The sequence below is a fragment of the Python bivittatus genome, unplaced genomic scaffold (assembly GCF_059951505.1).
Source record: "Python bivittatus isolate LINGU-HERP-01145 unplaced genomic scaffold, Pbiv_v1 ctg000570_np1212, whole genome shotgun sequence".
NCBI classification, from domain to species: Eukaryota; Metazoa; Chordata; class Lepidosauria; order Squamata; family Pythonidae; genus Python; species Python bivittatus.
The window spans coordinates 19,356,527-19,500,705 of NW_028277097.1; the positions used below are offsets into that span (position 1 = coordinate 19,356,527).

General features: G+C 40.8%; 1 protein-coding gene across 3 annotated transcripts; it reads right to left on the reverse strand.

The window, feature by feature from the left end:
• Positions 1–25,329: 25,329 nt before the first annotated feature.
• PIK3C3 (phosphatidylinositol 3-kinase catalytic subunit type 3) lies at positions 25,330–108,772 on the reverse strand. 3 transcript variants are annotated; one of them, XM_088152740.1, is made up of 26 exons: positions 108,653–108,772; positions 107,191–107,379; positions 104,992–105,135; positions 104,458–104,587; positions 101,686–101,712; positions 97,911–97,997; positions 96,002–96,097; positions 94,004–94,075; positions 92,733–92,837; positions 91,031–91,123; positions 88,960–89,145; positions 88,499–88,653; positions 86,743–86,833; positions 84,929–84,996; positions 82,971–83,076; positions 81,736–81,852; positions 79,952–80,083; positions 76,456–76,584; positions 75,133–75,202; positions 74,674–74,738; positions 73,130–73,214; positions 72,532–72,606; positions 61,567–61,735; positions 53,659–53,749; positions 35,408–35,533; positions 25,330–28,514 (listed from the first exon to the last, which is right to left on the reverse strand). In XM_088152740.1, the coding sequence occupies exons 1-26, from the start codon at positions 108,718–108,720 to the stop codon at positions 28,500–28,502; spliced, it is 2,691 nt and encodes an 896-aa protein (XP_088008866.1). In that variant the 5' UTR covers positions 108,721–108,772; the 3' UTR covers positions 25,330–28,499. The 3 variants fall into 3 exon arrangements, with proteins under 3 accessions (XP_088008866.1, XP_088008868.1, XP_088008867.1); XM_088152742.1 differs by having other exon boundaries at positions 108,644–108,746; XM_088152741.1 differs by lacking the exon at positions 101,686–101,712 and having other exon boundaries at positions 25,331–28,514.
• Between the last annotated feature and the right edge of the window lie 35,407 nt (positions 108,773–144,179).

Below are 144,179 nucleotides of genomic sequence, written 5' to 3' on the forward strand. Positions count from 1 at the left end.
ATTTTCATCCTGATCCTTGTGGTGACGTCACTTGAATGCTGACCAATAAAAATGAAGCGTGCATCTCCTAATTGCAAACTCTTGACCAGGGTGAAGATGAAACCCACAGGAACTAGACCTCTTCAGAATCTAGATCCTGTCTTCATTTCTAGCAGACAGGAAGGAGAACGTACAAGATGCCCTAATGGGTCAGAAAGAAATGATACTGAATTACAGAATAGTGCAGGAAATGTGCTGTTTGATTTTGTTTGTTTATTTATATCCTACCTCAGTTGTATGCAGACTCTCGGTGGCTTTCAACATGAAAAACAATAGACATTAAACATACAAAAATTACAGTAAAAATGCACAAACATGCATTCTAGATAGCATCAGACATCAGCTCTCAAAAAAATCTCCATTTTTAGGAGCTTCCAGAAGACAACTAGATTTGGGTCCAAACATAGCTATGGATTAGTTGCACACCCTTTGCCTTCTTTGTCAGCAACAATGATAACCTTATATCAACTTCTGGTGACTTACCCTTTGCTTCAAGATATCTGCCTGTTCATAGCTGATGACTCCCTTAAACCACATGTTCTCTGTGATAGTCCAGTCTGGCATTAAGAAAAGAGAGCAAAAATGAAAGAAACACATACAGGATGGGGAAATCTGGCTCACAAACAGCACATGTGAGAAGGACTTGGGTGTGTACTGGATCACAAGCTCAACATGTCCCAACAGTGTAATGCATCTGCTAAGAAGGCCAACAACATCTTGAGAAGCATCAAGCGGGAGGAGAGACCAGATCATGGAAAATAATGATCCTGCTCTACTCTGCCCTTATCAGACCTCACTTGGAGTATTGCATTCAATTCTGTATACCGCAGTTTAAAAATGACATTGATAAACTGGAACAAGTCTAGAGAAGGGCTACCAAGATGGTAAAAGGACTGGAAACCAAGTCCTACAAGGAACAGTGAAAAGACCTAGAAATGTTCAGCTTGCAGAAGGGAAGGTTGAGAGGACACACGATAGCTGTCTTCATATAGCTGAAGAGCTGTCACTTTGTAGACGTTCAGACTTGTTCTCACTTCCTCCAGAGGGTAAGACTAGAACTCATGAGATGAAACTTCAAAGAGGTAGACACGGATTAGACATTAGGAAGAACTTCTTGACTGTAAGAGCCACTGATCAGTGGAACAGGTGACTGCATGGAGTGGTTTCTTCCCCTTCACTGGAAGTTTTCAAACAGAGACTGGATGGTCACCTATCGGGGATGGTATAGAGAATCCTGCAGTATGCATTGGGTTGACCTAGATGACCTCTAAGGTCACTTTAAACTCTACGATTCTATGATGCTATGCTTCTGCTATGTGTACAAGAGATTTCCTGATGCTTCAGTGGGTTTATTTTCCAATCATAGTTGATTGAATTAGCCTATATATGAAGAATGCTGTGATAAAAAGGCGCAAAAGCAACGTGCAATGAAAAACAACAACCCTCATTCACTCACTCTTCTTTCTCATTTTAAATTGCACATGAACACAAGGAACATCACCAGAGATTTTAAAATTTGGTTTGCGGGGCTGATTTTCCACACTTGTCAATTGAGGTTGCTAGCATCAAACCAGCTGACGCACAATATTCATGGAAATACTAATTGCCTGGATGGCTTTGTAAACGAAATTACAGACATGCATGGCATCTAAATGAAGTCTCTGTTAGAAAACGTTTATTCTTCCCTCCCTTCCTGGAGTCTTGATCCACTGTGCAGGAGTTGAGGAAACAAAGTTGCTATCTGCCCATCATAGAACAACACCGATGACACTTTTTGCAGGTGGGAGAACAATGGTTGTGGCTTCCAAGGGGCACAAGGGACCGGGGACGAGATGAATGAACCAATAAGGGAGGAAAAAGGTTTTAAATGATTATTCAGTCCTGGGAAAAAAGAAAGTAGCTCAAAATAATTCTGTCCTGATTTTGTTGGGTAGAAGATGTAGTACAGAGAAACTCTGACAGGCTTTCAAGATTCTGTTATTATACCCTACAACAATGAACAGCATTCCTGAAACCCCTGGCTGCTCCTGTTTCCCGACCTTGCCTACCCTGAAGCTCTGATAAAAGCAAATCTGCCTTAGATTGGGGAGAAAATCTACCCTTCACAACCAGTTTCCTAAATCACCTCTGCTTTAAATAGTTTTAAATAGGTAGATGTATTTTATCCTTCCGCATCCAGAGCTTGAGAAGAAAAAGAGAATTGTCCTAGAAATTAAAATAGTTTGATAAGAATGCCATTGCCCACCAAAGATAAATTTGTTACAATCTTGAGATCACATTAAAAATAAGTCAGGGAAAGGAGCTTGCAAAAGACATGGCTTTGCCACCGTGCCTGGGGGTCTGGCAATGGTGGGGGAGCTCTTACAGTGGCAGTATTGCTGCAGAGTGAATTCTGCTACTGATCATGATTTTATGTTTTTAAATTCATGATGGATGTTTTTATATGTTTGCATATTGGTTTTTAACTTGGGTTTTTTTTTTAATTGCTTTTACCTGTTGTGAGCTGCCCAGTCGCTTAGGTGAGATGGGCAGCCATATAAATCAAATAAATAATAAAAGAAGCAATGTTGTGCTGAAACTTCCTTTCCCATTTCTGAAAAAAGTTTTTGTTTTTCTCTTAATTACAAAGAGCTGATTTTGGGGGTTCAAATTTCTCTTGCTGGTGTTTTATTGCTTCCTTTATCTCTGGATATGGCCGGGGTGGTTGCTTTTGCTGTTCTCTATTCCCTCTCTTTCTGTCACCGAAAGGACTCCCTGACTGTCCATACTCTGTCATCTTCTAAAGCCTGTTGAAGGAATCCCCATGATGTCTTGATTGAATTGAAACCTGGGAAGCCAGGGAGATCCCTAGAAATATGATGATGATGATGATGATGATGATGATGATGATGATGATGATGATGATGATGATGATGATTACCCTTGAGCACCTTATCACTGAATAAATGTAAAAAACACCACATTCCTGCTAGCAGAACTTCCCTGAAATTCTCCTCTTTGTAAGAATCGTTGAACTAATCGGCTTCATAAAATTAAATGAGAACCGGTAGAAAGAAATACAGGATGGCATTGCAAAGAAAGATCTTAACTTGGGAAGGCCACTGTTATTTATAGCTATTGCTGTATTAATGGCACAGAACCTTGTTTTTTGTTTCCATCCTAGGAGAGCTGCAAAATGCAGTAAAAGCGTCAGAAAGGTATTTGTGCTTTCAATCACTTCAAGGATACTTGTTTTATGTATTTACTGGGAAGGGAAGGGAAGGGAAGGGAAGGGAAGGGAAGGGAAGGGAAGGGAAGGGAAGGGAAGGGAAGGGAAGGGAAGGGAAGGGAAGAAGGGAGAAGGGAGAAGGGGAAGGGGACAGGGGGAAGGAGAGAAGGGAGGGAGGGAGGGAAATAAAAGAAGGGAAGGGAAGGGAAGGGAAGGGAAGGGAAGGGAAGGGAAGGGAAGGGAAGGGAAGGGAAGGGAAGGGAAGGAAGGAAGGGAAGGGAAGGGAAGAAGGGAGAAGGGGAAGGGGACAGGGGGAAGGAGAGAAGGGAGGGAGGGAGGGAAATAAAAGAAGGGAAGGGAAGGGAAGGGAAGGGAAGGGAAGGGAAGGGAAGGGAAGGGAAGGGAAGGGAAGGGAAGGGAAGGGAAGGGAAGGGAAGGGAAGGGAAGGGAAGGGAAAGGAGCAAGCATACATTGTATGCTGTCTTTTATCTTGCTAAAAGGGAAGAAAATGATTGCATTCAGTGTTTAATAATTCTTTTTCCTCGGTAAAAATGAGTCAGAATCCTCCAGGAATGAGCTTCAGTTTGGCAAATATTGACACTGAAAATTTCCAGCCATCACCTGCCTCCCTTATCCACACCTCCCATCCTCTGCCTAAATGTGTTCCTAACTTTCAAAGCAATAATGAGGTTTTAACAATCAATAAGTCCGTAATGAGAAGCTGGTAGAAAGATCACAATAATCATCTTTCGGCAAATCGATAGAGAAAGCAACGTGAAAACTGTTTGATGAGTTTTGACTTCCTCTGTTCTCATCTTTGGTAATATTTTCTTCGTCCTCTTCCTTAGAGACAGGGAGATTTCCATCACATATAATAATCACCTAATTAAGATATGTGAAACGTATCCGCCCATGACACATAAAATGCAAATAGAGTGGAAGGAATGGATGTAGTGCATGGAGCCTTACATTATAGCTAGAAGAAGAGCGTGCAGGCCTGTAAACTATCCAATCACCAGGGAGCGAAAAAAGAAAAGAAAAACCGGTCTCCTTGCTACAGAAATTAAAGTAAAAGACAATAAAACACGACGGCATTGAGTTGTAAGAGACTAAAAGAACTGAAGGAACAATATAAGAAGTTTGGAATCAACAATTTCAGTGCCCTTTTTCAACTCTATGGCTCAGAAGATCAATTAAAGAACCAATGGTTGCATTCACATGACCTTCATAGGTGGGTTAAGGTTAACCTGCATTGGTTGGTTGTGGCTTGACGTTTTGCTTTTGGTTCTTTGATGGCTCAGTACAATGTACTATAAATGACTGAATACATCAATCAGATGAACAGGGATGTGAGATTATTACTGAGACTTCTAAGAAAGTGGTGCATATTCTACTGAACACCCATCTTTCCTTCATTGTGACTTATTTGTTGATTCACAAGAACCTCAGAAGCCAACAAGTGCTTGGAATGCTCATTGTTGTGAAGAAACCATGATAGATCATTTTGGGGAGAACAGAAAAACTAAACTCTGGGTGTAGGAAAAACCTTTGAAGCTGGCGGACCCGTCTGGAATTTGGCGAGCATGTTGGGGGGGCTCCCAAAAATGCCTTCCAGGCAGCTCGCACATTCACAAAATGGCTGTCAGTTGGGTTGTGGGAGAACAACAGTCCCTTGACCTCATACAGCCACCTTGCAGGCTTACCTGGGGCTTTCCAAAAGGCAAACAGGGATGGGGCCAACCTCACCTCAGGGATCAACACCTCAACATCCAACAAGCTCTCGTTTTTTAAAGATTCTATTCCTTTCTCCAACCACTTAATCTCCTTTGTTACCCTCTACCTCTTCTCCCTTTCTAATAGTCCCCTTAGACTCTTATGTACAGACCTAGGGACTCTCCCATTGTTGGCGATCTCTTCCATGTCAGAATTTGTGTTTGTTTTTGGGATATGTAATAGTTAAATAAAACTTCCATGTATAGATATAATCTACATGCTCTTATCTGCATTATGCAGGACATGCAACGTTTCTCAGGCCTTGCTTTTGCTGAGAACCACTCTCTGTCCACCCACCACCACCACCACCAGTAAAACCCCATGGTTAGGGCTAGGGTAAAGAAGTTGATGGGTTCAGGAGAACAGCTAAATTGGGTTGGACTTAAATTTAATGCAGTGGAATTGATTGCTCCACTCAATTTAAACTGCGTTATTTAAAATGAAAAGGCAGTTCAAATAATTGCATGTTGCTTGCATGATTCCTCCCCCAATCTCCATAATTTTCCCCTTCTGCCCTAGTGAAAAATAATATGTTAGGGAAACCTTTTCAAGAACTTGTGTGGGATGGACCCACATCTTTTCTATATATGCTGCCTTGTTATTGGGCACCAGTAACACACAAGTTGATGGGGAACTGGAGTAGGGAAAAGCCTTTATCTTTATACTTTTCCTTAGCATCTCAAAAGCAATGGCTTGGCTAATCATACAGAGGAGAGTTGAATTGAGTAGTCCTTGATCTAAGATTGACACAGAAATTGGGTGCTCCTCTTTTATTAAGTAACAATGTCCGAGGAAGCTGGGTTATTTTTGTCCAGATGAAATTTTAAAAAATAGCAGGGGAAGGGTTCAATTAGAACTTGTTCATTATTAGGACAAGGAAACTTGTATGGGAAACATCAATTCTGCCAAATTGGATGTTCCTGTCTTGAGCTGCCCTCTGCGCAACACCCCCTGACTTTTTTTCTGCATCAAGATGTCTTGGTCTTGCAATGAAATGTCAAATCTGATTTGACTTTGGAAATGTAAGATATATCGTTGCCCTTGGTGGGAGCTGATAACTCAGCACTCTCTATGTCAAACATGCATTTACCTGAGAGTATCTCCTGCAAAAATCTTACCTTGATGTTCTGTTCAACTTTATTTAAAAGAAAGAAAGAAAGAAAGAAAGAAAGAAAGAAAGAAAGAAAGAAAGAAAGAAAGAAAGAAAGAAAGAAAGAAAGAAAGAAAGAAAGGGAAGGGAAGGGAAGGAAAGGGAAGGGAAGGGAAGGGAAGGGAAGGGAAGGGAAGGGAAGGGAAGGGAAGGGAAGGGAAGGGAAGGGAAGGGAAGGGAAGGGAAGGGAAGGGAAGAAAGAGACAGAGGGAGGAAGGGAGGGAAGGGAAGATTAGGTTGTCAGTTGAGGTTTTACAAATTGGCCCTTTTGTAAGAAAGGACAGTATGTTGACTTGCCCTCTCCCCAAAAGCAGAGGAACAGTTTTGAGGGAGCTCTTGGTAAAGGAATCAATGCAAAATCTTTTCTGAACAACAGGATGTTCCAAGAAGATACTTGACAGGATTTTGTGATTTGCTAAACACTTACATGGTCATCCAAACATCTGCATTTTGAGGTCTGTGAAACATGAGATCTGATGCCTTTGTCTTGAAGTTTAGATAAGAATTCTAGTGTTTCCTCTAGAAAAAACTTTATTCCACTGGGTTTGTGGGCACCTGTGGAGGGAGGAGTGCTGTCACGCACAGGGTGACATCATCACAGATATGATGCAGATCACCCAATTTGAGCCATTTGTATGATGATGTCATGACACACGTGACATCATTATAGTTTTGACTGGACACCTATGACTGCATTCCTTTATATTTTGGATGTAATACCTCAGAAACTATAATAACATACTTTATAATAAGGCTCGTTGCCCCCCGTAAAAAGACCATCTCAAAAGTCTGGCCTCCACACTGGTTCCTGGATCAGGCCATTTTCTGTACTTGCCCAATGTATTGAAGCATAAGCAGACCAAATAGGCTAAGTTCATACAACCCCCTGAGTCATTAAAAAAAAAAAAAAAAAAACTCATCAAGGTTAACCCTGACCCTGCTTAGCAAGTTGTACAAATGGGCTCTGAGTTCTTTCCATGATCTGGTTAAATATACAATAGGAATCCAGCAGCTAAAACTAAAGCAGATGATGATTCAATACATGGGGAGACTCTCAAACTGTATTAAGTGATTTAGTTCAATTTTAGTTAAGTTGATATTTATTTGGAATCAGTTAATGTTTTCATCTTGGCCTTGCCCAGTTGTGGGAATACATCTCAAAGGAGCGTTCTTGCAAGGAGAGTCTGCAGAAGGAGACACTCCTTTTGCAGACACTCTGTGTCTGTGCAAAAGCTACATCTGTGCAAAGCCCCACCCCTTTTTTATTGCCCATGAAAAAGAGGTGGGGCTTTGATCCAACAGCTGCAGCCACCATCTGGATGCTTTCGAAGTATTCTGCTTGCACTCTTGGAAGAAAAAGATAAAATCATCTTCAAGTCAAGTTTGATATCTGAGAAAGTAGTGGACTATATAAATATGATTGTGCGACAAAAGCTAAAATTTTCGGAGGATAATATTCTTTTGAACTATATGCCTAGCACATGGAACTTAACACTGGACAACATAAATGGATTCTCCGTGCCCTTACTATGGCTGAAAGACTGATATTGCAGCATTGGAAAGATAAATGTAGGCCCCACTTATTCAATGGATTGAAGACTTGATTGTACTTGCTACAGGACTCATTTATATGGCAGTCGTATAAATGTATTAGAAATATATACATACTAGAATAATATTTGCATTAAAGTATATATAGAATTGTAATTATTTACTGTTATAATGACATATTAACTTGTGTGTGGGGTGTGTGTGTGGGTGTATTTCTATGGGTTTTTGGAGAAGGAGAAGGAGAAGGAGAAGGAGAAGGAGAAGGAGAAGGAGAAGGAGAAGGAGAAGGAGAAGGAGAAGGAGAAGGAGAAGGAGAAGGAGAAGGAGAAGAGGCTTGATATCTGATAACTTCCTGGACATAACCATGTAGTTTCTGGGCAACAGTAGGGAAGTGGTTTACCCTTATCCTAGTGGTCTTCCATCCAAGCTCTAGCCACATCTGACTTTGATTTGTTGTTAGATTGGCAATGCAGGGTTGTACTGTGGGTATATGGTGCCAGAGAAATTGTCTAGGATGTATAAATTTTCTTCTAATCAATGCTGAAAGTGTGGAAAACACAAAGGGTTATTTTACCATTCATGGTGGAGTTGTAAAGAAGCGAGAAAATGTTGGGTACAAATACACATAGTAATACAAAGAATTTTAAAGACCAATATTCAGCTGAAACCAAATTTTTTTTCTCTTGGGATTTATGGATAGTCAACTAGAAAAGACTCATGGAAGACTGTTTTTTTTTTTTAATATGGTAAGTGCAGCAAGATTATTATATGTACAAAGATGGAAAGAGTCTGAAATACCCCCAGTGGAGGCATGGCTGGTGAAGATGACAGAATTTTTAGAAATGGCAAAATTGACTTTTTTGATTAGGGAGAAGACAACAAGTACATTTATTAGTGATTGGAAACCCTTTATGAACTTTTTTCTGAAAACAAAACAAAACAAACATTAATTGGTGATTTATGGATTTGATGATTAGAAAGGGTAGAATATGGGAAGAAGAGAATTATGACGTAATTTTAAAGAGAGGACAGATGATAAATTCATTGGTAACTGCTGTAAAGAAGAAGCCACTTCTTTATATATTTTTTCTTCTCTTCTCTTTTTCTCTTATTTACTTTCTTTTTTCACTTACTTGTTTTATATTTTTCTTCACTCTTTTTCTTTTCTATAACTCTATACTGTATGGTTTTCTTTTATTGTTGTAAAAAAAAACCCTCTTAATAAAAATCATAAAAAATGGCAATGCAGGGTTCCTAGTCGATTCCCCAGGAGGAAAAGTAGCATGGGAATCTGACAGATATTAGAATAAAATAAAGATTATATGTGTGATTATTCCTATGTTGTCCTCCTAAGATTCTAGGATGAAAGATGACATTTTATCACCCCATGTTATCCAATGAGCTTCTTGGCTAGGGGAAATGTCTACATTCAAATCCCCCAGAGGTCTTAGTCCCACCTTTTGCACCCATGTAACATTTATTCATTGTGATTTATTACAATTATTTGGATCCCACATACCCAGACCACTCTAGGAGACTTATTGGTTGCATGAAAATAATCCAAGTTGCACTGATAGAAAAGAAGGAGAAAGGGAGCCAAAAGCCAACTGAATCAATCATGAGACATAATTGCCTTATATGGCAAAACACACATAAAAAAAAAAAAAGCTTAAATATTCAGTATACGTACTATTGCACATTTCCCCCCCAAAGCCATTCATAAAACTTTCAGAACCTTGTAAATTTGCAATATCAGGCGACAAGCTGAAACTTCTCCATTCCTTTCCTAATTCAGGTATCTTTAAAAACAAACGAAAGAGCTTCCTGCAACTTCCCTTCCTCCTTTCATTCTTTGAACTGTCACTTTCTATATGCAGTTTTTAAAATGCAAATTTGTCAGCATAAATATTCTTATTTTAATACAGCTATCAGTATTTGCATGTAACTTGTCTCTCAGAATATTGTTCAAATGGGCATGTTATAAATCTCACAAAGGACTCAATCAGTCAATCAAAAACATTAGAAAGGGGGGGGTGTTACCTTCCTTCCTTCCTTCCTTCCTTCCTTCCTTCCTTCCTTCCTTCCTTCCTTCCTTCCTTCCTTCCTTCCTCCCTCCCTCCCTCCCTCCCTTCCTTCCTTCCTTCCTTCCTTCCTTCCTCCCTCCCTCCCTCCCTCCCTCCCTTCCTTCCTTCCTTCCCCCCCCCGCCTGCCTGCCTGCCTGCCTGCCTGCCAATTTTTAATTGGGGAAAGGTGAACACAGTCATTCTTTCAATGATTCCAGGGTTTGCAATGTTTGCAACAGGGTGTTGATGGAACTTGTATATTCATTCCTCCCAAAAATCATGGTGGAATTCTTTCCCCTCACTGTATACCTGTGCAAACAGTTCTCGGAAAGGTGATAAAACTTCTCTTCTTGCCATAATGTTTTTAGCTGGAATCTGAGTATAATAGCCACCTTTCTATCTGTTTCACATATGGAGTTATCTTGTGCTGAATGTTATGTCTACAGGCAACTCATGACTCCCGTCATTTCTCTCTACTCGAATATCAGAAGCGGAAGGTCTTCTTTGACTTGGTTAGTGCATTTTTCTTCTCCAAACTTTGTTGCGTTTGAAATGCCGCAATGGTTACAAGACCAAGGCAGCTGTTGCTGCTACTAAAGTCCCATAAATAAGCATGCAATATACCTGTCAGTCACGCCGGATGAAAAATATGGCATACACCTCAATAAAAGACTGTAGGTTGGTATACCTTTCCTGAGATAAGGGAGACAGCTGATATTTTAGTGTATTTCTACAGCAGCAAGTAATACGTTTTGTTCTTGGATCCAGACAGTTTGTTATCCGTTGGGCTAACCGTTGGCAGTATCAATCAATCATCTGCAAGGAGAAAAGAACAAGGTTTTAAATTAACTCTATATGATTTGGAAAATGTAAGGAGAAGACCTTCTTTAACTCACAGGGTGGCCTGCTTAACGTGTTTTCTAAGTGGTTTTTCATTTAGTTCATTCAGTGAATCCAACTACTGTGGTGTGTAACCAGTGGTTTATGTCTTAACTCTTTCAAATGGGATTTCATCTAATAGCAAACTGTTGTATGGTATGAGATACTAGTATTTCATTGCAACGCATTCCATATGCTTTGCTACAGAACTGCATAATGCCCATGGGGGAATCCAGATTCCTTTGTATTGCAGGGGTTATGTTCACTACTGACGACCAAGAGGCATCATAAGACTGGTTTCATTCTAGGTGGAGCTCACTGGCCATTGATAGCCCCCATACATTACGTCTTTATATATTGCCTGCTCAACCCGTTACCCAGATTGGAACTCACAGGTCTTCTACTTCAATGACTATGATGCTGTGTGCTTAACTGTTAGGGCTATCTTTGGCCTAGATGGTATGAACGGTACACCTTCCTTTCTTGTTCATTTTCCTTTCCTGGATGAGGGACTGAGCCAGCTGAGGATTAGATTGGGCTCTCTCTATGCCATCCTTGGGAGACAGGGCTGTCTTCCCACCTAAGGTGCAAGACTGCTTGTAGAAGGCATCCGAGGTATTCAACCAAAAGCATCATAGGTGAGAATTTGACGCTTAGAGTAGAAACATAATCAGCATTACATAGCTATTTGTGCAGGAAGGTATTTCTGTCTATAAAGGGGGGCCGGCTAGGGTTATTTAAGCAGTTACTTTTGAAATTTCAGAGGACCATAAAGCAGATCAAGGCAGCCTTCTCAAGCAGCAGGTGCTGGAAGCATCTGCCAGGTGTTGGAAGAATGCGCTAGTGAGTTGAGCCTGCCCTCTGCCCTTTTAACTGTCTTTGGTGCAATGGAAAATGCCATTGTTGAATAAAGACTCAATTGCCAGTCCAGCCACCTTTTGCACTCAAAATAGGAAGAGCTGTTTGCTCACCCTGAAGTTCAGGCCTTGAATTGTCCTCCACTTGGGTTAACATTTCAGGGATGTGAAAACAGTTTTGTATTGTTTGAATTGAAACATCTTGAGACCCAAATGCTCCAACGGTTTAAAACAAGTTGTTCTGAGCTGGAAAGAGGTTGTTCCAACCATTCTGGAAATGTTGGGAGCACAAAATAGTTTCATCCTGAGTTTGAAACTGGCCTTTTGAGCTTGAATTAGAGACATGTCAAGGTCAAAACTCTTCCAGAATAGTTGAACAACCCTGAACTTGACAGGGACTATTTAGAGCTCAAAACATTCTAAATTCTAGATGGTTTGCACACCCCTGGAAGTATTTCAGGATGGACTAACAGGCAAGAATTTATCCAGAAATAAGAGTCAAAAGCAGGGGTGAGGTCATCAGGCTGGTGGTGGTGGTCTACGTCCTAAGAATTCTTCTTCCTCCATTGCCATCTTACTTCCCCTTTTCTCCCCACATTCTCCTCCCGTGCTGTTTCCTCTTGCACTATATAAAATTTCATGTATATTCTCTCTTCCTTTCTGAAACTTACAGTATATGATAACCAGCTAATGTGATAACAAACCTACAGAGGTTCTACTCTCTTCACGTATTTTCTTCCCATGTGTTTCAGGACAAAATTCTATCAATAATCACCAGATGAGTGAATGACAGTCTTTGGAGGAAACTGGCAAAAACAACAACAACAGACCCTACTATATTATAGTACAGCAATCACATTCCCTTGATTCCGGATGGCTACATGAGCACCTCACTATAATTTTCTTGGTTTTCCATTATCTTCTTCTGGGTCCTTTTTTTTCCTCCAACTTTCCAGCCTAATCTACAACCCTGAGATTTCCTGGTGCTCTCTCATCCCCATTATCTATGGTGACACATTATAACTTGCCGAAAACAAAAAGTGGATGAAATTATAATATGCATCATATCCTTTCTGCTTGGTGCAGGAATTGAATATACAGGCCTACCTGGACAAATATCAAATTGAACAAAGGTGCTTCCAGTTGCTTCCCACCTCTTTCCAGCAAATGGAAAGGCCAGAAGAAGACATCAGTAAAGCATTGCATCAGTTTCACTTCACCTTTTAGAAGTAGCGGGAGAACACTGGTTTATGCACCAGGGATGATTTGCCTGAAGTATCATCAAAGCAAAAGACCCCTAAAAAGCTTTCAACCACCCATTTGTATCCTGCGTTGGGGCATCATATGTTTTTTTCCTCTACTATGCGGTAAAGTTGGACAACTATTGCTTGCCAAATATGGTTTGCATCATTATGACAGTTTCATTTAATTTGAGCAGGGCTAAACAAGGGCCAAAAGAAATCTGCTCCCTGAAATAGTCAGATATCGCTGGTAGAGAAGGGATCTGGGTTGTAATGAATCCCACGGCACAGATAGTTCTCCAGGAGCATTTCATGGACATAAAAGATTTTCCATCAGTTTTGTTTCTGTTCTCACTTCAGGCTTGCTGGCATCTCACGAACATTTTGATTTTGGCAGAAATATCAAAAACTGTCAATTGTCTAGTTCCAAATAATACTGCCCTCCATCTAGCAAATGGTATCAGCTTTTCATTGCAGGATGACAAATGCTCCAATATTGTGAAATGTCAAATTGCATTAGGCTGACTAGCATGCACACAGTCAAATGCCAAATCTGTGTATCAACTATGAAAGGCAAATAGCAAACATATTGCAATCAAGCCCTATTAGGTGCAAACTCGTACCTCAAATATTCCAAGAAGAAAATTGGGGAAAGGAAATCCAATTCACGGCTAGAAAAAGGGCAGCTGCGCAAGCAGAGTCTCCAACGAAATGGGGTGAAATTTCATGAAGAACCCAGATGGCTGCTGAAAGTAAAACACACAATGGATTTGTCTGGAGCTAGAGTTGTCTGCACAATTTTAATAGTTGTGGGTTTTATGCCCTTGTGATTGAAGAGTGCTCTTAAAACGGTGTGCTCTTTAAATCGAAGAGTAGTGAAAAATCTCTAGAAGACAGTCACCCAAGAGGCATTGGCTCAATCAGTTTAATGGAAGAAAAAGAAACAAAATTCTGTTATAATGTTGTTCGCTTGCTTGCTTGTCCCCCCCCCCCCCCCCCCGATATAACTTTAGTGCAATTGCTTTTCACTGCACTGGGGGAAAGTGAGACAAGAAGTTTGCAGATACTAAAGGGAACCAAGCTTGATTAAAAGTAGTAAATAAACTTCAGCCAGAAATCTCTTCCTTCAGTCTCTGTTTAGTTTTGTGTCTTTGTGTGTGCAAGTAAGAGATTAAGGATCACTCATTTTTAAATGCACAAGAGAAAAGCATGGGATGTAAAATCCATTATTTATTTGAACCAATTAAAATTTCTGAGCTCCTTAATCAAAGCATTTTCGACTAGGCTCTTCACTTTGTGCTGGGCTTTTATTCCATGTGGAAAGGGTTATTTATGAAAAGGACAAATATCAAGAAACTTTCATGGGGAAAAGGATTTAAGATCTGCAAGAATCAACTCTTATCTTCACCCTCCTTTTTAAAAAAATCTGTTTGTTGTTCTTTAAGGGAAATTAAAAAAGAAACACAATTTGATTTAAACTTTACAATCAGAGCATAGCTCTCATTTCCCAGGCTGTGGCACTTATTTTCTAGACAGATGTTAAAAAAAAAAAAGAGTAAATCAGCAGCACATATTGATAGCCAACTGGATACAATAATCTAAGCTTCTGGAGGTCTTTTCACAGCATGAAAAGGACCTGGGGCAGGGGGGAGTACAAGAAAACAAGCTTTCTAGCAACTTGAGATGTACATTAAAAAAAGAGAAGGGCCAGAATCTTGGAAAGATCCTGTCCTGCCAACTAAGCAGAACTCTTATTAGCCAGGTTATATGGAAAGTAGGTTTATACTGTTATCATTGTACAAATGTAAATATATCGTGAGGCATATTGATGAAACATGCATCATGAAATTACAACACAAACCTTGACGTCAGACACAGGTACATAAGTCATAGGGAGTGGGGATGTCTTGTGAAGTTCTGATACATACTTTGTGATTTGACTGCCTTTGCTGCCCCCATGGACTCCTATGTGACTGCCACTGTGTCAGATTAAATGTTGGAAATTCTGGGAAAAAAGGAGATCCACTTGCTTCAGAAAGCCTACTATTTTCAGAAGTTGTGTTAGGTCTTTGATTTCTACAGTGGGGCAAAAAAGTATATAATCAGCCACCAATTGTGCAAGTTCTCCCACTTAAAAAGATGAGAGAGGCCTGTAATTTTCATCATAGGTATACCTCAACTATGAGAGACAAAATGAGAAAAAAAATCCAGAAAATCACATTGTCTGATTTTTAAAGAATTTATTTGCAAATCATGGTGGAAAATAAGTGTTTGGTCACCTACAAACAAGCAAGATGTCTGGCTCTCACAGACCTGTAACTACTTCTTTAAGAGGCTCCTCTGTCCTCCACTCGTTACCTGTAGTAATGGCACTTGTTTGACCTTGTTAGCAGTATAAAAGACACCTGTCCACAACCTCAAACAGTCACACTCCAAACTTCACTATGGCCAAGACCAAAGAGCTGTCGAAGGACACCAGAAACAAAATTGTAGACCTGCACCAGGCTGGGAAGACTGAATCTGCAATAGGCAAGCAGCTTGGTGTGAAGAAATCAACTGTGGGAGCAAGAATTAGAAAATGGAAGACATACAAGACCACTGATAATATCTCTCGATCTGGGGCTCCATGCAAGATCTCACCCTGTGGGATCAAAATGATCACAAGAATGGTGAGCAAAAATCCCAGAACCACATCGGGGGACCTAGTGAATGACCTGCAGAGAGCTGGGACCAAAGTAACAAAGGCTACCATCAGTAACACACTATGCTGCCAGGGACTCAAATCCTGCAGTGCCAGGCGTGTCTGGGCCCGTCTGAAGTTTGCTAGAGAGCATTTGGATGATCCAGAAGAGGACTGGGAGAATGTCATATGGTCAGATGAAACCAAAGTAGAACGTTTTGGTCTAAACTCAACTCGTCGTGTTTGGAGGAGAGAGAATGCTGAGTTGCATCCAAAGAACACCATACCTACTGTGAAGCATGGGGGTGGAAACATCATGCTTTGGGGCTGTTTTTCTGCAAAGGGACCAGGATGACTGATCTGTGTGAAGGAAAGAATGAATGGGGCCATGTATCGTGAAATTTTGAGTGAACACCTCCTTCCATCAGCAAGGGCATTGAAGATGAAACGTGGCTGGGTCTTTCAGCATGACAATGATCCCAAACACACCGCCCGGGCAACGAAGGAGTGGCTTCGTAAGAAGCATTTCAAGGTCCTGGAGTGGCCTAGCCAGTCTCCAGATCTCAACCCCATGGAAAACCTTTGGAGGGAGTTGAAAGTCCGTGTTGCCCAGCGACAGCCCCAAAACATCACAGCTCTAGAGGAGATCTGCATGGAGGAATGGGCCAAAATACCAGCAACAGTGTGTGAAAACCTTGTGAAGACTTACAGAAAATGTTTGACCTCTGTCATTGCCAACAAAGGATATATAACAAAGTATTGAGATGAACTTTTGATGTTGACCAAATACTTATTTTCCACCAAGATTTGCAAATAAATTCTTTAAAAATCAGACAATGTGATTTTCTGGATTTTTTTCCCCATTTTGTCTCTCATAGTTGAGGTATACCTATGAAGAAAATTACAGGCCTCTCTCATCTTTTTAAGTGGGAGAACTTGCACAATTGGTGGCTGACTAAATATTTTTTTGCCCCACTGTATTTCATGGTGCTTTTGCTAAGTCAGGTCTAATGGTTTTATTTCTCTGTACAAATTTAGAACATCTAGTTTTATGCCAGCCTTCAACCAAACCTTGGGTTGTGGACAAGAAGATATTTTCATTCATTCATTCATTTTCAGTCCAAGACCCCAGTATGTTTAAAGAAGACAATATTAAAACATATCACTCTTGATAAAGCCATAATTAACCGTGGAGTCCTTGGGGTTCTCTGAGCTTGGTTCTTTTCTTGCAAACGTTTCATTGCCCGGCTAGGTAACATCTTCAGTGCTAGAATGGGATGGGGTTTGCTCTCTATTTATATACTGTGGCATGCCTTGCCAGTGCTGGTGGGGGTGGGGGTTTTGTTTTGCTCCTCTGGTAGTTCTTTGATTGGCATGTGTTTGCTTCTTGATTGTGTGCCTGGCGGTAACCTTTGCTTATCTGGGTGATGATTGCTAGTGATGATTGCTGGTGAGGCAATCTTCTGGATCTCCAAACAGATAGAACCAAAGTTTCTCACCTCCACTGCAATTCAGTGATCACCCTCCTGCACTCAATTCCCAGATACTTTTATAACATTTCACATACTTCACATATGAGATTCTTTACTTTGGTCCAAATCAGTAAATTAACTATAAGGGTGACAATTGGTAGATCCATCAGTATCCCCTACGAAAGAAGGTATTAATTTTATTCCTAAAACTCTTGTGATTTATAGTTTTGAATCTCATTCCTATTTGGAGCAGACAGACACCATCTTGTGTTTTGCTTGGAGCAATTCTTCTGAATATTCTTATGGATGTTCTGTTTCATTGCTGACTCTAATCAAGTAATTCTGTAACTCCTTTTCTACAATGGGAGAAGACAAAGTTCAAGTCAAATTTGTCAACAAATTCCAGCAGGCTTGGAAATGCTTCCCTGCCCAGAGCAAAGGACAAGATGGTTTCCAGTTGTCCACTTCATGAACAGAAGTATTCCATGTTTCCAACTTTTTGCCTTCAGCTCCCAGGCTCTGCATGGAATTTTAATATTTTGGCCCTCCTTTTTCTAAAAACAGGGAGAATAAATGCAAACTCTTGCTATGGACTCCAAGAGAACCATTCCATCGGTGGAATCAAAGGATAAGGTTCCAAAGATATTCTATGTTTTGTAGACTTCTGGGCTTTGCTTTGTTTTAAACTGCATCTACCTGTCTATGGATTCTTTAACAAATACATACATTCTAAATAAATATTCTTTAATTAATTAATTAATGTGCTGATTTGGGAACTGGAGGCGATTTATTCTTTTTATCTAGGTTGCAGGGGTTATTCCTGGGCCAAACCCCAGGGAGTAAATGATTATCAATTCCTAGGTATGCAAAGCCCTTGAATAGGGCTGTTTCCTTCTCTAGAGGACAACTCTTAAGCCTGGATTTTTCTTCAGGCTGAGGTTTGATAATTGGTGCAAATCACACATGTGGTGACAGCTTCTCTACTTTAGGAAACTTGAAACAAAAGGGAACTTGGCAGCCTGTCTAACCTCACAGTGAGAACCTTTCGCCTGAGGTTGTCACAGTGCTTAAGAAGGTCAATTGCAAGCCCAGAAAATGTGTGCATGCAGCATGTTAAGCTTAATTAAGGTTATCTTGGAAGAGGGGTGGGGTGACTTAATGTATGATGCCAAACCAGTCCTTTTGCTCAGCTTAATGCATTGTGTATATGCCAAAAAAAGAGAAGCTAATTTTGTAATCAGGTCTGACATGTTGTGTCCCTTTCAGCTCAGTTAGATATATTAAAACATTTCAGAGAAGCAATTACTAAAGGTGCAACAAATACATACATATATGAAAAATGCTTACATTGAGTTGGGGCTGTCTTCCATGTGCATTGTGACATCATTGCGCAGACAAAATGAATTCTCTCATTTGCATCAGTCACTCTCACATAATTTGAGTGATGAGTTTATGATGCATTATGACATCACATGGAGAAAGACTGGTCCTGAATGCAGAAAGTCCATCAACTTCCCCATTAGCAGCTATGTCTCCACTCCTTCTTCCTTCTTCCTTCACCCTGCAATCACATCAGTCGTATCAATCTCAATCAATCCGTCTCACACATACACACCCCAAAAGATAGCATGAGGCTCCTAGCAGATTTAGACGGAGCACACCAAGACTGCTGGGTTAGATTTTGTAAGGCCGCTGCAGTTTTGCAAATAAAGTTCTGCTTCGTAGACATTCTCCATGGGAACTGCTTCAATTATTTTGAGCTCAGGAAGCCTTATTGCTAAGCTTAAACCAGAGGGAATTAGAAGCACACCAAAACCAGTCTGTTTTCCTCTTAATAATTTTGATGGTCATGACAATTTTAGGTAATTCAAAGTGGGATTTTCAGGTTTATGGGTATTCATTTGAAGCTTATTACATGTAATAAAAAAGTCATGAAAAGAGGTTGCACAGTAATTAAGTTCCATCTCTTCTGTCCGTTCTTTGAACATGGAGATAATTGCCTTCAACCTTATAAATCGTCCGCCAAATTCTATCAAGCAAATAAACATGGTACTGTATCTTAGTAATTGTCTATTGACTGCACTTTGCAGTATGAATTAATTTTCAATTACAAAACTTACTTTATTCTGAGATCGTGGCAGGAACTTTCTAATTGAACTGACAACGGTTGGGCAGAACAACAGTGATCCACCTGTTTTGTTGAAGGGCTACCCACCACATCTCCTGTGCACATGTGGGTTCAACGGATAAAACATGGTGAAGATTTGCTTCCTTTTGTGTTTATGTGCACAGGTTAGTGTTTCTTTGAAGGACAAGGGTATCTGAGTTGAATCCCAGACATCTGGAGGACATCAGCCTGTCTACTCCTGCATGCTATTTTTTATCAGGAGCCTACTTTGCAGAGATTGGAGAAGTGGAAGATTGTCATCTTTTTCATTAACCCACATGGCTGGGCTTTCAGTAGCAACACTTTGCATGGCTGTTAATAGGAGATCATATGCCTTACCAAATTCTATAGGCAAAGCTGTTTGCTAAAAGCCTAAGAATAAACTATGCTGTTTTTACTCAACCTATCAGTTTGTTGGGGGAGGAGGAGGAGGAGGAGGAGGGGGAGGGGAAGGAGAAGGAGAAGGAGAAGGAGAAGGAGAAGGAGAAGGAGAAGGAGAAGGAGAAGGAGAAGGAGAAGGAGAAGGAGAAGGAGAAGGAAGAAGAAAACTTGGCTGCAAAATGTACATTTAAAAGCTGGATAAACATTTACAGTGAAATCCCAATTCCATTCAATGCAAATCAAGGCAAAGCCTGATGCCCAGTCGAAGATTGTCTAAAGGTGACACATTTTTCATATACTTCTGAATTATTATCATTCCTCCTAAAATTTAAAAAAAAAAAAATGAAGCATTCAATCAGCTAAGTGCATCAGTTTGATAAAAGTTATGCAAATATTTATGCAGACCCCATCTATTATACTGACAGTTCAGATAAAGAATTTTCTGCCAGCTTCAAAGAGACAAACCAAATACTTTATGTAAATGAAAGCTTTTCCCCAATGCACCAAAAAAAGTCAAACATCCTGCTTTTTTTTTTTTTTTGCCCTGCATTTGCTGACAGTTACAGATTACATATATTATTTACTGTCTTTCTTCCCCTTGCTGAAATAATTAATACTACAATAATACAATATTATAGTATTTGACTGTGGATTTCAATGCAAGCCATTACATGATAAATGCAGTAAAATGCTTTTGAACTCCCAACTAGGGAAAAGAAGAGGATCATCTTTGCTGTATTTTCCAGATGGAAAATCTACCATGGAGAAGATGGTGAGAAAGTATGTTGAGAACATTCTACTGATAGAATCCCATCTCTGTGCATATAACTAGCCTTCATTGAATTGCCAGTTGAAAATCCTGTACTGTAATTTGCGGTTGGGGAACAGGGGAACATTTTATTTCATCTTGTGAAGACCAAACAATGATCTAATATTTTGGTCAGCTCCTTGTCTAACTTTCTTAACTTTTCGAAACAAATTGGGCATTTTAATTTGTAAATTGACTTGTATATTTATTGAACAAGGTATTTATTTAACAGTATTCATCACTTGCCCTAATCCATTGAGATGCTGGGAGACTTTCAGCAAGGAACAATGGAAAACACAAAAAAAGCAGTAACACAAAAAATGTGAAGGACTATGGCAGAAACCAGAATCAAAACACAAGGGGATAAAATGGTTTTAAGTGCCTACAAGGAGGTAAGGAAGGTTTTCAAACCATGGGAGGCAACCATGCAGAAGGCCTGTTGTCTCACCTATGCCCTATGAACCTCATGATATTGGGGGGGAGGTGCCTCTTAACAGGATTTTCCTAGATGTTTAGACCAGATGGGAAGAGTCAATTCAGTAAGGTGGTGTCTGATGCTTTCTAGTATAACTAGCATTTTGAATTAGGCCTGGAAGATTACTGCCAAGCAATAAAATGATAAAATTGGTATTGTCCTGCACTGGCAAGGTTGTCCCACCAGCAGTTAGGCTACAGCAGGTTGCCTCCACCCATATGGTGTGTTGCAATAGGCCAGCTGGGTGACAATCAGGGTGTGAATTAGTGACTGAAGGCATCATCACCAGGATATCCAAATATAATCTACGGATTGGTATATAATTTGTGGAGGTGCCAACAAGAGGGGGTTCTTCCTGCCATGTCTAATTGTTGTAAGGGTGGCTAGAAATAAGGCCATAGGCATGGTAGGCTTTATCCAACTCAGGTGCTTTCCAGATGTATGAACTTCATTCAAATAAATAAACTCAAGGCAGCAAACATACCTAATACTTCCTCCTCCTCCTATTTTCCCCACAGCAACAACCCTGTGAGGTGAGTTAGGCTGAGAGAGAGGGACTGGCCCAAAGTCACCCAGCCAGCTTTCATGCCTAAGGCAGGACTAGAACTCACAGCCTTCTGGTTTCTAGCCTGGAACCTTAACCACTAGAACAAACTGGTTCTCATCATAAACAGGGTTATGTTTCTTCTCTAAACAAAAGCTCTGGACTATGAAAAAGAATTCCATGGTTGTACTTTCTTAACATTTTGACTTAAAGGTGTTGGTTAGCCATAGATTACATCCAAGCTCATTTTAGATTCTTGGGTTTTAGTTTAGCACAGTTTGTTGAATAACCTATTGTGTTCAGGTCTCAATAGAATTGGCAGAGTGGGAGGTCCCAGTTTAATATGGTTAAAATAACCATGGTTTAATGTAATGTGGGACCCTAATCAGTTTCTTATTTCTGGCACAGGGATTAACTGGCTTGAACTATTCAATCTTTCTATATTAAGTCCAGTTGCTGAACAGTATTGCTTCTTTGTGGAAGAAGATGAAATCATCGACCCCACACATATCTGAAAATGAATCATTGGTGGTTCTGACATGGATTCAAAAACCATCTTCAGTGGCCCTATGCCAAAAGATGTATTTCTTTCTAGATTTAGAAGTCTTCCCCCAGCAGCCCTTTTGTTCATCTCCATTCTATAAAAACAGTGTCTGAATTTTGAATATACTCTGTGAATGTCAGGCCTAGCCCAAGGAACTCCAAGAGACCATGCAAATCTTGTCCAGCTATATTTATTAGCTACAACCTCTAGCAAGAATCTTCCCAGACTAAAACCCCAGTTCCCAAAGTCCTCCAGCCACAACAGTGTGAATTCCTCAGGTAGGTGCCAGTCTCATCCTCTTGTTCCTCCTACGCGGTTCCGGTGAGCTAAGAAAATGCTTATCTCCCTGAGCTTGGCCTTCATAATTCCATTCCATCACAGTGAACCACCATTGGAAATCTGATAAACAATCAAAATACTATTTTCACAAAACTATTTATTGCCACACCTATTCACTCATTTTGTTCCCGCTACTCCACTTTTTAAATTGAAGGTTGTGGAGATAAGCAATCAAAATGACTATGGGGACAGAACAGCTCCCCAATAAGGAAAGATGACAACATCCAGGTTTTGGTGTTTTTTTTTTTTGGTAACTTGAAGGTAAAGGGAGACATGATAGAGGCACAGAAAAAATTAAGTACTCAATGATGGGGAAAAGTTATTTTCCTTCTCTAAATATTGGAATTTTGAGTTATTCACTGAAAATAAATATGGGGATATTGAGGTCTGACAATGGTGGAATTCATTGCCTTAAAATCCAGTAACGGTCAACAACTGAGATGGTTTAAGGGAGGACTAGGCAAATTCAAACTTTGTCAACCCTTTTAATCAAAGTGTCAAACCTTTTAATCAAGGGGCTGTGCCATGGCTGAGCCAGTTACAGACCATTTGACTGGACATCAAAGTATTAGCATATCTTCTGAGCATCACAGATACCCATATGAAGGAAAGAAGGATAGTTATTTCAATGTTTAGAAGCAATGCACCATTTAGCTTCAGTCAAAATTTTACTGAAGCAATATTCTGAAATTCTCACAGGCCAACTAGATGGGTTATTTGACCTGACTGAGGAGGGCTATTCTTATATTCTATACATCAAGCATGTGTTATGGATCAGTACAGTTGTCCACAACCTCAGAGCTCAGGAACACATGTGGCCATTGAATGCAACTCCCAGAACCTCTTCAAAAGTTGTCCCTGTATTGTCCTTTTTAACCCAACCAATACAAGAAATTACTAAATCCATGGAAGCGATCATAGTAATTATATTTAGAGATATTTAATTGAATAGTCTTTCTGCTGGCCCCTTCCACTGTTTGTTTCTGTCTCCATCCACTTGTTGGAATGCAAGCTATGGATGTAGGTCATGGAGAAGAGGTGTTACTTCAGAAGATGATCAGCACAAGTGTCAACAAGCAAATTTCTATAATATTGCATTTGACTATTTAAAACAGGTTTGGCAACCTGTGGACATCCTCCCCCGCCCCCATATTAAATTTGTTATGTAAGCTACCGGAGGCATAGGAGATAAATTTGCTCCAGAGGAGCTACTAGCTATAGCTTATTTTCAGGGTAGAAGAAAACCATTTTTATGTTTGTTCCTTTTTAACTTTTGCAAGAAGCAACCACTGGCCTCTTCTATATGTGAGCTGAACCAGTGAGTTGAGAGACCTCATAATGTGGTAACCCCATCGCTTCATTCCCCATCTACTAATGTTTGTCAGGCATAATACAGACCATTAGTTTTGATTAAGTCAAGAACTCCATCTGTCTTGTTCAGAATAGGAGTGCGGTGTCCACTTTCAGAAGGAACCAGTGTGGCTGAGATACACAGCTGATGCTTTAGATACACAGCTGATGATTCCTTGGTGCTAGGAATTTTTTAAGGAAAATGCATTATCCGCGGTGGTCAACAATAAAAACAACAATGACGATTAGAAGCTGTGTTAAAATGATACCTCCAGCTGGGTAAATGGTCATTGATGTGACAAATGCAGTTCAGTGTAAATGCGAAGGGATTCATGTTGGAGAAAAGATGTATGTATGTATTTATTTGTTTGTGCATCAAATTTATATGGCTGCCCATTTCACCAAAAAGTGACTTTGGGTGGCATACAACAAGGTGATAAAACAGTGAACATATAAAAACAATTACTTTTAAAAAAATTAATGAAGAAGTGAAATTAATTTAAGAATCCTACCTTCACATGCACACAATGGAATCCAGGGGCATTTGCTTGAGGGAAGGGAAGACAGAAAAGTCAATTTGGTGGCCATGACCATGCAATCACAGCCATGCCATTTTTTTACACAGATAGAGTTTGGACTTTGATCATATGGTCATTACTGTCATCTTGCATTACTGTCATCTTGACTTTTTTTTGACAAACTTCCCCCTTGAGGACGCCCATGATGAAGTCTCAAGTGGTGATGAATGACCTGGAAAAGGTTCTTAAAGTTCTAGTAAGTAGGCCAATCAAAACATTATCTTGTTTGTGACAGTTGTAAAAAGGTGAATTTCATATTAGGGAACTTGAAAAAGAATTTGAAAACTGGCAATACTGTAATGATGCTGTTACTGCAATCTACAATCTATAGTTTGGCTACATCTGGAACATTAATTGTACAGGTAGCCCTCATTTACCAGCAGCCTTGTTTAGCGAAGTTAGGACGGTTGGGGGGGAAAAAAAAAAGCAAGCTTTGCAACCAATCCTCAGATTTACAACCGTCACAGCATCCTGCAGTCACGTGGTTGCCATTCGGGCACTTCACAACCAGTGTGCATTTGCAGCCTTCACAGAATCCTGTAGTGATGTCATTGCCATTTGCAAGCCTCACAACCAGCTTCCAACAAGCAGAATTTAATGGAGAACAGAGAAGTGAAATCGCAAGTCATGGTCATATGATGTCTCACTTAATGACCGCAGTGACTCGCTTAATGATGGAACTGGAAGTGATGTTGTAAGTCCAGCATGGTCACATGATTTTTCACTTAGTGACTGTGGCACTTAGTGACACAGTTTCTGGTTCAAATTGTGGTTGGTAAGAGAGGACTACCTGTAGTTGTATAGCTGCAGATGTTTATGGAGGATCCAATTATTGGAATCCTTTTCAATCTGGATTTGAGCCTAATCTGGGGACAAAAATCAGCTTTGGTGATCCTGGTAGAAAACCCTTGGTCATTTTTAATTTTTATGTGATGGAAGGAGGAAAGTTGTGAGAAGCTTTTTTATTAACAGTACTTCATTCATATAAATTAAATCAGGTTTATTTTTTCTCCATGCCCTGCCTATTTTTGGACCTTTTCAAGCACAGGAAAGGTTTAGTGTGTGACCCTCATTCCAAAAGAGGTTGTGCACTGACTCATGTAAAATATTTATTTATTAGCCCAATTAATCAATCACTCTAATTAACAGAAATGTCAGCCAAGAGGCAAAATGTCTGAGTTCAGTAGGCAGGAAGGAAGTTTATACAGAGGACATTAAAATTGCTTCATTTCGTTCCACTTTTTTATTGAAAAGCAGGCTAAAAATGCTTATAAATACATCTTATAAATGTATAATTAAAAGAAATAAAAGAAACATGCGTATAAATTGCTTCTATCTTAAGCAATGGGCATTAATGTCTGGGCAATGATACTGATACTGAGTTAATATTTGTGGTAGGTTTCCCCACAAGAAAAATATCAGCACAGTTGTTTCCCAGAAGAAGCTCCTGGTTGACCTTGAGCAATCTCAAAAAAGCTAAGTAGAGTCAGACATGGTTAGTGACTGGATGGGAGATATCAGTAAGAAACCCCTACGATGTTGGTTAGAATGGGAACTTGAAAAAATCACAGAAGAAGTTAGTGTCAAACCCTTCCATAATGTGGCAAAGACAACTGTGTGGATAGGTCCATGTAGTCCTCAGCAGTCAAGCTTAACACAGAGTTTACTTTTAACTTTAGCAACTTTATCCATACTGAAAGTTGATTTGATTTTATCACCTAGAATAGACAAATAGTAGCATAACATTGTGGTTATAGAGCAGACCAAACAGCACAAGATACAAATGATTGTGGAAAGCCAGAGAGAAAGCAATGTGAAAGCCAGACCACGCTTGCACAATACCTTTATAGAATTAACCCATTTTCTGGTTTTGTGTAATTCATTGAATCCCCAAACTGGATTTGTACCACACAGTAGGCCACCCAAAACCCTAAACAAAGTCAGAAGTACAGTTTCATCTGAAGTCAACATATGAGTCAAATTGTGGTTCCGGTGCTTAATCTTTACCAGAATTTGTAATCAAAGTTTGCAATCAAAACATTTATGACTTGGCTCCACATATGTAGATCAAGGTGACAAAGTTGTTCTTAAATTAACTCTCCCTTCCAGCCTCCAGACCCAATGGCAGGATGCTACTATAGCTTCAAACTGTTCTCCTCTAGTGTGTGTCTTTTCCCACAATTGGAAGGGGCCCCAAGGATAATCTTGTCTAACCCTCTGCAACGTGCACACAAACCAGTGAAGCTATCCATGGGAGGTGGCTGTCCAGCCTCTTCTTAAAAGGCTCCAGAGATGGAGAACCTACAGCTGCCCCAGGTAGACGTAATTGCACAGATCTTACTGCCAGCTCTTTGATTTTTTTCCCCCCCCATCCTCAGAAGATGCACAGGATATGAAACAGGAGGCCCATTATAAAGGTAGCTGGGATGTTGGTCAAAGTATACCAGCAAACCACAGGCATCAGCTTAGAAGATCTTCCAGAAACATTAAATATGGCCCAGTGCGTTCTACACACACTCAAACCCCCTCCCTTTCTATGCCTGAGAATTTTGGGTATGCGTGCATCTATTCTCAGGCAAAATTCTCAGGTGCATACACGGGGGTGGGAACCCTTCCAATTGTTTTGTGACTGGCCTTTACTTGGGACGTCGTCCATGTCATTTTTCAAAATCTCAACAGCTCCACAACACCCCACATTTTGTAGCTATCAATCGTCAAATATATGAAAACTGGAAACTTTTATAGAAGTGGTAAACTGAGCATTTGGAACCGCACAACAATTGACTGAGATTTCTAGGTTTTACCTCTGCCACAATAGGTGCACAGATGGAAAAGAGTTTATCCCGTAGTTATAAACTCTCCCGAGTCCAAAGCCAATGTACTAGATTGTGTGGCTGAAAATAGCATTATGACACAAAGCCCAGGAGAACAATTTGACTTTATGGATTGCACCTTCCCCAGAAGAGAAAACATTTTTAGCACTCGAGAAAACAAGAACAGCACAGAGGAGAATGTGGCATTTAAATAAGAAGGGGAAAAATTGGTTCGAGGACAATTTCATAAGTCAATTAAAAATTAAAAAGGGAAGGAGGAGAAGGAGGAGGAGGTATCTCAAAAGGCAAACAAGAGCCAATAATTATAATGAAGAAAGTCTTAAATGCAACGTCCCCCCCACTCCACAAGATACACATACACTGGAAGCCCATATCTATTTTATCTCATGTTGTGGTATCATTACAATAAAATGTCCCTCTGCACCAGTTAACTAACACAATAAAGGTGGATGGGGACAATCCTCAGCACATGGAACCTAGTTTTTAACTGAAAAATTATACCAACCCAATTAAAGAACAATTTTTTCCATTATCATTTTGTGCCGCACAATCCATGCATATTGACAAGGAGCTATGAGATAAATGCAGAGATTATTCACTTCGTGGTAATTTGTACCTGCAAAAGATGCTGCAGTGTAAATACTCTGCGGCCTACTGCAAGAGATTAATCTTCAGCTGTAGTTGGCTTTATTCTTTTCTGCAGGGAAGTATTTACTCTAGCCAAGCGGTATCTGAAGGTCCACCATCAAGTAAGCCAATTTCAGAATACTGGCCTAAGAGTTCAAAGAACCTAGTTTTACAGTCATAACAGGCTGAAGTGTGACCATCTGGAATAGAAACTGCTAGAAATAAATGTTTAAAAAGATTTTATATCTAAGAGTGCAAAGAGCAGAAAAAGAAAATTGAAGAAGCCTAAATAAAGAGAATTTAAGATTACATCAAAGGCATTTTATTAGACTTGGCATATACAGTCAACATACGTTATTATTTATAAAGAAAGTGAAAACATTCATTTTCCTGTCAGGCCTTTCACGTCCATGGTTGATATCTTTCAGCACTTTGCTTTGCTCTAAAGGCCAGATCTGCTGATAGTTCATAGGATCCCTTTCTCTAAAAGGAGTCTGTAGGATGTAACCTACTCTAAAAGTATGGGCCGACTCAATTTGCACAAGTTCTAGAAATAACCCCAAACCTCAGTTCCAAGTTCATAAGCTTTGACAATACTTGTCTTGCTATAGGTGTGTTCTTCTAGAGGGACCAGTTAAGTGCAAGGCTACATTTCATGTTTTTTGTCCAAACAAACCACAATAATAGGTGCACAGATGTCCTTTAACAGCCATAAGACATTTATTTTCTTCTTATCATTTTGGCTCTGGAGGGCATTGCTCTGTTTTCCAAACCGTTGCTGATATACCTAGAGTGAGGGACATATACCCTTGACCTAGTTTGAATGGCAATTCTTGATAAATTGATTATCCAAGCTAGCAAAGTTACATCCTTATTTGATGTTATCTTCAGCAGCGTGACAGAGCAGCATGAATTCTTGCCTTCAGATGTGGTGGGGACTCATTTTCTCCAGTACTGAGGAGGAGGAAGAGAGAAAGAAAACATTAAGGAAGGCATCATCTTTATTTCATTTCCCCACTGCAAGCATTTACTTTTTACTTTCATCAATGGGGTTTATGCTGGAGTACACTGGGCTGACTTGGAACTGCCTCAACACTATCAAACTCCAGGGACCTCAGAGTTAGAAGTTTGAATCATCACCAGCACCAGCAGCATCTATGAGGTTCTCCAGGATACAAAAGCTTTGTGAGTAGCGCCAGTTTCTGTACTTACCCAATGCCAAAATAAATGGGAAGAGTTGGTCAAGAACAAAATTCTCATGCTCTTATGCCAGCTTTTTGGAAGACCAGGAAAGTCCCATTGGAGCCCATGGAACATTTCTTCCCATTGTTCCCCCTACCCATTTCAAGTAAAGCCTCACTTCATCCTGTCGTCTTTCAGTGCTGGCTAATTTTTTTTTTTAAAAAAAAGGGCAAACTGCAAATGTTAAACTTGACCCAAATGCTGAAGAAAAACAACATCCCTTTAAGGAAAGTCAGTGTCCTGTTTTTCCATATTACAGATGGGGAGGGGGAAAGGAGAATGAGAAAATCGGTATACTCAATTTATGGCACAGTTGAGATTGGAACTTGATTTTCCTAACCATTTCTCTTAGTTATACCTGTCCTCTATGAGAAGGTATGGCATTATCAAGAAGGTCAACATGTGCTCCTTCAGCCCCTACGAGACCAAGTTTGGTTTCTGCTCCTGCATCGGATTTGGCAGGCTTTATTAGCCTGACAACTTAGGGAAGAGAAAGAAGGGACCGGTTAACATTCACCTGGCAAAGAACCAAGAACAGAGAGGGGAAAAAAAATCTAAGTGTGCTCAGAGGTATACTGAGGCATAATACTTAATGTTAAAATAGCCGTTTTGAGAGTGCTTTACATGAAATTATCTTGGAGGAATTTTTACAAACCAGCGAAGAAGGGTGGGCAACCTTTGGATGGCCTGGAAAATGTTTAACTTTCTGGAGGGAAGTAAAAGGACTGCCCCTGCCCCCCCCCCCCAATTTTGGGAAAGAAGCACAAGATTGAATTTGTCTTTGCTTTTTAAAGCTGTCCTAAGCCTCTTTAAGATTAACGCTACAATTTTTGTGTGTTCCTATATCAAAATGCTTATTGGCAATTTATGATGCCTATTGATAACTTATCATGCTTTTTCGTAATTTATTCTGTTTGAATGGTGAATGACTTCTTAGGATTTCAGAAAGAGCTCACAAAGTGGGTGGCACACAAATAAATATTGTACAATAAATTAAAATAATGGCCAGTGATTCTGGACCACTGCATCGCCCTAAGTTGGCAATGCAACTGGAAGGCTGCAGAGGAGCAACAAATGGGTTCAAGATCCAGAGATTGCTCACTCCTGCAATATAATACAGGATTTTTATAAATATGAAGGGAAAATTGAAAGGCAGGTGGTTGGCTAGGACTGACTTGTTAACTGGCAACAGAAACAAAACATTCTTGGAGACACGTTTTCTCACCCAAACCATGAGTTTTACCAGGGAGCCTGCAAAACTCAAGGGACCATTGGATAGAGGGTATTCCGTATAACTTCAGTTTCTTTTCTACGCAACAAAAGAACTCACAGACCAATTGGCAGGATGTTTAATTTGGGGCTTGTCACAATCCTAGAACACCACACTACATTGAAATGACAGTCCAAACCCATTTCTCATTTATGCTGTCTCTCAACTCAACAATCCAGGGAAGTGATAAGCCTCAAGCCTGTCTTATAAATGAGGTTAAGCCAGCCTGGGTTTCATTCACTTGGGAACAAGCAAATTTGATTGAGACATTTTCTATCTCTGAAAACAACCACCAGCAATATTAAAGTGAAGACAGTAGCAGACATGGGCACAAGTTAATACTGCGGTCAGATTTCTCCCTTTTTAATGGGCCCAAGAGCATAATTTGTCCATAGACATCCAAGATGTCTAGTGCTTAATAGTGAAGTCCCCAAGGAATGGAGAAATAGTCTTGTGTGCTGAGAGCCAGGCTAAAATATATGAAGGAGAGGTGATTCCCTCAAAAGAAAGAGTTGTAAAACCCTGTTGCAATCATAGTACAGGTACACTCAGACAACCCACTTAATCTAGTTAATGAATTAACCCCTTTTCTCTAGGAATAATTTTGAAATGATGGACAAACACAGGTACCAAAACACTAGGGATCATTAGCTTTATTTTTAGAGTAGGCCTGAAATTCAGTGATAGGAAATCACCTCTAGGTAAGATATGAATTTAATGAGTGTATGTGTGGCAAATCGATTAAAGAAGAACTGGATAAGGGAGGAAAAAACACTGTATTGCCTAATTTTATCCTAATTTCTTCAAATCTATAACTTCTTTAATTAGTAAAATTTGCAGCCTGTAAATGATTAAAAAAAAAAAACAACAACCCAGAATGCAACAGGTTTACATAACGGCAGGCATGGTTGACTCATGTGGACTGATGGAGGTTGGGCAACCAGAGATAGTTTGACTTATCCTCTGGTTTATGCCCCATCACACCCTATTTACCCTTGGGAGAGAATGAGAAGGAAAACACCACAGATGGACTTTCCAGATAAGCCCTATTTATGTGGGGCCGCTTCTAGCTTCTGTGTCTGCAGCCAATATGAAGGTTAACCCCAGCTGAACCTTCTCTTCTGGGTTTATTTATTTGGTATAATACTGCCATCATACTCATAGTGTTTTGCAATATAAAAACAAATATCAAAACTACCCAATAAAAAGGATCTAAATAATATAACATAAAAGCTGTGCTTGTTGCTCTGTTAGGTTCCCTCAACCATCAGTCATCTTAACCATGAGAAACTCTTTAGACAAGCTCTGTTCTCAAGAGGCTCTAAACCCTGGGAGAGAAGGCCACCTATAGATTTCCAAGGGAAGGGTGTTTCACAATGTTGGGGTCACAAGGGAGAAGCATGGATTTCTGCCCCACCCCTCCAAATCTTCCGTGGGGTGGAATCCTCAGTATCCCCCCATTTGAAGCTGACAGTTCTGCAGGTCCCCGGGTGCCAAGCCAAATAGAGCTTTACAGCAGTAGGAAGCCATGGAGATGACTTTGGAGAAACTATTTAGAAAGAACAACATGTGCAAAAACATGGTTTGAGCCCAGGAAACAGGGAAAGTAGTAGAAAAAGAGACACTCTGCCTCCTTCCTGACATCTGGGGGAATAAGAGGAAGAGAAGGAAAAACATAGGCAGGCTTGCAAGACTCTGTCAGTAAAGAATAGTTCTAGTCTTTGTGTTTGGAGTCTGTTTTCTGATCTGGACAACCTCGAAGGACTGGCAACAGGTCAAAACTAGCACTTTCTTTTCTGGGCACAATACAGGTGCCCAGAAGCCTACTGGTAGACAACCTAGAAGCTACAACACTGGTGATCCATGCCTGTAACAGCTCTCACCTGTCCAAAGGTGGGCTGCCGTGTTTTGCACCAACTGGAGCTTCAGGACTGCCAGCCTTGCAAGGTAGTCCAGACAAGAAACACACCCAGAAGTGCTAGCACTAACTTTATCATAAGGTAGCTCTCTCCCCCCTTGCCTTTACAGTCCAAGAAACTAGGGAAGGTCCCTTCTGAGATGTTTGCCATGCCCCCATTCCTTCTGGCGACTCAGCTGCTGTTTATCTGATGGCTGCCTAGTCTGCAGCTCTTCCACTTGTCTCCCAAGATCATTCCCACATAGCATTACAATGGTACTCTTCAAAGGGAGCTCCATATAGAAGGCACTAATATAATCCATGCAATAAACAACAATGGCTTGGGACATAAAGATGCCCTTCACCTTGGGTTGCACTACTTGGGTTTCTAGGTTGGCACAACCTGCAAACTTTTGACACAGTTGATCAGCATCACTCACCCAGCTACTGAAAGTGTTAAAATAAATCATATTTCAAGTTCTTTCCTCTGCTACATAATGACTCTCACCCAGCCCAAGCAGCTTCAATTATTCCAGGCATGATCATTCCAAACCCAGTGTTGTCCCAATGTGCCAATCCTTGCACATTTTTTTCTTTCTTTCTATGGCTGTAGCATCCTTCTTTTTTTAAGCTACATTATCCTAGAGATTAGTCCCCGGTGGAAATCTGTCAAGAATTGGTGTACTGCTCTTAATAAAGCACTAGAAAATCTCCTGTAAGACATAAGTGGCTTCTGGTGATGTTTTCTAGTTAATTAAACTTGATAACCATCAGTAATAATATATATTTACTTAGGGTGGTGGTGATGGGGGGAGGGAAGAGGCTCATAAACTGTAGGGAGGAAAAAAAGGCAGGACTGTTGGCTACTCTGGTTCAGATAAGAGCTTTTAATAAGTATCTGCTCTTATAGAAACGATCAACTTCACAAGTCACTTTGGGCAGGAATTAAAGCACCAATTGATTCTTCTTCTAATTAAAAGAAGAAAAAAAAAACTTACAGAAGACAGCCATGGACTGGACGAACACATGCAGAACCAAGAGTAACACTTAGGAAAATGATAAAACAATTGGAAGCAATCTGATGGTCTGAAACAGCCAGGTTATACAGAAATTGGGTATCTGCGTGGAAGTGCAAGCTTTGTTATTGCTTTTAAAAATTAAGTTTGGGACCAGCCTTTTTTCCTGCTCATGAGTAGGAGGAACCAATCCCAGGGTGCAGTGGCTGAAGATCTGGATTGCTTGCCTTCACTAAATTCTCCAGTCTTAAGACTATGGGGACAGGAGGCAAGCTAACCATGACACATCTCCTTGTTGGAAAGGATTCTTTTGCTGTGACTGTGTACATCAGTGTTGTCCAAACTTGGCCACTTTAAGATGAGTGGACTTCAACTCCCAGAATTCCCCAGCCAGCCATGCTGGCTGGGGAATTCTGGGAGTTGAAGTCCACTCATCTTAAAGTGGCCAAGTTTGGATAACACTGGTGTACATAGAATCAAAGATTTTCTCAATAGCAATTGATCAACAAATGCAAGGGCAGGTCTGTAGCATTCATACTTTCCTTAGTTATCCAATTCAGTTGAAGCTATTTTATGGAACAGTATGGAATTCCTTCCTTCCTTCCTTCCTTCCTTCCTTCCTTCCTTCCTTCCTTCCTTCCTTCCTTCCTTCCTTCCTTCCTTCCTTCCTATCTGTCTATCTGTCTATCTGTCTATCTGTCTATCTGTCTATCTATCTAAACCAGGTCTTCTGGAGGCAAAATTCCATGCAGGCATACCAAGTCTCACAGATACTTTACAACATTTAAAATCTCCCTCTGCTGAAAAAGCTGGCCAGAAGATCTGCCTTCCCTGGTAGTCTCCAAGAAAATGTGGACATCACTGTTGTCAGTCAAGAGTTTTCTTAGGCTACATCTTGCCTAATGCCTAGGTCCACAGAGTAGTATGCCGGCTGCAAAGACCAATATTGCTTGAGTGCTTATTGGAAGGTTAGGTTTTGAAAACCACCTGATTTGATTTTCCAGCTACCTCATTCAACAAACTGTGGGTCCCTTCACACTCCACTGGATAATGTTGGCCGTGGACAAAAGGAAGAGTGTAGGGGAAGGAAATGGAGGCACTAACTGAATAAATGATGATAAATAAATTATGATAAATGAATCAATGGTAGACTTAGCAACTTAGGAGCATCAGCTCAGCCCAACTATACTGTTTGTTGAAGCAACAATTTGAACTCATCTCACATCCTCTACCATCAAGAGATATACAGCAATGGAAATTGAGAAATCAATTGATCTCCAGTTAAATTGAGCCTCCTGACATTCAGGAGGGCCACAAAGGGCCATTCAGGGGACAACTCCAGGGTTGGGGGATTATGGGTGGGCATAGGAATAGTTTGCTTCACAGAGGTCTCCTGCTCCTGTTCCTATCATTAAAATACCATGAACATGCCAAAGAGAACCCTAAAACTGGTTACTGCAACCAGAACCAGCCCAATCAATTAGATCAAACAGAGAAAAACTGTTATTGATTCATATTTTCGAGTGCTCCAGGGAGCTGCTTTTCTGTGACAACTGTCTGGACACTGTGGAACAGTCTCCTGGTTGAGATTAGGCTAGGCCCTTCCTTGTTGATGGTGTGGAAGCTTTCAAAGACAGCGATGTTTACTTCCTGTTTTTATAGTTTGTTGTTTTATATTTGGGGGGTGTTGTTTTTATGGTTGTTATACTGTAGATGTTTCCCTTAGTTTTTTATCATCCTGTTCTAAAAGAACCCAGCACTTCCGAATCCCATTTTGGGGATTAGAAGATTAGGAGTAGTGAGGGGGGCTGGAAAAGAAATAGAAAGAATTCCAGTGATAAAAAAATCCATTAAAATGGGAGAGGAGTACTTTAACAGTTTACTCCAGTTCGGCTTGGAAAAACTCCAGGTAGGAAAGGTTCACTAAGGTTCTGCCTTAATGGACTCACACATAAAAGAAAGCTGGAAGTTACTATTGTAGTTTCCAAGATTCTGTATTCTAATTTTTGCATTCAAGTTCTTTACTGAAGTCTATGTGATGCTTGTTTCCTTGATTGTGCTCTGTGGTCTGGGGCATGACAAGAAGAAACAGAAGTGGGGAAATTCCCAGAGGTCTCCCATTCCTATTCTCACTCTTAATTTTGAGGGGGGGGGGAAATGCCCCAATGATCATTAACCATGCTGATACTGAATTTCAGCAGCATTATCTCAGGAAGCTATGGGACTGCATATGGGGTACTGGGGGCTATCTTGAGACTGCACATGGGGGATCTTGGGATTACCCATCACTGTTCCCAGGAGGAAAATGATAGAATAATGTTGCTTTCATGAGCTGGCAATCCTTACTTAGTTCTGTTGGATGATGAAAGAGGAACCCAAAGTTTTTTGATGTGCTCTAGGAAAATCTTGATGAAGTTCTTACCTGAGCAAACTTATGGATCTGTTCCACCATTGCTGCAAAGAGAGCATGGACACTTTCATCAATCAAGCTCTGCATGTAGTGTACTGCCTCCTCGTCAGAGAGATCCAGACGGAACTTGTCTTGAACCTGAGAAGGAAAGGAATGGAGGATCCAGAAGATGACTCTGAATTTAAGACAATCTCCACAAAGTAAGCAGAAAAATCTATCTAGCTGTCTGTCTGTCTGGTCTTAAAAATGCAGACAAAAATCTCATATTATACTCATTTTCCTCACTGTGTCAACCTAGGGTCACCAACTGTAGCAGAAACCTTGTGATTCTACCACTCCAATAAATTTATGCAAGTCAGACATTTCTAGATGTGTATAAGCATGCATGCATATATGTATGTACATGTATATAACTGCCAGCAACCACACTTCAAAAAAGGCTAAGACCAGGACAAAAAGTAAATGCTTTTTAATTTGAAATCAATTATCTGTAAAATAAGATGCCTCCTTCATACAACTTGCTCTTTCCCATATCCATATATCAACCATTCTCTTCCAGACACAAACCATTCTCACCCACAAAAACATAGGTACAGAAAACACATTCCTCTCTGTTCTTCCTACAGTAAAAAAAAAAAGGAAGGAAGGGAGGGAGGGAGGGAGGGAGGAGATGGTATAAGAGAGAGGGAAGAATAAGGGAGAAATAAACCTGGATGGGGAGTGAGGGGAGGGGAAGAGGTAAGTGGGAAAGGATGGAAAGAAAGAAAAAATAAAGAAGCCTTGCTTAAGCACTTCAAGGGTTAAATTCACCAGGCAAGCAACAGGTAATATTCAGAGTAATCTTCAAAAGCACCCACTTTGCAGTTGTGAACCTGCAGCCGCTTGCCCCTTGTGCTCATACCTTTGTTTTCAGCAGCTTTTCCCTGCTTCACCAGCAATTATTTAGGAGAAAACCCTTGTTACCCTATTGAATAAACAAAGTATTTTCTGGTAGATACAGAAAATAAATAGACATTTTGCACATTATGACAATCAATTGCCATAGCCCATTAAGTTTGGATTTGTTGATAAGTTGCAAGCTTGGAATAATTCCAGCAAGGAAACTATAAATATTCCATCGTGGGCTGAATGTTCTGTGCCACATTTATGGTGTTTCCATATTATACATAGAAGGTGCTGCGGCTGGGTGAGTGTTTTTCAATTTTATAAGAGAAAAGGGTTATTTTCTGAATGGCTCACTGGCGTGCATGTATACACACACACACACACACACACACACACACCTTAATTTTTCTACAGCAGAAATGGATCTGTCTGCATGGTAGTTTACATTATCTTTCCTTTTTTTGCAAGGGGGAACTGAAAGAGGTACATGCAATCTTTTGGGGCTCATGGGTACATCTAGAATACTGAGAACTGTATAAAATGTTTGGTGCACCTGGCCAGACTCAAACTATTATCCCTGCGTTATTCTGAGAGCAGGTCAAGACCTTTTACTATACAGGTACTCTTTGTTTAGTGCCTGCCTCGTTTAGCGACTATGTGCAGTTACGACAGTCATGAAAAAGTAACTTTACAACCAATCCTTGCATTTACGACCTTCACAGGTCCATAAAGTAAAGCAAAGAAAAACTGAAGTAAAATCATAAGCACAGTCATGCTTTCATTTAGTGACCATTTCCCTTAACGACCTAGTTGCTGGTCCCAATTGTGGTCGCTAAATGAGGACCAGCTGTACTTTAACCCTAAGGAATCTCTGGATGGCCTGATTGATTTAATTCTGTTGTAGTTCCGTTCTTTACTATTGGTAGATTGCTTTATATATATATTTTATTTTTATATGCTGCTTTGAAGAAAAAAAGAAAAGAAAAGAAAAGAAAAGAAAAGAAAAGAAAAGAAAAGAAAAGAAAAGAAAAGAAAAGAAAAGAAAAGAAAAGAAAAGAAAAGAAAAGAAAAGAAAAGAAATAGCACTCAATTATGCATTCATACTGCTACATTGGTTGGAACCTCTGTTCCTTCAAGTGAATGTGCAATTAAAGTGGGATTCAGTTAAGCCCAGAATAGAAGAAATCAGTGCAACGTAACGAACTATTTCTTTGAGGGTCATTGTAGGATCAAGATTAATGAGCACAGAGTCCAGTTAGAAAATGTCCCACAAAGCAGGTAAAAATTTGGAGAAGTTGGGGGAAGGGGAATTAACATGATTTTGTCTTAAGTCTGAGCACTTGTGAAAGCATTTTAGCAAAATCCAAAAGAGAACTGCAAGTGGACAATGATTCTGCCTTCCGTTCTACAATTCACAGATAGACATTTTGCATGCTTGCTTTTTTTGGGGGGGGGGGATTTTCTATTAAAACTAGACCTTGTTTGTACAGCAGTTAAAATTATAAATGCCTCCCTAGTAAACAGTATCTTAGAAGAAGAAGAAGAAGAAGAAGAAGAAGAAGAAGAAGAAGAAGAAGAAGAAGAAGAAGAAGAAGAAGAAGAAGAAGAAGAAGAAGAAGAAGAAGAAGAAGAAGAAGAAGAAGAAGAAGAAGAAGAAGAAGAAGAAGTAGTTGAGATATAATTTCTGCATTGCTTCTACAGAGGATGTTACAATTATCTTTCCAATAGCATCTAATTAGGTATGGATTTTAGACCGTTTGTAAGTCCTGACACTAAAGTGGAAGGACAGAAGAAAACTGAAGATTACAAGTTATTGGTCCCATATTGGTCTAAGACATAATAAATGATAATTCAATGTTTTCTGTTGCATCAAATTTACTTTCAAAAAGGCAGCATGCTTTTCTGGTAAATGTTCCTTCCACTATGGAGATGAATAATAGGGTAGGGGCGGAGTGAGGGAAAGGAAGAGTTTTTATGATCAAAATGTTCCTGAGACTGAGGTTTTTTCAGGATCCAAAGGTGAACGATAGCTCTTTCTTAAACCAGAGAAATAAATATGCCTGTGATCAGCTTTCATAAAAAGGGTGGGATATTCTTCTTACAGTTCTTGGATACTTTTGATCATGCTAACCACCAGTCTTCCGCTCTTCCTCTTCCCAATTAGACACTCCTGAACAAAGTTGAACTATCTGGAATTCTCTTTTTTCCTTGATATTGTGCAGATTTCTTCAGTAAATCTTCAGGCTTCTTTACTCCATTTCCTTGCATTGTTGCCACAGAAATTCAAGCAGCAAATGTGTCTGTTTGCTTTGATGGAAACAGAAAGCTGGTGGGAATCAACCTTACCATTTGTCTTCTGGGAAAAAGGAATTTTGTGACTGATCATGGTCACCATGACAGGCATTTTATGAGAGGGCTCATAGCATGTTTTTGAAACTCTAAAAGGGTCCACCAATCCAATAAGGTTGGGTGTCCTACCCAGTCTTAAGAGTTCCTCATCTCAAAATGTTGGGAAATTGGACCAGTGATTTTCAATATTTACACTGCTGATATTTGGTGGCATTTGGGGAGGAAGCTTTGAGGACTATGAAAAAAAAGAGGTGCAGGATTGCATGCAATTCATCTTTCACTCCATTTGCAAAGCATTATAACACACTTTACTAATTCCTTCTTTGCATTTTGACGCAATGTTTTCCTAGTTATGTTTGGACAAAAGAACCAGAATATAAGATTGCAGTTGGTGGTTGAGAACTTGAAAGAGGTGCCAAATTCAGCCCTTGGCATCTGCAAATAAGGTCAGCAAAAACTACTTACTAAAACCTTGGGTGGCCAATATTAATTATTTTATGCTAGATGGATCAAGACATGACTTCTCCTGTTGAATTATTGACTCTTTCCCATATGGAAAGCTATCTGGCCTCAATGAAGTGAAGCTAGTGTGGAAATGGGAGTACACGTCACCTTTTCTACATGGCTTTTCTACCAATATAAGTGGACCAGGAAATGGAGGAAGACCTTTCATAATATAATGTAGCACCCTAAAAAGATTCTGTTAATGTAGCCTTACATAAAGTAGAATTAGCTCATCTGGTCGTGTTTCCTGCCTGGTCTACCTGGGAAGGCTGACATCAATCTTGCAAGTTTGAAAATACAAGTCTCCCACCATCTCCTTTACAGCCTGAGAAGCTAGGGAGGGTCCCTTCTGAGCCTCTTGCTCCACCCATTATCCAGCTGCAGGCTATGCCATCTCTAATTTGACCGTTCCCTAGGCCGAATCTCTTCGCCCTGCCTCTCAAGGCCTTTCTCACATACCATTACAAATTCCAACATAGTAGGATGGTCACAATTTGCGGAAGGATGACTTAGAGTAGCCCTATCCAAACCGGGCCACCTCTGGATGTGTGGGCTTCAACTATCAACATTTCCCAGACACCAAATATCCTTGTAGACAATTGTGGGGGCTGAAATCCACACCCCCAGAAGCCCCCAGTTTGGGGGGGGGGTATTTTTCACTACAGCCCCATTCAACTGCAAGCTCAAACTATCAACCGAGGATCCAACACGTGTAATATCGTATCAGATAATACGCAATGTAAGAAAGTGATTTTCCAAGGCTTTAGAAGGGCTTAGAAAATACGGTAACTGTGAAGACAGCTTTTTATACCGATACACATCACAACTCCCCAGGTTGCTTTCCATCAGTGTCAGTCTGAACTGCAAATTCTGCTCAATAGCTTGGAAGATCACAGATAATGCAGCTTCTTTCTCAAAGAAAGACTTCCAGTGCATTTAAACAAATTGACCATCTTTCTACCGCATTTGCCTTGTCCATATGTGAACATCAATCCAGAGCTACTGGAATTACTGACGCCGAGACTCTTTTTACTTACCATTAAAGATGCCAGGTTAGTAAACACCAGTGAATCAGGTTCGATAAAGGTTAGCTCCAAAAAGCACAAAGCAAGGATAGTTTACACTTCATCCATTCAGTGACCTCACTGGATAGATATTTTGATTAATCATTTATTGTTCAGCTTTTAGGGAAGGATTTGTTCTGTGTAAGCATAACACCCACTGTTTTGATTTTTGTATCTCCTCATTATTGATGAAACCAGTTCCTACATTCTTGGGAGGAACTAGAGATTGAGATCTGCCCTATTATCAAGACATAGTCATACTGGATCAAGTTAGTATGTAAGAGGTCTTTATATATAGACATTACCAGGTTAGCAATTTCTACTCTAGAGATATGGACCAACTCAACCGATCAGTTCTCACTACCTGGTCCAGGACCTCATGGGAGGTCTAGCCCATTATGAAGGTAGAGAGTAGAGGAACTGGCCTTGAGGGGCAGGAGGAAGAGTTGCTAAGAAGACAACGGCCAAATAAAACAGGCCTGAGTCCAGGGCACAAATGTAACCTGAGAAAACGTCTCAGACGAGCCCCTCCCTAGTTCTCATGAAGATAAAAGGAGCGAGAGGGAAAGCGCATTCAGACTTGCAAGATTCTTATACTATAACTTTACAATAAAAGTAGTACTGACCTACATGCCATTGGATTCCTAGTCTGATCTACCTTAAAGGGCTGACAAGTTCTTTCTCCCTCCCAAAGCCTTGCTCCCTGTACCTCCTCACAGAGAAACAATGGTGTCATGGGTCTGGAACTGTCTTCTCTCCTGCAGACTCTGCAGGAGGAAGGAATAAGTTCAAAAACACCTATGTGAAAAGACATTTGGACAGAAGGGTGTTTCAAGTGTGTTCCTTAAGTACCAAAGAGGGAAAAAGCGTGATTGCAGTGCAAGCAATAGTGGAAAAATCAACTATGTGGTGAATCAAAGTTGAGGTTTCTGGGTGTAGGACTTCAAGGTGGGCAGTTGTGAATGTTCCTAATGGGTTCTCTGGCTGGCTCTCTGTGCCTTGTATTTCAGGTAATTAAGTCTAACCTCCCACTCCCCCCACTCCCACTCATTTATTCTCAAGGAGCCCCTCCTTGCAACCTTGCATTCTGCCAATGAGTAAGTAGAATTTGTTCAGAATATGAAGACTTGAATAGAATGGGATTTAGTTTAGGCTCTGCACCAGGACTCAAGTCTCTAGTGCTTCTGACCACTACTTTCCTTTCCTCTATTTCTTCCTGGTTAAGTTGGACGTGGCATATTTAAAGCCATGGGTTCCTAGAAGCAAAGTTTTGGGAAGCATCACTTAGCAAAACAGCAGTAGGCAGGGGTTTTAGAAATGGGGTGGGGCTTTACTCAGTGATGTCATATGACCTCATGTAGGTCCCAGTAGAGCAATCTAGCCCACAGGTCAGTTTCTATCCCCTGGTATACTACAAATGGCAATGATTCTCCAAGGACTCAGAAATGGGTTTTCCCAGCTTCCTGACTGTCATTTTAACAGGAGATTTGTGGAATCCTTCTGCATACATTGCTGTATCTGAGCTACAGCTCCTTTAACCACATCTAACAAAAGCAGGAGGAAGAAAAAAACAGGAAGAGTTCAGATACGGTCGTCTTTGATCTCATGAAGCAAGCAACACAGAAAAATTAACATTTATCTAACCAACTCAGTTCATCTAACCAACTAGGAACATGATTCTCCCTTCTTGTGGTTTCAGACATAAGACTGCCCATAACATAATAATCTTCCCCAGAGGAATAATGGATTAAGAAGCTACAGAATAAATTTAGCTTTCTTTTTTTCCAGGGAAAGGCTAACAATGCTTGCCTCAGCTCCTCAGGGCAATTTGGTATCAATGTTTAATGACCATATGTTGCAGATTCAGAGTTACACACACACACACAAAGCAGAGTATTCACATCCAGTTCACAGCTTGTCCAACAACCTTCTATAAATGCCTCCCCACCTAGATATTTCATTCACACAGCTAATTATTAGTCAATCACTCTGAAAGCTACAGTACCTGTTGCCACAACGTTAGCGGTATTACAGATGCTTGCAGTGATTCTTGAATGAACCACTTCATAGAAATTTCATGACTTTGCTTGTTGCAATGCAAGCAAAACAACATTTCAGAAGATGACAGCCACTCCACTACTCCATCATCTCTGCTCCCCCAGGAGTTATGCAGAACTGTACCCAGAGAGTGCCCATGTATGAAGATTAGATTATTTGGCATCAGATGACCTCACTCTGTCTTCTATCTCCAATGGAGGCAACCAAGTACTGTACACCTCAAATGTTCTGGACTACAATTCACACAATCCCTTATTATTCAATCTGCTGACTGAAGCTGTTTGGAACTAAAGTCCAGAACACCTGCAGGTTACTCATTCTGGGTTTAAATACTTGCCCTGTACATTAAAAGGGTATAATGTATACCTTTGCCCTGTACATTAAACATTCAAGGGACTTTTCTTAAAAATATTACACACTGCCTAAGTGAGTGAAATGGGGGAGATGAAATGTTTGGGGGAAAAAAGGGACAAAAAACGTTCTAGGGATATGCATATGTAAATCATGTGGTCATAAATAGCTATCTTTTGCTTAAACATAAACACTGATAGGCAGTTCTAGGAAACCAGCTCCATCAAAAATGAACAAACAAGCAATCTGCAAATCTCTTTCCAGATTTAGGTTCATTAGCTTGGAAAATCTACAAAGATCAATTATGAAATCTGTTTTGGAGGATAAAGATATCCACTCCCAAAGATAGGTCCAGCAGCCTCTTTCACATTCCAATTGGGTTGATTGATTTAGATTAGCACTGGAGTGGGTTGACTCTTTTTGTCCTCAATCTTCGGCACCTCTGGGTGATGGAAACCAAATTGTTAACCAGGTGAAGATGGAAGGAAGAAGAATTATGAACTTCTCATTTGGCAGACAAATGGCCAGATAAAATTCTCAATCTGAAAGAGGCTCTAAACTGGGCCTTCCTGTTCAGTTGCTTTCTGTTTCACAGTATGGTTAAGTTTCTTTTCTTTTACCTCTGGGGGGAGGGGGGAAACACACACACACCTCAAAGATGCTGAAGGAGGTGAAGAGGAAATGGCAGGATGCAAATTGCAATGATCTCTTTGCCTTCCCCTCCCCAGCTTTCAACAATAATGATTAAAAAATAGAAATAAATTAACAGTGCCTACAAAAGTATTTTACAAGAGCTACACATTATCATATTCTGAGTTCCTTTTGGATTGCTGAACTTGGGTGGCTGCCTTTCTTCTAAGGAGATGGATACTATCAATAGTTAAAAGAAGACAGACGCAACGACGACATTATTGGGTTGGAAGAGAAGGCAAAGGCAGCCTTATTATCATCTATGCTCTTAGGCTTTTGAGATGGTACAGCAGTGCCCTCTCGCTGTACAGAGAAGAATGTTTGGAGTGAGAGTCTGAATCAGTTGAAGCAATGAACCTCTGAGCAGTGGCTGAGTTTCTTTTGTCTGGTCCATGCCTCATTGATTTCCAGATGCTTTCTTATTAAAAGGTCATGCTTGCTATGGAAGACACATGCTGAACTATGAGGCAGCCCAGCTAGATTAAGAAAAGAAAAGAAAAGAGAAGGAAGGAAAAGAGAAGAGAAGAGAAGAGAAGAAAAAAGAAAAAGAAAAAGAAAAAGAAAAAGAAAAAGAAAAAGAAAAAGAAAAAGAAAAAGAAAAAGAAAAAGAAAAGAAAAAGAAAAGAAAAAGAAAAAGGAGAGGAGAGGAGAGGAGAGGAGAGGAGAGGAGAGGAGAGGAGAGGAGAGGAGAGGAGAGGAGAGGAGAGGAGAGGAGAGGAGAGGAGAGGAGAGGAGAGGAGAGAAGAGAAGAGAAGAGAAGAGAAGAGAAGAGAAGAGAAGAGAAGAGAAGAGAAGAGAAGAGAAGAGAAGAGATCAAGGTTGGGCAAAATTCCCTGCACTGAGGTATTACCTGGAGATCAATATGGTAATATCTTAACCATCCTTTTCTTGTGTAGACTAAACTATATATTCTCTATAGCTACCATTGTTTCAAAGATTATGGAATTCTCTTTGCAGGTGGCGAGAGGACCCTTGAAGTAGAAAAGAGGCAGGGCCAGGACAAGCCCAGTACTGGCTGAAAAATGCCACTGCTGATGTTAATAGTGGTTTAGAAGTACCCTGCTCTAGGAGTCCTGACTCAGACACAAGAAAGAATCTTTACAAGGTGAAGCAAGGCGCCCATTTTCTCACGAACCACTTCCCCAACCCTATTAGAGAGTCCTACCAAATCTGCTATCCCTGCACATCATGCCTCATGGAAGTCTTCTCCCCTCCACAATTCTAATAAGCTTGGGTGGAAATTTGGGTACCTTTTTGTTCAACAGCAGAACACAAAATAGTAGCACTATTTCCTCGCTCATCCTTTCTTGATTTAATGCCTTCCACACGTGTGAAAGCCACATCCCATGACATAATGCTCAACCAAGGAATTCTGGGAGTGGCCATCCCAACTTATTTAGAGGTTGTTTCTTCTGCATAAGAAATGGTTTTTCTTTCCCATTTCATTACTTGGCAACCTGCCTCTTTGAGATTTAATTCGTTCAGTTCCTATGACCTGTTTATAAAGGAGGGCAAGTGACTTCACAGGTACCATGATGTCATCATGCAAATGTAGCCAATTACTTAGTGTCATTGGTGTGATGTCATGGGGCTCATGACATCACCATGGCTTGGACCAGGAGCCTATGACCACTCTCTTTGGTAGATCTTTCTCTCTCTTTCTTCTGAACATTAAACCAGACATAACTAAATGAAACGAAGACAGCTACTTTTGCTTAATCATTTGACGGCTGTATGTACATGTTGAATGATGGGTAAATATAATTGATATATCAGCCTTTCCCAGCTTGGGGTCTTCTGACATGTTAAAGTGAAACTCACAGAATTTTCTGCCAGCGAATAGGGAGGGAAAATAAAATCTCTTCTACATTTTTATAGAGCAATGTTATGACATCAGAAAGGAGGAGGAGGAAGAGAGAAGGAGGGAGGGAGGGAGGGAGGGAGGGAGGGAGGGAGGGAGGGAGGAAGGAAGGAAGTCTCATGGTGTGGCCAAGTGACAGTGAATAGAATCAACTATGTACATATTTCCCTTTGAAAAATATCTATGTGGAAATGTCCATTAGAAAGTCTCTGTTACAAAATTGTAATGAAGAATGATAGTAAAGAAATTTGCAGTTGAAAATGGTTCCTTGGAGTATTTATGTTAATTTCATCCATTAGGAACAGGAAGCTCAGAATGATGGCTAACATGCTTGCGCTCTCTTGAAATTGAAGCAAACTACAAGAAGGTATCTGATTTCTTGAGAGAGGTAAAGAAGACCTGTTGTAGCAAGTAGCACCCAATATAGAACAAAATTCAGTAACCAGGATGAGTGTCTTGAAGCCTTCCTGTCTTTCAGAGCATTGAAGAAAACCAGCAGTGAGGCAGCTCCTTGGAAAAGACCTAATAAAGAATGATTTCAGGGAAATCTGCACTACAATAAACATTTATTGGGGAAGTTACATAGACTATGTTCATTGCAGAGGTCTGTAAAATGTCAAAAGAGTGCTTCAGTTTTGAACAAAGCTCCTCCTTGAAGCCACTCTGAGAAGCAACCATTGTCCTCATACTTCTAAGACTGGAGGGGAACAACCATGATTCTTAAGTAAAGAATCTGGCTGGAGCTCCTCTCAGCCTTCTTCTGCAGAACTTGGAAAGAAGGTTAAGTAGAGTGTTCTTTGGCAACCCTGATGGAAGAATGCAGGGAGGAACCTGGGACCCCCTCAAACTTTGCTGAAACACTTCCAGGCTGGGTACCTTTGGAAAAGGTGGTGGTGATCCCAAAGCCCCACAGCCTGGAATTTCTTTGGCCAGCACTGCGGAAGAAGGCTGAAGGAACCTTCTCCTGACTTGCCAGATTGCTTCATAAGGGCAAATATGGCGGCCACTTTGCAAATAAGGCCTCTCTATGACTTAAACTGCTTCACTGAAGCTACTTAGCATCTCATCATACAGGCCTAGTACATTAGACATTCTGTATGTTAGGGATATTGTCAATTCCTTATCTATTTTCACCCGCAATTTTCTTCTGTTCCCCACAGTGTGGCTTCTGACAGCCTGTCACAGCTTTATTTGTCCTCCTATTGAAATATCATCCTTTCCTTCTCTAGGGTGCCTTACGTTACTTTCTCAAATAGTGGAAACAAAATAGGAGGTACCAACAGAACTGCAGCCAAAGCAGGGGAAATTGTGAAAGTAGAAGACAATATCAACATGCCTGAAGATGCCCTTAGGTTCGTAGAAGTGCAAAAACAAAAAAACAAAAAGGGTTCTGCTCAAATCAGGATGATTAAAGAATATCGTCAGCTGGTAGGAAATAAAAAATGAAAATCTACAGAAGGCCGAGCAGAACTGCTCTACTCAGACAAGGGTACAATATAAAAGAAGGTTAATCACAAGTTCTGCTGGCAAAAAATTGGGGAATTTTAAAATAGGACCTTTCCTTCTGGTCATATAAAACATCATATAAAAATTTATCTCGTCAGATAAAATTCAGTGAATTAACTGTGCCAGGTAAACCCACTGTGTTATTCTTGAGATATGTACCCAGATGTTCAGAGATGCTGCAAGAGGAGCAGGCAACTGGGTTGAGCACAGAAGAAAAATGTGTTTTTAGCGCAGGGTGAACCGCAAATGTGCAAAAAGGGAGGAGGATGGCCTCCCTCACTTACAGAAATGTTTTGGAGGGGAAAAAGAAACACAGCCAATAAAAACATTGCCTCATTTAAATATGCTATAACTGTGAAATCAAGTAAATTTAGATCTCGTTGTTTTCCAGATCCCACCCTGTGACGTTGGCACCTCCAGGGATAGAAAGCCTTCACTCTGTAGTTGCACTTATTCAGAACAAACACAGAAACCAAGAGTGTTAATTTATGCACGCTCTTCCCTCTGTGGGTGTTTAAAGCTTAGGTATAATATCAAATGTCTGAAATACAAAAGCATTCATTTCCTTCTTCCAATCCTTTTGTCATTTAAATAGACCAATTTGCACCCACTGATATTTAAGCATGACAAAGGAGTTTGTCGACCAAAATATTTCTCTGTCTTGGATCACTATAGCAACTGTATTCCTCATTAAAAGTGATCAAAGTGCATACAGAAAACTGTCTTCACAGAAAGTGGTATTAATGTTAGGTTTTATATGTGCCCTCCTCCCCATGTCTAAATAACTATCCTTCCTTCCTTCCTTCCTTCCTTCCTTCCTTCCTTCCTTCCTTCCTTCCTTCCTTCCTTCCTTCCTTCCTTCCTTCCTTCCTTCCTTCCTTCCTTCCTTCCTTCCTTCCTCCTGAAAGAAAAGCCATTTAAAGGGTCACTTAGACTGACTATTAGCTATTTTACTGCAACAATGAGACTGAAAAACAACTTTCAGAGCCAGTCTACCACTGACTGTTCATGGAACACCTCCACTGATATTAGACAAGATCAGAAAGATATTCCTTTTTTTATTTGTTAGATTTATAACCTGACCTTCATGCAGGAGCTCAAGATAATGTGCATAGCATTTCCTGCTCCTATTTTTCCCACTACAACCACCCTGCAAGTTAGGCTGAAATGAGAGAAAGAATAGCCCAAAGAGACCCTGTGAACTTCTGAGGCTGAGGATGGATTTCAGGCTATATCTTCCCAATGCTAGTACAGCCCCTTAAACTATTACACCACATTAACTCCCATAACTGATCTGGTTAAGCATTATATTTGGCTGCAGGCCCAAGGCATCTCCAGGAGCAGTCCAAGAGGCAGGAGCAAATGATGAAATGACAGTTGTGATGCAAACACCAAAACAGAACTTTGAAGATCTCCATGCTGAAGATCTTTAGATCTTCTGACCTGGAACAACTGAAGACTTTGAAGACCTTAGCCAACAACTTCACGTTCTGAGTTCAGAAACAAACTTGGAAGCTAAAGGTGATGGCAAAATACTGGAGGGGCATCATGTGAACAATGGGCCAATGTTCTTGAATATTAATAGTCACTGGTATATGGGGAAAATGCACCAGTCAAAGGTTTTGAACATTCATGTAGTGTTGCTGACACTGAATACAACGATGACCACCAATTTAGATGTTTAAAGGGCAACTGGACAGATTGTAGAGAATAAGGCTAATGACTCCTGAGCTTGACAGGAGTCTTCCACCTCTGGAATCAGAGATGGTAAATGTTAAACATCAGCTATGATGGTGCAACAGTGAAGGAGAGCAAGCTCCTCCATCTTCCTCCTTGCAAGATTCCCATTTGTAGTTGCTTGGTCCCTGTGCATCCAAAATGTTTGATGAGCTCCTGGCCTGATCCATCCTTATGGCTTGCTTCAAAGTGTTTTGAGTGAAAATATAATTTCAACAGAATGAGCCATTTTATACCCTTTAACCTCTGCTGCTAGAAATGGGGAAGCTGGCTTAGAACAACCTTCTGCATAAAACCAAGCCTGATATTTCTTTGCTGTCCCTACAAACATAACACATTTTATACAACTTTACCCTTCAAGACTTTCTTCCATGAATATTATGGCTGAAAGTGGGCTGTGGACTTCATCTGCCACAAGCAGGTAATTTAATTTTACAGGTCAAGGCAAAGTGGATCTTTATCTTGTTTGAGTTTCTCAAAATATATATGGATTTCTCGTTAAAGCTTTGAGGAGGGTGGGGTGTGGATAGGAAAATCAATCCAAGCACCAAAAACATCTCTTTTGATTCTTCTCAATAGAATCATCTCATTTAAACAAGTTTTAGCAAGCTGGCCATTGCAGTCAAGGTTTGAGTGTTCCTGTTCTCTTAGCCCAGTTAGACCTACTACAAACAAGACTCATGATGTTTCCATTCAGTTTAAGCACAACCAATGAAGTAAAAGGTATAACAAAACGACTTCTCTTTGGAGTCGAGTCTGGTAATTCCATGGCCACGTCCATGTAGTTTTCTCTACCAACAATACAGAAGTGATGGATCATTTCCTGGAATTATTATTATTATTTACTTCCCAGTCTAGCAGTCCTGGAATTTCCCAGTGTCTAGATACAATGAACGTTAGGCCATAAGCATAACTTTTAGATTGCCTGCCAGAATATGCATAAATGAATATGGTGGAAGGAAAACAGCCAACATGTCTAGGAGTGTGTTGGGTAAGAATAAAGAACAGAAAAAAAAAACACAGTACAGGGAAAAGAATGCTTGGGAAATAGTTCAGTATTAGGCAGTAAGGCAAAGATGTGTGATGACTCCTTGATTGTTTAACACATTCATGGGTAATTGTGTAATTAATGCTTGTGATGGATATTGGATGGGAACATGAGTGTGTGTTAAGAAGCTGAGAATCCAAAGGGCTTGCAGGAAATGTTAGATAGATTGCATGATGTAATAAAGAGCACAGATCTGAAAAGAGATTAATTATCAAAACAGCTGTGTTTGAGAAGGAAAATGGAGTAGACCCAGTAGCCCAAGAAGAAAAAACAGGAATCATCTACAACATACAGTGTAAGGACTGTAACAACCACTATATAGGACAGACAGGCAGAAGACCAGCAGAGTGCATCCATGAATACCAACTAGCAGTCAGAAGACAAGATAAAAACTCCTTAAACTCCCAACACATGGACAAACCCAATCATAGTTTTAACTGGGAAACCGTGAGCAACCTAGACCAAGTTAAATCCAAAAAGGGAATTCCTGGAAGCTTGGCATTCAGACAAGGCAGCCATCAACAGGCACATAGAGATAAACAACTTTTATACACTATTCAAAAGAGACAATAGAAAGGAAAACAAAAGACCAGAACATCTCCTCACCAGCAATCATCACCCAGATAAGCAGAGATTAACACCAGGATTAGCACCAGACATACAATCAAGCAGTAAACAATACCCTAATCAAGGAACTTCCAGAAGGGAAAAATAAATAAAACAAAGCAAAACCCCCACCCGCACAAACACTGGCAGGGCAAGCCACTGTATATAAAGAGAGAGCAAACCCCACTCCATTCTAGCACTGAAGATGTTACCTAGCCAGGTAGCGAAACATTTGCAAGAAAACAGCCAAGCTCAGAGACTCCCAAGTACTCCACAGTTCAACCCTGAGCTACACATATTCTCTCCTATTGGCAAGTCAGGTTTGTCAGCCAGTCTAAAGGTCAGAGGTTCAAGGTTTCTTACATAAGCAGGATTCAAAGGAACCACACACCACAGGAGGAGTTCAGACAGTTGTTTCCAACAGAGAAACATGGGTCATGACTACCTCTTAAATCAGGCTGCAGCTACCTCTCTTCAATTAAGAGACTTCCTCCCTTCCTTGGCAAGGAGCCTCATTGAGCTTCTTTGCTCTGCTCTCCACTCTACTCACCAGGTCCGAGGGCTTGGAGACGATTCGTCATCAACTGATGGCTCCAGCTGTTCTGATGGGGCCTGTGTTTGATCAGCCTCAGGGGATTCCTGGCTTCATGTCTCCTGAGGCTGACATTCCACTGATTCAGCTGGAGCAGCTCCTTCAGAGTCAGAATCAGAATCCAAGTCCTGGGCCATGACAATATATTTCTAAGCCATCCAAACACTAGTCAGGTAGATATAGGAAATCAGTTCTAGAGGTGGGAAGGGAATTAAAAACAGCATGAACAAACCAGGGGGGGGAAAAACTGGAATTAATTCCAACTTTCCCAAACATCTCTGTTCTTTTCCTGCATATTTCTGTTCTTCGCCCAATGCTTCCATTCTTTTCCTAGGCCAAAATATCTTTCATCAACATTACTGCTCTGCGTAGTAATTGAAACTGCGATACTGTACAGAAAAATGATTTAGGGGAGAGACCTAAGAAAATGATGAAACCACGTAGCAATGGTGTATTAGCATATATTATATTGAAGACTACAGACTCTTGTATATGCGTGCACAATGCTCAGACAACCCTATGCAAATGTCATATGGGCTTTTCAATTTTTATTCTGCAAAGTGCTTGATGGCCTTTCTCCATGGCTGTGCTGAACTGCTCCCACCCACCTTTAGGACTGCGGAAAACGGTGCCATGAAATTTGCTATCCTCATCAACAATCCATATCCTGTCTCTATGACCTCCATTTCCAGTCATTACCAGTCCCCTAACCTGCCTCCGAGGCAATGAGGACAAAGCCTACTGATTTTGAACACTTTGAGGCTGTTCTTGGACAGTGTTTTGTGGGGACAGTATTATGGATGATACCTATCTCCTTCAGGAGCTGGGGACAAGTCATCATGGGGACATGGCAAAAAAAAAAAAAAAAAAAGGGATTCCAAGCGAGGTTTGTGCCACAGGTAGGTAAAAGTGGGCGAAAAGTTCTATGTAAATTAAATAGCAATGACATAAGGTTACACTTTTTGCCTTATGCTCTCAGGATAGCATACTATTGTACAAGACCAACTTCCTGTCCATAGAGATATTGATTATGAAGCTTACACAGGGATCATAAGTTATCAGACAAAGCAATTTCTCAAAGCTGTGGATTTTACTCTTTTAGACTTGCCATTAAACTGAAGACATAGAGTATACCAAGGCAACGGGACCACTTACAGCTACTTGGTTATTAAAATCAACAGCAAAAATAGAGAAAAAAAAGATGCAAAATTGGCAAAATGCAATTTAAAGAGTCAGCATAATAAATAAAATTCAGATGCGTAGGTATGACAATTGGATAATGAAATCGGTTTTCAGAAAGATTATAAAACCCCATGAAACCTCAAAAAATAAGCTTTGGTGGTTGACATATTTAAAGGTAATATGAATGCACGGAGAGAGCGGGAGAGAGAGAGAGAGGAAAAAAAAAGAAAATAGCACTGATTGCATGCTTTTGAACTCCCCGATAGACAGGTATGAAGTTCAACCAAAATGAAACATGTAAACTACAGACCAGATATTAATAATAAATCTAGTAAGTGTGGCTTAATTGGGAGGAAACGCAACCACAGAGGTTCCTTTTGATTTTTTTTTTTTTTAGTAGAAAAGCTAGCTTGCAAACAATGTCCAAGAGGAACACAAATACCATCACGTCAAGCAACAGTGCATCTCTGACAAAGAAGGATGGGATTAAATGGTAAATCACAAGTTGAAAGCTACAGATGAAAGCAACTTGGGGGAGAAGCGGGGAGAGAAGGAAGGCTCCTGAAATCCAGAATGACTGCCAATTCTGCTCTTTGATCGCCACGTTTCTACCAATTATATATCCTTGACAACTGCATGAAACATGAACCATTGAAAACAAAGAGGGGGAAAAAAAACAATTCCAGAATGCCCCTAAAAATAATTATCTCCACTACAGACACGCACCGCTATTCCAACTAAACATAAATAACTGTCTAAGGGAAACTTCCAAATGATAAAATAGAGACAGGATCATTATTCCTGCAAAGATTCCTTCCTTGTGTTGTATTGTGACAAATTCTCTGACTTCTGAACCTGTATGACTACATTTGGTTAACCATGGTTTGTTCAATATTCCAAATCAGTTTATCTTGATGCAACTTCCTAAGTACAGAGTGAGTGGCTTCCTCACTGCTTTTGTGTGCTGCTCCCATGCACCTACCCAGCACCCTAGAGAACGCAAGGCACAATCTTCTGTATCTCTCTTTCTTTTTTTTTAAAGGATAGCAAAAACAAAAACAAAACAAAACCAAGTAAACCTGGAATTAAGATATAAAATGTGTGTCTTAAACTTCTGCAAGATTTTAAGGTACCAATTTTATCCAATAAATCTTCTCCCACTTCAATATAGGGGGGAAAAAGGGAGGGGATGAAGAAATTGCTCTCTGCACACTGGTGATGTCATCTGCCATGGCATCATCAGCCATGCGTCTGGCAACTCTGTAGGACAGACTAAGTGTGATCCTGAGGCTAAAGATGGTTTTCCAGACTTGTACTAAATGTATAAGCCTGGCATTTCAAACCATAATTCATAGTAGGCCAAAAAGAATTGACATAATGTGTCAGAGCAATACTGTACATTGAAACCAGCCAATATGAACCAATGATTTGACTTGGTATTCAGCAGTTTTCTATGCTCCTGATTGTTCTTGCCACAATAATGATTCAGAGATATTTTCCCCATCCATTGACTAAAAGTGGCTAAGTTACTGAGATGGAATGGGAAGAATCACAGCATGGAAGAGATCTTCGATATCACAGCACAGGAATTCATCACTCCAGCCTCCCTGAAAGGGCCACCCAGTTTCTGTTTAACATTTCTAGTGAAGGATTGTTCACCGCTTCCTAAGTCAGTCTGTTCCATTGTCAGATAGCCCTTATCATAAGAAAATTCTTCTTCATGTCCAACTAAATCTATGTTCTTGCAAGTCTAGATGATTATCAACATTACAGCATCCCATAATACACGTATCTGTATATTTTTTGGTGTATAAGAAACTGGATCCTTACTTTTTTGACTGTCTTGTCAGGTTCAAGAGCGATGTCTGGAATGTTGGCATCAACCATAAGAGAGAATAAGTTCAAAATCAAATTGGAATATCTGTGGAGAAGAAAAGGCCAGCTAAGAAATGGGTACAAACTGTGGAATTCAGAACATAAAGTTCAAATTCATCACCTCTCCCAAAATCAGGGCTATCATTTCTCCAGAAGACAATGAGCAAGCTTGGTGTGACCGCGTGGCGGGGGGGAATAATAATGAGGCCAACAGAGACACTTTACAGAAAACTAAAGAGACATTAACCAAGTCAGACAATGCATTTGCACAACTTTAATCATTGTCATTAACAACTTTAATCATTGTTAATCTTGGCTATTTTTTATGGATTAACGGGTTCTTCATTCAGATTCTTTTGTCTACAGATATGCTAGTCTGCTTAACGGATTCTGATATTTTGAATGTGTCTGCTAACAAGGACCACGCCTCTGATTTTTGCACCAGACGTTCATTGCTCATGTGCAAACTCCCTTCGTGTATGTTTTGCATACTTAAGCAAGAGCAAGATTTGCAATTTCATCAGCACCGAATGCCTTATTCCACTCAACAGCAACTGCTTTGTGCATCTGCCACTTCTACTTCTCCTGTACAGTACTTATGTTTTAATAAACTTAATTTTTAATTCATAAGGTCCATGGTTTTGTTTTTATCTCATTAAAAGGGCATGGGATTGCTGTGCTCTGGCCACATGTCTCAAAGTTACTAGAACAAGGAGGTCCGACAGAGTTCACCTTCACTGGTAAGTAAGTGCTCATGCTGCGAGAGCCCCATCTTTTTCCCCACATAAAGGGGGAACAGTAAGTTCAAGGCATTTCCTTCCTTTGAGAAGATGGGTGATAACACTGTTTCATAACCCATAACCACAGTAGGTTAAGCATGGAAGAAAGGCAGAGCTTGAAGGATCTGGTTGGGGGGTGGTTAATGCCCTACCTACCATGGTGTGCCTAGTCCCTTTTTGGCCAGCCAATCCTTTAGTTGACCCTACATGGAAACGGAGGGAGCATTTGGAGTATGAAACAGAGAGAGAGAGAAATGAAGAAAAGAGAAAACTAAGTAGAGGATTCTGTTCTGAGGTGTGAGTGCTGCAATGTTTTCTTGGCATGTTGGAACAAGAGGAATAAAAAATATTCATTAAAGCAAAGATGTGCAACTTCCTTCAAGTGGAGGGTCCCATCCCACCTCAAATCAGCAAGTTGGGGGTGCATTGCAAGTGGGTTGGGATTGGACAAAAACCTAATTTAATCAATGTGAAAGGGTTTCATAGATTACACTGAAAGTGCTTCACCACTTTCACCATGTGAAAGGGGTTTATAGATTATACTGGTGTAGGTTAAAGAGGTTCATAGATTGTTCCCTTATTCAATTTTCACCTTCCCTCATTTTTTCCCCCCCTTTTGTTACTTTGAAGTGCAAATCTGCATTAACTTTAGGAGACTTTTGGGAGTCCACACATAAGGCTATGGAGTGCTATGGGGGGTTCTACAAGACTTCAAGGAGGGGTACCTCCAAGGTAGATGTCAGCTAAACACTTGTTTCAGAGCAGATGTCAGCTGCTCTTCTGAATGCAAATTCCTTTCCCAGAAAAAACAGACATGGGGGCAAATTGTATTAAAAGGCAGAAGCTTTCATAAGCTTTAGCTCACTTCATGAGATGTACGATGAAGTGAGCCATAGCTCATGAAAGCTTCTGCCTTTTATTTAATACAATTTGAAATGATGCTACTAGACTGCTGATTTTTGGCTAACATAGACTAACACAGCCCTCTTCCTACAATTTCTACTGATAGCTCCCTTGAGTTTGGTGTGCTGTGAAATAATTATCTTCTAAAGGCAGGAGAGAAAAATGAACAGGAAGTAAGAACAGCCAAAAGAGTGTTGTTTTAACACATTTTCCCTCTTATTCAAGATGTAATGGATTATGAGGACTCTTCATTTTGAGAGGCCAGCTGGTCAGATGGGGGCCTTCTAATATTCTACAATCACCATTAACATGTTCTCCAGTGACAGTGGATTCTGAGGAAGTTAGGACTTTCTTTAATCCTTGTGGGTTTTCATTGTGGGACCTTGGGGGAAGCAGTGACCTAAACAGCAGAGATTTCATGCAACTCTGTCTGAGTGCTGTGGGAGGGGCTGTTATCTTTTTTGTTCCATGTTGAAAGCTCAGTTTGGGGTGATTCTGAGTCTGGTCCAATGTTCTTCCCTCTTTCAGCTTGTTTGCTCAGACTGTTTACAGATGTCTGAAAGCTGGTTTTGGAATGCAGATCTCAGCTTGGTGTAAATTGTAGGTAAACTATGTTCTCCAGTTTCTACTTGGTTGTTTTTATTCAAACCAAAACAAAAAGCTTCCTGACTTGATAACTCCTGTTGGGAAAGTAGTTCCCTTGCTAACGGGCAAATCGCAGATATTGTAATGGTATGTGGGAATGACCTTGGGAGACAGGAGGGAGAGATACAGACTGGACAATCAGCTTGTAAAAGGTATCTCAGCACCCAGAAGGAGGGAGGGCATGGGAAATGTTTCAGAAGGGACCCTCCCTAGTTTTCCAGAGAGTAAATGAAAAGGAGGGGAGAAATACTTTCAATCTTGCATGATTCTGTTAAAGTAACCTTACAATAAAGATAAAGTGAGTACTCCTGGTTGTGCTTCTTGTCTGGGCTACCTTGCAGGGCTAAAAGATATTCCCATTAAAGTTCTCCTTGTGCAGACCACGGATTTAGAAGCTGCTTTTCCACAAGGAGTCGTGCTTGATTGTCACTTCTGGAAAGAGACATCTCAGCCCTCCCTCTATTCTGGATAAAAAACAAATTGAAGCCCTTTAGAGGCAGAACTAGAGGGGGAGGCACAGGACAAAGTTGTGAACCAAGGTGGGGAAAAGTTACAACCTCTTATTAAAGTTTGGATTTTCTAGAAATCTGGCTAATGTGCAGGTAATAAAGACAGTGGGAACAGATGCTTCAAGGGAATTCTAGTTGTGAAGAAGTAGGTAACAAGCTTAGACAGGAGTCTACTCCAGGATTAATTTGTTTTACTATGCTATGCTAAAGTCTCTCTCTTTAATTTCTCTGTACACACTCAGTAAGTATGCCTATTAAGCCTTTTATGTATATCCTCAGGTTGTGTTTGAGGAAATAACCATTTAGAATCTCTTCTGGTCTGCAATCATTTATTTGAAGCTTTCTCTAGTATCTTGGTACCCTGGCAGAAAGCTCATTCACAGCAGCCATGTGCCATCTTGTGGATGGCATTTCATCTTGTTCTCTAACTTTTCTTTTTTGGTCCAGGCGCTGTTTTCCCATTGTGATGGAATATGGGTTTGATTCAGAAAAATGGGGAGGAAGATATCAAGAAAATTTGCAGTAAAAAATATCTGAGTCCCGGGAATGTAGAATGTGTGAGAAACAACTCTACCTTGATTGTGTTAGGTATAAGTTGAAGTGGAGAGAGACTTTGACGGGCTTTCAAGATTGATGTTAGCCCTTCTAAGTAAGAAAAGTCAGGAAATAGGAGTTGCCAGGAGTCTTGCAATGCACTTTAATGTGGTTAGGGTAATATAAAAGAACCTTGAAAGCCTGTCAAAGGCCCTCTCTCCTTTAACTTATACCTAACACAATCAAGCCTGGGTTGTTCTGAGCTTCTTTCTCACACAATCTACTTTCCTAGGACACAGATAGCTTTTCTGTAACAGCTCAGCATTCCCCTCCCCTTTCTCTGAATCAAAGTCATATTCTACCACAACCATGTTCTGAGCAGATATGTAATTTTTCTCCTTCACTACTGAATAGTTTGAATACTTTTTGGGTATTTAAAAATTAAGAAAATACTTTCTCTTCCTTTTTAAAATACAGTTTGATTTTGTTCATCTCTAGTGAGATTGGGCTATCTTCCAAAGGGGAGAAGAAGGGCAGAAATTTCTAATTACACACCATTAAGCAACATGTCCAGGAGGCTGAAAAAGAGGAATTGTTTCAGCTTTTTGTCTTTTTGACATTTTAATTGCTAGAAAAGCAGCACTGGTTGTGAGAGCCTCGTCTCTCACACACAATGGGGTTGGTGGGAGAATACCAGGTGAGGTGCCCCCATGAAAGATAAGTGGTTGCAGCAGACATTACTAAGCTGTTACTCTGAAGCTGGAGGCAGAGTTAGACTGTAAAGATCCAGAGGGCTTCTGGGAGAGGAGGTTTGAGACCTCCAGTCTTCCACTCTACAGGCTCGATAGTTCCATTACAACTCCAATTTGGGGTGTCTAATTCAGCACTGCACATTCCAAAACCATTCAGGTCTAGTAACTCTGATTAAAAATAGAAAACTGGAGACCTCTGCCTGCCTGCCTGCCTGCCTGCCTGCCTGCCTGCCTGCCTGCCTGCCTGCCTGCCTGCCTGCCTGCCTATCTATCTATCTATCTATCTATCTATCTATCTATCTATCTATCTATCTATCTATCATATTTATATAGCCATCTCACGCAAAGTGACTGCTTTGTAAATGCTTATTCCTGGGAAAGAGGAGTTTCCCATTCCAGATTCTAGGTGTTAAAGGTGGGGTGGGAGATCTCTTATTTAAGAAAAGTTGCTCTCAAAGTAATTACCTGCCTGAGTAGAATTCTTTCACCTGGGGGAAGATAGGTAAGAGGGTGTGAAGGTAGGGATCCTTGGGAAGAGTCTGACTGATGTAAGTATTGATGATAAACTTCCCCCACCATCACATCCTCCTCCACTTCCTTGCTATGCAAAGTGTTCTCAGTAGACTCATTTTCCCACTCATCTCTACCTTGTCCACATCTCTCTAGTATAGTTTCAATAACCATCCAAACCATTCTGGATCTGAGGTCAGATATTTGCTTCTTCTTGCCTGTATTAGGTAGTCCCTGGGTTAAGAATGCCTGGTTTACAGATTACCTATAATTAAGAACGGAGTCTACTGTAGCAAAATTTGAGTTCAATACACAATGATTCAAGTTAAATACGCAATGGTTTGAGTTAATTACACCATACTATATATGCAGTATTATACAATAATACTGTTCCAGCTTTCATACAAATTCGACTTAAGGACGGACATTGAGAACGGAACTCATTCTTAAACTAGGGGCTAACCCGTATTTTCAATGTTTGCTCAATTTCTTTTGCTCCACTTTCCTCCCAACCTAAGTCATCTTCCTCCACTGGTTCAGTGAATTCAGTGGGCATGCATTTCAAGCATATTTCCTTCCACCGATTATCTTTAATATTCCCCACTTTCTTGCATTTTATTCCACATGTATCATAAAGCACCAATAAAGATGTCTAGCCCTTTACATTTCTCTCAGTTCAGGCAAGCAGGAGACAAAGACTAGGTTGGTAACATTTCTTACATTAGTAGTAATATTTCAAAGGCAATCAGGCTGTAAATGTTAGATCCAAAATGCTTTTCACCTGTTAAACTTATTGTCTCTTAGACTTTTTTCCCCTCAGCAACCAGTACACTGAAGTAATGTGGTTCATTAGATGCTTGAGGCCAATTCATAAGAAAATATACTTTGCTTCCACCTAGCTTCTCCTAGCTATACTGTCCTCACTGATGATGTAATGACACAGCTCTTCTTTAGCCCGTTCACAACACTTCTCCTAAAATCTCACATCTTTCTTTGAACACTATCCTCATTTTAACCCTGGGCTGAGCAGTCAGCTGGGAAGAATGTGAAGGACATGAAATCTCCTTAAATACATTTTAAATCTCAGTTTCCTCCAGCTACACCACTGTTTCTGTCACACATTTGCTGAAAATTGGTGGTGTTGATTTCCAGTATTATGAAGTGGAAAACACACAGAAAACTTTAGCGTAAGACCTGACCTAGATACTTCCAAGACTATGTAGAGTCTTCCCGTAAACAGTTACTTGTGGGAATCACCTGGAAGATTCAGACTTTATCCCAAGTACAGATTAATCTATCAAAATGTCCCTTTCTGGAACAGGGAGTTATTACATGTCTTTGTTAATTTATGCAGGTATTTCTCCCTGTGTTTAAATCACTCACAGACCAAAGCTAGTTGAGCTGGCCAACTTGTGATATCTGTCAAAAGGAACCTAGACAATTTCTCACTCCAAAATTGTATACAGAAGATGGCTGTGTGTGCCTGATACTAATGAAAGAAGAAGAAAAAGACACAGAGTGACTTCAAGAATGTTATTTCCTCAGGTTATAAAAGGTAAAATTTCCTTTGAGTTGAGCTTAGCTCCTGGAGGTCATAGGACAGGTCCATATTCTTTTTTTGGCAATACTATAGAATCGGTTTTCCACCCCCTTCTCCTGGGATGTATTTCCAACTTCCCATCTACTCTGAGCTTTTCTGGTAGCCTTCCCTTCAAGTACTAAGCAGGTTTAAGCATGCTTAGCTTTTCTCCAAGTAGCTGAATTTGGCTAGTTGATGCCACCTGCAAAATGCAGATTGGCCTAATCCCAAGCAACTTTCTAGAAAGTTTCTGGGAATGTCACTGGGGCTCGATTGATACAGCGATGCCGCTAGAAATGAATAAAATTAGCTCCAAACAATTGAGTAACTGTTTTATACAACAGTTTCCCAATTTAAAACATAATTTCCTCAGATGGGTCGATATATTCAGTTTAAAGTAGAGAACGTCAATTCGGAAAAGATAAAGATAAATGAATAAATATTATGGCCCTGTGTAAGAAATGTGTGATTATGTACAGGGCGCAAACATTTTGTCTTTTAAATTTCCTACCGTGAAACACATACAAGTGAGTGTTTGAATGTCAGCGGCACAACTTAATCCCCTTGCAATGATTTTCTGCAATCAATGGAGTTATTGCAATCTCCGATTAATAACTCAACTCTGTTTTCTTGTTCTGCTGAATTGCTGCTAATGCATGATCGATGGCAGTTTAGGGGGGAAAAAAAGCTATTATTTCATTTTCTCCCATCTTGGCTTTCAGTAATACAGGGTGCCTTGTTCATTACTCAGATATTGTTTCACTTTATCCTCTTACTGCCATCTTTCAGACAACATCGCTAACAAAGTAGGGAGAGACCTAGGTCGCAGCAATGGTAAATCTGCACTAGTAAATATGGCATACAGCAGGAATGTCATTTTATCCTTGGAACCCCTGTGCTCATTAAGTCTTATGCAGGAACCTGTTCCAGCCTTGCTTGACCTACAACAATCACAGGGACTACCCACCATGTGCTCTCAAAATTCCCCAAATCCCCCAAATTATGCTTCTAAAACACTGCACATTCCTCTCCAGAGATATGCATGAAATGGCTTTCTCCACATTTGTGCACTGGCTAATTCTGCTCCCTCCCTCAAGATCTTTTACTCTGTGTTCCCTTACTGGAATAAGCAGAAGGGAAACTGGGATCTTGATTAGGGTGACTGAATCCAAGCTGCAAAAGCAGAGAGAACCCTTAGATGGCAGCAACCAGAAACCGAAGCCTTTAAAACAGGTCTCTTTTGCAAAAAGACAGTGAAATTGCAAGGAAACTTTAACACAACATTGCTCTCATCAATGGAACATGTATCCGGAGTAGGGGTACCATGTCTGGGTTGCAAACATCTCTTTGCAGCCATCTAGTGGTTGTCTCAATCTTTGAAACCCAGCAATGGTTGCCTTAATCTTAATCTGGACTGTTGAAGGATGGGGAAAGAAGGAGAAGGGAGGGAGAGAAAAAATCAGAAGGGTAGGGCAGTAATCATTTTGTCCCAGTCTCCAACCAAAATGAGGATCAGCAGGAGAATACCATGCTAAGCATAACAGAGAATGGACATGACTGTGAGAGGCAACTGGGAAAAGGTGCAGGTCTTGATCAACAACTAATAAATGACAGATCTGAATTTAAAGATGCATCATCATCATCATTCTAACCTGCGGAGATGAAGAAACGCGGTGTAGCACTGCTTGCGGAACTCCTGGTACTGTTCACTCTGCGTCCCTCCCATCCCCTCCACCATTTCCTTATTCAGCTTCATGGGTGGAGGAAGAGGCTTCGGATCACGTCCCAAAATGTAGCCAAAGTCAATGTGGAAAAGCTTGCCTGCATTGGGAGTGTCAGAAAAAAGCACTACCTGTTAGATTTATGGCTGGTAGGGAATTCACAACACATTGCTCTCTCTTTCGTTCTTAGTCGGAGAACTTCACGGAGCACCATCTCACGGAATATCAACACCAACTTCATGGAGCACCAAGGCAACCTTCGCTTTGCCGATGAGCGAGCAGTGGCAGCTTTTCCATGCCCAAATGGATCAACAATGTGGAACCCAGCTGTATTCTGCCTATTCAGTGCAAAAGCCTTTTTAGGAAGCAAAGTCTTAGGCTTCTTAACAAGGGGGAAATGTTGATGGGACGTGGCATTGTTGCAAGACATTTGCCCATTCACTGCTTTGGGTAATGGCCACAAAAAGAAACCTTACCACATATGGGTTTTGTGCACATGTCTTTATGATAACTGAAAGGGGGAGAATTCAAAGATGCTATTCCTTTAGTGGAAGACCTGAAACTCCCTAGATGTTGCTGAACTACAGCTCCCAGGCCAGCAACCTCTGGAGAGCTAGTCTTTACTTCCCGCTGGAAGCTAAGTAGAGTCAGACCTGATCCATACATGGATGGGACATCATCAGGAAATTCCAAGGTTATGGGTTACAGTAAAAACAAAACAAAAACAAAAATTGGCAAGGAATACCAAGAAAATAACGTTGACAGAAGGGTATCCTTACTATTTTTTTAAAAAAAATGGGAGAGGATCACTGCCTTCACACTGTCATTGGAGCTTCCTAGAAGCATGAGATCAGCCATTTTTAAAAGTAAGATGCTGGATTACAGGGAACATAACTTTGATCAAGTGGGGCTCTTCTGAAAACGAAGATGTTCTAGGAATAATGGTGCTATTATTCAAAATTCTTGTATTCTGCATCTATGCATCTATGCATCTATGCATCTATGCATCTATGCATCTATGCATCTATGCATCTATGCATCTATCTATCTATCTATCTATCTATCTATCTATCTATCTATCTATCTATCTATCTATCTATCTATCTATCTATCAGTTTGTATGCTGCTTGAGTCATGAAGCGATTGGCAGGACCAAACCAGAATTGTGGGAAACTGGAATGTGCCATATTTTAGAAATGACACATTATTGCTTTTAAAGTAGGAACACGGAAAACTGTTTACTAGGGGCTCAGGTGAAATTTCTGTTTTGGGCATAGGACTTTGTGGACTAGTGTTAGTAGCATAATGAATTTAAATCCATTTGTGGAAGGTCAGTCAACAGTTGACAAACCATATCATTTAAATTAACAGTAAAAACAATTGGTTTATGTTGCAAATTATCCCAAAGAAGAAAAAAAAAATCCTGAAGTTTTTTTCACAAACATTTGTCTTGATGACTTCCAAACAGTGGGGCTATAGATAAAAAGAAGACAGGTGACCTTGATAAGCAGCAATTGTTCTATTGATTTTTGCCCCACATACAAGAATAGTAAGACAAGCCCAAACTATATGAGTTGAGTTGACCCTTGAATCTCCTGTTGAGGACTTTCTTAAGAGGCATCAGAGATATAGTCTGTCCCAACTTCCTATGCAACCATTTTTCATCCTGCATTCATTACATAACAGAAACTCCCAGCATGAGTTTCACAGGGCTGATTTAAAGAGGAGATTTAAGAAGTAGAGTCCTGCAGAAATCAACTCTGTTTAGGCCATATGGATCCAACACTGCCTTGGGTTACCTCCCCTATCTCTCAAAAGAACTGTAAAGGATATTACTCACATAAAACACAACATGTAAAAAACATTTTAAACCAGCAGGCTTTGATCTATGTTGTAAAATCACACTAGTTATTTAATTACGAACATTTAGAGAGATTCTTCTCACTGCTAATTTATTTCGAGCCTGTCATAATGATGAGTCTAGAGATACATGCTTTTTATATATGAAAAAGAAGACAACAGAATAAGTCTTGCGACTGTAATTACACTTCTCTTCCAGCTCAGTATGGGGGGAATAAGAGGCGTTAATTAATCTTAGGCATATTTGCATATGTAACTGGTACGGTAGATCTTGTTCCCCAACACATTTCAAAAGCCATCAGATCAGCAAGAAAGGCTGTCACAGTAGTGAAAAATTAAACAGAGTCTCTGTTCTTAATACGTGGCTCGTCTGAGGAACTTGCAAAGGAAAGTCAGTGCTTGGAGCAAAGAAAAAAATTGCCAAATGCCTTGAATGACCAAAACAAGCATTATGCACCATGCTAAAATGTACATCTTTGATTAATCAAATTGAGAACATTTATATCTTTCTTTATTTTGCATGAACACCTTCATTTGTGATTACCATTGGAAAATATGAACCACTATGGTAGGTATTAAGGTCCTACTATCTGATCCATTATGCATTCAGGGATACCAAAAGCTGTTCTTCTGGACCTCTGCTACATTCTGATGCTGTCATTCCATTTCTGATGCAGAATTTTTTCCTCCTGGATTACAGGTAGTCCTTGTTTAACAACTGCCCTGTTTAGTGACCGTTTGAAGTTATGACAGCGTTGAAAAAGTAACTTTACGACTGGTCCTCATACTTACGACTGTTGCAGCCTCCCTGTGGCCATGTAATTGACATTCGGGTGCATCACAACTGGCTTCCGACAAGCAGAGTCAATGGAGAAGCCAACAGTAAAATCGCAAGTCGCAGTGGCTTGCTTAACGACCAAACAGGAAGTGACATAAATCTGTCCTAGCCATGTGGTGTTTCACTTAGCAACCATGTTGCTTAGCGATGGAGTTGCCAGTCCCAATTGTGGTCACTAAGTGAGGACTACCTCTACCTTATTAACCACAAGCACCAGTTTGACTTAGAGAAGGTGCTGCTCTTCAGACACTCACATAGCATCTCTGTTAACTCTGATGAAACATGCCTTTTCTATAAGCACATGATATATAAATTTATTACTGCTACTACTCATCCTGGTATTTAGCTACAGCTGTGAAAGATGGCCATGCAATACCATGAAATGACGCAGCTGCTTTAATGACTCACTGACAGGAGATATATGTGTGTCTCCATGTGCTCCAAAGTGCCTTTTGAACCTGAAGCCTTGCCCAACCCTCATAATGGTGTCAGTGTCCTGAGGTGGGCGTGGGAGACTGCCTGGGTTCACACAACATGCTGAATGTTATATTTGGCTCCACATAATGTGGCTGGTCCAAACAACATTATGGCTTGTCGGCCCTTCAGGGCAGAAACAGAATTCAAGGATTCCAGCAATGCTATCTTATTGCGGAGGGTGTAAGACTAGAATCTTGAAAGCCTGCCCAAGTTTCTCTGTCCCATTTTATACCAAACAGGATCAAGGCAAGGTTATTTGAGTGTCTTTCTCATGTTTCTTTCTATCTCAGGATTGTATCATCTCTTCTCCAAGTCCCCTTTTAATGGCTTGCTTCTGCCTCCTTCCCTTATTACCTCTCTCATATCCAGAGCTGTTTGCTAGAGGATCAAAAAAGTCAACGTGGTGGCCACGATCATACAATCAAAGCTTCATCCCCTTTTTTATGTGTGTCTCAAAGTTGCTGGACGAGGGATGAGTAAAGGCAAGTTCTAGTCCTACCGTAGGCATAAAGCCAGCTGGGTGACTTCCAGCCAGTCACTCTATCTAGGAAGAAAGCAATGACAAGCCACTTCTGAAAATGTTGCCTAGAAAACTGTATGGACCTATCCATTTAGTTGCCAGGAGTCAAGTCTAATTCAAAGGATGCATGAATGAGTATGCCAAAATCTCATGAGATCTTATAGAAGATGTCACTTATCTGCTGAAATTCTGAAGATCAAACTCAGTCATTCCCCTTCCTGTCAATGAAAGCCTTGAGAGAGCCTTGTTCTTGCTCCAAACTCAAATGACACATGCCCAGTTGTGTAATGCACAGCCCTTCTTCAAACATGCACTGGGCACCCAATCCAACCAGCCTGTCTTTTGCAGATGAAAGAGAACCACTTCTGTCTACTGAAACAAGGTGACCCATGGTTTGAATGTGCTCATCAGCTGCCCTGTAGTCCAGGTTATTCCGATATTCTGGTATTGCCCGTGGCAAGACACATTTTCTTGGTATTTATTCTGGCTACCACCTGACGTTCAGTGCATTACATCTCCATGGTACAGGACAATTCCGGTGGCCAAGAAGGACATCTTGAGTTCATTTTAAATTCAGAAAGAGGAAGAGCTCTCCTGATCTTGTCTAGACACGGTGACTGGATCCACAGACTATAACAAACCATCCTATGGCTTGTTTATATTCAGTGAACTTTCTTAGTTACAGCTGTTTCCCAATTCTGTTTCTGGAGCTCAGAGCTAACTTCAGGTCCACAAACATACTTGTGTCTCAAGAGCTACTGCCTTGCACGTGTATGCAAGCCAAACAATGGGTTAGATATGAATAAATGTAAAGATATCTTTGACTAGCTGAATTGTGAAAATGGACTAGGAAAATGATGCTAGGAAGTATCTTTAGATGACACCCATCTTTCCAATAATAGGAACTTCAAAGCGTTATTTCAAGTATTGTTTCAAGCTGTGCAGTATTCTTGTAGATGGGACCACTGAGATCTAAACAAGTTTCTTTTCTACATGTTTGAGCTAAGACCTGTCTAGGTTGTATAGTATAGACATAGCCTTTTGAGAAAAAAGTTGGCCCGGAAAGAGGGCAGAGGATGGAAAAATCTATACTAGGATAGTGATACTTATCTTCTCAGCTCACAATAGTCACTTGTGGCCTCTTTATGCTCATCTGTAATATTAAAGGGTTAGCGATACCATTACAAGATGGATAGAATTCTAGAATCCTAGAATGGGGAGGGGTGCTGGAAGCCTCCTGTCCAACTGCTGTTCAGTGTAGAAATCCAAATTAAATCATCCCAGATTGATGTCTATTCTAACACCACATGTTCACCTCCCTTAGTTAACCCAAAATACCTAGATTCTACTTCTAGATCTGACAAGCAAACCTTACTATTCCATGTTTGGTGTACATTTCTGCAGGCTGCACACCAAGCTTAATTCAATGGGAGTGGAGAACTAAAATTACACGAAATTAATGCAAGCAAGGGCTTAACAGAAGCAGCTGGCCATGCATGTTCTTCTTGGAGGTTCTTGATAGAAAATACTGTAGCTGACCTCCCCTGGTGTTCCAATCTCTCTTTCAGTTGCTGCAGACAAACCCAGTTTCCCTATAGAAATTGACACACAGCAATTCAGCCAAATTTATCATGTTCACACACTGCCCCCTGCAGTACTCTTTATGCTTCCCAAGGAAAAGGAGGGGAGAGAAAGCAGGAATAATCATTCTCAGGAGCTGTTGTGATCAGTATTACACCAGATAACATACCAGACTGTACATTCATCAAATCCAGCATTCATTGTTTATTCTGACTGACAATAGTTTTCACAGGCAAAGCTGGGTTTTTCTCATCCTAATCCTTTGAAATGGAGATACAAAGAGTTGAAAGTGGGAACAGCTGCATACACAGATGTGTTTACCACTGTACTATGGTTCCACCTGTACAAGTTTAAGGGGAATATATTTCAGGAAAAGAAAAGAGATTTCCAAAACATAAACATATCAAACAATCTGGCCCCATTTCTCAAAGTCAAGGGTAGAGCGTTCAAAACATTTTTTAGAGGGTGAAGACCACAATTGGTGGTGGCTTTCTCTCATCACTAGATCTGTCCCCAGCTAGGACAGCATGGAGTGGGGTGACAGCAGTTATTTCTATCTTTTCTGTCCATGATTATAGGGGCAAATCCAAGATAAGGAAAAGGTCTTCTCCATTCTAGAGCCTCAGGACACAAGTGCCCTTCAAAACCAATCACTGGTAATCAATCTGAAGAAGCCTAGTCCTTTGAGGCATGTTATTTGGTTACAACACTGCACACCAAATGTCACTTTTGGCACAAAAATATTTTTTAAAAAAATAAATAAATAAAGATGCCAGCAAGGAGAAACACCAGCTAATGAGGGTTAGGCATAGAGAAAAGCACTAGGGTCTAAAATTGGGTGTATTTAAAAAAAAAAAAAAAGTACAATGGGTAGGTCCATCCCAAATAGAAATTAAACTTCAAAGAAAATCTAGCTTTGAAAGAGATTGGGCAAGGCATACACCAGGCAAACACCAAATTAAACAAATGGAACTGTCCCTCTGTCTGCTCAGTGCCCCTAGAAGTCTAGGTTCCTGGGTCATGGACGGGTTTATCCCACATTTTGGGGTGGTCTTTGATTTTGCTTTTTCCTTCTCTTCAACCAGCTTCTGCTCCTAGGGAAAAATTCAAAAGGGCAAAAGCCCCCAACAAACTCCTTCCTTGCTATTTAACCTCAACTGGAGGGGGGTTGTCCTCATTCAAGGATTTGTTGCAGACTGACCCTCCTACAGGTAGGTTAGTTGTGGATATGCTGATGATTTTAAAGGAATCACCAGAGCTTGCATTGCTAGAAGTTACAGTCATAGGGTCATAGAAACAGAATCCTGAATTTGGATGGGGTCACTGAGGCCATGTAGTCGAACTCCTTACTCAGGGCAAGAATCCAAATTAAAATGTGCCAAGGCAAACGGATCTCTGGATGGTAAAGGTCAGGCTTCACTTCAACCCTACCAAGGCTGACTATCTATGGGTTTGGGGCCCCCTGGATCCTAAGACTGGAGACTAGAGACTGACTCTACTGGGGTTGAAGAACAGGTGGCAGCTGTGGCTAAGAGGATCATTGCACAATTTTGTCCTGTGTACCAACTGTGCCTGTTCCTGGATTGTGAGGCTCTGCTCAGTCACTCATGCCTTAGTCACCTTCTGGTTGGACTACTTCAACATTTCTTACACGGGCTTACCTTTGAAGACCATCTGGAAGTATCCAGAATGCAGCAGGGTGGGTATTTATGGGCATACTTCAGTGTGCACATGTAATGCCACTACTTCACTGGCTGCATATAGACATCTAGGTGCAATTCAAGTGCTGGCTATCATCTATAAGCCCTACATGGCACAGGGTTGGGCATTAGAAAGACTGCTTTTCTCCAATAATTCTGCCTGTCCCACAGCCTTTAATAGGCACACTTCAGGTCACTCCCTTGAAATAATGCCATCTTATAGGACCCAGGAAACCACAGTGCTGTGCTCCCCTCTAATACTGCTGGTTTTCAAAAAGCAGTCAAAACCTGGATCTTTCCTTGGGTGTTTGGGCCAGGATAATTGGAGTACCTGTCCAGAGGAGTGTAGCAAAATTGAGCTCCTGATTGTTGATTAATGGTTGTTCCTTGCTTTCAGCTGGGATTATTTATCTTGGTTTTGTATTTTTGTTTTTTGGTTTATCATACATCATCCAAAGTTGCATTCTTTGAGGTGAGAGGCCATATAAATGCTAGAACAGAATAGAACAGAGAATCCAGGTAGTCCTTGCTTAACGACCATTTAGTTAATGATGGTTTGGAGTTACAATGGCATTGGGAAAAGTGCTTTATGACCTGTACTCGCACTTATGACCGCCGCAAACTGTCACCCCACCAACCACAGTCATGGGATTGTGATTTGCTACCTTTTTTACAACAGTGGTTAAGCGAATCACCACAGTCATTAAGCAAATCACATGGTCATTAAGCACATTCCGGCAAAAAAGCCCATTGGGGAAGCTGGTTTCACTTAATGATCACATGATTCACTTAATGACCATGTGATTCACTTAACCACCATCGTAAAAAAGGGAATAAAATCAGCTTCGGTGACGTGACTATTCGCTTAACGGCCATATCGCTTAGTGACCTAAATTCCAGTCCCTGTTGTGGCTGGATAGCAAGGACTACCTGTATAGAGTAGAGTAGAGTAGAGTAGAGTAGAGTAGAGTAGAGTAGAGTAGAGTAAAATAAAATAATAAAATAAAATAAAATAAAATAAAATAAAATAAAATAAAATAATAAAATAAAATAATAAAATAAAATAAAATAATAAAATAAAATAAAATAAAATAAAATAAAATAAAATAAAATAAAATAAAATAAAATAAAATAAAATAAAATAAAATAAAATATCTGTATTTGAGCACATTCAGTAAAAAGGAGCCCAGCCCCACTCTGTCAATTGGTACCAGTGTCAAATTGCTCTTCTCATTTATTCAGAATTTGCCTTCCTGTAACTTAAATCCATTTTTCTTGTTCTTTGGAGAGAGAAAGAACAGGTCTTGACCTTCTTCTATGTAATACCCTTTCACCTATCTGAAGTGTTACTCCTTAGTCTTCTCTTCTCAGGGCCAAACTCTGCCTGCTCCTTTGATCTCTCTTAAGTTTCTAGTGCCCTGCCTCATCAAGGTTCAACCTTCTCTAAATCTTTCTTCAAGTGTGGTGCTCAGAGCTGGACACAGGACTTACAATATGGTCTGAGCAACCTGGACAGAGTAGGACAAAATCTACCTCCGAACTGTTTTTATCCAAACTTGAACTCAAACTCCGCCTAGTTCATGTGATGACTCTCCATGTATTCCATCATTTTTCCATTCTGTCATGTTACACATTCCAATTCCACCAGGCTTGTGGGGACAGGGGGAGCACACAATTCTGGACTGCAAGCTAAAGATCGTGGAACTCTTGCCCCAGTTCACTTGGATCCAGCTCCATAATTCAGAACACGGTGGTTTAATGGTTTAATCCAAAAGGAGAAACGTTGAGCAAATGGACCTGTGAGACTATTAAACACTAGCAACCTGTGCTCCTCCAAGATAAATTTAGCCCAGGTTCACAAATTGCCCCCGTTAACAAATTCAGTTGCGGTGCTCACACAGCACACTATGCCCAATGGAAGAAACCACATTAAGGATTAACATGCTGAGTTTTCCACAACACGCTGAAGCACAAGCAATCCATTCCCTTCTGAGCCTACAGTTACACGCTGGGCAGACTCAGCCACCATGTGCCATCCAGAGAGGTATTTTTAAGCATGTGTTTATTTATTTAGACATCAGCAAGGCTGCCCAACTCTGCGACAACTCCACAGGGGATACGGTATAAAAAGATATAAAATACAGATCATTTTGCCACATTTGTATTTTGCTACGCATCTGGATACAGAAGGTTTTTTGGGGGGGGGCAATCTAGGACTACAAACCGACCTCCTTTTTCTGCCTCCCCCTCAATAAACCAGACTTATACATGTTACTGGAAGGAACTGTACAAAAAGAACTTATAGGAAAGGAACTCAGCTAAGAGAAAGGTCTGATTACTATTGTAAGTGAAGATCCAATGGAAAGGAAAGAACCTCTTTATGCAGTCTGAATAAAATTATGGTCAATATCAATCTAATTAACTACTACTAATAAATGCTTATTAAACATGCACTGTATTTTGAATGCAGTAGAGTGTATAATAGCTACTACATTTGTCGAAAGTCTTTAAAAATCTACAACCCAAGCATATAATTAACGGATCTTGAAATAGTGTGTGTGTGTGTGTGTGTGTGTGTGTGTAGAAGAGTCTGTCAAGTGCCAATTAGCTGTGTTATTTTATAAAGAACAAATTAGGCAGATTGGAAATGATGCCAGTTTTATTATAAATCCTTTTAGGAGCTTTATTTTCTTTTGCCCATCTGCCAACGTCTTGAAAAAGTTGGCTTGGATGACTTAACGGCAGTGATCAAATTGTCGCTGCAAATGTTTTTTCGAACTGCTGGCACCAGTCACATGGAACATGTGTTTATCGTCTTTGCACAATGATTCTGCTTGCATAATGCACTTAATCTGGTTTCTTAATTAACCCATTTGCTGGGTTAGAAGAACATGCTGGACCATTCATTAACCCAACAGGTTAGACCCACCAAAAGAAAACAGTGTTAAAACTAACCGAGTTTTGACACGCTCTTCAAATGCAGCCCCTCAGTTCATAACTGATCCAGTTTTGCATGCTGTGTGAACATAACCAGGAAGATCTGAGATACGGAGAACCCAGCTGAAAGTTCAACACTATTTTCATATCTAGTCCAGAACAAGTGCATGGGTGATCCAATTCCTGGTAGGCTGGCCAGTTGTTCAGTTTAAGCTGATGAGGGTTGGCAGTGATTTTTTTATTATATTCATCAATGCACTAACTCTCAGCCTCAGTTTTCATCTTCAGTAGAATGGGCTTGGGTCCTGGTGCACCCACAGGACCATCTGGTGCAGGTGGAACATGGCTGTCCTGCACATCTAAGTTGGCAGGAAATGCTGTGCGTTCCCACCTCCCATAAAACTAAAAAGGTCAGGACCAGGATATGCATCTTCTCTGTTGCTGCCACAGCCCCATGAAATATCATCTGCTTACCTCCAAGATCAGGATACCTCCCCCCACAACCACCTTTTTTAGGATTGTAACCCACTGTTTTTATTGCATTGGATCAGCTGGGTTTATTTATTAATTTCATCCTTTGATTGCAATGATGTCTTTTGTGTGTTTTAACCATGCCCTGAGATACACAACAGGGGTGGCAAGGAAATTGTGTAAAATGACTAATAAATAATGGCATAATAAACCATTTAACAAAAAGTAAAGGCACTGCAAATAGTTGCTTGCTGAATGCTACGGTCATCCCATCTTATTAAATTACTAGGACTGTTAAATCCACAAGTTATGCCTTGTTAATTCTGCCTTCTATGCACAGTCTTTAGCTACTTTTTATATTGTGGGGCTCCAATCTTTCACGGTATTTGATAACAGTGTTAAAATTGCTTTAACAAGCCTTACACTCACACACAAAGGCACACAGTTACAAGAAGGACATGATTTTATTGCACGGTGAAGATGCCACAATAGAAAAAAAGCAAATTCTTTACCTGTCTTGGTGAGCAAAAGATTATCTAGATGTCTGTCTCCAACTCCAAGTATATATGTGATCACACAATATCCAGCTGAAAATAAAAAAAGCAAAATTAGATCACTCTTGATCAAAATCAAACTGGCACAAGATAGGTTCTTATAGTCAGAAACCTGTTTCATTATGATTCTTTTCTTTATTTCAAGGAAAGACACATGGAAATTTCTCCTAATTTCACTCCCTCAACCACAATAACCCTGTGAGAATGACGGGTCTAAAGTCAACCCAGTGAACTCCGCAGTTGAGCGGGACTTGACTGTGGGGCTCCCCAGTCCAAGTTTAAAATCTTCAGCCCGATGGTGCACAAACTCTGAAGCTGGCCAAGATTCCTGGAAAGGTTCAGGATGAGGACAGTCAATTAAGATAGCTTTGGGGTAAATTACTGCTTTGCAAGTGTGCTGCATGGCCCACCGATTCTCAGAATTCTCAATGGCCCCACCTGGCTCACAAATGTTGCAGAGCAAGCTTTTTAGGAACCCCATCCACAAATCACAAGTGGTTACTTTCGTGTCTTCTGAACTGCAGGCAGACACATGAAATGATGCACCGCTGCTTACCACAGCTTTTCACATACGTGTCCATAACTTCTGCACTTATTCCATGGGGCCCGGTTTCGCTCGGTGCGTGTTTCCGGAAGAAGTTCTGCAAAAGCAAGATGGAAGGTTTATTTCTTTGCCCAGCACAAATTGAATCCCCAAGATGGGCTGAAAACAGGATCTTGGAGAAAATCCATCACCTGTGCTAATGCTGCAGATCTCGTCCCCTTCGTTCATATGCATATATGAATATATAAAAAAGGTTCAAGACTCAGCAGTGAACTGGCCATAGATATATATAAGTGGATCAACTTAAGCAAGGAACACTCAAGCCAATTACATTTATTCCCTTTAGTGTTACATTGCAATGCTTAGTTTATATCCAAAATAATGCAAAGGAAAGATTTAAAATCACTTTTTTTACAGACACACCGGGGGCCATGAACCCCATCCTCTCGGATTTCAGGTTCGGAGTTACTGCATAATTACAGGGAATGTTAAATGCTTCCAAACGCAGATATATTCTCTTTTGTGCCTGGGTTGCAAAATTTAAATAGCATTAGCAATTCAAAGCAATGTTGAATAAAGATACAAGAAGTGAATTGCAAAACGCACATTAATGTTTTTTATTGACGAGAAGGGGAAAGAGCCTTCAGGATCACAGCTGCAATTCCAGCCGTGAGTCGGCCCAAAATATGATACAGTAGACAAGACGTCTGAATTACGGCCTCTCTGGATAAGCATTTGGTTTTAAAAAGTAGGTCCCACAATGTTGGTCTCCTAACTGGCAAATTCTGCTTCATTAATACAAAAAAATATTGGTTGGGAAAAGTCATGCCCTCTACGACTTAGTGTTGGGGAACAAAAATTAAGAACTTCAGGGTTGGTAACCAATTGGATCACCCCTTTCTCACCCATCTTGGTGATGTCTGGGTGTATAGGATTATACTTCCATCACTCCCATCCATATGGAAATCACTGTCTGTTACTGTTTTGAATGAGGATGAGGTTAACCCAAACCATGAGTTTTCTGGTGATGTGAATTCAGTAAAAGCAATAGAAAAGATTTTAAAAGTTGAAAAAATGAGGCCTCTTCCAAGGGTAGCTTGATAATAAGGAATTGGTTTGCTACCACCTTCTTTTGAGATGTTTTTCAGCTTCCCAGTCTACTCTACATCCTAGCATCACCTGGTGGTCCACCATCCAAGTAATAACCTAGTCTGACCCTGCTTAGCTTTCTGAGAGTAATCAAGGTTGGTTTATTGCTGCTACCTAGTGGAGAAAAAAAGGACAAGTCTATAAATAGAACGTTTAAGTGCATCGTACTCTCTAAGATCAGTCTGGGGAGGTGAGGAAAAAGAGAGTAATGTGTAGTTTGTTTTGCATTATGGTCCAGAAAAGGCTCTTTACATGTTCTTTCATTTCCAAATTTCTCTTCTTTTTGATATATTCCCATCTTCTTTAAAAGCTTTTGACATCTTCACCTGGATTCATGCCAGGGTCAGGGGAGGCTGAGAGACCAACCTCCTTTTCCATCACAATCCTGGCCAAGTCAGGACACAAACCTGGATGCTTTCTTCAGTAGCGAGAACCTCTGCCACCGGTACTGACTGGATGAACTGCATGAAACCTGGGGGGAAACAGAAATAAAAACATAAGACTCACCGCTCAGAAACACCTCAAGTTCTCCTGTCCCCCAACCTTGTTGCATTTAAGACTCATATGGGGAGGAGAGACATAGAAACGTATTTTTGCAAAGTAGGAAGAAGACAATATTATAGATAAAAAGACTTGTTGGTGTTCTGAGAAGCGGAATTTCAAGGGAACTGAAAAACTTAATGGGAATATGCTTTATAGATAAAGCAGAGAGTACATATGTGCTTGAAATAGGATCAGGTCTTTTTCTACATTGAGTGCATGGACTCTTTGAGAATAAGAACTCTGTGAATACTTTTTTTTACTCCTGCAAGTTGGTGGTGGTGGTGGTGGGGAGAAGAGGGAGGTGGAAGGGGAAACAGTCTTACCGTGTTTTGTACTTGTAGCCAAGACTTTGTAGGGAGTCAGCTTCAAATCCAGGTTCTCCTTGCGTAAGAGCTATAGGTAAAAGTGGTGAACAGGATGAGAAATTTGTAAGAAAAAGTCTGGCTTTGCTCCTGAATAATGTGATGGCCACCATGAAAAGATGAGTAGATGTAATTTCAGAACAAAATATTGTCCCGCCTTTATTGTTCACATGGAATTCTAGAAGTGGAAAGGATGATGGAGACTCTCTAGAGTAGGGTTTCTCTAAGTTGGCAACTTTAAGATCAGTGAACTTCAACTCCCAGAATTCCCCGGCCAGCATGCTGGCTGGGGAATTCTGGGAGTTGAAGTCCACAGATCTTCACATTGTCAAGGATGAGAAACACTGCTCTTGACCAACTCACTGGCCGGTGGTGGGATCCAAATAAAGCCTCCCAGACAGACAGATAGTTGTCCAGTCTCCACTCTATGTATTTCTGAACTCTCCCTTTCAAGGAATCTGTAGCATACAATGTCTCCTACTGTCTTACAACAGACATATTTCTTTAAAAACTGCTAATTAATGAAAAGGCCCACCCAGGTGGCAGAACCTAACAGACTGAAGTTAAACAAGATTAGACCTGATTAGTACGTGCACAGCAAACCATCAGGAATCCCAGGGCTCTAAACTAGACTGAGATGCAAGACATATCCATGCTGTTGCCAAGAAACACCATGGACATGATCATGTAGTCACCAGAAGATGAACTGGATTCAAGGGAGCTTTTCCCTAAGCTGTCCTAAAACCACACTTCCCCAAATGTTAAACAGGGCTGGTAACTCCTTGGATTAACCACCAGATAATCCCAGGGTTGTAGGCTGAAACTGAGACATCCTAAAAGCATCCTGAAGGAAGGCCACTTCCATATGATTGCACAGAAAACAACATGAACTTGCTCTGCAGTCATTAGAAGTTGAGCTGGATTCAGGAAAGCCTTAACTTTAGCCAGCTGAAGCTCCAGTTTCTAAAGAAATTCCTCTTCAATTTTCTGTAATTCCTCATTTTTCTTTTCCCTTGGCCACTAATTACCTTCCAAGTCCTCAATTTCCAAGTGGATCACCTTCCATTACCACTCTGTCTCCTTCTCTAATGTTTATATTTAGCTGACTCCATTTAATTAACTTCTTTAACCTTTGCCACAGACTTTAATACTTGTTCTGGGTGGGACTCGGTCCTTTCAAATCTCTGTTAAACATTCAACAGACTTTTTCCTTTGGTCTGCTCTGGAACCACTTGGGTTTCCAGACACGGGGCAGGGCTGAATGACTACATCACAAAATGTCACCTTGTCCATCAGCGAAATGATCTGGAGGATGAGTTGATCTTGACGTAAGTCATCCCCATGCTTGAATATTACAGGGTATTTATCTCCATCTTCGGTCCTGAAGAACAGCTGAGCCGGCATGAGGGCGCTCTGATCAGGGAACAAGAAAAGGAGAAATCAGAACGCCCCATTGTCTAAGAAGTACGTTCTGTTGGGAGGAACGCAGGATGATTCCTTTCCCATGATATAGGAGTCTCCACATAAAAATGCACACTTAAAAAATAAATAAATGAAAATGTTGCAAAGCATGAGAACAAAAGAACAGCCCTGTTGGGTCAGGCCACGGCCCATCTTTGTCTGAAATTTTATTTCTCACAGAGGCCTCAGGAAATCTCCTAAGACCTCTGAATCTCAAGGCACTGGGATCCCATCGGAGATCTCATGATGGGTTCCAGACAAGAAGATCAAAATCTCACAAGATTTAAAGAGGGAACATTGGTGTTCTGTGAAATTGGTGATCTTGTAAGATGTCAGTGTGTGTGTGAGTGAATGAATGAATGATGCTTGGCCCTACAAAAAGTTATTGATCTTTGAGTTAATCTCTATATCTTTTCAACCAGTAGGAGGCTCAGAAAAACAGATGAACTTTGAGAAGGAGGGTGCATCACACAGCCTGCTGAGTAGGCAGAACAGAAATTATTGTAAGAAATCAAATAAATGCACATGTGCTAGAGGCTTCACAAGGTCAAACTCCTCGCCAGCCATGCAAAAACTTTCAGCTGCCTCTTGGGCCACTACAAATGTAGAATGCCTTTGTTGAGTCCTGGTGGAGAACACCATTTCAAGAGAGGGTGCGAAACACCGTGTTCATTTCTCAGAGCCATTTCTGAAGGAAAGAGACAGGAAAACATACATGATCCCCCCCACCCGCCAAGTCCAAGGAATGCTCAACTCTCATAACAGAAGGAGAGTTGTGGGAAGAAGCCTTCAGTTGGAAATCTAAGCCAATAAAATTGGCAGGCAAAACCTCAGTCCTGTTATGGGGAATATCATCATCTGTATCTTCTATAATGGGGAAAAAATCCAGTCATTTTGTCTTCTGCATCTGCCTTCAAACATTTCAGTGCTACTTAAAAGGGCACAATAATGTAATTGGAATTGAACGGAAAAGGGAGCGAGGGAGAGGCCAGAGCCATTTTTCTAAACTGGGGGGAAAAACACACACACACACGCACACACACTAAGGGGAGGATAACTTTAAAGCAATTAGCTCTCCTCTGTAATTAACTTAGATGGCAATTCTATTTAAAATGCCCTTTCTGAAAAGGCCTAATTTGTTTAGCTGGCAATTTGTCTCTCATAAAAAGAACAGGAAGAGGAAAAAAAAAAATCAATTAGCCTCTACAAATAAACGTATTTATCAGTTTAACATGACCCAGTCCTCGATCTCTCTTCCTTTCGAGCAAAGAATATAGAAACAGAAAACCCTTTTTCTATGCTGACCAGATCCCCAAGCTGTTCTGGTTTTCTCAGCCTCCTACTCTCCTTGGGACTCCTCCTCCAACAAGCATTCCAAAAACATTTAGAGGACACCAGGTTGGAAAAGAGAAACGTGGTCGAGCATCAGGCATTTAAAAAAAAAAAAAAAATAGGGCACAAACAAGGCACAAGGAAAAATGAACATGAACATCTGCTAAAGCTACCAAGCTATATTTCAGCAGAAAAAGAATTGAAATGAAACTTGGTTGAGTTTTCAACTAATTACAATCTGTCCCTTCCTAGGTGAAGGTGTGAGGGACCCAGAGGGACCTCTTGGCAACTATGGGAGGGAGGCAGTGGTGTTCCTCTCTGCCCAGTGGCTTGGATTAGGACCAGAAGATAGCATTATTGGGTTGCACAGCAGGAAAGGTGCAGCAATCTAGACCTGTGTGAGGTAAACACAACTGCAGAGATGGGTGGCGATCTAAGTACAAGGTAAAAGGGAGTTTTCAGAGAGGTTTTACAGGTAGTCCTCACTTACCGACTGCCCCGTTTAGTGACCATTCAAAGTCACGACGGTGCTGAAAAAGTAAATTTACAACTGGTCCTTGCATTTATGACTGGCACAGCATCCCTGCGGTCACGTGATCGCCATTTGCATGCTTCACAACCAGCTTCCAACAAGCAAATCAATGGAGAAGCCAGCAGTAAAATCGCAAGTCGTGGTCACGTGATGTCTCGCTTAATGACCAAATGGAAACTGATGACATAAGACCATTGCAGTCACATGATGTTTTGCTTAGCGATGGAGCTGCTGGACCCAGTTGTGGTCGCTAAGCGAGGACTGCCTGTATTTATTTATTTATTTATTTATTTATTTGCACAGAAATGTGGTCTGCTTGGTTGTGGTTAAGTGTATCGGGTGAACTCAGGCACTGTCTTTTGGAAACAAGGGAGATTTGGAGACAGGGAATACATTCTGTCTTGGCTACTGAAACACACTCTACTTGGAGGTACTCTTAAAGACTGTCCAGAAGTTACCACTGTTGTAAAATGCCACAACTGGGCTGCTGATTGTAAGAAGCTTATGGTAAAAGTTTTACAGTAGTTGCTAGCTTCTTATTGGGCCCAATTTAAGGTTTTGGCACTGACCTTTAAAATGCTAAATGTCTTGGACTTAACCATTCTAGGAAAGGCTCCTCTTACAAACCTTGTTGCACATTATAGTTTGCAAGAAAGGCCCTTCTGATCTGCTTCCAGGTTGTGGGATATACTCCTTTGGGAGTTGTGTGTGAACCCTTCGTTTAGAAAGTAAGCCAGACTTTTAATTGCTAACTAGGTTTTGCCTTCCTTTTAATTCCTGTCCTAGAATGCTTTTCTGTACCGTTCCTTTGATTGCTTATGTGCTCAAAGAAGAAAGGTGGGATTCAAATAAAGAAATTGTAAATATCAACAAATCAAATAGACAATCAGACCACTGTGGCTCGCTTAATGAACCATGTTTGAATAAGAGGTGACTTACTATGACTAGTACTATGTACTATAACTCAAGAGAGCCAGTTTGGTGCAGTGGTGAAGGCACCAGGCTAGAAACCGGGAGACTGTGAGTTCTAGTCCTGCCTTGGGCACAAAGTCGGCTGGGTGACCTTGGGCCAGTCCCTCTCTCTCAGCCCCAGGAAGAAGAAGACCAGGGCAAACCACTTCCGAAAAACCTTGCCAAGAAAACTGCAGGGACTTGTCCAGGTGGTCGCCAGGAGTCATCAATGACTCAAAGGCGCACGCACACACACACACATACTATGACTAGATATATGCATATGCATGCATTTGCCTGCTTGAAAAACTTTTCAAAAATCCAGAGGCTGACATCACAGCGAGAAACGAATTTCATTCCTTACCGCGTTAATCTGCTACTCTGCTTTGTGGACTGATTCCTTTGAAAAGAGATGGCAGGAAAGTTTCTCAAAATGCCCTAGGCTGTTGGATATGTTTACATCCCACAGGTCACAGTGATTGCAAGACAGGTTCGTGCTGTTACCTTGAACAGAGTCGCTTTCTCGGGGATTATTCCTCTAATTTTCACTTGGGGTTCGAGAGGCAGAGGAATAGGCTCAATATCCGATAAGTTCATCTTCTCGTTGTCTGCCAGAAGAGCCTGTAATCTCTCATTCTAGAAGAGGAAGCAAAAGGGGCAATATATTAGATGCAAATAAGAATTACATTTTTTTAAAAAAATTGTTTAATGCTGAAGAGCATTATCTATAGAAATGTGCAATTCAGGAGATTTAGTAGTATTCTTCCACATATTAAAGACTGGATTCAGGAGATGTGCAATTTATCCATTTTTGAAAAGGCTATGTTTTCAAAATGATGCAACGTGCCTCCCTTTGGCATAGATTTTGCAATATTTTACAATAGTCTCATTCATTTTTAAATTGGAAATGTTTATACAGTGTTCAGTATTTGATATACAGGTAGCCCTTGCTTAACGACCGTTTGTTTAACGATGTTTCGAGGTTACGATGGCCTCGGAAAAAGTGCTTTACAACCTGTTCTTGCAGTTACAACTTTGAAAACTGTCACACTACCTCCTGCAGTCATGTGATCGCGATTTGTGACCTTTTTTTATGATGGTTGTTAAGCAAATCACCATGGTCATTAAGCAAATCAAGTGGCCATTAAGTGAATTCCGGCAAAAAAAATATCCTTTGGGGAATCTGAATTTGCTTAACGACCATGTGATTCACTTAACAACCACTTGATTTGCTTAACGACCATGGTGACTCGCTTTACGACCTTCATAAAAATGGCCGTGAAATTGGGTATGGTCATGTGGTGACTCAGTTAACCACCACCCTGCTTAACGGCCAATTTTCCAGTCCTATTGTGGTTGTTAAACAAGGACTACCTGTACAGGTGCTATGCTTAGATTGTTTATAACTCTAGTTTCTTTCTTTTTCTTTGCTTTTTCATTCTGTTTGCTATCAGTCTTTTTTCTTTGTAGTGGGCTTTATTTTTTGTATTTTTGTATACAAAATGTACAGTGAAGTAATTTTTTAAAAATCTGAGCTCAAAACAAAGTTTCAGTATAACAAATTTGAAACATATTGAGTATTCTGCCACCAGGAGCAATGGGAAATTGAAGTATACCTTTTCTCCTATTTGTCATAATAGGACTATAAAAGGAGACAAGGTGGTAGTCCATGTTAAGTACTGATTACCACTCAACCTCCAAATTAATTAGCCAAGCATGCAATTTTTTCTTCCAAATTAACTCCTACAGCAAACAACAGAAGCACAGTTCAGCAGACAAAAAGAAGAATTTTCTTTCTAAAATAATCCCCAGAGCACAGACTGCTCATTCACGCCATTAAAATTAATGAAACTGCTAGCTATGGCCTCTGTTACAATGGCTGCAATGTTTGCGCCTTGGGCACGCAAATGAGCCGTCCAACCCCTTCCTTCACATATTGTAATGGTATGTGGGAACGACCCTGGGAAACGGGGCAAAGAGATGCAGCCAAGGGAAGGGTCAGATAAAAGGCAGCTGAGCCCACGGCAGGAATATGCTGAAGAGACCCTCCCTAGTTTTGGGGCTGAAAAGGGGACAAGGGGAGAGAAGTGCTTTCAGACTTGCAAGATTCTCTTAACGTAGCCTTACAATAAAGTAGAATTAGCTCATCTGGTCGTGTTTCCTGTCTGGTCTACCTAGTAAAGCTGACACATATCAAGTTGCAAAGTTGAATCCCACCGAGCAAACTCAAACTCAGCCCAAGCGGGAATCGGCTTGCATTTGGAAGTGTCTGTGCAGAACATCCTTACTTTTTTTTTCCGATTCCCACTTTCACGCTGCACTGCTTTCATTAGGTGGACCAACCGATCTACAAAGGTCTGTTGGGCGGCCAACAAGGAACGCATCACCCGGACAGACTTATCGCCCTGGGTAAATCAGGAGACAAAAAACACACCCAACATTATTTCTTTCCACTGCAGTTCTCCTGGCTTTTAGCAATCTCCTCTCTGAGTAGATAATAAACGGTGACACGCACTCCACAGAAATGTTTCTTTTCTGTTCCTTCCCCCCCACACTTTCACTTTCCCCCAATATAAAATGCAATCAAAGCTGCCTGTAGCAGGAGATGGTTGACTGACCTTTTGGCTTTTTTACAGCTTTGTCAACAACAATCATTCTAAAAGTGAACACTTCTGTGACATAAGCCAATTTGCACTGGGGGTGGGGTGGGGGTGGAACGGCAAGGAAATGCAGAGCTGTGATAAATGAAAGACTGCTCGCCTCTGAAGAATTCCAAACAAATGTAACGTTGCTTCCATCAACATGGAAGAGAAGATGCTGAACTGAGACACGTTTCTGAAAAATTAAATCTAAGACTCTGCTCCTCATGCTTTGCAAAGAGACTTTCAGTTGTCATGGCTTAACCATTTCAAATCTTGGAAGTGAGCGAAACAGGCAGACCTTCCTTCCATTAGCAGGGGTCACTTCATCTCTGCATAGACCCCCATGTTCTTTTGAGGGGTAGAATACACAAAAATAAAAAGAACGGGGGCAAACCTCCATTATTAATCATGTTGCAAACATTTCACATTTTGTGGTTCAGAACTACAAGGCTTAAGCCCACCTAATGTAAACAGCTACCCTCTAGGTTGGCTAAAAGTCAAGATATACCGTAGATGTTTTCAATAATTTAAACAAGGTGAAAAATCATATCTGGATTCAAGAGACCAAGTTTGAAGATATTATGGGACTGGTCATTCAGATGTAGGTGAATCAAAAGTAGCTACTTGTTTTCATGATGGTAATTAGTCTTTGCTTTCTTCTGTATTTGTGTGTGTGTGTATGTATGCAGGCATGTATCTTGTCCCACACACAAACACTAAAATATACAATATTTATATTGACCTAACACACTTCCAATGAGCTCTATGATCAGACGACACTCAGATTTCAGACTGGCTGGCATTCTTCTGCTCCCACATTGACCCTTGCCTGCAGCTCTTCTAATGTCCCTGTTTCACAACAGAAAAAAACGAATTCTCACCTTTAAGAGGGCTTGACTAAACCTACGCATGACATTCAGGTACATTTCATGAGTCCTGGGGTCCCTCTGCTGTGTGTCTCGGTCTTCGCACTCGACAATCACGTACCTTTCATGGAGGACAAGAAGAAGCTTAAACTGAGATGTCTGGTGAACAATGAGCTGCAAAGGACCAGAGTTTTGGGAGAGAAGGTAATGTGCACAAAACTAGAGCTTGTCTTTCTGCATGTTGTATTATTAGAGCAAAATTTATGTATTTACTTAGAATAAGCTGGGCAAAGCTTCTGTTCAGAAATTTGATTGGCTTGGAATCAACTTTCTGAAACAAAGTCAGATAAAACACCTTTTTTTTCTCAGATTGGTTAAGAATATCAAACTGACTCAATTCAATACCTAAAATCGATTTTGAAAGTTGATTCAGATTGTTCACTAGCATTGACTTGAAGATCCGAATCACACCAATGACTTGAATTAGAGCTGATCTGTCCCATTGTCTTTTTTGGTAAATACAAGTCACGTTTTGTGCCTATGTGCACGTATAACTGAAAAATTTAATAAAACATTATCATCTTGCAATCTATACAGAATATGCTTATTACTGTATTACTTTTTTTCTTTTTTTAACAAGGATTCCTTCAGGTGCTTCTGTTAACATAAAAGCTTCTTCATGCTACCTGCACAGCAAGTTGAGATTTGCTGTACTGTATGAGATCTCTGAGCAGATATTGCTAAGTGGAAATAAAGTCCTGTGTAAGCCACAAGACCTGAGCAGAAAATTGTGCCAAATATTTGATCCTCTTTGTCACACTGGCCCTCTCCACATTGCCCAGAGAACCTGTGGTAACAAACATAGAGAAGAGGGAGAGAAAAATGTCTGCAAGCGGCTTCTTCTTTTCCATGCTCTTCAGTCTCAAGACTTCTGACTTGAGCAGGAAGCTATGAATGTTTGGATGAAATTACAACTCTACAAGAGTGATATATTAAGCTCCCTCATGATGAAAGTTCGACTCATCTTCAAGAAAACAGGAGAAGAACTTTCCTTCAGATTTCCCAGCTGAACATGGGGAGAATTATGATGAATTATGATGAAATAGCCTCCCCTTAGAACCAAGACTTACTCCATTGCTTCTAACATTCTGGAAGCTCCTGAACATGGAGGCTTTCCAAAGAACATTTGGTTGAATAGTTTGTTTTCACCCACTGTATTACTTACATTGATTTAATAAATTTAATAAATTATTATTATTTTGTTGATATTATTTTAGTTGGCTTTGTCATGATTTTGTTTCATTCATCTTTGAATATACTATTATTATAATTTATTCTTGTGATGTGGCCACTTTTATTATTTATCGTTTGTTCTACTGTGGATATTTTCACTGTCACAAATGTTTTTGTCAATTGTTTTGTAAACTGCTGTGAGTGGGAACTGATTCAGCAGTATATAAATAAAAGAAATGAATGTGGATACTGATACTAATAATTATGCAGTGAGGTGAGCATGCTTGGCCCCATCTCCAGACAGAGTTATATTCACACTCTGCACATCAACCAAGCTTGTAGCTAGATTCATACATTGCATTAACCCATACTTAGTTCATTCTTTTTTTCCAGTTGAATAAACCAGCATTTGCCTGGTTGATACAACATTCAAGACCAACCAACAAATCATTTGATTTTGTTCAATCTATGAACCAAGTCAACATCTCCCCCAGCTGGGCTGAAGGTACAATTTTTCAACATCATTTTCTTCCCATCTCAGAGGAAACAATAGCTTGGATTACAAAATGAAATCCTCAGGTGTCATGGTTTGTCATAGTTCATAATTCTTCCCTACTTCTGTCCACCAGAACTTGCGACGGATTAATATCCATGAAATCTGTATTTCTGAGTGTATTAAAATTGTACCTGGGCCAATTTTGAGCACTAAGAAATTCAGAAGCTCAGAAGACCACACTTACCAGTACAGATAATTTGCCAGTGTGGAATTCTTGCATGCTCGTGATATTAAGAATGTGCAAAGGTCTTGCTGAAAAATAAAAGAGGTTTGAAATGAAGTCAGGAATTCAAAAGATTAAGGTTTTCCTTGGATGCATTGGGATAGCTGCTCCATGCTTTCTCATAACTTCCCAACCCTCCAGTAAGTGAAAGAAATTGGAGGGGGTAGAAACTGCAGACATGAGTGGTCCAAATGATGGCTTAGTGACACAGGTCCGCAACACGTGCCTCTGTATTCACTGTCCCCCAGAGGACTCCACTGACTTGTTTCCCCATGGCAAGGATTTTTCCTCCCCCAAACATGCAACTGGGAAACTAAGATTTTTCCTTAAACCAAGCAGTGGGGCAGGGAAACAAAAGAAGTTAAGATGGTGGCCACTGTCTTGCAATCAAATCAATCACACATGCAATGCTGGTTAAAAAGGGGGGGGGGCAGGTTTCAATTGCATGATTCTGGTCATCATGTTGACTTTTTTTGACACATACAGATGCCCCTGAAATGGAGCACCAGGATATCCACCACCCTCCTGAATCTTGTCTCGTTCCCTTTTCTCCAAAACCAAACAATTTTAACGTTTCAAACACCACTGAGGTGTTTTGTCTGGCACTGAAAAATTGGCTGATCCCAACCATCAGCTAACACCTTCCGCATCTTTATGCCTTGACTTGTCCCTCCAAAATTCCCTCAGAACCCACTTTTTCCTTGGAAGAACATACCTCCCTTTTACTCCATGGCCTACTATCGAAGTAAACCTAAGCATTTAAAACTGAATTTACTTCAGATTTATTTCCTGCTAACTCCTGCTTTAGTTTACCCACTGACCGAGCTCTTCTAGAATAAAATCATAACAATAACAATTTATAATTCCCTGAATAGCTATAATATAAGAGTAATGTATCTATAATCAAAGTTTTCTATATGGATTCCATGGTTACTTTAAAGCATGGTTACTTTTACTTTAAAAGTACTTTTAAAGGGGGAAGGGACATCCACAGGAGGTGTCAGAAAACCAAGATGATGGCCATCACCATGTGTTTAAAGACCCACCACTTACTAATCTTAAAAAAAGAGTGGCACTTTGATCAAGCATCACGGCTGCCATCTTGACTCCTCTGACCCCCACCTGAGGATGCCCCTGGGGGAAACTCTAATAAAACAACAACACAGATGAAGAAGTGGCACAGGAAAGTTAACAGAAAACTTATAATCCAGGCACTTAAAACAGAAAACGATTCCACTGGGCCAGGAACTATCCTCTTGTTCTTTGCAAGGTACAAAGCACTAAACATCAGCAATGTCAGAATTGATATACAGTGAAGGCAACGCTGGAGTAAACCATGCTAAGAATGGAAGAGAAGCTAAATGTATAAACCTGTGGCTTAGTTTGCCGTCTGAATGGGCCTACTGTGAATAAGGGCTTTCGCTTTCTCCCCTGCTTGCTTTATGCCCCCAACATTCTTTGTACGGGCATCCATTCCTTAAAGTTTTGGGGGAGAGACCATGACGAGAGTAAGAAGAAACAGAACGGGAGAAGAAATACCTTTCGTGCATGTGCTTGTGGGAAGAGGAGACAAGAATTGGCAACCATTGGAAGTTGACCCACCATAGATGAGCAGGCCTTGCAAGGACCCTCTCAGGAGGGGCACAATATTATTATGCCCCTCTTAATTATGGGGACAATTGTAGGCAATCATATGGGAAGCAAGAACAGAGACCTTTCCCACCTCAAAAGCTCATCCCCTGAAACGCTACATCAGCTCTTGATGCTTTGCTCACCTCAAGATTTTCATTGTCAACCGATTCTTTCACTTTTGCTGTTGGCAGTGGGGAAGAAATGAGGGGCAGAGGACTCGTGATGATCTGCGAGCTGAGAAAAGAATATAGCAGGGAGAAGTATTCGATGCATGATATTCTGTAAAATCAGTGGGTCCATGCTTTACGAAATGAATTTAACTCATCAGAAAATATTATTTCATTTTTACTGGAGTCTTCAAAGAAAATTTTAAAATGGATTTCTTGTGTTGGTGCTGCAAGGACATTGAGGGCCATGACTCATATGATTTGGTCACGTCTGTTCATGGCTCCATTTTGTTTTCAAGTTATAACTCACATTATCATAGTCTTGGGGAGAAAAACAAACTAGTTTAAGATATAAATGTAAAATATGGAAATTTGACATTTTATGAAGAACATTGGCTCTATCGAGTCTGAGGTTCAACAAAGCCAATTATTTTACATAGTTGGAAAGCAACTTCTACTCTTGTTGTTAAGGAACAGATTCAAGATATGTGATCTTTATCAAATTTTTAAATGCCCCTATATTCTAAAAATGAGAAGAAAGAGCAATATGTTTCTATATAGTCTAGGTCTAACAATAAGTTTAAGGACTGAATTAATTTTATATTGATATTATATGGACCTTTCTTTTTCCGAAGTTCCTTCTTTTTCTCTCCTTATGTTTAGTTTATTTTAATCATTCTAACGTCTGTGGTTTCTTGCTGTATTATCACGGATGTATTATTCTTCTGTTTGTTATAGTTGAGTAATAAATTAAAAATGAAAAAAAATGATACATGAAATTCTGACAGGGTCACTCGATCTTCAGTCGAAACCTTGGTTCTTCTGGCACAGCTTTTGGGAGTGAGCAAAACATCCCCAAATCAGAATAACTGCTTTGAGTGTTTTGTGCTCAAAAGAAAATGTACTAATTTCTGTTTTGAGTTCAGGGTAAAATGGGAGATTTTCCACTTGAAAGAAAATTCAGAACTCAAAAAAAGAACTCTTTCTTTGTGTCTTGCCATAAAAGTAGGTGGAGTCATAGCCCATGCTGAGTATTACCTATCACCTAGTCTATAAAAATATTGGCCCAAGGGATTGATTGATTATTTATTTATAAATTCCCATGGCAACCAAAGGAAGCCCTTTTTTCTGTCTAAGTGTATAATGTTTAAAAATGCTACCATATTCATGAATTTTCTTCTCCTCCTCCCCTCCCCTTCTTTGTGATCTTGCAGGTATATTCATAGCAATTATCTCCACTTTCTTATGCAAACACACACATCTTCAATAATGAATTGTTTTTAAAAATGTGAAACCAACAGCCACCATCAGGCAGAAAAGGATAATCTCCTTTGCTGGCAAGAATTATTTTCTGCAATGTGAGGCCTCTTATTATTTTGCAGTTAACTTTTCATTCATTTGCATCCTGAGGAGTGCTTTTCCCCTGTAGAAAACTAGGCAGCTGTAAGCACATTTATTCAGAAGTAAACATGCATGCCAGTGTCCCACTGGGTTTAATGGATGTCACTTCCTACTAAGTAGGTTTAAAACTGTAACTCCAAATATGAATACCAAAATGGTAGAGGTGCGTAATTGCGTAATAATTTCAAATTGCGGTAGATCAGTTTTTTATTAAACACCACGGACTCAAATGTTTCTTTTAGAAGCAAGCTTTTTAACAAGGTTAGATAGACCTGAGGATAACTAGCTAAACCTGGTGTCATGCTTAGTGTTCAGCAAACCTTTCACCCACCTGTCTATTTCAGAAGCGTTCGTTCCAGATGTGGTCATATTTTCTGACATTGGTCCTTGAGTCTCCTTCTTTGTGGGCTCTAACCCACTCTTGATGTCATCAAAATTTTCATATTTCAGAGCCTGGACAAGCTGCAGCAGGTACATCAGTAGATCCTGGGAAGGCAAAATGGGACGCAGGCAAATTTTGTTTGGAAAGTGGCAATGGGAAGAGGAAGGGGACAGAAAGGGTTGGGGGCAAGGAAGGGGAAGGCAAAAAGGAGAAAGCAGAATGGTAGGGGAGCTATCTCATAATAACAGTATTAATAGCAATCATCATCACCATCATCATCATCATCATCATCATCATCATCATCATCCCCCTTCTAAATTGAATAGAGTTGCACGCCCATACTTTAAAACATGAGAAAGGCACTCGTTAAATCCCTCTCAAGCATAGAAAAAGCATGCGGGTTTTTCTACCTCGTCATCGGCCTGCTGCAACCTGGCCACAGCATAGCGGCGCACCGTTGGATTGGTGAACTGTGAGGACAGAAGCTCCAGGGAGTCCTCTACATCCATTGGCTTCCATTTGCCCAACAGCTCCAGAGCTTGCTTTGCCTCTTGAGGAAGATGCCAGTTGACACATTTCAAGAATTTGGTCAATGCCTGGGATCAAAACCAGAAACTTATGACATCTCTTTCCCCAACTTAGAGATGGCATTAAACAAGAACAGGTTTGTTTTTTTCAACAGAGTCTCTTCTTGGGAGTCCTCTCTCTCTCAGAAGAAACCATGGGCTGATCTTGCCACACGTTACAGGTAGTCCTCACATAATGATAGGGATTGGGACCAGAATTTCCATTGCTAAGTGACACAGTCATAAAGCGTGACATCATGTGACCATGCTTTGTGATGCAAATTCCGGCACTTCTGTTGCCGACATTAAGCAAATCACTCGGTCATTAAGAGAGGACATCACTTGGTCGCCATTTGGGACCTCTTGCCAGCTTTCCCACTGACTTTGCTTGTAGGAACCCAGCAAAGAAGGTTGCAAATGGCGATCATGTGATCTCAGGGACTCTGCGACTGACACAAGTATGAGGACTGGTCATAAGTACCACTCATTCAGCACCATCGTTACTTTGAATGGTTGCTGAACAAGTGGTTGTTAAGTGAGGATCACCTGTATATGCATTCTCATTCACCTAGGAATAGTTGAGAGTTCAACTATGGTGCAGTCCAACTCATTAAGGATGCTATGAGAATAATGGTTGTTTGGATCATTTTTTGCTGCACTTTATGGGTGTTGTTTGTTGCATTCAAATGCATTTTTAATTTTGCCCATTCTCAGGGGATGCAATGCATGATGAAGGGCAGACAAATATTTTAAATAAATACATATTCATTAGTATTTCACCGAATGAGTAATATTTTTTTAAGTCTTGAAGTTTTTTTAAATCTCAAGGAACTCTGACTTGGTTTAAAACTACAATAGTAACAAAGGGTTTAAGTTCTTCTTTTTCTCATGAAGCAACTCCCTGTCCTCGGTATCATGGCTACTGAATAACCCTAACATTAATAATAGGGCGATGGATTGACTGAATAACATCAAATCTTGGTCCTCTGCTTCTAAAGCAGACATACTTCAACTCTGCTTGGGGGAAAGCATTATTTAAATGTTGTGTCATGCCTGGTGGGCCTCTATTTTCTGCAAAGCTGCCTTGAAATCTAAAGCCTGGTTTTCTCTTAAGGAAAAAGGAGCTGAGTTTGCTCTTCCATTTTTACTCTGACTGATGAAAGAGGAGCTCCTGTTGAAATTTCTTTCAAAAGAAAAGAGAATTTCAGTGACACTTCTTAGGGGGGGAATTGCTACGTTCTTGTGTTGATTTAGTGACAAGATGGACAAGGGGTAGATGTATGAATGCCCTTTGCTTTCCTTGGGTGACCCTCTCTGCAGTGATTGCGGCTTCCCTGGCTTCCAGCCTTCAATAAACTCCAAGGGAAGGAGGAACTCCTCCCGTTGGACTTCTTCAGAATGAGAAACAGAAGCAGCCAGGGAGGTCAGAAAAGGCACAATGGAAGGAAGGGGGGGAGGGGGTCTTTAGCAGGGGAAGGTAACTGCAGAGTAAGATTACAAAAATCTCTTCCTGCCTTCTAGAGGTGGCCAAAATTTCTGCAGTCCAGATCCGGTACCATCATGCTAGAATGTCATACTCTTAGTCAGTCAATACAATAAAAGCAAATTATTACTCTCACATTCCCTGGAGTGACAGAATAGCAGACCTTTTCACAAAATTAACATTCAAACACAAAGAAAAGCAAAAAAGAACGAATGTTGCCCATGTATGAGCTTAAAAAATAATCAAACATGTCAATCAGCCTTCTCAAACCGCCCATCCTACATCCACTCTAACGCTGAATTCCCTGCCATCTGGCTTTTGATGGCTCTGAAAATGTTGGGAATCACCTGGAAATGTCAGGTTAGGAATTATTGCAGTTCTAAGTCATGAAAAAAGACAGAGCATGGCAATAGTTTAAGCTGGCATACATACCTTTTCCTGATGGGTAAGGTAGTATCGAAACTTCCACACCAGATCCTGTTCTTCATACGTTAACTGCTTTGTAGGCGGGTAACTCACAATAATCTAAAACAAAACAGAACAAAAACAAGAATGCATGGATTGCTTCCTTTCCACACCCAGAAGATACATGAAAACATCTCCCACATAGTTACAAACACGTCCCTTGCTCTCCCATCTCAATATCGGAGATACCAACCAGAATTGTGAATTCACATGAATTAAGCCATTATGTGATTGGGTGGGTTTCGGTTTAGTGTATGATCAAAACTAAGTTTGTAAACCGGCTAAAGGCAACAGCTTGCAACCATAGCCACATTTCTATTCAACGGGGGTATTGAGGTAGGAAGACCCAATTTTTTGATCCTATTCTAGGGTGTGTGGGGCAGGATGAAAGTTGGCACACAACGTTTGGGTTGCAAAACTCCTAACAACCTCTAGATGGAATCCTGGCTCTCTGCCTAGTGATCATCCAGATTTTTGCAAATCAGATGTGGAACACCTAATTCAGTGTTGTCCAAACTTGGCCACTTTAAGATGAGTGGACTTCAACTCCCAGAATTCCCTGGCCAGCATGGGAGTTGAAGTCCACTCATCTTAAAGTGGCCAAGTTTGGACAACACTGACCTAATTAAAATATATATATTTGCCCTTTATTTAAACAGAGAGAGAGAGAGAGAAACCTTTGGCCATGGAAATGAAGTTTTGCGATGCAATTTAGGGCAGAATGTGTAGGGCCTGTCCCTTAACATGTTATGTAAACATAACCAATTGTGATTTACTTAACAAACTATAATTAAGCAAACCATGGCTTAATGGCATCTATGAACCAGAACTCATTTGGATAAGCTGAAATCACAACGCTCTAACAGAATTACACATCATATGTAGTCTGTGTCTTAGTTTACACAAGATGCAAACCCATTATGCAGCTTGTTAACTTTTGGCTTTGTCTGATGTGCAAGCCCAACCCAAGAAAGAAACCATGATTTATGTTTGCCAACAAGCCAACATCTGAAACCATGTTTTTTTTTTTTTTTTTGTTTTCAAGTCTCAAATTGTTCAAATCATAACTTAGCATTATGTCTCAAGCCACAATCTTGCATTATTCCTGATTTATTTATTGTGCTCTGCCTACTTCTTGCAAAGAAGATGAAAACAAAGAAGCCAGGAGCTGTTTAAACAAACAATGAATACATTTAAGCCTGACAAGCCATGGTTAAAACAAAAACCCGGTTTAGACTGATGTAGAAATACATCCATATCTGATGTGTAACTAGCAAACTGGGATGTTATTTTTTTGCCCACTCTGGATTTCTATAATGAACTAAGAAACCTTGATTATAATCCTTGTTTTTGTCATTGAATCTGGGGAAGGGTTCTAAAGAGTGGAAAATAGAAACAGGCAAATAATTTCCAACCCTGGCTCATCTGTGTCTTTTGGAAGGTCAAACCTTAGTTTAGATTCTATGGAAACTATGGATAGTACAAGGCACAAAATGGTGTGATGTTTGAATCTGGCCCTCGTCCATTTGAGAGAGTAGAATAAAGGTAGGACATACGTAAGTTCTAACTGACTTTGTTGCCAGATGGTCTAGCTGTAGTAGAAGCACGAAAAGAAAAATAAATCAAAGAAAGAATAATTCAAAGTGTTTTTTTTCAAGGTGCAACTTACATTAAGCTGATCGCGGGTGGCAGCATTGGGTTTAAGATCGCGATCGGAAGGGCCACTTCTCAAACTCCTTGCCAGCTTGTGATGTTTACTTTCCACCAAGTTTTCCTTTCAAAATAACAATGCAAAGCAAAACATGTTTTAAATCAGTTGCAATTACATATGTACAATATTCTCTGCTCTGAACTGATACAGTTTGAGCAGAAGCAGAATTTTATGCAACGCCCTGACCAAACTAACTCTGATGCATCAACAGTTCAGGCACGTGCACTTCCAGGGCCTGGGGACAAAAAGTCAAGATGGTGGCTCTGCATATAAAGGAGCAGAGTTTTGATCATATGAGTATAGCTGCCATCTTGACTTTTCTGCCCCATCCCCATCCCCCCCCCCAAATACAAATGGTTTTGAGCTCAGCATCCACTTATTTGGACTGTACGCAAGTACCCAAACTGAGCAAAGACCTTTTTCACAGCCTATCACTTACTCCTTTTGTTTTGCAGCTTAGCCAGTTGACTTTTATTCTAGAAAACATGGATAAACAAACAACGGCTTAATCCAATGGATGAACCCAGCCAGTATGTTTTCTAACAATGAAATAAACCCCCCTCCTTGCTCTTCCATCCTACAGAACAACCTGTCATTTGCAAGACGTCCACGTTCTCCCAAACTTCTCTGGATATGTTTGATATGGTCTGATATTCTGGAGTTTATACTCCGATCCAACCTAACACCCAACCAGGATTGGTAACTACACCTTAAAAAGTTAACATATGGGAAGGCAGGCAGGCAGGCCAGCCCATAGTGGCCAAGAAATATCGAATTAAAGGATGGGCAGGACAGAGATCTATCTTCCCCTATCCTATATCCCCCCGTGCCCTCCACATTGTTTCTGCGTACTTTTTTAACCCATAGAATACTCTTGAAAATAACAATATCAGAATAATGTCTAACTATAACAATAAATAAAGGTGTCTAATGATGATGGTTAGCCAAAAGGAATAACATTTGGAAAAGGAAAGAGTGCTGTGGATATGGAAGAAGGAGAAGGAGATAGCACTTTATAATTTTTGATGAAACCATAATCTTCTCACCACCCCCCAGCTTCCTTTATCTGTCACTTTTGTTGCTGATGATTTTGTTGGCCCCGAGACTGTTTGAAATGTAAGCCATCTTCAGCTTTGGAAGTCCTGTTTATAAATTGGCAGGCCCAGAGACTCACAAACAGATATTTCTTCCTGGGCATGCAATTAACCTTTGTACTCAAACATACTTACCATAGACATCTGGGGATCTGGAACCTTAACAATCTCTGAGCTTGTGAAAATTGGAGATGCCTCATCACCATCCTAGGTTAGAAAGCCATAGAAAAGTGCGTTAAATCAGCATATAAAGTAGTCAATGCTATTTAACAGGTTCCAGAAAGAAGACTACTAACTCAGTTGTTAAGTTGTGCTGTCTTTCTAAGATAACAATTCAGCTTTGCGGGAAAATACACAGCCAGACTGAGCTGTGAATCAGGAAATCATGGTTTAATTCTCACTTCTCCAGGCTTCGGCAAGCCCTTCCTTGTCCCCCCCAACCCCCATAGAGGTATTTTGGGAATAACTTTATCACCTGGATTCACATGGTATATTAAGCCATACCATGATTTGTTTGGCTTGAGCTTAGACAATTGTGTGAATTCAGCTATTATGGTTTATTCAATAAACCACCATAAAAAATACACAGTTGAGTTTATTGCATAAACAAGATCCACTGACCTTCTTTAAAGTTTATTGCAAGATTGCAACTGAGTAATGCACACAAAATGTTTTCGATGCCTGAGAAAACTGTATTTTGAACCAACCAAAAGGAGTTCTAATGATATTCTGCATCCAGGTTCTCTTTAATAAAATAAAATTAGCAGATTCTTGGACTTGGGTAGATTCATCCACCACCAAAACATCTGCAAGAACAGCCACTGATATGTCTCATGGCATTATCCACACGCCCACAGAAAATCTGGGGCCGCATATCATGGTGAACTATAATACAGTTTGCTGGGGTGTGTTGAATATGTTGGGTAAACCCAACCTCTGTGATCTATTAACCATGGTTTATAGTTTCCTGCTATACATGATAAAGCACAGTCTCTGAAGGAACGCTCCTTATTGTATGTTCTTGGTCCAAATCATCTTTGGAAGCCTACTCTAGAAGACCTGCCAGGCTAAGGAACAGCTAGTGACTCTCTAGGAGTGGGACTTTTAAGTAGCAATTCCAATTTGGAAATGCCCTGCCCAGTAAGAAATACCAGGCATTGTTTTCATTGTTTTTTCAGTCCCAGGCCTTTTAATTCCCCATGCGGGCTGGGGAATTCTGGGAGTTGAAGTCCACACATCTTTAAGGGGCTGAGGTTGACTTCAATTCCCAAAATGTATATGCTGTATTGGTATGTTTATCTTCCTTAATAGTGCTTCTATTCTCTATTTCATGGTTTTTATTGTCTGTCTTATTGTTCATTTTCTCTTACATGCTTTATATAACATTTTAGTCAATGCTTCAGATCAGCTTCCTTTCACTTACTGTTAAATTATTCTGATTATTAGGGCTCATGTAACTTTGGAGTATCTCATGTCACTAAACCAGTGTTTCTCAACCTTGGCGACTTGAAGACGTGTGGACTTCAACTCCCAGAATTCCCCACCCAGCATGGCTGGCAGGGGAAATCTGGGAGTTGAAGTCCACACGTCTTCAAGTGGCCCAGGTTGAGAAACACTATGCAAAACGTTATCCATCACTGTTGCAAATGGATACCTTCAGCCTGCAACTTTGCTTGGTGAAGCACACCGTTTCCCGCAGCAGATCAAAGGTCTGCTGTGATTCCCATCATTTGCCTAATGACATCATTATGCAAATGTTATAAATTATGTCATTTGGGTGATGGCACTGTGCAGAGGACATCCAGATCCACCATGCCTTATTCTCCAGTTCAGTAAATGGTCTATCGTTATACAGAAGGAAACGAGAGGAGAAGCTCTGAATGCAAGATTTGTGAAACTTCCTCAGACTGATTAAAAGTTATAAAACCTGAAGAACCTTAAATAAATGATTGGAAGCTATAACTCTCCTATTTGCTCTGCGTGTAGATACTAGCATCTGTTATTGAGCAAATGTTGCCTCCTTTTCTGGGAGATAATAATTCACCCATCTCAGATCAGGAGGGAAAAGCAAGTCATTTTTTTGATGCTGCAAATCCAATAAATGAAAATCGATAACTGGCAAGCATCGCGTACCTTCTCATAATACACGATCCCGTATTCTTTGTCATCGCATTTGGCACAACGGAATTCAATCATCAAATACATAAAATTAGAACTCCGCTTCTCGCTCTGAGAATAAGAAGGAAGAAGAAACAGAAAAGCTGTGTGAAGAAGCTTTAATTTGGAATTTTAATTTGAAAAATAAAGTATGCACCTGCCTACTTTTGGTGCTCAGAACTCTAAGGGCTATTCTTTTCAGACATTCAAAAGAACACAATCTGGGAAACTTTGCATCAACAGCCTATACAGTAAATATTTGAAAAATAATAATGCACAGACTCCCTGCTTCTCCTTTTAAGGAACTTCAACAGTTTCCTTTCTCCCTAAGGAGAGCAGAGGGGACTTAAGAGTATATATTTTTATTTTTTAATTTATTTTCACATTTCCATCCCAACACAATCCAAAAGGCTTACGTAGAATATAAAAACCCGTTAAAACATCCATGGTACAAACTTCACAATAGGAACAATAAAAGGAACACCTAGCAAACATCAGAATGAAGACAATAAAAATAGCATTAAAGACAGCACGATAAAATTAGAAGGCTCTGTGGAACAACCCCGTCTTTAGTGGCTCCTCATCAACAAGGAAGGGATTATCCTGATCTCTACCGGGAGACTGTTCCACAGTGTTGGTGCTGCCACTGAAAAGCAGCACCTCCTTGCTTCAGCCCCCCAAAACTCAAGAAAATATGGGATGGATGACAGTTTCATCATTAAAAGTGAACTGTTTTATCGGATGGATCATGACATTTGAGTTCTTTGCATTTTTGCGAACAAAGAACTTTTCATTGTGTAGGTTCAACAGGGTCAAAAAGGCCCAGAAAGGTTGGACTTGCTCATGAAGATCTACAGCAGTGTCTCTCAACCTCGGCCCCTTGAAAATGTGTGGACTTCAACTCCCAGAATTCCCCAGCCAGCATGCTGGCTGGGGAATTCTGGGAGTTGAAGTCCACACATCTTCAAGGGGCCGAGGTTGAGAAACACTGATCTACAGGATCTCCCGAGGTTGAGAAACACTGATCTTTAATGGGTTTTTATATTCTACGTAAGCCTTTTGGATTGTGTTAGGATGGAAATGTGAAAATAAGTCTTGCAGTGTCATACCGTTGTGCTATAAACTCTCCCCTTTTGTACATCCAGGTGATCTCATGGTGTATACACAAAAGTGGCAGACTTGTGTTGGAACAGCATGAAAGAAATCCCCACGCCCCACCCCAACCCCTGTGGATGCTGTTGACCTGGGGAATACTTGGATAGGAATTCTAATCTGAGATTCCTTAGACGGGGAAGTAAAAAAAAAAAAAGGGGGGGGAAGAAATCTTAAAAGTGAATGGAAAACCACGTCCATCTCATTGGCAGGAAAGCACCACAAATGTCTTTGTGTATTCCCCAGGAGTGAAGTTCATTTTGTGGGAGACTTTAATTAAACATAAATTATATCAAATCCAACTTTGTTTTCCAATGTTCTCTTTGATGTGTCCTCAGCATCCACACTCAGGGCATCCACAGGGGGCGGAAGGAAGGAGAAATCAAGATGGTGGCTACAGCTGATGACTGAAGCCCACCCCTTTTTACAGGAGGCGAAAGACCCATAAAACAAGGGCCTGTGTACAGCCTTGGTCACTTCGTTGCATCCGCCATTTTTTTGAACACCCCTCTAGATTCCTTGGAAATTATTCAGAGGCCAAATGCTAACACAACCCTCGTCTTTCCCTCTGCCCCAAATTACACCGCTGCAAAGAGGACTGGTGGGGGGTGGGGGTGGGCTGGGAAGAAAGCTGAAGAAGAACTAACTACGTTCCCTGAAGATCCAGCACCTGCTGTGCACCACCGTTTCCAAATGAGCCATGCCCCAAAGCTCATGTAAGCCCATGACATACCTCATTGATCATTTCAATTTCTCGAAAGGTCAATCTGTCCAGCCAATCGACTTTGACCATGTGCCCCTGCCTGTGAGATTTGGTGAGCTGGAAGGAAAAGGTACGATGTTATTTTAGCTGGAAAGAAAGAAGAAGTTGCCATTTTGAAGGTAATAAAGAATTACACACACACACATGTGTGTGTGGGTATTGAATCTATCTACCTACCTACCTACCATTGCAATATCAACATTGCGCCCAACTGGATGAAGATTAGACACAGGTCCTATTACCACCTCTTGCCACGGTTCAGTGCACCTTCATCAAGGCAATTAAGCAATTCAGATTCATATCTCAAGCTAAGTAACATTTCACTCCCAAGGGCATGCTTGATCTAAATACCTGTTTCATCTTCCACTGGAAACAATGAAGTTGAGAAAAACCACCTGACCCCATCCCTTGGACCCTTTGCAAAGGGTAGCATCTAGAGCAGGGGTGGCTAACAGGAAGCCCTTGCAGAGGTGCCCAATGGGGGGGGGGGAGAGGGAGGGAGGATCAAAAAAGTCAAGGTGGGAGCCACGATTGAAGCTCCACCCTCTTTTACATGTGTTGCAATGTATGTAAAAAGGGTCAGGGTTTTGACTGGGTAGCCACAGTTGCCATTGTGATTTTTGACACCTCCACAGCCACCCCACTACCAAATCAGTCCAGATTTCTGATAAGAGCTATTTGTCTCCTTCCAGCTGGATTGGAAACAGAAGTGAGAGTTGGAAAGTGAACGTGAAATTGAAAGTGAAAACAAAGCAAAGGACACTGGTCAGGGAGAGCCTGTACAGTCCCCACCCCTTCTAGCTCTAGCCCCTCTTCTTTCTGGCTTCAGCTCCTTCTAGGAACTCAAGAAGCTTGCATGAGGATCTCTCTTCATTTTATCCCCACAACAACAACAATCCTTGTGGAACTGAGAGATGATGATGATGACCAGCCCTGAGTCATCCAAGGAATTTCCATGGTTGAGGATGGATTAGAACATGGGTCTCTCTGCTCCTAGTCCAGCATTTGCACCATTACACCACATGGGACTCTCACTTGGACCTCACTGAGGTAGACTAAAGAGTCACAGAGTTCTAAGAAACTGAAATAAGGGCAATGCTTCTCTTCATCTTCAGACAATGCGGTTGTGTTTGTGTGACATACCAAATCACAATCCAGACAACCACATTTTTTGCCTAGCGTCTTGTAGGAATCCAGCCTATGTGCTTTCTTTATAGCTCGGTGTCTACAAACCCAGCAAATTGTGTTGAGTAAAACCATGCTTCCTCTACGTTAAGCACAAATAAACGGGTGTGTGATTGCCACCAAGAAACCATTTAGCAACGATGGCTATGTGTGTGTATGGGGGTGGAGGTTTTCCCCAATAAGTTTAAGCTCACTCAATGCAGTTTTAAAACTAGCTTAGTTAACAAAGGTTGTCAACCAATTCTGTTGGGGTTCCAAGTTGGAAGAAAAGGAAGGAGGAAAGATAAATCAGAATCAGACTAGAACAGAGGGAAACAGACAAAGTCAACTTCCCCACGTGGGCCCAGTGACTTGTGACAATACACCCAGTATTTTTTGTGAAAGGGACCAACTTGAAGGGCTCAAAATGGCAGCCAATGTTGCATTGGGATTAGTCTGGCAATAGACTGGGCCTACCAATGTGTAAAGTCTTCAAAATTGTTCCTTGCCATCACTACATCTCAACCCAACTGCTTCTTAAACAGATTTTTTTTTTCTTTTGATAACTGATCAAAAGTCAGAAAACCAGGAGTTTGGACAAGCACCAGCAGGGTATTGAGCATGCAAAGTTCCTTATGGGATTAAACGGAAAGCTTTAAAATTAGTACAGGGAGTAAACCTCACATATTTGTGAGCAGACTAATTGGGAAAAATGGTCCATATCGAAGTGCAAAACAAAAAGAACAACGAAAAAAAATCCATTCCAAAAAGACAGTTAAAAGAACAAAAACAAAAAAGCAGGATAGAAGAGTTAAACTTTACTACACACTTCCGATGTAGAGTTTTAGTCAGGAAGTTAAAATAACACTAAAAAAACAAAAACAAAAACAGCAGCGATCTTAAGCAGTTATCCATTAAATTAACCCTCCTATGCTTCGAGGGGACATAACAGATCCTGGTGTGGTCATTAAAAATCCATTTTTCGCTCTACCCAAACCACTCTATAATCCATGCATTCCCCATAAATATGTGGCTGTTGAGTTTTATGCCCCTCTAACCAATCAGATAAGGTAAATTTCTATACCTCTAAGGTATTAAGGGTTTATGTGACCCCAATGCGGAGAAAGTTACCATTTAAGCCAATTATTACTTCACTGTTGGGTTCACACAATGGGTTTAACTCAGTGTTGTCCAAACTTGGCCACTTTAAGATCAGTGGACTTCAACTCACAGAATTCCCCAGCCAGCATGCTGGCTGGGGAATTCTGGGAGTTGAAGTCCACTGATCTTAAAGTGGCCAAGTTTGGACAACACTGGTTTAACTTGATCCCTGAATTTACCCATTTGTCTGTTTGTTGATTATGCAATGTCTATTGCCTCCAACTCAACAGACTCTAGATTCACAAGGCATCCTGAATGTCAATTAACAACCAAGGCTGGCTCATGCATCAGGCTAGCCCATTAAAAAATTAACAATGGTTAATGCTAATCAAACTTAGTGTGCCGTGTAACTACAACTGCTCTGTCTTCATCTGACCTGATTAAGTATGTTATGAGACACCGCCCCCCCCACATTCTGCACCTTCACTTTTGTACTATGATGACATTATCATAAAGGTTCATAATTATGTGGAAACCCAGCCACTGTAAATAACAGCGAAGAAGAGAAACATCTCACCATGGTTACCTTTTGTTGTGTTTCATTAAATACTTCCACTGAACTGGAGATGAATGAACAAGAATGCAAGTATTATATCTGAGTCTATATTAATATGAAAATAATATTTACGATCATTGGAGACAAATACGGTCCTTGTAAATGAGTAAACCATAATCTCTCTCTGATTTATTGCAGAAGATTAAAATCTGAGTCAAGCTTAGAGGAAGATTTGATGTAATAAATGAGACTTTATTTATGACTAAATCTTATTTGTTCCAGCAATTGGCTCTACCTAGCCAACTATGGCTGCTCTTAGAAACTAAGCAGAGTCATCCCTGGCTACTAATTGGATGGGCAATCACTAGGAAATACCAGGGCTGTAGTCTAGAACTTCCATAAAACTGTTAAGGAAAATGCATGGGTACAGCTACCAAGAGTCAAGCTGTAGTCAAGTGTGTTTTTACCTTTTACATGTTATTTATATCAATAAGTCTACTCTAAGCATGGATCCTACCTATTGTCAAACACTCTCCAATGTGGGAGGAAAAAACTCTATGACTAAATTCTGGTCTGTCTGACACGGGGTTCAGACCCCAACCTAAACCATAATATGCCTTCTTTGGTTTAGCACAATAAGTGATCTCAGTCACGGTGGTTTGTAAGTCATGGTTTAAAGCTTAAGGTGTTCTGTAATCTATGCAGCTAAACCACAGCGTAGCCCAATGCTGAAATCCTACATTGCAATCCTACAAGCTCAGGAGGGTTAACAGATGCAAGATGAGCAAACTGACATATGAACAAGTTGGCATATGCTTTTCAAAGGAAAGCTTTTTAAAGATTAGAATGTTAGTCCTCAGGAAATTGCAACCATGTGCTTTTCCAAAGACTGGTGCCAGCAGGCCATGGTTCCTTGATACTTACTTCCTCCAAATGTTCCTCGCCAGAGGCCTACATTAAAAAGACCTATCCGTTAGCTGTACATCTCAAAGATGCAACCGAGATCATTACCCAGCCATGAATCCTCTTGTCTTCTTGGAAATGTTACCTTGATCTAATGGACCAAAGTTTTAGCAATGCAGTTAAACATTAGCCAGAGAGGGAGTGGAAAGCAGAAATTTGGTCCACTTTTACTGGCCTCTGAAAGAGTTATCCAAAGAAGAGCAGTGCCACATGAGAAACAACAAACAGATCCAAAGATGAGATAGGGTGAAGAAATAAGTGGTGAGATGGGAGACAGACGTCCTTTGAGAAGCACAGAACAAAATCTCCCCTCCCAGAAACTGGTCTTCAGAGTGACCTCTGAACATGGAAACTGACCGTGGAAATAGCATGTTCCTAACATTGCAAAAGATAGCATAGAGGGTCTGCAAGATGATCTATATTTGTATGAGCATCTGGAATTAACTGATCCAAAGACACTATTAATTACAACTTGATCTGAGTTTAAGTGGAGACAGGCAAAACTCACTTTCCTGTCTTTTACTCTTGCAAGAACTCTTAGCGGCTTCTAACTAAGAAGCAGCTTACTCTTAGAAGCAGTTAACAAGCAGCTTAATCTGCTTCAGACACAGACAAGCAATGCTAACACTCAGCTGTCCTGAAAAGTGAGCAATCATAAATATATTTAGCTCAACTTTTCCAACAGATAATCAGAATGCCAAGAAATGGGCAGGAAAGCTAAAATATGCTCCACATCTGTGCCTGTCTTCTGCAACCTGGTTTCCTTCAGACGCAATGGGTTACAATTCCCAACATACTTGAAGGTCCTAGGCTGGCCAAACGTGATCTATAAAAATGTAACTTACTTAAACAGGAATATCTAAAGGAGATATGTCTTCAGGTTCAAAAGCACCACAAGAGTCACAGAAGTGCAGCCGAAGTCTGATGAGATCACAATTCTGTATCCATCAGACATTGTTCCTGCCCCTACATGATGCTAATATATGTGATATATTTTATTTCATATACAAATAAAAGAGCCATGCTTTTGGTGGGATTACTTGGGGCAGTTTCAGGAATGCAATGTTCCAGAGAACTGTTTTCTCATCTGGACCACCACATCTAACCACCTCAGGACCACGCCGTTCCTGGAAGCAGTTCAGTGGTTTCTGGAAATAAACCCGCTGAACAAAAATTGTTCAAGGTGCCCCAGACATAGTGTTGTAGATGAAATGGCCCATCTCTGGAACACTTCAGTATGCTTCTAGTTCAGAAGATTTACTTCTGGGAATTGCTGAACTGTTCCTGAGAACAGTGTGGTTCAGAGAAGATTTAGCATGGTCTACAGGAAAAACAGAAAGTTCTAGAGTTCTCTAGAACAATCCACTCCCAAATTAGTAAATTTTGTACATCCTTAGTCCTTATATATAATATCTGCTTCCTCCTATCTCTCTGGATGATTCCCAGACTTGTCAAACATTAATGGATGGGCAAAACAAACAGAATTCTTTTTCAGTTGCCTCTCTCTGGCTATTTAATTTCTTAAAACTATGATCTCACTGAAAATTTTTCAAAGCATTTTTTATAGGACAGAAAGGCTTCAATTTGGAAGGCTGTCCTCCTATACATAGAAGTGAGTCTTCCTGAATTTCCAAGTAGACATATATACTTTCTACTTACAAGCAGACATATACACTGCATATTTTTAAAATGGGACTTTGTAACTTACATCACCAACCTATCCGAATATAATACAGATAGTCCTTTTTTTAGCAAATGCCTCATTTAGTGATCATTCGCAGTTACAACGGTGATGGAAAAGTAACTTTGCAACCAATCCTCACATTTATGACCTTCACAGGTCTGCAAAGAATGGAAAGCTGAAGGAAGATCATAAGCAGTCACGGTTTCACTTAGCAACCGCTTTGCTTATCAACCGAGTTGCTGATCTCAATTGTAGTTGTTAAACGAGGACTACCTGTACTACGCATCCCTAAGGGAAATACTTAAACATGGCTCATTATTTAGAAATGCAACTTGCACTGGTAAAATACATTCTCAGTGGGATTCCACTTAAAGATGGTCCAACACTAGTTGGAGCAAAAATTATTGCTTTTTGCATTGCTACTTGTTTCAGAACTTCTGGAAAGCCTTCAGACCATCCAGACTGGTGTGGCCCAGAAGAAAAACCACATCTCCATGTTCTCTGGAACAATTAGTTCCTGGAACAGTATGTTTTCTACAAACCTATTAAATACTATTGATTCAAAGACACACTTTAGTTTCCAAATATTTTGCTATAATAAAATCTAGAATTTTGTAGGTTTACTCAATAGCCCTTGTTTTCCAGTTGTACAAGTCAGAGCATGAAGTCAAAGAAAGCTTGAAGACAATTATCTTCATCTGTTTTCTCCAGCCAGGAGACCTCTAGAGGCATTGGGATACAACTTCCATTATCCCACCTAGACCACCTTCTTCCCCACCTCTGGAGGACCTTTGAGCTGGGGAAAGAGGATCAGTTTAAAATAATAATTTCATTCTAAATGAACGCCCCATTAGCCGGAAGTCAGTGATGCCTCTTTTTCCATGTTGAAGATTAAACATGTTTTAACTTCCAGACTTAACTCCTTGCCTTACTTGTTCAGTTCATGGTTTCAATCTGATTGAGATCCTTCTCAAACAATCATGGAGAATCATAATGGGATACTGTGACAAACACAATTAGAACAACAAGCAAGGAGGGTTTCCTCTTACCTTAGCTAATCGACTCATCTGGTCTTCTGAAAATGTACTGCTTGTTTTCCCAGGAGTCTTAGTAGGCTCAGAACCATCTGCTTCCACATTGGGCCATACTTTCAGATCATGCATCCCTTGCCGGAACATCCTATGAAAGGAGTGCAAATTTAGAGAAGCAGTCATCCTAGCATGACCAAAATGAAGTCAGTCCTCCAACTTGGCAGGAACACAGCACAGGATCTCAAGCAGATGGACTACTGAGGCCCACAATTGCAACTCATATACAGTACAGAAGAAGACAATCTGGTGACAAAGGCATCAGACAATTCCTGTAGTTCCTTCATAGCATCTTCTAGCCCCAGAGCAGGACTTATTTCCAGCTCATGAAATCCATGGACTTCTGCATGCTGTCCTGTGTGCAGGGCAATCAAATGGCTGGCCTTGTGGTCAAACACAGCAAGGCCATTCTCATTTGCTGTGCTGCTCCCCAAATGCTATGTTTCTGTGTTTAGATCTCCAAAGGATGGTAGGAAGAGAAGAAAAACAACTCACCCGTATTTCCCAAAAAGAGAGACTGTTGTTCCACCAACAGGCACTGCTTTGCCAGGTCCATAGACATCCCATATTGTCAAGGCCACCTGAGCATTCCGGGGCAAATCGGGGTATTTAACCGGTAGTTTTAACCATTCATTCCAGCTGAAAGGAGAAGTTTAGTTTTAGTTCAGATTTACACAGTTCTAGCCATCCACAGACCAGAGTCCAAAAATCTCTCAATTACTGAGTGCCAAGCACTGTTAACATGATCCATCTACTTGTTTTCTTTACTGCCACAGTAATGAATAACCACCTGGTGGCAACTTCTGGATGTGCTCTGAAGGGCACATCTAAGACTTCAGGATGCAGTCCTGAGACTTCACTAGGTAACAGATAAATGAATAACAGCAAACAAAGCAAATCCTCACAGGTGAGTTAAAAAAAACGCAGTCCCCATCTTGTATCTTCCAGTTTTCCCTGGATGTCAAACTTGTTTTCTCTTGTTTCTTTTAGTCTTTCACAACTTTGATTTCTTCAGATCAGACTTCCTCAAGCTGGGCAACCTCCAGATGTGAAAATTTCAACTCCCAGAATGCCTCAACCACTAGAAGATTTCTGGAGCTTGAAGTCCACATCTTTGGGTGATGCTAAACTTGGAGAAGGGTGCTCCAGTTGTTTTGGTCTACAACAACCATCATCCTTCACCATTAGTCAACCTGACCACTGCTGATGGGAATAGGGTAGGCTCCTTCTCCAAGAAGCTCAAAGATACCTTCTCCCCATAGAAATTCACAGACATACAAGCCACAACTGGGGAAGAGTTGCAGCAACTGGTTGGCTATGATAGGAAGTGGACTAGTTGAAATTGGGATCCAACTAGGCAAGAGTTCTTACATCCTATGGCTCAGCAATCAAGGGAGATAAAGAAAGGGAGGTTCCTGAGGACCTCCAAATGACACTTTCTCCCTCTCGCAATCAACCTTCCAAGTAGTCTGCTGTGTAGTAAGCTAAACCCAGAGCAAGGATAGAAAGCAGCACATGAAAAGTTAGACCCAGCCTTAGGAAACACTCCTAAATCCATCACAAATACACAGCCATGACTTTAGAACAACCTTTCCCCCAACTGGCCTGTTCCCTGAGGTTCAATGCTGAAGTCCCAGAATTCCTCAACCACAATTCTGGGAATTGAAGTTCACATATGTAACAGGTGGCCAGTTGTGGGCAAGGCTGCTTGGGAGTAATCACCATTGGTCAAGATATATATTTTTCTTGGCTATACTGTACCCTTTGGAATTTCTCAAGTCATTCCTCCCCGCTTGAAAATGTATATTGAAGGAAAAATCAACATCCAATTCTACACGCTGATATCTGCACTGGGGAATAAAACCATCATTGTAATAAAGTAAATAAATATTTAAATTTGTCTTCTTTTCTTAGAGTAACAACAAAAAGGATTTTTTAAGCAGTCAGGTCAAATTTCCTGCAACTTTTTTGTCTATGATACAAATTTCCTGATTTTTTCCCCCGTTTTAATATTCAATCCAGTCTGGGCTGTTTACAAAGTTAATTTAGACAATATGGTTTATGAATATTGGTATGCTTTATCAATATTTGTATGTTAAGGAAACGCATATGTGTACAACTCAAGTGTGTATGTGTATACGCATACAGGTCTATGCTATTATTTCATCTCAGAAGCTAAGCAACCGTGCATTTGGCCATCAGATCTGAGAGCTATAAACTATTCAGGGAAGTAAAAAATATTCTGTAAGAAGCCAATGGAAAACCATCTCCATTACAATTCCAAGAAAACAACGTGAATGCATCCAGGTTGCACTCAAGTTGAAGGAGATGTCGCCTTTTACCTATTACTATTATAATGTTTATGGATTCAATTACAGCAGCAATGGTTAGAAAGACCTGAAACACCAGCTTGTAGACAGACCCTCCTGGAGAAGGTCCATCTCTGTGGTTGCTAAGAGCTGACACCAACTTGATGGCACATGATCATTTTTAAAACATTCATAAAGCACATGCAAAACCCCACAGACACAACCAACCATATACAGATATCGCCACACAGAACCTTCCCCTTCCTGGGATCAGAAAGTTTGTGGCAAGGAAGTCCCAGGACACAAAGTGCTTGAAGAGTAGAAGGAGAGGCCCAGATGAGAGCTTTAGGACCTGCACGACTGACTCCCAACCCAGAGGACTTACTTCCACCTGGTGCTGAAAGCTTTGTAAGACGTCCGGACAGGAAGAGCGAGAGGCTTTCCTTCTGCAAAGACCTGGCAGGTGACATACAGGTCAGAACAAGTCTCTTGGTACAACCCCGAGAATCTGAGCATGGGATTTTCCAAAACTGCTTTGTAGCTCTTCTGTTCTCTTTTCCCCTCCAAGCTGCCTCTAAGTGGATGAAAAACAAGCTTTGAACAAGATATTCCCAGAGCAAAATAAAGATATCTTCTGAAGGCGAAACTTGCAAAATCAGTGGTTTTGAATGGCATTGGATGAGCGGGTTTGTACAAGACAAGCAGGACTGAACAGTCTGTTAAAAAAACCAAGCACACAACGAAACCCTCCAGGAAGAGAGCTAGCCTCCCGGGGAGCAGGGCTGCATCACGGATGTAGTATCTGCTATCAGAACAGAATTTTGGAAGAACTGACAGCAAATTCTGGAGTCCTAAACTTTCTGATAATCAGGTCAAATCTGATAATCGTGCTAACTCAATACTGCCGGTTTGCGCGTGTGTGCTTTTCAGCAGCTTTGCTGGGCCACCGCAGCAGGGCGCAGGGACTGAGAAAAGGAGTTTAAATCTCTCCCTGATCTGTGACGTTCCAGAGCAAAGGACAATACATCCCTCCATCATACACCTCTGCTGTAGAAGTGCAGAAATTAAACACAAATAATAATAACAGCAACAGCAACATGGCTTGTTTCAGTGAAGTGGGGCTGATGGGGCTGAGACTGATGGGGCTCCTCTACCAAGCGAGGAGGACCCCAGTCACCCTTTCTAGAGCATCGCATGTCTTTCCCAATAGTGCAAGGGAGGTGCGTGGGACGCTTCAGGTTGCTTCATTTCATTCCGGCCACCGACCGGCAGTTGAAAGGCTGCAATGGAGGTGAGTATGTGTGGCTCAGGGTTGAACTGGGGAGTCCTTGGGGTTCTCTGAGCTTGGTTCTTTTCTTGCAAACGTTTCATAGCCCGGCTAGGTAGAGAGCAAACCCCATCCCATTCCAGCACTGAAGATGTTACCTAGCCGGGTAATGGCACGTTTGCAAGAAAAGAACCAAGCTCAGAGAACCCCAAGGACTCCACAGTTGAAAGGCTGCTTGGCGCCAGCTCATCCCGGCCAAGCCCCAGGCTCGAGGGGGGCTCTCTCGGGTGCAACGCACGCCCCCTCCCCCGGGGCACCCCTCTGCCCGGTTGCGTTGCCCTTTGCAGCCGCCACCCCGCAAGCATGGGGACGGAGCCCCGGCCCCCGCTGCGCGCACGCCGAAGGGCGCCCCCTCCTCCCCGGGAGACGCCTCGTGCGATGCAGGGCTGGGTGGGCGCCCCGGGGACTGCAAAGCGGGGACCCCGCTGCCCGCCTGCCCCAAGCCCTGGGAGAGGGCGGCGCCCCTACCCCCCCCCCCACCGGGAGGGGGCCCGCGAGCCGCGGGGCTCACCCCACTCACATCTTCAGCTGCACGTTGAGGTCCAGATCGCAGCTGTAGACGTAGCTGAACTTCTCCGCTTCGCCCATGGCGGCTGGTGCGCCAACCCTCCCGCCGCTCTGACACCGGCACCAGCTGATGCTGTCGCGCGCGACTCCCCGCCCCCCGCGCGCTTCCAGCTCCCCCAATCCGCGGCCGGAGGCGCTCCCCGGCGCCTCTCATTGGAGCCCGCGCGCCCCGCCCCCGCCCTCGTTCGAAAGGGCGGCGAAGCCCTTTACCGCCCCCGGCGGCGTTCTTTGCCCTACGCCAAGATGGCGGGCGGCGCGTACGGAAGAGGGGGAAAGATGGCCGCGCCCAGAGGAACGGACTAAGATGGCAGCGCCCAGTGGGGCTGTTTTTTTTTATTATTATTTTCCGTACAGGGAAAGAAGCTGGACGAAGAAATGCAACTTAATACTTGACGGGGTGGAGTTTGTTCTTCTTTGCGCACAGATTTTTTTTTTCTTTTTAAGCTGGTGATAAGCTTTGCTCTTCCTGAAGCTGGAGCCCTCTAAAGCAGTGTCTTTCTTTTTCTTTCTTTTTTTAAATATAATTTTATGGAAAGTTTTAAGAAACCAGGGTAAAAATTAATGCAAACTAAAATAAAGTAAGGAGGAAGAAAGAAAAAGGAAGAAATAAAAGAGAAAGCTAAGGTGCAAAAAGAAAGAAAAGAGAAGAGAAAGTAGAAGAAAAATAGAAAAGAAAGAAAAAAGATGTAAAGAAGTGGCTTCCAAACTTCTTTACAGCAGTTATGAGTACAACTGTAGATTTCTCTCTTTGTCTAAAGTAGCATCGTGACTCTCTTCTTTCTATAATCTCTCCTGTCTAATCATCAAAACCATAGATCCTAAGTTCACTTTTTCCTGTTTTATCGTAAGGGGTTTCCAGTCAGCAATAAACGTAGATATTGTCTTTCCTCTGATCAAAGAAGTCAATTTAGCCATCTCAGCAAGTTCCATCATCTTCACCGGCCATTCCTCCATTCTGGAGAGCGTTGAATCTTTCCACCTTTGTGCATAAAATAATCTCGCTGCAGTTATCATGTACAGTGCATTCGGAAAGTATTCAGACCCCCTTCACTTTTTTCAGTGTTGTTATGTTGCAGCCTGATACTACAATCGTTCAAATTCTCATTAATCTACACTCAGCACCCCATAATGACAAAGTGAAAACAGAATTTTAGAAATGTTTGCAAAGGTATGCAAAAGGAAAAACTGAAATATCACATTGGCATAAGTATTCAGACCCTTTGCAACAACGCTTGAAATTTAGCTCAGGTGCCTCCCATTTCTCTTGATCGTTGCTGAGCTGTTTCTACACCTTGACTGGAGTCCACCTGTGATAAATTAAATTGATCTCGAGTATCAAAAACCAGGCTGGACTTGGTTGGTACTTAGAACGGAGATGTTCCAGAAAAGGTCAACGTGTGAAGGCATCAGAAGTTGAGCTTGACTCAAAGAGAACTTTACATTTTATATTCACAGATATATCTGAGCCAAAATATCTGTATTTGCTGCTTTTAAAGGGGGGGGGGAAGGAGGGGGTTGCAGACTTGTTTATACATGCCATAATTTCCAAATTTGATCAGCACCACAGAAAAAGGCTTTATCTAAATAGCTCTCTCCAGATATCATAGGTATTCAATAAAATAGACCACAAACCTCATGTATATGTCCATGTGTTTTTATAGAAGCCACGCTGAAATGGTTTGCCTTTATTTTCTTCTGGGATATATAGATGGTGAAAGAAAAGGAAGGAAGGAAGGAAGGAAGGAAGGAAGGAAGGAAGGAAGGAAGGAAGGAAGGAAGGAAGGAAGGAAGGAAGGATTGGATGGATAGATAGATAGATAGATAGATAGATAGATAGATAGATAGATAGATAGATAGATAGATAGATAGATAGATAGATAGATAGATAGATAGATAGATAGATGGATGGATGGATGGATGGATGGATGGATGGATGGATGGATGGATGGATGGATGGATTAGATAGATAGATAGATAGATAGATAGATAGATAGATAGATAGATAGATAGATAGATAGATAGATAGATAGGATGGATGGATGGATGGATGGATGGATGGATGGATGGATGGATGGATGGATGGATGGATAGGATGGGTGGATGGATGGATGGATGGATGGATGGATGGATGGATGGATAGATAGATAGATAGATAGATAGATAGATAGATAGATAGATGGATGGATGGATGGATGGATGGATGGATGGATTGATGGAATAGATAGATAGATAGATAGATAGATAGATAGATAGATAGATAGATAGATAGATAGATAGATAGATAGATGGATGGATGGATGGATGGATGGATGGATGGATGGATGGATGGATGGATGGATGGATGGATGGATAGATAGATAGATAGATAGATAGATAGATAGATAGATAGATAGATAGATAGATAGTTAGATTTCACAGTCTAATCTACAATCCTGGGCTTTCTTGGTAGTATCTCATTCACAAACTTTTCAGTTCCTATATAGAGTTGCCCTTCAGCTATTAGAGATAAAGACTATTATGGACAGGTTGCAGATCAGACAAGGTCTGGAATAAAAGCTACCAAAGATAAGAACTGCCACGCAGCAGTCACATAATCAATGAAAGACTTAGATGACATGGAAAGGAAGGTGGGTCAGATGCTGCTGGCGAGGGACAAAGTGGAAAGCTCTAAGGAACTCCATTGTGAGAGACCATTTTGAGTGCCCTTGTCTCTCCCAACAACCCTTATAAACTTGGCCAGTTCATAGAGGGCAAATGTTAATATACGAGTGGGGTGTGTGGGAGTGTGAATAATGCTTAGACAATTGCCATTAATAAACATTTTGTAGGCTAGCAGAGACTTTCTGGAGGCTGTGTGTTTTCTTGACCATTTCATTACTACATAAGAACCTCAACTCTTGTATACCCATTAAATGATAAAGAGGAATTTCTCACGAAGCCAGACGTGTCTGCTGCTTTTCTTATGAAGTCAAATATTAGTATTCTACAAGACAAGTATTGTGTAGCCCATGAAGCAAGTGTTATCCTTCAACAAAGAAACAATTAATGACTTCTGAGATGGTCAAATATCGTAGCAACCAGAGGTTGCATTGAATAAATAAATACTTCAGTGCAAGTTACAGCATCTAATTGTTAAACACCACTCAGCGCTAAGGTAAGAGATAATGAATTCTCTGCTCTACTTCCACCTCTTATTGTGCAGTTATTGAATTGCACCGTAATAGAAAATTTAAGCATTGCACATGCCGTAACGTCACTAACGCATTGTTACGGCCTCCGATTTCCCCAGCTGATGAGAGGTTCCTAATGCAACATTACTGAGCGTCGGTTGCCTTTGAATGAAAAAGTCCTGGGGATGTGCAAAGCCATTGTAATGTTTTCTTAGCGTATAAACATACAAGAAGCAAATCTGTAAATAGAATCTTAATGAGATAAGCCACGGGAAATTTAGGAATGCCTTACGTGATGTGGGAGGGGGTAAACTTTGCGGGAGTGAGGCTGCCTTTCATATTTCTGGAGAAGGTGAATCAGAGTGGGAAGGACCACGCCACACGCATATGGGTGAGATCAGTTTTTTCTGGATTCTTGTTTGTTTCTTTGTTTTCTCCAAGTTTTTGGAAAGTTTTCTTTCTTAAAAAAAAAACAAAAACCACCAAGCCTTTTTCATTTTTTTCTTTTTTTCCCAGTATCTCAAATATATTTAGTGGGGTTGCCCAGTGCAAAATGGTGTGTGGTTGATTTCCAAACTTTGGGTCCGCGCTGGGGGGTGCCAAAAATAAAAATAAAATGGGTACAAGGAGTTTGCGTGGTCTTGCCCATTGCTGGGTTGAAATGTGAGGAAGTAATAAGTAAGCTTTTAAATTTACATCAGAGATTTGGGGGGGGGGGGACTGGTTAGATGTTTCTAGTAGAGCATAAGCAATATGACTACTGGGTTGTAATTTATCTTTGCGTTGCTGTAACGTTGGATAGTTATTGGTTCCTTTAATTGGTTTATTTTAACTATGGATATTTTTATCTGCTATGGATGTTTCTGTTGATCATAAACTGCAGTGAGTCTGTATTGATTGGGCAGTATACCGACAGAACAATTCAGTAAAAGAAATGCCTTTATTATTAAGAATAGATTTATAATTATTATTATTGGTCACACAGTCAGCCAGATGTTTATTATTATATGATGATGATGATGATGATGATGATGATGATGATGATGATGATGATACTATGGAACATATGTTTCTAAATATGATAGATCCAGTCAACTAATCCCGAAGAAATACATTTAATTCCAGATAGACCCAATGACGCACAGGCTTAAAGTAACTCTGCTCAGCCGTGCTGAGGGAAGACCTGCTTTTGCCTCTCTAGTCCTACAAGAAAAAGAGCTGTAGAGGAAGAATGGCTGAAAAAGCAGGCTTTTCCATCAGGAACCTCACTGCTAAGACTTGGGACCAGAGATGTTCTAAATGCCCACTGATGCCTGTCCGGCCAATGAAGAAGGAGCCTATAATGTCCTGCAATTGTGTTGGTACTTTCCTAGAACAAGGACAAAGTGTGGGAGGACTCTCTATTTCCCAAATGGGAATATTCAGACCATTCCTGATGAATCGAAAACCCCCAGTGATGGAGGACCCAAGGTTATAGAAGACAGGCTGTTCCACTGCTTAATAGCTCTCATGGTCAGGGACTTCCTGCTTACTTTGAACCTGGATGTGTCTTTGTAAACTTTACAAACTTTCCACCCATTGGTTCTTCTCCTGTCCTTGGGCACTTCGGAGTATAACTCCACACCCACTTCCCTGTGACAGCCCTCCAAGGATTAGAAGACAGCTATCATGTCTCCTGTTAGTCTTCTCTTCTTTAGGCTAAACACATCCAGATCCTTTAACTCTTCTTCATAGGATTTAGTCTCCAAGCCCATCACCATCCGTGTTGCTCTTCTCTGCACTCTAAAAAGCCAGAACTAAAACTATAATTCATAACCAATTAGTGAAATTCATTAAAGATTATTTGGGCCAATGGAACATGAGACAATCAAGTGATCACATTATTCCATCTCTCTAGTTAACAGTCTGGAGGCTAACACAGAGATCTTAAGGAGTTAAAAGTCTAAAATCTCATTAGGGAGTTGGATGTTGCTTAATCAGATGAAATCAAATTAATAAAGGTTTGACACAAATATCTTTGGTTAACCCATTTTAAAAAAAACATAAAACAACAGGCATCAGCGTAATACAACAATGAAGTCACTGAAAGAATCAAGATTGGATCAAGACATACTATATTTTTAAAAAAAATCTAACAAAAGGACAATATAAATATAATTTTTGTAATTTTTTACATATTTTACATATATTGCAATAAAATACAAATTATCTAACTGAAAAGCCATTATCTTGCAAAAATCTTATTTGAAATATCCTTAACTGCAAATACATTAGAATTTCTACATCAGAAATGTGCAAAACACTAGAACAATTACACAATTCAGCACTCCCAAACTGGAGGAGGGAGGAGTATAACACTAAGTTTGTTTGACATTACACATAAAACTTCAGACCAACACAGACACTTTGTATGTGTATCCGTGTGTGTGTGTGTTTGGAAAGCAAAGTCATTGTTGATGTCATTAAATCATTGTGTGCAGTTCATTCTTGATCTATTTCAGCTGTGAAAATGTCTTTCCTTCCAAGTAATCTGTTATCCTTCAACACAAAAAAAAGCCACAATAAAGCTTCTATATTTGGGAAAGCCAAATGAATGTTCACCTTTGGTGATAAATTGATACAGATTTGATAATACAAATGTCCTTTATTTGGAAGGCTTGAGATAATGATGGAAGTGCTTTGTATCTCCAACAAGGGTGATATGAACATCATCAGGATATTTTTCCATCAGAAGTTTTACACCTTCACACGACGGGTTTTCTGTGGCATTTGAATCAATCAAAACCTCAAACGTTCGTGCAATATTTTTCATATATCTCTGGCCTTTTCTCAGGTTGGTTACAAGTATATCCGTCAGAGAAATAAAAGATTTCATTCAAAAGTTATCTCTTGAAGAAACACTTCCATCAGCATTGTGTGCTTTTCTCCCTCCTATTCTTTCCCTTTTATTCATACACATATAGTCTACATCAGGCAGATTTCTTTTGCTTCTAGTTATTTCAAAGCTTCCTTCAAGTGAGAGAGGAATGTGTAAAGATTTGCACTTTTATTGAGTGTTATCTCTTGGCCCCATAGGCAGGGCATTCCAGCAACCTGAGATGTTTTCACCCAAACAAACATCTGTTGTGACATGGGGATGCTCACTCACTCTACCCCACCTACTTGCCTCCAGGGTTATGATCAAGGATGAAAGAGTTGTGTTGCAATGTTGTGACACATGTCATCATTTATTCCCCACCACCATGGACGTCCATGCCTGGAGGGTCTTACCGGCTTGGCAGAACAGATATAAGACACAGTTCCAAAGTTCTAGCCAGAACATAGACCCAAATGGTATCCAAAAGAAAGTTAAGTCCTCTCCTTGTTTTACTTTTTTTCACTGTCTGTAATAGGGACATCAGTAACAGAATCTGATTGAATCACAGTTGTCAGTCTGGCTGAAGTAATCTTTGGCACCACTTCCCACCAAGGGTTTGAGAGATGTTTTAGTACTGTACAATCTGGAACCTCAAAAAACTGGAGAACTGCTCAGTTTTTGGTGGAGGCTGAGGAACACACACACACACACATACATCATCATCCCAAATAAATCAACTGTGGGATGAAGCTGCTTTCCAACTTTTTTGACATGCTGCAACTTGTTTCCAGTTAACACTTTTGTATATGTAGATATATACAAAGGTTTCCAGATAACAAAAAGATAGAAAATAAGGAAAAAACAAAAATAAAGAAATGAAAAAAAGAAGAAAATGCACAATTATGCCTTCCAGCCTTCTCTCTATTATCATCTTAACCTTTTCCCCATCCTGTTTGTGCCTTTTTAGTTCATAAATCCCAAAGTCATCAGTTTGATATTTTCTTCTTTCAGCTGTATCTTCCTTAACTTGTGCCTAAAGCCAGCACTGGCTACCAGGCAATAAAAGCAGAGAAAACAAGAAGCAAGTGGGACATACACAGAAAAGTTTTTAACAAACGAGATCAATTCCGCTGGTGGGAAGTTCAGATTAAAGTTAGAGAAGTATGAAAAGTCTTGCTAAGTAAAAACGTATAGCTGGAGGCCTAAAACTGTAGCATTCACACACACACACACACACACACACACGTGCCAAGAGGAATGCTGCATGGACATAGCTTAGCTTGGGAGAAAGAATACAGAAAAATAACTATATTCTTGGGAGGAAGGAAAAATAAGAGTATCTGGAAACAGAAGGAGGAACAGAAAGAAGAATCACCATGCCTGATATTCTCAGGTGCTTGGCAGCAGCCTAAAAGTTTTTAAAAAATTATTATTTCCTAGCCCAGAGTTCTGTTTAGCAAAAATCAGTGAAAAGATGAGGCGGGGTTACAAGAATTTCAGCAATTGTGCCATACGTGGTGGTTATGCAAAAAGACTCAAAAGTACTGGAAAGAAATACACCAAAATGTTCAGAAAATTCTGAAAATGAAATTCAAATTAAAACCACAAATTAGTACTAGGTATGGTTCCAGAGCATATCAATAAAAAGCATCACAGTTTATTAAGGTATATGTTGAGAGGGGCAAGAATCAGTCTGGTAGAGCACGCGGAAAGAGAAACCATGCTGACAATACAAGATTGGGAAACTGAAATTGGAAAATACGAGGGCAATGGAAAAATGGACTCTGTGCATTCACAGCTGAAGTCTAGCCAAATTCAGTCAGGAACGGTTCCCTTCAATATAACCTATCATGCAGCAAGCCAAGCTAAGTCCCTTGGAAAGTGGTTTTTGAAGATAAAGAGAAACTGCTTAAAAGACAATTAAAGCAATCCAAATCAAAATGAGCAATAATGGTAGATAGCCAAAGCATAGGATAAAAATATTTAAACAGTGGTTGGGGGAAAAAAGAAGGGGGAAGAGAGGGGGGTACTAGAATGCTTTTTCCTATCCTGATTTTTGTTTGCTTTTTAAATTTTCATAAGAAATTACAATTAGCATATTTTCACTTCAACCTTCTGTCTTGCATCAAACTTATTTGATGAAAGTAAGAATATGTATTCCTTTCCCTTTTCTTTGTTTTTGCTTTTTTGTTGTTTGTTTGATTTAATTAATAAAAATAAAAACATCATTAAAAAAGAATCTTGGAAACTGAAGTACTTCACCTTAAGGACCAATTTATTAAACTAACATTTAGGTGGAGACTTTCTGAAGTCCTTTCTAACAGCCTTCCTATGATCCATGAGGAGGTAGTTTTTTTCATTGATAATGGAGAAGTTTGTAGCTTCTCTCAAATCTGTAACATTGTGGGAACCAACCATTGTGTCAGGGTGTTGCTAGCTGGCAAATGTTTAGTGCCCTGAATCAATATCCTCAGTCACTGTAGTTTCACACAGAAGGCAAGGAAAATTTCCAAACCAAATTGGCTCTGGACATATCCCTGCAAAACTGTACTCTAGACATAGGGTGACCATTAAAATACAGGGCAGGGAGGAAGCAAGGAAAGAGGGAGGGAGGAAGAGAGGCAAGCAGGGAGGGAGGGAGGGAGGGAGGGAGGAAGGAAGGAAGGAAGGAAGGAAGGAAGGAAGGAAGGAAGGAAGGAAGGAAGGAAGGAAGGAAGGAAGGAAGGTTTTTTTTTTTTTTTAACAGTTACATGCATTGCCTAAAAAAATCCTATTACAAAAAATAGGAACTTCAGACTTTTTTATTTCTCATACATATTCAACTTTGTCTGATTCCTCCCCCCCCCCCCATCTCTCTTTTGCATGCATACACAGACTGTGTGAGAGAGAGGTGGGATGTGGCGATTTTTTCCTCTTTTTTTTAGTAAAAAACATTTAGAGCTTGCACTGGCAGCCCCCAAGAGGAAGACAATAAACTCAGCCATTTGCGTTGTCTTCCCATCCAGACCACTGAGACTCCCCACCATGCAGACATTTTGGAGGGGAGCCAAGTAAGGTTCACATGTGCATACACGCTGACTCCCTCCAAGGACTACGGGATCTGGGCTGCAAGAATTTGAGTGACCACAGGATGGCAGCAAAGAGATACTGAAAAATTCTCTCTCTGCTGCTATGTTGTGGTCACCTGCATTTTTGCGACCCTGATCTTCCAGTCCTACAGAAAAACAGGAAGAAGAATAAACAAACATGGCAGATAAAATATGAGTCTCCTGGAAAATGGAGCTGAATTTCAAACTTCAGAACTTCTGGACTTTCCAAGATAATTCCAGATGTCTGGCTACTATTTCTATGTATCCTGAAGATCAAGTATAAAAGCCAATTTGGGGGGGGAGGGGTGTTTGGGTGAGAGGAGATTTTCAGAGGATACCACCTTCCCCGGGAAAGATGAACTTCCATCCCCTACAGTCCCTGATGGCTTCTGTAAAGATAATGACACGGGGAAATTCAAATTGCATGGCTTAACATTGACTTAGACCTCCTATATCTAATCATCTCATTGGGGTATTCCATTCCTAATCCAAGTCATTAATCTCCTGTGCGTACATTCACTTATTATTCAAAGTTCCATGTTATTCTGTGGGCTGTAAAGAAGAAAAAAGTGCTAAGAAGATTGACACTTAACAGATTTTTTTTCTTAAAGATCTCTGGGAAAGGAGGAGGAGGAGGAGGAAGAGGAAGAGGAAGTTCAGCATTGTTGTGGGATGGGATGGGGGAGATCTAATAATTTATTTAGATTTCTGCTTGGGATGGAAGAGAGAACAAATGAGATGGCTCCCAGCTGGAGTGGGGTGGGGGAATCACAGTAAATAAAAATCTATTTACCTTCCCCAAGAAGGAGAAGGAGAAGGAGAAGGAGAAGGAGAAGGAGAAGGAGAAGGAGAAGGAGAAGGAGAAGGAGAAGGAGAAGGAGAAGGAGAAGGAGAAGGAGGAGAAGGAATAGTTTTGTGATTTATGCATTATGAAAGTCATGTTTGCATCTTTGCTCACACCCATTTTGGAGTTGAGAAATATTTTGGAGTTGATGCTGGTGAACTCCCAAAATGTTATGTCCATTCATTCAACAACACATTTTAGGTCATACCATTCTGTCTGATATGAAATTTGTGGTGAATTTTTCTGTGGGTAGTTCACAAACAATTCCTTCATCCCTCCCTTCCCCATTTAATTATTTATTGTCTATAATCCTCCCAAGTGAGAAGAGATTGGAGGGACTGAGAAAAAATGAGAGCTTCAAAGCTTTTAATCTTCATCAACACAAGTAGTAAAAGCAATAGTAAACTCATTAAGAAGATTTTTAAGAAGTATATTAATTTGAAAAAGAATCAAGTGGCAGGCATCTTTAAAGAAGCATTTCCTGCCACTTGATTAGGCAAAAAAAAAAAAAAAATCAACAGTAAATTTCACATGTTCAAATGCCAGTTATACTAATACACTAATTAAAAATCAGCATAATAATTTGACTTCTTTTTAAACTTATTATTATTCCATGAAGACATCCATACCAAAAAGGGAATGGAAAAGATAAACTCCCAATTCCTGAAATGCATATTCAGCTCTCTACCACTAGATGAAGCCAAAGCACAAGAATTAGGAAGTTTTGCAACCAACATTGATGTTTAAAAGATGTAAGAAGGCATTTCTGGAAGATAGATGATAGATATTTTTAAAATTGAACAACTAAGTGTGGGGGGGGGAGAGATTCATATAAACACACACACGCACACACACCCCAAAACTAAAACTCTTTTTTTTTTTTTAACTTCAAAACAAAATGGACATCTTGGAAAAAGTTCCTGATTAGACACCCTGATACAGACCTGAAATGTTCCTGTCTGTGCTCCTGCACACTGAAGATGCCGGTCACAGATGCTGGGGAAACGTTAGGAATCAAAACTTCCAGAACACGGCCACACAGCCCGGAAGACCCACACCAGCCTAACGATGAATTGTTGTTTGAAACATCAGAAAAATAAGAGGTTTTGGAAGAGAAGGGGTTAATACCAACCATTGCACCAATGGAAGTTGTGAGACCTACAAGAGATGTTTTGGGCCATCAGATGGAGGGCACATTGCAAATTGTGCCCATGTTAGTACTACAAAGTGAAAACAGCATATGAACATTGTGGATCGCTGATACCACTATTTAGTTCAAAAGGGCACCAAGACAAGAATCTTAGCCAAGTATTGTCATTGACCCAGAAGATGGGCCTGTAAATTGCCACCACCATATCCTGCTACTAGGCTTCTAAAAGAAATTATTGGCTGAGATGCAAAGAGAAAAGGGCTTCAAACTGGAAAGAAGAAGGAGAAGGAGAAGGAGAATGTGTAGGTACATATAGAGTAGTGCCTGTTTGCAAAGAGCAGCCATGAACTCCTGGAAAAAGACATAGCTGCTTTAAAGAGCTTCAGGCAGAAATTATATGAGTGTCGCTGCTACAGTTATCATAACCAGGTACTAAGAATCTGAACACACTTGCCCATCTGAGGATCATTTTATTGTACTGCAACTTTTCTAGAAACAACTTTCTAGTAAAATGTATTATTTATTTATTCTTAGATTTATATGCCACCTTTGTCTTGTGCAACTCAAGGTGATGTATATAATGCTTTTACCCATAATAAAACCCTGTGAGATGGATTGGGCTAAGAGAGAGTGACTGGCCCAAGCTAACTTTCATGCCAAAAGAAGGACTGAAAACTGGCAGATGATTTGGGACTAACCATTTTCAGGACAATGGGACAATTCTGGCCCAGAATTCATATTTTGCTCCTTTGACACCAATTCTGAGGCAAAAAGGGTAAGTTTTATTTCAAGCTGCTTTGTCCGATTTCATGGGTCAATGAAAACAAGGCACCCGATTATGCAAACCTGATCAGGATCTATTTTATGAATTAAGTTTGGTTTTGAATGTTGATCATGGAGTATCTTTATTTATTTGACTTTGAATCTGGACAACCATTAGATGGCAGGAAAGATACATTTTTAGTATTATTATTCCTTTCCTGCCTTCTAGAGATCATGTGAATTTCTTGCAGATCTGGTAGCCCTAGTCTCCAAAACACTTTTTTTTTGCTTCTAGATCTGAAATACTGCATAGCCCTAGAAAACTAGATGTGATAGGCTGTTTGTCCTAAACTGGCAGACTCTTCTTGAGCTCTGCTATGTGTTCCTGCTATATTGATTGCCCACTGTTTCCCAGTGAAGTTAAAAATGTTAGCTTTAGTTGTTTTGAATCTGATTGTCTACTGGATCTCGACTTGATTGAAGCCCTAAAGTCATAGGAGAAGACTTCTTAAGAAGGTGACTTTTCTGAGTCATGCACTTCTCCCAAGATTTGGTATATACTTCCTGGAAAATGGGACTGAACTCCACTCTATCTGATTTCCAAAACATTGATCTTACTCCTTAGCCAGGCTTTTCTAGGATGAGAGCTGGATGGAGACCTCATTCCTCAGCCTTAGGAAGGCTTTAAAAAAAGAACCATTTAGAAGAATATTTGGGGACTGACATCTGTTCCTTGGTTCCCAATTTAATTTATATAAATATAAAATAATTATCTATATCTGTATTTATGCATTGTATGTATATTAGTTGAATTATTGTTTGATATAGGAGTTACATGGTTGTATGGGTTTGGGTTTTCTACAGCGACATGGTAATTGTTAATCTGATTGTGGTTTTCAATCTACAGTGCTGTGAGTCAGTGTAGAAGTATAGGAATACAGGACACAATTATATTTATTTTCACTGGTTATGTTTTAGTTTGCATGGTTAGTAGCCTTGAGGGGGAAAGAAAGGATGGGGGGGGGTAGGGGGCTAAATTATAAAAATAAAAATCAACAAATTGTGGAATTAGCACATTCTATGCAATGCACTGAACTGGAGATTAACATAGTGGATTAGTTCATCCTACCATACTAAATTACCCCTTGCTAAAAAAGGATCGAAATAACCCAGTTAATTATGTTGTGTGAATGAAACCGATCTTGGAGCAAGAAAGCTGTTCCATTACTTAGCCTGACATGTTCTGCTGTTTAATGGGGGTTTCAACATTTGCTATCTTGACTTAAGGGCAACTCCTTGCATTATAGGCACACCCAGCTCCCGCATTGCCCTGAGATGCTCCAACGTAGTGATAATAGGGCAGAGCAAAGGGGGGTGGTCTGTCTTCCTTCTCTTTTCTCTCTTTTTGTAGTGTCAGCAGCAAAAGCATCAGGCAAGCATGGCTTGATCTCCCATGGTAGGATGTAGAGAAGTTCAGCATCTCTGGGAAGAGAATAGAAAACATACCCTGACCTTATTCTTACAGCACAGTAAAGTCAGGTTAACAAAACCCAACCGATAACACACAGGACTCAGACAAATCACCGATAACACACAGGACTCAGACAAATCACCCAAGAGCAGCCTGGTTCACACAATCTGCCAAGATGAAGGTTGACCTTCTGAAAGCACATGACCCAAGTTAGTCTAACATGGGTGCTAATATGGATTTTGAACAGGTTTTCATAACATCTCCCATTCATTCTATTCATCAGACTTTGCTGGGAAAGTCATTCGCAGAGGCAGCGTTGCATGGACCAGATAAGAACAAATTGGTTGCAACACGGCCTTGGGATATGTAGGGCCAGGATGGGGTCATCCAGGTTTTGCTCGCCGAGGCAGAACTGTCTGAAAATGGATACGGGCAAAACTCCCTGTATGGAAGGAGAGCTCAGATGTTAGGCAAGAGGAGAAAAAAGGAAGTCAAAAGCATTGCCTTGGTTTAATACGTTGGGCAGGATCTCTAACTGAACTGATTTCAGCCCCAATGTTTCAATCCATTGGTTTGCTTGTAAATAAACTTTCAGTAAAGCTGAAAGTCTGGTTGATAGAATTCACTGTTCTCCAGAGTTCTGAAACTCAGCAGAGGAAGTTGCTTCGCAAGATATTGTCAAATGTAGAGAAATACACAGAGGAAAATTATATGACTTCTTGATTGTCCTTCTTTTCTCACATCATCAAGGCATAATTTGGCTTCCAATGGTGGCAGGAAAAAACATCCGGAGAGGGGGGAGGAGGGGGAGGAGGAGGAGGAGGAGGAGGGGGGAGGAAGAAGGAAGGAATGAAGGAAGGAAGGAAGGAAGGAAGGAAGGAAGGAAGGAAGGAAGGAAGGAAGGAAGGAAGTAATGAAGGGAGGGAGGGAGGGAGGGAGGGAGGGAGGGAGGGAGATACCAGAGACAATATTCAAATGCAGAGACTTCACACTGAGAACAAACTAAATATTGTCAAAGCTATGGTTTTCCCTGTTGTAAACTATGAAAATTGGCCCACCAGAAAAGCTGAAGAAAAATTGAGCCCTTAAAAAAGCAGGTTGGAGAAAATTGTTGAAGATATCTTAGACAGCAAAAACAACAACTAATTCAATAGTATGTGAAGTAAAACCAGACTGCTCACTAGGAGCATTAATAGTGAAGCTAAAGCTTAAATATTTTGGACATGAAGGGGAAGGCAAGAATCTTTGGAGAAGACCCTGATGCTTGGAAAAAATGGAAGGCAATCAGAAAAGAGTGTGATAGAAGACCAGCTGGTGAGATACTATCACTGATGACTCAGACAGGAACTTCCAGGAACTTGAAGAAGCAGTTATTGACAGATCATCCTGGAAAAAAGATACTAATTGGGTCCTGAGAAGTTGGAAGTGTCTGAACAACTACAGCAACAGAGAGGACACGAGGATGGGAATCCTAAGTTTGTCTACCTTTTCAAAAGGTGTTGTTCTAAAATACTGCCAACCAGTGCTCTATTATGACTCCAAACAGTGTAAACCCAGCCATACTACCCCCTTAACTGTGTTAGGAACCTTTATTCTGCCTTCAGTGACCTTGGAATTTGGGGAGGCACTTCTTTCCTAATCAGGAGATGCAATTTCCTATGAAGGAATTAGAGACAGTGTAAAAGGGGAGCAGGCATGCTGAAGCTGGTCTGGTGTGTTTTTCCTTGCGAGCTGCATGAGCAGCTCTCGGGCATTTGGGATTAGGAGAAAAATCTTGCCAGGTCAGAGGGCTTCACGCTGAGGAAGGCTGAAGCATCCTTGGGGTCTGGCCTCATCACAACCATGTCAGCTTTGACAGTAGCAGGAGAGGAAGGAGGGGGAAGGTTGCCTAAGGAAGACATCAAGGGTGTGTGTGTGTGGAGGGGGTGCAGTTTGCAATGTTTGCAACATTGGGAGGGAGGGAGGGAGGGAATTAGAGGGAGGGTAGGGTAGGGTGAGAGAAGGACTAAAAGAATGGGAAGGAAGAGAGAAAGAGAGAAAGAAAGTTGGGGGTGGAAGAGAAGGAGATTTACAGTGTTTAGAATAAAAAAATGATTAGGCACAGGATACAACCATCATAATTTCTCCATATTCTTGTCCATGTCAGTTTTGCCTATCTGGCTGTGTTACTCGAGCGTTCTTGAAGTTTTAATCCCAGTTTTTCCATATATAATGAGCCTTGAATAAAAGTTCGTCTTTTAAACAGAGATAATTTAGGGTTGTCTTTGTTTTCAGTATTGTGTTTGGCTTGCATCTTCTACACAATGGGAACAGTAAACTTAGAATAAGATGAGTTGGCCTAATCACTTGCAACAGGACAATCTGGGGCCTGTTTTGAAAGCTAGCAAGCACAGCCCTGGAAATAAAGTGACATGGTCTCCAAGGGGGAGTTTCAGGCCATGTGTGAAAGCACAAGACAGGTGCCATGCCTTCTAGCCTCTCAAAATTTTTTACCTGTAAAGACATTTAAGAAAACAAGGAGAAGTTGGTAGAGTCAGAGTCAGAAGGCCCACATTTAAGTCTACCTTCAGTCCCTCAGCCTAGCCTACCTGTTAAAAAAGGCTTGTTGGGGGAAACAAAGGAAGCAAGGGAATTATTGATGCTCTGAGCTTCTGAAAGAAAGCAAGGATATAAATCTAATGAATCTAATAAAGCATTATTATTATTAGCCATTTGGAGGGAAATCTCAGATCAATACATATTACCACTGGCTTAAATTCATTCTTACTTTAAAAACACAACGGAAAAGAATTGTCACTCAGTACAGAATTGCATGATTAATGGAGGATCTTCAAGAAACCCCTATTTTTCTTAATCACTTTTCTGTATTACTCATTTTTGAACCAGTCTAGGAGGGTCATTTTCATATCATAAAGGGGCACCTAAGCAAATGAGTCCAACTTTCCTCTATACCATCGATATTTGGGGTCTGGAAAGTCTACTTTTTTACAGCGGCTTTCTCCTACAAAGACGGCCATGTCAGACCTGGGGCACTGAATTCTTTCATCTACTGAAAACCACATCATTGCCATATTTTTTTCTGAAAAAAAGAGGATCCTGAATTTAAGACAATCTCCTGAAGCGTAAACAAGAATCCTGTGCAATGTTGCCTTCTGCCCTTTGTCAGCCTGGGAGGCCAACTCCATCTCAAACCAACCTTGGAAATTCTTTCCCACAAATGAATGCTTCTATGCACGACATATGCAGAGCGAGCCCAATTTTTTTTGAAAAGCATATTAATGGAATTAAAAACTACTAATTAAAATTGTCCGTACATTAAGATACCCCATTTACAAGAGTATTTGATCCCCATCTGCATAGTTCAGCTATTCTGTCTCTCACACTGTCCCTACCTCCTTCCAGTATGTATAGGAAAATAGAAGGAAAGAAGAATGGGGATGGGATAAGGGAAAGAAATAGGTACATGGGGAAGATATGGGGAAGATATCTGTGTGTGGGTTGAACGTAGCCCTGGATGTTTATCCCCCTGTCCCCTTCTTTTCAAATTGCTATTAGGGAGGTTATTTAAGAGATGCTAGGGAAGGGGTGTTTAATCCCCCACTTCCTTAAGCTAAATCTCTTTCCACACCCTCAAGGGTTCAAACTGTAGAAAATACAGATATGGAATAAGATGTAGGGAGAGTCCCATTGAATTGTCTTAAGCTCCTGGAAAAAAGACAAGATTTAAATCTAACAAATAAATAACATCTTCATAAATCTCCAGTACTTTGCAAACAGCATTTATCCAAAATGTCTACTGGTCCTAATGCTTAGGGACCCCAGCGATGAGAAATCTAAATGGTGAATTCACTATGTGACCAGTGTAAGGTTTACCCCATTCAGCTCCAAAGAAACTCTCGTGACACGTAAGTTCAGCAAAGAAGTTTACTAGACTGTAACGTAGGTAGGTACAGACAAAGCCAGGGTTGGCTTGGCATCACTTACATGGTGTTTTATAGTTCCCCCATTCCCGCCCTTTACCCAGTTGCTTAGTCACCGATTACCTGCAGTAATCCCCCCTTGCCCAAATGGCAGATTCAGTCCGGTTCTTTTGTCTTCTTGATTGCCGCCTATTGGTTGTGTGGTTGTTGCCTTTGTTGGGTTTTCCTATTGCGTGTAAAGCCAGGCGTTCTCAATCGCACGCTGATTGCTGCGCTTCCGAGCTGCCGCACTTCCCTTTGTCTGCAGCGCTCAAGGGAAGCCGGCAGTGATACATGTATCCACTCTCGTCGGAGTTAACTGCCACCACCTGTCAGCAATCAGTTCGCGGTTTGGCTGTCTTCCCCTTTTTCGCTGCTAGCACCTGGGGTGGTGAAATTGACTAGGCGAAGCTGAGCAGCGGCGTTCGCCTTGCCGTGCCGGCTGAATCTGACAAGCAGTTGGATTCCCATGGATGTCACATTCACATAAGACATCCAAGTCGTTCAAACACCCAACAGCTGCAGCTGTTAAGATGAACCTTGGTTAGACTTTGTGTCTTAGTGGGTTATGTCAACTTAGCCTGTCCAGTAAAGTTATGCTTCATGGTATTGTTTGAACCCAGCCAATGGATGAATCAAGAACCCAAGACATCAGCCCTTCGAAGTAGGCCAGATCAAGGAACAGCTATGGCAGGAATTCTGGAAATGTTCTTTATTGTAGTAAGGTAAAGTAAGGTAGAGCCAGTTTGGTCTAGTGGTGAAGGCCCCAGGCTAGAGAGCAGGAGATGGTGAGTTCTAGTCCCGCCTTAGGCCTGAAAGCTGGCTGGGTGACTTTGGACCAGCCCCTCTCTCTCAGCCCAGCCCACCTCACAGGGTTGTTGTTGTGGGGAAAATAGGAGGAGGAAGGAGTATTAGGTACTGTATGTTCGCTGCCTTGAGTTATTTATAAAAATAATAAAGGTGGGATAAAAAAAATCTAAAAAAAAAAAAAAGTAGAACAACAGAATCTTGAAAGCCTGACAAAGTTTCTTTCGGTCCCCTGTTACACTAAAGAAAATCAAGGTCGGTTATTTTGAGTTTCTTTTTCATACTTCCTTCTATCTCTGGACTGTGTAATCTTTTCTCCAAGTCCCTTCTTAATAACTCTGTCCTATCTTCCCCAAGATCAGTTCTAAATTCATTTATACCAGGTTGATGAAATAAACTTTGCCTTAGGAATCCTTTCAAAGGAGAAATAAAGGTAACATATAAATCTAAAAAAAAAAAATGCTTATGGTGTTCTTATAATTAAGAAGTTATTAATTGGCCCATAGATACATATATACAGGTAGCCCTCACTTAACAACCATTCATTTAGTGACCGTTCAAAGTTACAATAGTGCTTAATAAAGGGACTTATAACCTGTCCTCACACAACGGTCACAGCACCCCCATGGTCACATGATTGTGATCCAGATACTTGGTAAACAGCTCACACTTACGACAGTTGCAGTGTCCTGGGGTCACGTGATCACCATTTGCGACCTTCCCAGCCAGCTTCTGGCAAGCAAAATCAATGGGGAACCACATGATTCATTTAATGGCCATGGTTATTTGCTTAATGACTACTGCAAAAAAGGTTGTAAAATCTGGTGCAACTCATTTAACAACCACCCTGCTTAAAAATGAATTTTCTGGTTCCTATTTTGGTTATTAAGTGAAGACTACCTATATGTGCTCATGTGTGTGAAATAAGTGCAAACATTGTTCTTCAGGAACATGGAGAAAACAATATAGCAGTGTGTGGTAGCTGTCTCCAACAATCTAGTAATTTTAGGAAATCCACCAAGTGAAATTCAAAATGAATTTTCAGGACTCTTAAGGATAAGATACAAAACTTAATGCCTCTTTTCCAATGGAAGAAAACTTTTCAGAAGTAGATTGGCAGCATGTCTGATCTGGTCCTTGCACTCTGCTTGCAGGATCCTAAGAGACATCTGGCTGTTCCCTGTTAGAAACACAAGGTTGGATTTGTCAACCTCATCAAGCCCAAACTGGCTTTAACTGTGGAGTTTGCAGGCCACAACATTTGAAGGGTGTTGGTTGGAGAAAGCTCAGTTAAAAACATTATGGTCAACCAAGATCTTCATAATCTTGTTAGGTTCAACAGCCAAGAATCTTTCTCTAGAGAAGGTGGTCCGCAAATACTTTTAGGACCCACAAGCAGTCTTGTTTCTCATCTTCCCATCTCTGCCTTCTTCTGCTCCCCTTGATTTCTCTGTGTGTGTTCGTGTGTGTTCGTGTGTGTTCGTGTGTGTGTGTGTGTTTCCACTAATGTCCTGAACATTGATGCTGCATAGCTGATGATTATTTGCCAGATAGAGGAACTTAACACAGATCAGCAAGCTGTTCCCATTTGTTAAATGTCAGAAAAACACATGCGAGTTGGTGGCTTTAGCACTTAGCTGCCAGCTGGTACTTCTGAAAGGAGGGGACAAATGACACTCTATCAAACAGCAGGTCTTCAAAATAGCAGACCAGTTCCAGAACCATGCTTTGGATGTTCTTTTAACAGTATAAGCAAAACAAGAAATGCATGCCCCCCACACGCTCAACTCTATTTTTTTATTTTCATTCCAAACCCCATTTTATCTCCCATCCCTAATTTGAATGGTGCTGGGGAACTTAGCATTGGTAGAATTGCTCAAAACAAGGAGGATCTGGAATAATTCATTCCAGTACATTAAGCCATTGCTATACATGTGCTTACAGGGAAAGTGTTCCTTCAGAAGAGGAGGGGAAGGTAAAAAATCATAGATAATCAAGTTGGAAGGAACTTCTGAGGTCATCTAATCCACCCCATTTGGCGCAGGATCTACTAGGGAATCTCTGACAGATGATCGTTCAGCCTGTATATGAAGACCTTGCTTGACTGCAACCGATTTCCACATTGAGGCAAAATCAAGCTTGGGTTTGGTGGAAGCCAACATTTGGTGGCTTACATCTATCAGACCCTGGGCATCCTGTTCCTCAGGTACATGCATGCCCGTAAGAGGTAGGTTAGGCTTTAAAAAATGATGTATTTATTTATTTATTATTTAATTATAGAATTTAGAGGAGGCCTCAATCTGTTACTTATACAACAATAAACAAAAGTTTAAAAATAAAGAGATTACAATGGACAATTTAAGGTCCAAAACACTACACAAGGGGTCCATCACCCACTCTGAGGACCTTCAAGTAGAGCCAGCGTTTCAGAACTTGTCTAAATAGGGCCAGGGTATCCTGTGAATCTTGGACAAATCTTCCTTCCTTCCTTCCTTCCTTCCTTCCTTCCTTCCTTCCTTCCTTCCTTCCTTCCTTCCTTCCTTCCTTCCTTCCTTCCTTCCCTGGGATTTCCTGACCAGCTACCACATCTCTTTCCTGAAGGAGTATCAGCCATAAGATTGTCCTAGATAGAGAACAGTACTCCTACTTTTTCCTAGCAGCTAGGACACTAGCCTAAAGAATCACCTTTCCCAGCTTAAGGAGATTGCCAAGTGTAGGAATTATGCACACGTAAGAGCCCCATTTAACATGATGTTCCAGTGAGTGGATTAAAAATGACAATTCCTGTCTGAAAGGGATCCCTAGATTTAAGAAAATGGCCCTGAGTTTGTCAGGCCCAGGGCTTCACTCTCTTTTGAATGGGACTGCTATGAGGTTAAGGCCATATTTAAAAGGGACAGAAGTTGGGCTAAGAAAAACGCGCGCACGCACACCCACACACAAAACACCCACACATAGAGAATATAAACTTATTCAGTGAGATGCTGTTGCTCAAGAGAAGAGAGGCCATGAGGAGGGGCAGGATGATGGTGATTTCTTGCCGTGGGGAAGAAAAACGAGAGGAAAGAGCACTAGACATTGGGGTTGGGGGAGAAGAAACAGCTGAACAAGAAGGAAAATAGGCAAGTGGTGGCAATGCTCAGCCAAGTTACTTAACAATGAAGCCCTTTGCTCATCTGAGTGTTCTTTTCATTGCCTAGCTTAATATCCATTCCCTGTCTGCAATGGACTCTCTTCCATGTAGATGGCTGAAGGGATCTACAACAGGGATGAATATCAAACCTGTATTAGAACTAAGAGACCTATCAATGTAATCACAGTTAATGTTGCTTGCAGTCCTAAACGTGTCTCTTAACTGGCCCTTCTGCAAAAGGCAAAGATGCTAAGAAGTCAACCTGGATAATCAGCGGGAAGTGAAAAAGAGAAACCACTTTTGGATGTGAGACTTTTTAAATGTGGCTCATCTGACCAAAAAGAAAAAAAATAAGGAAAAGAAACCTCCTTGGTTCTGTTGCAGGAAAGATGAAGCTGCGGTTGATGATTCTTCTCTGGTCTTTCATCCTCCAGCAGAGATATGAGCAGTGACCCCAATGCTGTTTACAACTCTGGTTTTAAGAATGAGCCCCTGTTTGCATTCCCCTTTCAGGCTAGAAAGCAAATATGTACATTGACAAGATGACTTAACTTCTCCTCAGGATGTGCATCTCTTCCATTTGGCTTCACTCATCTTGCAGAATGTGACAGCCAAAAGAGATTAAGGCCCTATTTGTCCTTCATGTTATCATCATCATCATCATTATTAATAATAATATGTTAAGATGATCCTTGGGAGACCTCCAGGGTCTTTTCCAAGCTTACGATTCTATGATCCTCGTTAACTCAGCTATCAGTTCTAGTTGCCCAAACAGTGTTTTAATATTTTGGCGTTTGAGTCAAGTGCTTGAAAATATTCCCTGCCTCCACTAATGTGCTTCCCCCTCTGTCTTCTGTATTACTCATTTCGAAAGCTATTCTTTATGGCTTAACTTGCTATTTTCCAGATTTCCTTGCACAAATCTCAATTAGTATTTTATTATTATTATTTCCTGCTCCAAAGTGAAGCTACAGCTAAGAAGATGAGTGTATTGCTGTTTAGATCACTGTGGAAAGTAGCTATCCTTTAGACTGTTTGTTTCCAAATGTGGCAGTGCCGTTTTCTTAAAGCAATGCTTCCAAATGCAATTAATAGGCATTTTTTGCAATTAAAATAAGTTTAGAAACTTGTACATTGAAGTAGTCTTAGCAGTCAGAAACACCTGGGTGACCTGTCTGAACTTGGACCATAGATAGGGTTGGACCTGGTGAGTACTTGATAGGTCACATCTGTCTATCTGTCTGTCCATCCATCCATCCATCCATCCATCCATCCATCCATCCATCCATCCATCCAAACTTCTGTAGACACAATAGACGAAGCAGGTTCAACTGTATGCAGACAACATAAAAATATACAGTAATACCAATAAAACAATCAGTCAAAAAAGCTAAACTGGGTCAGATTTGATTAGTGCTTGGATGAAAGACCATGAGAAAGTAATGTTATTTAGCAAACAGTTAAAATTAAACTGGAAAGTTGAGCAAACAACCCAGAAGAACAGATATTATACTACTAAAAGCTATATGAGGAGTAAGCAGTACATGTGCGTGCATGTCTGCATCTGTGTGAGTGAAGTTAAATCACTGGGGGAGATGGGCAGCATACAAATGTAATAAATAAATAAATAAATAAATAAATAAATAAATAAATAAATCTTATTCTTCCAGATTTTCTGATCTGGACTGTGTCCTTAAACACTCCGTCTCCAGTGATCCTAGTGCAAGCACGTTTGATGTTTCTTTGCTGCTTCCTTGCACACTGCCTGTGGACTTACATGGGAGCTAAATGGTGACCACTTGTGAGGAACAGGAGATACCCAATGCCCAGCAGATTGCCATTGGGCTTGCGTGAGGTGATTGTGATGAGAAGAAACTCGGTTCTTGTCCTGCACTGATGTGTTTGTCAAATCCAATGGAAACCTAACAAACAGCAGCAAGCAGCAAGGATTCTTAATGAAAAGAAGTGGGAAGGACCACAGGGAGGAGAAACAGGTTCGGTGTGCCAACAGATCCCATCCTTTTCCATTGAGGATGGTATTTTTGCAGGCCGGGTTGCACAGCAGATTGTTCTTCAGAAGCTCATGATCACAGAATTCCTGGCACTTTATGTCTCAGTATACCAAAAGTTTCTTTCATGGTGATAAGAAGGGAAGGCAACCTAATTAAGCAGAAGAGTGGGGGAGGTTACGAGGGTTCAAATAAAACAAAATTCCAGTTAAATAACATTATTTGCTATATCCAGTTTTGCTTTGATTTGAGGACTTATAAGCAGTGTGGGTTATATGAATTACCTTCCTGAGATACGAATAAAATAAATACATGTTGTCTTGAAGATTACAGTGCTAGGAAAGGTGGAAGGAAAGAGAAGAAGACAAGCAGCAGCAAGGGGGAATGGACTTGATTGCAGCAGCAATGGTACACCTGAAGGACCAGGTTGGGGACAGATCCTCCTGGAGAAGGTCTACCTATGTGGGCATAAAGAGTTGACACTGCCTTAGTTGAACATAAGTAATCAAAGAATACAAAGACCCAGCTCCCTTTGAGAAGTCTATAATGCTGGGAAAGGTGGAAGGAAAGAGAAGAAGAGGAGGACCAGCAGCAAAGTGGATGGACTCAGTTACAGTGATGATGTTGCACCGTTAGAAGACCTGAAAGACCAGGTTAGGGATAGATCACCTTGGAGAAAATCTTATCTGTGGAGTCCCTGGGGTTCTCTGAGGTTGGTTCTTTTCTTGCAAATGTTTCATTGCCTGGCTAGGTAACATCTTCAGTGCTAAAATGGGATGGGGTTTGCTCTCTATTTATATACTGTGGCATGCCTTGCCAGTGCTGTTAGGGGTGCGGGTTTTGTTTTGCTCCTCTGGTAGTTCCTTGATGAGCATATGTTTACTGCTTGATTGTGTGCCTGGTGGTAACCTTTGCTTATCTGGGTGATGATTGCTGGTGAGGCGATCTTCTGATCTTTTGTCTCTTTTGAATAGTATGTAGATGCTGTTTATCTCTATGTGTCTGTTAATTGCTGCCTTGTCTGAATACCAAGCTTCCAAGAATTCTCTTGCATTTTTGGATTTAGGTTGGTCTAAAATGCTGACAGTTTCCCAGTTAAAACTATGGTTCAGTCTGTCCATGTGTTGTGAGATTAAGGAGTTCTCATCATGTCTTCTGACTGCTAGTTGGTGCTCGTGGATGCGCTCTGCCAGTCTTCTGCCTGTCTGTCCTACATATTGTTTGTTACAGTCCTTACACTGTATGTTTTAGATGACTCCTGATTTTTCTTCTTGGGCTACTGGTTCTTTTGGTTTACTTGAGATATTTTGGAGTGATTTTGTTGGTTTGTGTGCTACAGAGATGCCATGTGGTTGTAATAGTCTGTTGGTGGTCTCTGAGACGTTTCTGATGCATGGCAATGTGATCCTTTTCATAGCTTGTGTCGGTTGTGTTGTAGTAGGTTGCGTGGTCAGGGACTTTTTGATAAAGCTGCATGGATATCCATTTTGTTGGAAGATGTTGTATAGATGGTCTTTTTCCTTTTTCTGCTGTTCTGGGTTGCTGCAATGCGTTTGTGCTTGCTTAAATAATGTTCTTACACAGCTCCTCTTATGGGCGGTTGGGTTGTTACTTTGGTAATGGAGTACTTGATTGGTGTGGGTTGTCTTCTGATAAACTTGGATTTCTAATTTATTGTTGTTTCCTCTGCTGATGAGGATATCCAGGAAGGGTAGCGTGTTGTTGTTTTCTTCCTCTCTGGTGAATTTTATTCCTTTGAAGACGTTGTTGATGGTTTCATGTGTCTCCTCCAGTTGTTCCTTTTTTATTATAACAAAGGTGTCATCTACATACCGGATCCATACTTTAGGCTGTATGTGGGGAAGTGTTATAGTTTCTAGGCATTGCATTACAATCTCTGCTATGAGTCCTGACAGTGGTGATCCCATGGGTGTGCCTCTGATTTGTTGGTATATTTGCCCATCAAACTGAAAATAGGTGGTGAGGCAGAAGTCTTATCTATGTGGTCACTAAGAGTCAACACTGACTTAATGGCACATAATCAATCAATGGATCTTGGAAAATCAATTCTCCATACATAAATAAGCAAGGTAAGGAAGTGAGGGAAAGAGAGGTTATTAATACTGACAACTATTTCAGCCTTCCTAATTCATGACCCAGTTTGACTATAACCAGACATAACTTATATTGACATTGCTCACCAATGCACCCTGTAGTACAAAATTGTACATTGTACAATTACATTGTAAATTCCTATAGTATCCTGGTACCCTTGACGTAATATGCTTTGGGGCATTGTGGGGAAAAAAATAAGCAATGGCTTTCCAGATTCAACAGCTGCCCCCATTTCTGTCCACAACTGAAAAGACATAATCGTTAAGGAGACCACCAGAGAAGATCTTCTCTGGCCACTTTATCAGTTACAGTTTCTCAACTGTCTTCTAGAGCAGCCACTCTGGAGCAAGTACCTAGAATGTCATTGATACCATCGGTGAACCTCTGAGTTCAAGGATGGGAAGGTGGACTTTGGCGAATGAGGAAATCACTTGACTGTTTGAATATATTTCCTTGCTACCAAAATAAGCAAACTGAACTGTTCTCAAAATACAAAAATAAAGCAAGCTATGAAAAGGTTTTCAAAATGTAGGTTAAAACCAAAGTAGAACTAATAGCCAAGGGATGCATTAAAACATTTTAAAATGCTTTAAAAATAAATGAGGAACTAAATTTAGACTAAATTGGTCATCTACAGGAAGTATGACTGGCAGAGCAAATGTTTTGTGTGAAACTGTACTTCTGTCTCTTTGTCTGAGTTTAGCATGACTTCATCCCAGTTAACATGTGATGATTATGATAATGACATGCCATCAAGGGGTTATCAGCTGCTAACCACATAGATTTTCTCCATGATGATCTGTCCCTGATCTGGTCCTTCAGATATTCCAACAATGCACCCATCACCATTGTAATGTCTTCTTTTTCCCTCCACCTTCCTGAAAGAGCTGGGTCTTTGCAGAATGTGTCCGAAGTAGGATAATTTGAGCCTGGTCATTTTGTGCCTTGAGTGAGAACTCTGGGTTGATTTGTTTGATGATCCATGGATGTGTTTTCTTGGCTGTCCACGGTATTCTTGAGAGCCTTCTTCAACACAGAATGATAGAATTCTGAAGTGGTGGGATGAATTGGGTGGTGTTACAGACAGCAGGATCAAGGCCACAATTCTAAATAATAAATTAAAGCCTTCTTTGAGACTTGGATCCTGGTGACTTTACAGACATGTCCAGGTAGTTCTCTTAGCAAAAACATGGAACTGGTTCACCAGTGCCTTGCTTCAGGGTGATGGGGATGATGATGAGGATGAGGATGATGATTTTTTACTTTCCATTCTATTTTATAGCCTTGGATTGTCTCCCATCCAAGTGGTAACCCTGTCAAGATCAGCCAAGGTCAACTCAATGCTGCCATCCAGTGCCATCATCTGTATATGATTCCCTGTGATGAAATTATTGTGGTTGGTTGCACAGTCTGCCAGTTATTTAGATTGAATTAAATTTGGCATTTTTATCCACCTATCAAGTCCTTCTCAAGGACTTGGGATAGGCAGATGTTGTTTCATTGATACTGATGATAATGATGATGATTGTTATTCATTTAGATTTTAATAACTCAACATACCTAATACTCTTTCCTCCTCCTATTTTCCCCACAACAACCACCTTGTGAGGTAAGCTGGGCTGAGAGGGAGCAACTGGCCCAAAGTCACCCAGCAGACTTTCATGTCTTAGGCAGGACTAGAACTCACCGTCCCCTGCTTTCTAGCCTGGTGCTTAACCACATAGAAACTAAAAGCACCTTTTTTATTTTATGCTGGTCTATGCCCGTAATAAAGATTTGATTTGATATTTGCTCATTTTCTACTTTCAGGAAACTCTTTACATGAGGGATGATCCAAAAGTGGTGCTATCAGAAGTGAAACAGTCCACTCCTCATCCTGCTAAGAGACCCTCAGACCTAAAGAACCAATCTTAGGGGGAAGTCAAATAAGGAATAAGGTAGGACATTTTCCAAGATGATCTGGATGGCCCCCACTCTGCTGTTGTTTAGAAGAGTCATGAAGACCTGGCTCTTCACCCGGCCCCTGGAGAGAGAGAGGGAGACCCCTTGTTGCATCGTGCTGGTCATCTTTTATCTTCCTCTTTTATCTTTTCTTGATTTTCTTGTAATTTCTTTGTTGTGAGCCACTCAGAGTCTTTGAGAATTGGGCAGCATACAAGTTTAATTAATATTAATAATAATTATTATAATTATAATAATAGATGGTGTATATCTTACCCATTACTGCATGCTGTGCTGGACAGATTAAAATGAAAAGCTGTCTTGGAAAAAAAAAGGAAGAGAAAATACTAAGGACTATTTAGGACCAAGAGCGGGACACTGGATTTGCTTTCTAAGATGTCCAGGCTGGGCTGAGTTGTATCTTTTGGTGCCCCCCCCCTTTTAACACTCCCCAAAACTTCCCAAAACATCGGTAGATTTGCAGGGTTATTCATAGAGGCTATTTTCTTTTTGCAGCTCCTTGAATATTCATAGGATCCTTTACTTCCAATGGTGTCTGCGCATCCTGCAAGATCTGGCAGGGCCTGCATGCTGTAGGTCCCATCAGTAAAACAGTCCCATCTTGTGAGACCTCAGAGGCATGGCTTCCTTTACACATTTGCACACCATTCAAAAGAGACAATAAGAAAGCTAAGAAGGAAACAAAAAGACCAGAACACATCCTCTCCAACAACCAACACCCAGATAAACAGGGATTAATACCAGACAAACAATCAAGCAGAAAACAGTACCCCAATCAAGGAATTACCAAGGAGAAAAACACACCCTCACCAATACTGGTGGGGCAAGCTACTGTGTATAAACAGAGAGCAAATTGCACACTCACTAGCACTGATGATATTACCTAGTCGGGTAATGAATTGTCTGCAAGCAAACAGCCAAGCTCAGAGAGCACCAAGGACTCCACATGACTTCTCTGTTGCCACTTCTGCCGTGTAGAACAGCATTCCCCCCCACCTTCTGAAGACCATATGACTGCAACCCTGTTGTCCTCAAGGAAAGTTTTACAAACTTGTCTCTTCCATCAGGCCCTGGGCTAGGTCAATTTGTGAAACTGCTTGAATGATACTGGGTTTTTCTTTGGGTATCTGTGCGTGTTTCCCCAGACCTATGCTTTATTATTTCCGTTCTCCTTATTTCTTATGATTTTATAACCCTCTTTGTGTGCTGCCTTGAATCGCTCAAATTAGGTGGCCTTATAAATCAGAGATAAATAGCACGTTGGCCCTGGCAGAATACAAAAAACCCCAGACACTTGTTGCCTGCTACATGTTCAAAAGTAACTTGGTCCCATCTTCTAGGTTACTCAGCCTCCTTTATGCTTGCAACAGTCAAACATCTGGCAGCTAACCAGAATGCAGCCAGCATTCCAGGCAGCAAGGAATGGGGTTGGATATTAAAGGGGGTAATCTCAGTTCCTTAGGGGAGGTTAAGCTCAGGCCTCAGGTATTTGCAAAGCCTAAAACTGATCCTTGTTATCTTTAGTTCTAAATGTCTTCCAACTCGGTCAACAGATGCACTTCTGGATCTTAATGGAATTCTTGAGAAGTGCTTAACAGGACTTATTTTACAAGCTGGCTGAACAGCACCACTTAAATGCTATTATGTTGATGGATCCTGCTGACAATGGGTTTAGCAAAAAATGAGGAATCAGACAAAACAGAACAAATGTTTTATTGCAGAGCAGTGGGGGCACAAGGGGATTTAATATCACTGTTCCCTGCAACTTCCACTTGTGCTAACACAGCACTGGAACCTTTTCACCTCCCAGTGAGTGTGTTCTCCCACTTTTAAAGATGTGACACATTTGCACAAAAATCACCTGTTTTGTCATGGAAATGGAATGAATAAATGAATCCAAAACAAGGCACTGACAGCTCTCTAACGTCAGCGTTTTCTAATGCAGGCAAGGGTGACCCTAAAAAGAAACAGTAGCAGCTCTGGCTGATATATTCTTATTTACTCCTGAGTAGCAGACTAATTGCTGTTATTCCTTCTTTTTCTTTTTTCTTTTCTTTTCTATTCTTCTTTTCTTTTTCCTTATCCTTCTCCCCACACCCCACAAACAACCAGTCCAGTTTCTCATACAACCCTACATGGCATGATAGAGCAGTCTAAGAGAATAACATCATGACTCAGAGAACAAGTTGAATCAATGGACTGATTTATTTATGTGAGAAACAGCATTAGACCAACAGGGGTAGGGAGACCACAGTCATAATCCTTCCATACTGGAGACCACAGTAGATAATACCTGTAGCTTCTTGGCTGTGGGAAGCACAGAGGGACATTAATGTACAATCACTGAATCTTTGAATCTGGCCAATCCATGCCCAGAGAACAATAACTATTCCAACAGAAGATAATATCTGTAGCTCAGGGTTGAACTGTGAAGTTATTCATGCTCTCTGAGCTTGGCTGCCTGCAGACATTTCATTACCCAACTACAGGTAGTCCTTGACCTATGACCATTCAGTCACATGACCATTCCAAGTTACAATGGCACTGAACAAATGGTGGTTACAACCAGTCCTTGGAGTTTTGGCTGTCCCAGTTGCCAAGTGCCCTGCGATCACTTGATTGCCATTTACATCCTAACCTGCTGGCTTCCCCAGAAAGCAATGGGGAAGCCAGCTGGGAAGCTTGCAAGTCACTGGGGTAAGTCTCCCCCACTTGTGCACCCTCCCCCAGCCCCTCTGCACTCATGCTGGGCCAGCCACATATGCACTCTTCCTGACCTGCCCAGCACCTCTTACACACCTCTTTGCACCCTCATGCATCCTCCCTGACACACACACCTCTTGCGTACCTCCCAGACTCTCCCTGACCCATGCTGCACCTCTCATGTACCCACTTGCACCCCCATGCACCCTATGACCCTCAACCTGTGTGGCACCCCCTTTCACCCTCTCTGACCTGTGTGGTGCCTCTCATGTACCCTCCTCAACATTCCCCAGCACCCCCACACCGCCCTCAGTCCCTCCCCCACCCAGCAGCAGCCCCTTACCTGCCTGCAGGCCTGGGACTTACAACTTTCTGCCAGCTTCCCCACTGACTTTGGTTGTGGGGATCCAGCAGGAAGTTGCCTTGCCTAACAACCATGGGATTCAATTAATGATGGCAACCAGGACTGCAGGGATTGGCATCACTAAGTGATGCTGTTGTGCTTTACGACAGTCCCAATTACTGTTGTAAGTTGAGGACTACCTGGTAACATCAGCGTGTGTGAGTGTGGAATTTGCTGCCTGTTTATATCTAGTAGCTTGCCCTGCCAGTTTTGGTAGGGGTGTAGTTTCCATCTTGGTGGTTCCTTGATTATTGTTTTCTGCCTCTTTGTCTGGTTTTGATCCCTGCTTATCTGAATGTTGGCTGCTGGAGAGGAGGTGTTCTGGTCTTTTTGTTTCCTTCCTAGTTTTATTATTATGATTATCATTGTTGCTGTTGTTGTTGTCCATTTTGAATGGTGTGTAAATGTGATTTGTCTCTGTGTATCTATTGATGACTGATTTGTCTGCATGCCAAACTTCCAGGAATTCCCTAACATTTTTGGACTTGGCTTGGTCTAAGATGCTAACAGTTTCCCGCTTGAAACTCTGGTTGGGTCTGTCCATGTGTTCTGAGATTCAGGAGTTTTCATCTGGCAGAACAAGCCAAACGGGCAGGGCAAGCTACTATATATAAACAGGCAGCAAACCCCACCCTCCCTCACACTGATGATGTTACCTAGCTGGGAAACGAAATGTTTTCAAGCAAACAACCAAGCTCAGAGAGCCCCAAGAACCCCACAGAAACAACTATTATAGCATTCCTGGGAGATGGCTATCCAGCCTCTGTTGAAATGTTTCCAGCAAAGAAGAGTCCACAGCGGTTGAAGGTTCAGATCTAACAGCGCTCGCTCTTCAGCATCTTATGACCAGCTGATCACAAGCAGGCAGTGAAATGCAGATAGAGAGGCAAGGATGTATGTGGTGTCCCCTCCTTTTCTCTCACTCTGCCTGTTCTTCCTCTAAGAGATTGCTTTCCCAGGCACAAATGCTCTTAGGCTTTCCTACTGGCACGTTGTAGTTAGTTAGGTGCTGGCTTTGCCTATCCCTGTAATGCGTTTCCTGTGAATAAATATATCTTCTGTTGTCATCTGAGAACCTGTTTCACTAAGCTTTGCTCAGGTCAGATTCCTACTTTCCAGAACTCTCTGTCCCACACGTACCAAGCCCCCCACAACCAGAAACCTCCAACCACCGCCAACCAAGGTAATCTGTTTCACAGCTGAACAGCTCTTACCATTAGAAAGCGATTTCTCACATCCAGTCAACATCTTCTTTCTTGAAATTTAAGCCCATTGTGTCTTGTGATGTACAACTTCTGAGGATGTTGGTAGCATCAAGAAATCCAAGGTGGGTGTTAGTTCATTTCTTTGTTAATGCTCTTTTCAGTCCAGTATTACCTCTTGCAGTGCAGTAATAACTCCTACATCTTCCCAATGGGAATGTTTTTTTTATCCTATTTTGATTCATGGCTAGAGGATACAAGGGGTAGCTCCAGAAATATTTGTGTCCAGATGCTCAGAATTCTTACTTTTCCCTCTTTTGGGGGGCGGTGTGTGTGTGTGTATTTTTGTTTTTTTTAATTTCATTTTATCATTTAGTCCCTCTCCTGCTCTGTCAATTTGGCAGTAGCCACCCCCATCACATGAACCATACTTCAAAGGAAGCTGGTTGTCGCAGAGTAATTGTTGAAATATCAAGGGTATGGCGTCCTCCATTACTTAAACTTTCATTTGTGGCTTTCATGGTTTTGAAGAATGTTTATGACTGACAATCCTTTCTTTACGGCTCTATCCTTCAAGCTCTGGCTGATACCATAGAGAATGACCGCTTGAACACTTGATAAAATGTCAAGATGCCATTATTTGCAGGAGAATGTTTGGAGCAATGAGGTCCACATCCATTTATCTCAACCAGTGGACTCAATCGCTCCAGGATTTCGCTTCCTAGGGGTGCTGGTGCAGACACATGGAATGGAAGACTTCATCTCAGACTGCCCTCCTGTAATGTTATGGAGATGGGTTGCAGTAACATCATTGCACCATGGAATTTGCATCATATTTCAGGAAACGATCGAGGGAATTTAATTATTTTCTTGCAGGGACATGGTTTATGGGTGTCAGTCATCATATTTTAAGACACTTTGAGGATCACTGGAATGGGTGGGGGTTGGGGAATAGAGTGTGTAGAACTAGGTGTCCTAGTTTAAAATACAACCCTTTGCCTCCTAGTTTGCCTCTACAGTCTGAGCTACTTCTGGCTGACTGCGACTAACAATAACAATATGGAAGAATGGAGATTAGGACTTGCCCTTGAGGTATTTAGGATAGAGTTGGAAGGAGCGATTAAATCCAACAAGTCCAACTTCCTGCTCACTGCAAGAATCTAAATTAAGCATCCCCGTCTGATGGCTGTTCAGACTCTGCTTGAACACTTCATTCTTTCGCCCACCACTTCTTTGGGTCATTGACTCTACTGTCAACTAACTCTTACTGCTAATTTTTTCCCCCTAACATTCAATCAAAATCTACCTTCCTGTAATATAAGAAGATTATTTTGTGTCCTTCACTGTGTGATGATTTGACTTTCTTTCCCATGACAGCTCTTCAAGTCCTTAAAAAGTGCTCTCTCCCCACCTCTACCTTGTCTTTCATTCTGAAAACTAAGTATATCCCATTCTCTCCCTCTTCTGTAGTGGACCTTGGTTTCCAGACACTATGCTTCTGGTGCTACTTCTCATCTGGTTCCATTTGTCTTTCTTTCACAGCCCTCCAAATTGGGGTCAAAGAACTGTACCCAAGAGACACAACTTTCATTGTAATATCTCAATTTTCATGACCAACAATGCATGATAATATAAATTTGCATTTGTATTTTTCCTTTCCTCTTTCGAAACATAAACAATGGGTGACATAAAGTTCAAATGTAGAATTGTACTTTTTAAAAAGAAAATAAAGAAATTGCTGATATGGGTAGGAGACAGATTGTCTGTCTGCTGCTAGAGGAGATTTTTATCCTGCAAGATAAGATTTTGTTGTTGTTCTGGATCTCTCTTTACCACTATTTATATTGTTGTTGTGGGGAGGGGGGGGGGCAGTTATATTTGAAACTTTCCTCCAAAACCATCCATGGATTGGGAATAGCAATCTGGATTATGAATAGGATGGAGCCAAAAAAAAAATTAAAGATCCCCTCCCTTCCCATGGTACAAATGAGATACAATTGTGTTTGTGACGAGGGTAACATTTGCACAATTATACAGTGTGGGAAAAATACCCTAGTTTGATCCTTACATGCCAGATATCCACATTTTCCCTCCCCCTTTCTATATTTCTATTCTCTTCTGCTTTAAAATGAAGGTGTGCTGAAGCTTTGGCCAATATTACATTCTTCTTCAGTAATATTCAAGTATAGCATTATTTTATGGCATTCTTAATTCTAGGAACCAACTCCCGTCTTAAACAGCATGGTGCAATTTGGTGAGTGTTTGACCAGAAGTGAAAGCAACAAACATTCAAACTTCTCAGAACATTGGACTTGCAGATTTCCTCCGTTAGCATATTCAGAAGATTTAAGGAATTCATTTCAAGGAGAGCTAAACAATTGCCAAGACCAACCCTATGCAGGTTTATTCATAAATGCAGGCCTCACCTGTTTATTTTTCTGACTTGTGTCATTGAGTGATATTACAAACACTTGCTTCCATGCACTCTTCATCATCTCACTTTTGCCAAATAGCTTTTCACTGCTAGCGTATGTCATTCTGTCTCGAACTCAATTCTGTCGAAGAAATCAAACATGGGAAGTAGGGACCCTGCTTCAGTTGCAACCCCCAAGTGTCCCACTCAGAAGGGAGCTCATAGCCTAACCTCCCCCAATATCCTTCCATTTTTAGGTGCAATAATTCCTTCTTTAGAATCTGAGAAAATCCCTAGCAACATTACCATGCCCTCTGTTATATGGAAGTCAATGGTTGTAGAGCTGAATGAAGAACGTTAGAAGAAAAAGCCATGGAACATTGCTGAGCCAATCTTGTCAAGGTCTTCATACCTAAAAGCAAGTTTTTCAGATGGTTTCATTGAAAGGGAAAAGTGACTAGAACTCACTGTTAGAAGCCGTTTTATCTCCCACCTTGCTAAACGGGGGCTTTTTCACCCTTTTAAACTATGGCTTCTATGTAAACTATGACCAGAATCAAATTATCCTACTTTGGATACAAGATGCAAAGGCCTTGCTCTCTGGAGAAGGTTCTAATGATGGAAAGGTGGAAGGAAAGAGAAGAAGAGGATGACTAGTAGCAGGGTGAATGGATTCAGTTACAGTGACAATGAGTGCACCATTGGAAGACCTGAAAGACCAGGCTGAGGGCAGATCATCATGGAGAAGGTCTATCTGTGTGGTTGCTAGGAGATGACAATGACTTGATGGCATACAATCAATCAGTCAATTTGTGTAAACTGGCAAAGAGGCCATTTCTCGGGCTGATAAGAGAGGAATGTCCAGGTATCCAGAATCAGAATCTCTCTCAGGCTAACAGTGAGGTCTTTCAGAAGGCATAGTCTGATAGAGGGACAAGATGATCCCATTATCTGACCAAACTGGAAGACATCTTCTGGTATCATATGTAGAGGGTCTCGTTATCTTCTGGATTATACCAGTAGGATAGAAAGAAAACCTTAAAGTCTTGTGTCAACCCAAAGAAGCTACCAGTCTTCCCCCAGCAACTTTAATTGTTTAATTGGAAAATGGATGTCAGAATCTTCAAGTATTTGAGGAGTGTTGTTTTTTTTTTAGTCAGCCAGCTAATCTAGGAGGACAGGGATAAAAAGAAGCTTAGTGTATGACAACACTTGTACTCAGATAACCTTTTTAGTTAAAGAATAGATGAAGAAAGCAAATCATGTCCTTTAAAGGGGGAGAATATGTTCTAGGACAAATCAGGATGGACCTGGGCTGCAGGCTATTTTTTAAAAATTATTTATTTATTTATATTTCAAATTTGTCACCACCCATCTTACTGTGGAGTGACTCAGACTATTTGTGAAGCATCAGATCCAGACTATAAACAG

What these genes read in the sequence shown, in the direction of transcription:
- PIK3C3 (XM_088152740.1), bottom strand. Translation starts at nt 108,720, where the DNA reads ATGGGCGAAGCGGAGAAGTTCAGCTACGTCTACAGCTGCGATCTGGAC. An exon ending in GCTTTCAGCACCAGGTGGAA is followed by an intron (nt 105,136 to 107,190) that starts GTAAGTCCTCTG and finishes TTCTCCTTTCAG; the next exon opens with CTGGAATGAATGGTTAAAAC. An exon ending in GCGAGGAACATTTGGAGGAA is followed by an intron (nt 97,998 to 101,685) that starts GTAAGTATCAAG and finishes TTTTCCTTCCAG; the next exon opens with CTCACCAAATCTCACAGGCA.